The 117,204-nt window shown below is 42.4% G+C and overlaps 3 protein-coding genes across 6 annotated transcripts; 1 reads left to right on the top strand and 2 right to left on the bottom strand.

Moving 5' to 3' along the window:
- Positions 1-7,225: 7,225 nt before the first annotated feature.
- Positions 7,226-26,916, top strand: clcnk (chloride channel K). Its single transcript, XM_034086276.1, is given in 21 exon segments — positions 7,226-7,288; positions 7,382-7,573; positions 8,152-8,201; positions 8,204-8,285; positions 8,374-8,502; positions 10,902-11,041; positions 11,153-11,230; positions 11,940-12,015; positions 12,860-12,985; positions 14,542-14,626; positions 14,921-15,022; positions 15,763-15,847; positions 17,528-17,686; positions 19,866-19,935; positions 20,070-20,186; positions 21,430-21,646; positions 23,813-23,946; positions 24,364-24,434; positions 24,914-24,994; positions 25,884-25,970; positions 26,169-26,916. Coding segments are annotated over 21 exon segments (2,157 nt in total). The 5' UTR covers positions 7,226-7,251; the 3' UTR covers positions 26,208-26,916.
- A 1,089-nt stretch (positions 26,917-28,005) lies between these two features.
- fam131c (family with sequence similarity 131 member C) lies at positions 28,006-61,182 on the bottom strand. The gene is made up of 7 exons (XM_034087763.1): positions 61,043-61,182; positions 42,889-43,118; positions 40,219-40,283; positions 35,465-35,549; positions 30,392-30,610; positions 30,044-30,133; positions 28,006-28,619 (listed from the first exon to the last, which is right to left on the bottom strand). Exons 2-7 carry the CDS (start codon positions 42,917-42,919, stop codon positions 28,345-28,347), a joined length of 765 nt encoding a protein of 254 aa, XP_033943654.1. The 5' UTR covers positions 42,920-43,118; positions 61,043-61,182; the 3' UTR covers positions 28,006-28,344.
- A 1,794-nt stretch (positions 61,183-62,976) lies between these two features.
- Positions 62,977-86,207, bottom strand: epha2b (eph receptor A2 b). Of its 4 annotated transcripts, none has more exons than XM_034086958.2 (17): positions 85,998-86,207; positions 85,236-85,315; positions 83,037-83,685; positions 71,495-71,650; positions 70,953-71,312; positions 70,547-70,677; positions 70,250-70,421; positions 70,062-70,161; positions 69,335-69,390; positions 69,105-69,230; positions 68,194-68,400; positions 68,042-68,103; positions 67,706-67,915; positions 67,418-67,567; positions 67,090-67,283; positions 66,165-66,320; positions 62,977-64,773 (listed from the first exon to the last, which is right to left on the bottom strand). In XM_034086958.2, the coding sequence occupies exons 1-17, from the start codon at positions 86,080-86,082 to the stop codon at positions 64,665-64,667; spliced, it is 3,003 nt and encodes a 1,000-aa protein (XP_033942849.1). In that variant the 5' UTR covers positions 86,083-86,207; the 3' UTR covers positions 62,977-64,664. The 4 variants fall into 4 exon arrangements, with proteins under 4 accessions (XP_033942849.1, XP_033942852.1, XP_033942853.1 ...); XM_034086961.2 differs by having other exon boundaries at positions 68,203-68,400; positions 85,998-86,206; XM_034086962.2 differs by having other exon boundaries at positions 68,215-68,400; positions 85,998-86,206.
- Between the last annotated feature and the right edge of the window lie 30,997 nt (positions 86,208-117,204).

Raw genomic sequence — 117,204 nt, 5'->3', positions numbered from 1 at the left:
TTTTCTTTGCTGTAGTTGGTTATATGAGTTACAAAGGCTCCCAGAGATCCCTCCAGAGGGAGTTTCTCTCCCCGTCTGCAATTCCTACATTGGACTTTAATAACTTCAGTAACATGGTGACCTCCTTATTTAACACTAATGCTTCTATTGACTAGCACTCCAACACAATGTACGTGCTAAGGAGCGGGAAATCTTTAAGCGGTTGATCAATCACATCATATCTGGCCAGCTAACCAATCAGAGCAGACTGGGCTCTGGTTTCAGACAGAGGGTGAAAAGAGGTGCTGCAGCACAGGCAGTATGAGAAAAATAAAAAGCTTTTTGAACATTAAAGCATATAAATATGTCACAGTAGAGGCACACAATACAAATATGAACCTGAACATTTGCATAATATGTCTTATTATGTGGACATTTTGAGCACCAAGCCAAGTGCCATCCTGATCATTATATTGAAGAAAGAGCTGACATCCCTACAGCTGATATCCCCAACACTAAACAACTCACACCAAAGCAATCGATTGATAAACAGCACTACAGGTAAGAACAATCCGTATTTTTGACTTTGGGATGAACTGTCCCTTTAAAATTCAGTAAATGCAGTGCCATGCCTTTGTCCTGTAATGTAATCCTCAAATGGTTCTGCCAACAGATGACACCGTGTTCAATGTTTTCACAGCATTCAGTTTCATATTATTCAATAGATTATTGCCATCTGTTAATCTATTCAATCTCTCATAGCATGTTAAACAGCTAATGAGTCACCGGAAAAAGCAGTTTTCTCCCGTTGAGGGATTTGAAACAGGAAAAAGGGGCCTAGCCTCTTATCACAGATAATAAGTTAAGAGAAAAACAAAGATGGAAAGAATGTGCTTGGAAACAAAGCCGTCATCGGGTGCAGGGGACTTAGTAGTGACATTGCTTTGTGGCTATTAATATCTGCATGGAGAGCACAGGCCAGGATTAGAAAAACACTCACCACTTGTCTCTGTAGTCGGTTTTGCTGACAGCAAATCCATTTATGGGCTCATTGATATTAACGTATTTGACTTCTGCTTCGTCTTTGGATGCCTATAATTTACAGATGGCCTGATATTTCATTTAATTTCAAACCTTTATTTATCCAGGTGTATCCCATTGTGATAATTGATCTCTTTTTCAAGGGAGACCTGATATATGTCATTCAACACTCATTTACTGACTGGCAGCGCAAGCATAATGTCAAACATTAAATATCTGCCATCAGTCATGTTTAAATTGAAATTCTAGGCATTTCAAAGGTTGCCATCTTTTGTTTTGATGCCCTGTTTGAAAGGTTATGGCACCACAGAATGCTATGTGCCGCAGTCTTATCAGTGTAGAGCTCGGAGCCCCTGCTGAAGGTCTAAATCCAGCCCAGCAACTCACCATGTTCCTGCCAGGGAGCACACAGAGCCTCCTCCCCTCCATAGTAACAGCAGCGTTGATTTATACTGGCCTTTTATTCAAAAGTAGGTTACGTTTTGCTACTCTGTTACATCTCTCATTGAGACAATAGCTATAGTAGTCTTCAAAATGTGTTATGAAATGCCATTGATGTAATTCATTGATTATTCATTCATGTTCAAATATACATAAATACAGTGTGGTTGTGGATGATGAGCAGGTTGCTCTAGAGCTTTAGGGTCGTGGCAGAATATAAATGGCCATCTTTACATTTCAATATGATTGTTAGAATGTGAATAAGCTCTTGATGATAACATCTAAGATAAGTGTGTGTTGGAAAATGATCAGTGATATTCTAGAAATACCAAGAAAATGCCATTTACGCTTAAACAAAAATGCCCTCACACAGTCAAAAACAGACAACTAAAAAACACCCTGACAGAGCTTGATGCCGAAATGGGTTTATTTATGTGTCTTACATGACTGCAACTACAATGAAGGAATTTTAAATGGTAAAAAATATAGTGCCTTGACGATTTCTTGTTTTTAACCCCTTCTATATATCCTTATTCAAAGGTCACCTCAAACCAACTCGATTTTAGTCCAGGAAGTGCTCCTACCCTAATGATGTTATACAAATTGAGGCGATACACCTTAAGGCATTTTTAATATGTAACTCAATATGAAGATACACGTAAGGCAAGGTAAGGCAAGGCAAGGCAAGTTTATTTATATAGCACCTTTCAACACAAGGCAATTCAAAGTGCTTTACAAAAAACGAAAGACATTAAGAAAATGGCATTTAAATCAGTCATTAAAAAGAAAAGATAGAAGATGTAGAAACTAAGTGTTCTCTTGTTGTAATATAATCAAGATATATAACAATATTAATCCTGCAATTAGGTTTAGATGAAGTTGGAGATTATTTAAGAAGAAAAAGAGACTTACATTTAAACAAATAATACAAAAATATTGTAAATAAAAAAACTCCAGGGAGCTGGCAGGACCGATGAAAATGAGAAACAAAAATAACAACAGAGTGGGAGGAAGACATCTAAAGTGGATCTGATCTGGCTGTCAGTAATCCACCTCGTGTCCCCTTTGACATTGAGTCACCTCTGTATGTGTGCATTCCTGTCTGCCCATAAAGAACAACACACATTTCTGTGGTGTCTGCCTCAGCTGCTGTGTGTTACATAATGTTGCCGGCTCATGGACAAGCCCCCCACAGTGTCTGATCAAGAAGGTCCTCTCCCCGCCCCTAATTTATTTTCATAAGTAGATGGTCAGCTTTGTGGGTGCAGATATTCATGAATAACAATCTTCTAACACTGGGAGCTAACCGGCCTTCACATATTTGATCCTTTTTAAGAAGCTGCACTTCTCTTGACAATTCTATGTATTAGACTTGATATTAAATTAATACAGAGCTAAATCCCAGATCAAATGCACGCTAAAGGGTCTTACAGTATGAACGAGCTCGGCCTAACTGGAAAGAAGGCGCAGATTTGTTTACGAACCATGGGCCAAGAAAATGTCGTAAATAGCCATATTGTGTTTGGACTAGAAGTGGCTGGCTTAAAAAATGACAATTTCTTTGAACTGCCACAAAGCTACACCCAAGAGTGCATGCCTGCCAGCAGTGGGAACATTCCTAGACAAACTGACCTACAGAGATGGCCTCATCTGAAAAATGTTAATTTGCCTGAAATAATGCAGGGATTGGACTGTTGATAGGAACCAATGTTCCGAAGGCCTTGGAACCATTGGAAGTCATACGCAGTGTGGATGACGGACCCTATGCAAGCAGGACAATCCTGGGCTGGACAGTGAATGGACCACTAGAAGGAGTGAGTGGGAATGCAATGGACTTTGACAAACCAGAAGTATCTGTAAACAGAATCTCAGTTGTGAATTTGGATGGACCTTGGCAACAGCAGTTCAGCGCAGACTTCCCTGAATGCAGATTGGAGGAACAAGCTGGAATGTCAAGAGAGGGATCTCAAGTTAAGAAGTTTGCGAAGAGAGTGATTTTTCAGCAAGAGTCGAAGAAGAAGTGTAAAAGAAAGTTTTAAAGATGAGAAGAAGCCTCATCTCAAATCCCAACAAAAGCCCTCTCCTTCAACGGCTGCTCAGAAAGGCCCCCGCTGCAAACAAAGAAATGGATTACAGGATGAAGTGGACCAACGTGCTCGACAAGGCCGAAGGACTCAGAGTCAAAGACGACAAGGGCATGCTGCGCTCCTCGCTAAGGAAAGGAGTGGGGCGATCAAAGCGAGAATATCGTGGAGAAGAAGAGGCAGAAACGGCAGGAAGAGACGGAAGAACATCCAACATCAGTGGACATCTTTTCCACAGTATTGACTCTTTCGACTGACAGACTTAAAATACACTAAGGATTATCTTTGACTGAGCCTAGGTGGTGGTACCTTTTGGCCTAACTGACTTTGACTCGTACACAGAAAAGAAGAAGGAAAACTACAACGCTATGAACTGTAACTGTAATGGACTTGATTACAAAGCTATAATTGTCACATGTCTACCATTTGAATAATGTTAGTAATTATTATGTATACTAACCTAATACTTAGAGGCTGGTGTGTAGGAGCCATGAAACGTGTTTAGTAATCCGTTATGGTTTTATATAGATATTTGTTTGATCTCTATTGATTGGTTGGCCTTGGGTCACATGGATATGGGGCAGCACTCATTATAAGATCCTGTTCACCTGTGTGAGGTGTGTGTGGAAGAGAGGGTGACACAGGGCCGTTGTACTTTTTTGTTCGCCCCGCAAGTTGAAATGATTGCTTCGATTAATATAACGATGTACATGTCCAAGGAGTATAAGTTGATCATCCTCGTTTTCATTAAACTGACACATTATTTTGCAACAGAGTTTTGATTTCAGCAAGTACTTTTTGTAGCGTGTCACACAATATCAAACAGCCCGGCCTCAGCCTCTCAGCGACTTTGTTTGTTTCCTGCTGTCCGCTATAAGTATGTTTTTCTCTCTGTGATTGTGCTGTTATGTTTAAATGTTTGTTGTTTGTTTTTCATGTATTGTGTCTTGATATCGTCTATGCTGATGTTACACATGGAGCTGCTGTGATGCAAGTCACATTTCAGACATGATCTGACCATTAAAGTTTATCGTAATCGTAATTAAGTAGATTTTAATTTTCAAAAGCAACCAGTGAAGTTATTAACCAAGATGTGGGCAAAATAACCAAAATCACTTCAGTTTTTGGCCACATGGGGGCAGCGTTTCATATAATACTGCATATGTCATTTGACCCTAGTTACAATTCTGAAATACAATAAATTAAAGTATGGATAAGTGAGCTTAAAGACATGAATTAATGGGGCTTTGCAAATGTGTCCTGGTATAACTCTCTACTGAAATCAAACATAGAGAGAGAACTGTTCTACTTCTCTACTAATATAAGACTCTTTGTACAAATTGAGTACAGAACATACAAATCAGCATGACTCAACAGGTTGAGTTTTGTTGATGTACTTCCAAGTTTTTCTAAATGAAAAATCCACTTTATACAAGCACTAGTTACATTATATACATAAAGAAAATGCAGTTTTGTATTCATAGTTTTAATTTTTGTACTTAACTTGTGACATTTATATTCACTTAATATGTTCAGATGAAGTTTTGGGATTTGCAAACTGCATAGCATAATTGGTTTTGCCTCGTTCTATTTTTTTTATCTGGCAGATTTGTTGTCAGCGACGACTGTTTATGAGAGTTAAGTAAAGCTACCTCCTGTCTGGCTCTCTGTGCGCCTAGGTGTGCCGTTTCCCATGGAAACACGTTTTTTTAGTGAACAAAGCAGGCTGTATGTGTGTGCATTTCCTCTCTCCCTCTCTCTCTGTGTGTGGGTGTGTGTGTGTGTGTGTGTGTGTGTGGTGTGTGTGTGTGTGTGTGTGTGTGTGTGTGTGTGGTGTGTGGTGTGTGTGTGTGTGTGTGTGTGTGTGTGTGTAATGTGACTGAATGACGCATCCAGCATGACCACTTCAAGATCTCTATAATAACTCAGTGCTAATTCAAAGCCTAAGGGGAGGTGGGAACAGAGGGAAATACACATTAACTAGAACCTCATTTAAAGTGTTTGTGTGTGTTGTGTGGTGTGTGTTTGTGTGGGTGTGGGTGTGGTGGTGTGTGTGTGTGTGGTGTGTGTGTGTGTGTGTGTGTGTGTGTGTGTGTGTGTGTGTGTGGTGTGTGTGCGCGCGTGTTGGTGGTTTAAGGATCCCGAACAGAGATTACTTAAGCTTTGAGCAGTTGGCTCAGTTACTCGGGAAACGTTGATTATAATCCAAGTGTATTGTATTTTGCTTGTCCTTGGGGAATTTCAAATAAGTGTTTTGAAGCCAGTCACTGATTCAAGGAATGTCATAGCAATGACATTCGTTCCTATGAATCGGAGCTGTAAAATGATAATCACACTAAATGTTGCTGTCAAGGTAACAATGGAGGACAACAAATTTGACATTAATCGAATAATTCAGCACCTTTTATAGAAAAATGCAAATATATACTTTTTAATATGTTTTTTATGAGTGTCTTCTCAACGTATCATGCTATTCTACTGAAAGTAGTTGATACTAGTTGGTTGGTTCATTCAAAAAAAGGAAAACTCTCTAAATGCAACTTTAAATTAGGTGTGCTCAATATGTTATGCCTAATTCTTCAGCTCCCCTTGGCTTAAGGGAGATTCTATTATCTTTTCAGCTATCTATAACTATTCTGTTTTGGTTCACTAGCTGGTTAGTATAGTGGAGCATTTGGCAGCTGAAGAAAGTAATTGGTGTTTGTATATAGATGAAAAACAGAAGCTAAAAGATTATAGTGTTGGACTTACATTCAACACGTGATACAAAACAAGACTTAAATTCATCATAATGATGCTCGTTTAATGATGGATGTTAGCCATATCAACTCAACAGGTATGTTAGAGTCACATTTGATTTTGCTGCTCCCTAGTGGCCATGGACTTAATTATTGCAGGTTTAAGTTACCTACTGTATGATTATCTGGTTAGTACAGTGGTTTTTAAACCGTGGTCGGACCCCAGAGGAGGGTCTATGTTTACATGCTGGGGAAGCGAAAGAAACATGAAAAGTCACACGGTATTTTCTACAAAGACAAACAACCACACCAACCTTTAAAAAAACAAATAGCTTCTGAAAGGAGGTTATTAGTTTTATGTTATTTATGATATTTCAAATTTCTCTATTTCAAACTGAAATAAAAAGGCGGCTTGTTGGCCTTTCGAGGGGCATACGGTAAATATGGTAAATATATGATCTGTGTAGGAACTATAAATCATAATTTACCCTTTGCAGCTGAAGGGGGACATTGGGAAGCTGCCATTTGATGTTTTTCCCTTAATATATCCATATTTACTGTGTAATATCTACAAATAACTGGGTGTCTGTTATCAATTTGTTTCTGTCCTTTGGGTTACATCTGTCCACAAATATTTCTTACTGTAACAAAACAGATATAAGATCATTATAATCACCAGTAATTTAAAACCTGTTCTGGTGTCTCATGAGATAAATTGGAACAGCTTTTTTGAGATTAGTTTGTTTATTTTTCTGCAGTATGGTTGATAACATCACCGCAAATCCTAAGAAAACGCTGAGTAGCATGAAAATGTTTCTCAAAATGCTTTCCCACAACAAAGACAGATGAAGGGCACTTGTTCCTCCAAGAGTTAATGTTAGCTACCCTGTCAACCGTGACTGCTCCATCCCTTATATGCTAATATCTGAACAGAGGTCAGTGGAGGTACACCTATACTACGGGAACACATGCGGACAGAAAAAACACTTTCATTCCAAACAGAAGGTGAGTTTGCCTCTTTTCTATAAAAATACGTGTTAAGTAGTTATTTTTGCATTCATTTTTTTCCCTATTATCATTGAGTCATTGTTTGTTTAGCCCTTATTCTTCAAACAATTAGAACAACACTTCACAACAAAATGAAGAGCCTGGATGAAGCTCCTGGGAGTGAAATCATCGGAGAGAACAACAACAGGGAGCGAGAAAGTCAATCAGAAACATCCCATAATAAGAGTCCGCTCCTTGCTGATCCATGGAAACCATGCCGACGGTCCCGCGCTACTGTCAAAGGTCAGACCAAAGTGGAAAATCATTTAAACGGGATCAATGCTGATCCAATCAATGCACTATAGAGGAGCTTTTTCCATGTCATCTTCTTGTGATATTGTTTGACCTTAAATACACGATTCATACATTACTGCTGAGTTCAGGAACATAGCAATCAATGTGCTACAAGACTTTGAGGATATGGAAATGCTAATGAAATTAAGAGCTTAGGACAGACCGTGACCATTTTTTCTCAATACGTAGAGCCTTTTTCTTTCAAATTCAATACAAATGCATGACTACACATATGCTGTATTTCCATTTCATACGTGTTAAAACATTTTATTTTTGCAGATATTTTCAATTAGGGGCTGCTTGTTTATATTTCTATTTGCGTCCATATTGAAAATGGATATACATACATTCTTGAAGCCCCTTTTCACTAGATACAATTAACTTGGTACAATGCTCTTGCTTGGGTTTACAAAATCAAGTTCTACATAGAACACATCTCTCATAAATGGTTTTTCACTTAATTGTTATGTTTGTATGCCTCACAAATAAAACTTTAGGAAGACTAACCACTATGTGGGTGTGCTTAGAGTGGCTGTTGAAGCTGAGGTGTTGTCTGGGAGCAGTGTGTGGTGATAGATGTGGTATGGCTACGCTGCTCTAGGTGTTTCACTTGCCATCCTCAGCTTTCTGATGGACCTCAGCGTGACAAAACTGCTGACAGGTACACACACATGCACTCAATTACTGGGTATAATATAAATGAATGAGCAACACACTTTATAAATGTTTGTCTTTCACTCTATTTGTAGCTCACCGGGGGCTTTACATGAAGCTGGAGGGCAACAGTCTGCTGCAGTTCTTCTGCTGGACTCTTTACCCAGCATGCCTCTGTGCTGTCGCATCGTCGTTTTCCCACAACATCTGTCCCTTCTCCACAGGTCTGTAACAGCCAACAGTTATGAAGTTAGTGACAAGTTAGCATCTAAAGGGCAAGATATTTCCCTTGGTGGACACCAAAAACCGAACAAAAAGCAGATTGGTCTGGTGGACGCCAACACCATTTCAAATGAATTAAAGGGGCCCTATTATGCAGATTTTCAGGTTTCATAATTGTATTTTGTGTCTCTACTGTGAAATGTTTACATGCTTTAATGTTCAAAAAGCTCTTTGTTTTTCTCATACTGCCTGTGCTGCAGCACCTCTTTTCACCCACTGTCTGAAACCACAGTCCAGTCTGCTCTGATTGGTTAGCTTGACGGCTCTGTTGTGATTGGTCAACCGCTTAGAGATGTCCTTCCCTTCGCCTATCACGTAAAATGTGTTGGAGCACTAGCCAATAGAAGCACGTAGTGATGTCACTTTGTTACGGAAATAAACAAAGGACTACAATGGAGAGACTTGTGCCAAATCAACTTCAAAGGTAATACTTAGTGAGTATTTTGTACTCACTAATGGCGCATTTCCACTGCAGGGCCTCGCACGGCTTTAGTACGGTATAGTTAGGCCTTGGTAGGCCAGGCTCACTTTATGCTGCGTTTCTATTACAGTTTAGTAGCTGGGGTAGTAACTAAAGTAACGCAGTGTAGGCGGAGCCGTGACGTCATCTTCAATGCGAAACACAAAACCAACATCAGCCGTTAGCTGTTAGCCCTCAGAGCTCACAGCTCCTCATATCTGTTCAGAGACTAGACAAAAGTAAAACAAGTACAAACCACAGACTGTCTGTGTCATGGCGAATACAGTCGCTGGTATATTTATGTCTGTATAGGCCGTTGTTGTGAGTGTGTGGACAGTCGGAGCATATACAACGTTAGCTTAGCCGATCTCCATTCAGAAAACATGCAGACTTGTCAAAGCATTAATTCATGGTTTTTACTAACCGGTAACAGTATGTTACTTCAGCATCATTTTGAAACGTGTATTACAATTACATCACGGTAAAATATGTTCATTTTGTTGTAGTTGCCAGCGATTCTCTCACTAGTTTAGCATACTCAGCCCGGTTGTTGGCCCGGAAAGAACCTCGATTTTGGAGAGCCAGAAAACTGTGAAAAAGTACCCGCTAGCCGGAACTACGCCTAGTGGAAACGCAACCAAAAACGGGCCGGGCACGGCACGCTTAAACCGCGCTGTAGTGGAAATGCGCCATAAGTATTACCTTTGAATAGTAGTGGTTTCCACTACCCAAAAAACAGCTACACATTTATAGCAGCGTTAAATATTAGAATAAAGGACTTTACACACTGGTGAGTTTGATTTGATTCGATTTGTTTTCACATTTTGATGTTGTTTATTATATATGACTTCAGTGTGCAAATGCACTTTTGCTCCTAAATGGGGATTTTCCGTAACCTTTTTGATTCGAAACCATTCGAAACCAATTGTGATAAGAAAATATACAGGGAACTCTTTTGTGTCATGCATAGGGTAGATGCTGAACAAATAAAATAAGATATTATAATTAGTAATCTCACTTGACATTCTAAAGCTCAAAGAAGAAAGAGTTTCATGAAGTGGGTTTTCATCTTAAGTGCTGCACAAGGATACTTGAAAAAGACGAGATCAAGGACAGAAACGCACTGTAGCCTATATCTAGAATGTTCCTTTTAGAGACATCTTTCTTTTTCTATCGAAAGTAAATGGCACAGAGGAAAAGGGTTATATATCTTTGAGTGGTAAAAGGGGATGTATTAATAATATACTATTATATATATATATATGATATACTTTATCTTACTTTACCTTTATATACTATTCATATAATACATTGTATGAATAGTCAATATTCTCACAAACAACCATTAAAAACGATTATTTCCAGGACGCAGAGATCTCTATCCCTGGTGGTTTAAATGTTGTGTATCCTGTGTGTTGAAGGCAGTGCCAGAAAGGGCATGGTGCGATATGATGATAAATTATAAATTCAAATCGATCTACATTTAGGGGGCAATTAACCCTGCCTCAACGCTTTTGCCTCAAGCACCCCATTTTAAGACATTTACCTCGTTGGCTTCATGTTTATGGCCTCTTACCATTAAGTATTTGGACATGCAGACATTGCTCTATTATTGCAAAGGAGAAAAGCTGTCAGATGTATTGTTAAAGGGCAAATGTGCTTGATTTATGGGACTGAACTTCTAGAAAGTTTAGATTCTAGAAACTAAAAACATTGTGTAGTAGCTATGAAAACCTAACTTTACCAATAACAAATAGATTAAGCTTTATGTTCATCTTTTTGATGATTGTCCTTGCAACCCACTTACGGATTGCTTTAGTACCTCTTTTAACCAATAAAACTATTTTAAAAATATTGGCCTGTTACCTTATTTCCCCTCAGGATCGGGGATACCTGAGGTGAGGACCATGCTGGCTGGCTTCAAAATGCCTCACTACTTGTCTCTCACTAACATGTCTACCAAGTTCCTGGGCCTTATCTGCACACTGGCAGCCGGCAGCACTGTTTTCCTGGGCAAAGTGGTGAGAGACGAGACAGTGTACATGTTGGTCTTACAAAGCAAGCAACCAGTCTTTAAAATGGAATGAATTGTGATATAAACAAAGTTCTTAATATTTGCCTCTTAACATCAGGGTCCATTTGTGCATCTCTCCACTATAATTGGAGCCTACCTGAGCAACCTCTGCAATCTCATACAAGCCAATAACAAGGTAAAAGCAAAGTTATTCAAAAATGAAGCCTTTATCCACATATACTGTAGATATAGCTAGCAAAACATTTCTATAAACAATACTTAAAATGATATCTAAAGAGTTTTTAGTGTCTTTTAGCGCATTGTTTTTAGCATTCATAAACCCAGTTAATCCCACCTATTTCATTTTGTTATAATTACAATGTTTCTTCATGTTTGTACTTGCTGACCATTACAATAGTGATGATTTCAGGTTACCCCCAAGTGGCTAAAAGGAAAATGAATAGCTTTAAGAAGAAGCAAATATGTATGTATGTGTATGCATTTCTACTGAAAGAATAGCCTATATGAGTGAATGTGAAGTTAAATATTGTTTTACATCTTCATAAAAGAAATACATATATTTGCTAGAAATAGAAACTATAGAACCTGTCCTTTGAAAATCTGTGAAGTTAAAGGGACTTTGTTATGCAAATGTTCAGGTATCACATTTCTTTTTTGCGCTTCGACAGTGACTGATTAGTTAGCTGTTGTGATTGGTCATGGTTGCTTAGAGATGTCCCCACCCTTTGCATATCATGTATAATGTGTTGGAGTGCTGGCCAATAGAAGCATTACTTTTACATAGTGATGTCATTATGTCAATTGATGAATATCCTAAATGTTACTTTGTGTAGGATTCAAAAGGTCAGAATTCTTTTTTTTATTATACTACATTTCTCTTTTAGGAAAAAGCTGGTGGAGAAATGCTGGTTGTAGCTGCTGCAGTGGGTGTAGCCAGCTGCTTTGGAGCCCCCATTACCGGTGAAAGACAACAAGGATTTTTACCTGCTCAAGCTATATCTGTCTTGACACCTGGCTGATTTGTGCTATTCCACCTTTTATTTCGTTTTTGCTTCACATAATTGCCATGTTATTATGTTAATCATTTCCCCTCACTTCCTTCTCCTTTGATCCCCTAACATTTTAATAGTCACAATTCACCGTTTTATTTAGGTAAACCTTGTGGGGGGTACAACACCTCAGCTTCAAACTCAATTTGTACTCACACTGTAAGAAACATTCAAGTGCATCATAACCAAAGTAAAACATTGCATCATAACCAAAGTAAAACATTAGACTATGTATCAGTGGTGAAATGTAAAAGTGCATTTTCTCAAGTATTGTACTTTGAGGTACTTTACTTGAGTATTTTCTTTATATTACTTCAATAACACTTTTTATTTACTACGTTTATTTTACGCCAAATAAAGATAGGCTATTGCATAAAAATCACAGAAGTGAAATACTAATATATATATTGTGTTTTAAATTAAACAGCAAACAGTTTATAAAAGAACAGCTATTTTGTATAATTTTTTATTTAGATTTTTCTGTATTGGGTACATTTCATATTTTAACTACATTTGACTGAGTATACGATAAAGGTAATTTACTTATAACAATATTTGTCAGTTAGTTATTATATTAACTTCGGAATACTTCTTCCACCAGTGCTATCAATTAACACATTGAATATATATTAACACATTGAATATATTTATTTTTCCTTTTAACATATTTTTTGTTGCCACACATTCAGGCTAAATTATGATTTTCACTGTTATCTGAGAATACTTACTGTCCCCACGCTCCTCTGCTCCTGCAGGTGTGTTGTTCAGCGTGGAGGTGATGTGTTCTCACTTCGCCCTGAGGCATTACTACCCGTGTTTCTTCTCCGCCGCCTGTGGGGCGCTGACCTTCCGCCTATTCTCCATGTGGAGTGGAGATGAAGGTAATGGACTTATGGGGGCTGTGATCAGCACTCGCCCCCTCAGGGAGAAGCTTCACTGACGACTTGACCCGAGGAAAAGAAGCCACAATAACATAACATGACCTTGGGCCCGAAGGTCCCCGCCGACGGGGACCCTGATTTTTTTTATACACACTCACACAAATATTTTTAATATTTTTTTAAGAATCTTTTTTTTTATTTACATTTTTTTTTTATTTTTTTTTTTTTAATGGAATGAATACCTATAGTGATTATTCAATGTAATACAATGATTTTTATAGTCTGGTATCTGAAAAAGGTCAAATGGCACTGATGGGCCCAAATGGGCCCAAATGTGCCCAAAGCTTATTCCGCCTGGACTTTATTTTCATAAACCTCTCTAAAAAGGTCAAATGTCACTTGTTTTGCCTCAATCTTGATACAGGGTACTTATTATATGTTATAATTTGGATTCCTAAAGCTTTTAGGCTACTAACCCATCATTCAAGGTTGGTCTTCACTATAAGTAATGGGTTTTCTTTAGGCGGAGACAGGAATTTACATTGTTTTGCTATGTTCCATCTGAATTTACTCTGACACAGAAACATCTATATTGATTCTGACACTTCTACATCCAACTCACAGATGTAACCTTGCTTTGATAACAAAAATTATTCATATAAACCTTTTAGAAGTGAAGTTACAGTCATTTGTTCTGGGAATGTCATTTTCGAGACTGAAACCTGAAAAACAGGCTCGGGGTTTAACAGGTTAAACGTTTGTTATCAGCTGATACTCAATACCAAAACCCTGGATAAACTACAGTCTTGATACGTTATCTCAACATGAACTCAACATATTAGCACAGATAATTATTTAAAAAGCAACAAATGTAACTTACACAACATTGAGGATGTAGTCTGGACTGGTACCATGTACTAATAAACTGAGCTAGCTTACTGAGCTAACCAAGCTAATTTACCTCTACTAATTCACTGTGTGGCGCCTTACAATTACAGCTAGCTAATTAGCTACGGCTATATATTATGTTAATAACTAAGTATTGTATTACCATTGGAAGCTATGTTTATAGGTTTATAAATGGAACTTTAGGCAAACTACACGTTTTGTAAGTCTAATATTACATTACATTATGAAGGTGGTCACTGCACCGCAAGCGAAATTTCACTAAGCAGACTCTACCACTCAATCAAGCGACAATCCTAACAAAATAACTCTGGTTAATTTTGTATCTGTATACATATTTGCCAATAAGCATGGTTAAATTAAAAAGCAAAATGTCTTTCTCCCATTAGTCCCATTTGAGGGAAGCTAACACAATACTTTTTTTTCAGAGTTAATGTTGTGCTTTGGTAATGTTGTCTAGTCAGTGATGTTGTCAGTGATCTAATTAATTGTCATTATAATGAGTGGAAACATTAGCTTTGGCAAAATCAGCAAAACACTTAAGCTGACAGCCCATGAATTTCAATAAAAATCTCAATGCAATAAAGAGAGGGAAGATTACATTTGGAAGAGATTGGAGGGATGATTTCAATTTGTTTCTTTGTCCACAGAGAGTCCTCAGGCATTGTTTAAAACGAATTTCCCCGCTGCTGTTCCCTTCTACTCGCTGGAGATTCTACTATTTGCCTTTCTTGGGTGAGTTTACTTTCGAGAGCATCTCAATATTTAAACAAGTCCTATGTTTGTCTGTGTCTCACACATATAAATTGATATTTGGCATCCTTATTTACATCACACATCATCAAAATGATTTGACTGGTTCTGCTGTGTTTCTTCCGAGTCTAATCAGCATTAAGTACTTATTTTCTGTTACCAATCATTTCCGGGCTTCCCCCTCATCAAGTCCAAGTCTAATGACTTCCGATAGTGACTTGCTGCCTGGGTTACAATAAGCCTCTTGTGTCCCGCTGAGTCTGCTTTCTGTCCCAGGCTGCTGTGTGGAGCTGTGAGCTGCTGCTACCTCGCCTGCCATCGGTGGATGCTGCAATTCACTAAAACAAACCCAATGTTCAACAAGATGCTGACCACAGAGTAAGAGCTTTTTTATAGTAACTAGCTATTTAAGCAATTTGATTGGCCAGTGTCCCAGAAGCACAGTTTGTTTTGTAGCAAAAATCTGACTGCTTTACAACCCAAATCCATTCACCATCTGTTATGCAACTGTATAAACAACTTTATAAGGCTTGATGATAAATGACAGGGCCTTTCAAGCCACATTTAAAAGGTGTACCTAGTGATTTTATCCATACTATCTAAATAGTCTAAAACACTGAAACCTTTCAAAGCATAGATCTGAAGAAAAACAGAGCTGGTTAGCAATGTTGTTTTCTGCTGTCACCACACCGAGCAGTTTTCCAATCAAAACGTCTCGACTAAAATCCTCAACTCGTGACGAATTAACTTTGGAAGCGAGTAAGAATAAACATTGTGGTAGGCCAAGTATTTTCTGAATAGTTTCCCTCCCTGAAATACAATGTTTCGCAAGGTCGATCAGGTTCCTTATTTATTACATTTCTCATCTGTGAAAACGGGTTAGCAACCTGCTAAAAAGCAGTGCATTTCTGCCTCTTGTGGCCAAAATGAGTATTACAAAAACAAACAGGAAAAATGATCCTAACAACATGCACATTTTTTGTTTTTTGTTAACATGATTTATAAACAAATCAGACAGAGAATATGTATTATCACTTCCCCCTTATAGAGCTTCTATAATGACCTAAATGAATGCACCATTACAACAATAATCCCTGAATATGAACATCTCTCTGCAGGAAGGGTCTATACTCAGGCATGGTGGCTTTCCTCCTGGCATCTCTGACATTCCCCCACTCTGTTGGTCAATATATGGCTTCTAAGGTAGGAAACAACAACATTCATAAATGCTCAGTTCACCATTTGTGTACATGTACACACAAAATCAATGAATACTATGCTATAGGATGTGTGGTGTGTTTCTCCACTGATCATCATTAAACACATGACTAATAAACAGCATTTACAGGGAAAGTTAGCTGATAGCAGATAAGGCTGGAGTTATTGTAGTTTGTTCTTATTGATAACAAATCCCACAAAAGGACCAACACTTTATGCGCCTTAGAGGTCAATTGTTCAAAAACTGTGAAAACCCATCACAGAGCCACACTGTTGCACCAGGGGCCTATACTGCGAACCTGGTTCAACCTAACCTGGTATGTTTGAGTTAGCCGGTTGGCCTAATCCAAAACATACGCGCTCTCGCTAAACTGTCCTACGACGCGGGTTATCAAGTGGATCGCTCAAGCCAGCCGTGTCCTATCTAGTTAGGTGCGCGTTCACATGAAAGGGGTGGTATTTGGAGCATTCGACCAATCACAAACATGGAGAAGCGCACTGACAGCGCAGCGTCATACTTCCTGAATGAAAAGTGAACTTTAATACTAGTCAAAAATGAAGAAGTTAAACTTTAAACATCCATGACTTAAACACTTTATCCAGGATAAAAGCCACATAGCTGCACCTGCAAGGTGAACACAGCTGGAAAAAGAAAAAGTGTTTGAATGCGTACATTAACAGGTTTATGATATCACTGCCCCGTCTAAAACACGATCTGACTTCAATTACATTTGTCTCGAGTGTTTCGTCAACTTAATGTGTTGCTTAAAATAATACTTCTGCATACAGTATGTGACACTGTGAGTGTTGCACGGCCAGATACGGCTCAGCTGACTCAGATAAGGAGATATGTGATACATTATGAAGTGATATGCCGCGGACTGTACTTAATGTAGGCTACTCTGATCCGGTTACTTATGTTGTGGCCGATATTTAAGTAAGCTTTCTTAACGCTAATGTTATAATAGTCAGATTGCTCTGAAGATGGGAGGTGATATTCTATTAATGTTCACGTTCACACAGTCGGTGATTTTTGCCAGCCGTCTTTCCTGCGACGGCAGTTTTTCTGTATTTCCTTTCTCCTGTAATATGACTTGATCGCTTTAAACTCCGCACACTGAGCTCTGATTGGTCAGCAGGCGGTGTTTTCACTGAGTTGAGCTCTTAGCCTGCAACCTAACCTGGTCCCGACCAGGTTAGCTGCTTAGCATATATTACCATGGAGATCTAGCCTGCTAAAAAGAGAACCAGCTTCGGATGACCGGAAAGCCGGAGTTTTCCCTGAATTTAGCCGGCTAAGCGAAAATCCTGCTTCGCAGTATACCCCCAGGTGTCAAGTTTCTTCATTACAATGCAACACTTTATTTTGAGTCAACAGTTCAAACACTCTCCTGCTGCCGTAAATACGTACTAGAACAACAAATGCGTATTAATCCGCATCTGAAAATAGTTCACAACAAAGTGTGACATTTGCCCAAAACGAATTATAATCCAAATAAATTCCCATGAGCGAATGGGATAAGGGCCACAGATAGAAAGTGGCATTGAGAGATGGACAAATAAACAATATTGTCTTTTGAAAATGCGAGGTTAGTCCTTTAATGTTTCATTCGAGGGTGTTGTGCGTTCACACATTAATCTGAAGTGCAGTAATCTGTTTCCCAGCACACCATGAAGCAGCTCCTGACCTCCTTACTGGACAGCAGACAGTGGAGCTCTCAATCCCACAATGCATCTCTTCACCTGGGGCCTGAGGCTTTGTTGGAGTGGAGCTCGTCAGGGAGTCCTGTCTTCCTACCTCTGGCTGTCTTTCTGCTAATGAAGGTACTTACAATGGAAAAACCATTCAAGGTGTCTTTATCTCAGTCTACCCAGTCTACCATGTGCTGATCAACAGGAGTCGTGACGAGACACAGTGACCCCTAATTGACATACACTAATTGACATTTTCACAGTAGAGCGAGCTAAAGACCGTTTACCCTTTCAGGATGGAAATGCCTTCTGATATGATGTTCACTCATAGCAACACTGCAGGTGGCAGCTAGAAATCTCAGTAGCCGACCAAGTAATGGCCAAATCATCGGTATTGATCAAGAACCCAGACCAACCAAATGTCTATTTTTCTCAATTTGTGCTCAAAACTAGAAAATAAATGCCTTTCTTTTATTCTTATACCGTAGTTGGGTCCATTTACTATAACAACTAGACAAAGACACCCAATAGCATCAGGCTTTTGTCTTTACAAGGGTACAACTGGCATTCATTTCTCAGACGAATCACCGCACAGTAGTCACAGTTTATAAAAGCTCAAGCTTCATTCAGCAGTGACATGACACCAGGGTTGAGTTTCACATTGTTGCCCCTTATTCTGTGAAATGCTATGACACGCATTAAAGGCATATGTGTTAATAGATATTTTAAAAAATCGACAGGGATTAGGACAATTATCATAATGTATTAATTTACAAAGCATACAATTGACAAGCTCTCCACATAGCCAACAGACTCCATTGACAAAAACAATCATTTTACCTTGCTTGTAATCGAAAAAACACACAAATTAAAGCTAATTGAAACTGTCTTTGTTATTCTTTCAAGAATCACCAACTGTGGTTTGATAGTTTGATAGAGACTGAATAAGTATCAGATTTAAAAAGTGTATATTTTTTATGATACGGTTGCTTCCATGATAAGCAACTGTCTTACAGAGGTGGGAAGTAGTGGACTACACATACTTTGTAAATTGTTCTGGTATCAGTACTTTACTCCACTACTTATTTTTCTGACGAATTTTTACTTTTACTTATTACATTTTTAACACAAATACCTGTACTTTCTACTTCTTAGATTTTCAAAACAGGCTTGTTACTTTAGTTTTAATCTGCGTTTGGTGGTGTGATCATTATTATTTAGAGTCATTGCGTGCCTATTGATTTTAACACGATCCGTGTATCCATCATTTCCTGGTCTTCTCTAAACAAGTGGGACCAATGAGAATGGCGGACGTTAGGGAGGAAGCGTAAAACGGGTGATGAAGTTGGCGACAATACTGAGAGCAGCGGAGATATTAATCTCCCTCACCGATGACCATACAGTATATGAGGGTGATGTTCGAAATGAACGGCATCAAAAGCGATTCCTGGCGATGTGTGGTTCAGGAAACTATTGTTACGCTGATGTTTTCAGCTATAATGTTACTTCACAAACACAATTATAACTTACTTCACTTTTAAAGCATTACGGTAATAATTGTTCTGTTGTTTCCAAGGAAGAGGTAGAGTCACCCTAGAATCTACAATGTAGGCGTTTATTTCCCCACTTTGTTTTTCTTTGCTTGTGTTCTAAATGGTTGTTGTTCAGTGTTGAAACCATAGAGGTTGAAACATTCATTAGCTAACAATGACATAATTACAATTTGAAATAGAATATCTTCAATGTTTAATATAAAGTGAGGTCCAGTTACCAGTTGAAACAGCTGGTAGTTATGGGTCTTTTTTTACATTTCGAAGCCCATACTTTTTTACTTTTACTTGAGTAAAGAAGTTTAGTCAGTACTTCTACTTTTACCAGAATATTTTTAAACACGAGTATCTGTACTTCGACTTGAGTAAAGGATGTTTGTACTTTTGCCATCTCTGGCAACGGGAAAGAAGTCTACTGCCTGATTGCCTGATTTAGCGGGTAATCTTGTGTAACAAACTGCATTAACACCTTCATTTTGGTGGAAAAAGGGTATAAGTGGACATTCCTCTATTGAAAACAGTCCCTTATTTCTCATTGGGATCTATTTACTTACAATTTTACCCTGATTACCAGATGCAGATGTGACATTTAAATGGGAATGATTCAGTTTATTTGTGCGAGATTGATTTGAGAGCACTGAAAACATTTCCTTGCACACAGATTGAGAGTGGCAGTGACTCATCAGCTGTGCTAGTAGAGCTTGTGTGGCAGTGTGGCGAGGAGAGAGTTGACAGTGTGTGTCTCTGTTGTTGTTTCCGAGATGTGGATGTTGGTCCTTGCCTGCACCCTGCCTCTGCCAGCTGGATACTTTATGCCAGTGTTTGTCTACGGTGAGTGAAGGGAGGAGTTTATTTGAATATGTCTTGCTGAAGTCTCTCCCCAGAATTTGAAATCTCTGCAGTAAAATATGAAGATTGAGGAACTCTTCTTTTGTGTTTTTTATATTTACGTTTCTGTTCTCTAGGGGCGGCTTTGGGTCGTTTTCTTGGAGAAGGAGTAGCTTACATGTATGTGTCTTCCACTGGACTGACTTCAGGCCTGCAGTGGGCTTCTATAAATCCTGGCGGTTACGCACTTGCCGGTAAAAAAAAATCAATAGCTCTTTGTTGTTCATACAGTGATGACATGACCTATATATCAGCAGAGATGGGGTCGTTACTCAAAAAAAGTAATATATTACTTATTACTACGGTGGCCCTGAAGTGCAAGACACCACAGCATTTCAGAAAACACTACAGCATTTCACAAAACACTACAGCATTTCAGAAAGGGTATTCCGTGAACACCTGCTGTTGCCGCTCCGTCCACGCTCACAACAACGTCATACAGACATACATAAAGCAGCGACTGTATTCACCGTGACATAGGCAGTCTGTGGTTTGTACATGTTTAACTTTTGTCCAGTTTCTGAACAGATATGAAGAGCTGTGAGCTCTGAGTGTGTGCTAACACCTAACGGCTGATGTGTTGGGACATGTTGCGCTGTCGGGTGCTGACCAATCACGAAGCGTCATTTCTTAACTGGCAGCAAAAACAACCAATCACAGCAGTGCTTCTCTGGCTGGCTGTGTCCAATCACAAACAAGAAGTGTTCTCCCTAAAGGAATACCCTTTCCGTCCAATGTGAAATGCTGTGGTGTTTTCTGAAAGCTGTCGCGTTTTCTGAAATGCTGTGGTGTCTTGCACTTCAGGGCCCCCGTAGTATTCCTTTAAAAAAAAAAGAAGCAATATATTACTTTACTTTGTTACTACACTACATAAACACGTTACTTTACTCATTACTTTACTCGCAGGGCCACCCCTCCCTACAAGCAGATCACGCAGATTGCGGAGGGTGCATTACATTAATCCGTTACCGACAAAAGTAATATTATTACAGTAACGCGTTACACCCAACTCTGCATATCAGCACTGTGTATCTCCCTCTTTCATTCTACCCTGAACCTGGGTTACATTAGCATTTATAAGCCACGTCGTATTTCTACAACAAATATGCCAGAAGCTTTGAACTTGTTCCAATAATTTAACTATTTGTTCGTTTAGATGTTAACAGATTCCAGAAAGCAATCAGGGTTTCAAATGAGGATGTTAGAAATGGTGATCTGCCAAAATGTTGCATTAGATTTAAGTTACAAAAAGAGTCCCAAAACCAACTGTATTCTGTCCAATGATGTCTCGCTATGAAGTATTTGAATAATAAAGTGGCACAGATATAACAATTGTATGAAAGTGCAAGTTCAGTTCAAATACTTTTTTTTCTCATCCGTCTACAATAACGAGTATATCGCCTCAAGTAGTACCTTTAACCTGGTTTCTTCTTGTAGGTGCAGCAGCCTTCTCCGGGGCCGTGACACACACCCTGTCCCCAGCCCTCCTGGCTGTAGAGCTAACGGGACAGTTCAGCCATGCCGTCCCCGTCCTCATTGCCACTCTGCTGGCCAACGCCCTGGCCCGCTCGGGGCATCGGCCATCTTTCTATGATGCACTTTCCATCGGCAAGAGGCTCCCATACCTGCCCTCCCTGAAAAAGGCATGCCCCCGGTTAGTTAAAAAAACTAAACTTAGACTGGTTTAAGAAAAAAATTGTTTTGTATGACCATCAGATGGGAAAACTGTGCATCCAAGGCTGGCAGTTTGTTTTAAAATGCACAGATATTGTTTGTTTCCAAAGAATATGGAAAATTGTGAATAATGTCTTGGAAAACCTACATGATCAAATATATATACGTTCACGATATTTAGAAGCTTTCGGGATGAAAATGTTGGTTAAGACAAAATTATTTCAACAAAAGTTAGCTGGATGCCTCCTATTTAGCAAAGGAAGATAGCTGAAGATACTTTCTAAAGACTCTGATTATTCCCTGACTAGTAAGGGCCATCAATGCTAGGCAGTGTTTTAATATGCGCAAAACTAAAAACAACAACAACCATGAGTATACATGACTGGTGACTCCTAACTGCTCTTAAACAGCTGGTAGGGTCAGTGGTGATCATTAACTGGTCAGTGTTAGAAAACACATTTTCTGCTATCAGCTAGGCTAAAAACAACACTTGCCTGTTGTTTGCAGGCCGCATGTTGACCTTAGTTGTAACTCAAATACTGATATCATTGAACTATTCTGGTCTTTATTTCAAACAAAAGTATCTCAATATGACAACTGATGAAAAAATCCCCAGTTTTTCTTATCCACGCTGCCATCTTGAATGTAAGGGAGCCTGGAGGGACAATTGAGTCGACTCCTTCTTTGCTGTTGTCCAGGAGACTAGTGGAGATCTGGACTCTACTGAGGGTTCTTTTCTAGTTAGATTTCCTCTTTCTGCAATGATTAAATATTACTTTAAAGGTGACATGTCATGCTTTTCCGGTTATTACCCGTCCCCTTGTGTGTTATGAAGGTTTTTATGCATGTAAACGGTCTGCAGAGTCAAAACCCTCAAAGTACACCCTGTAGCGAGTAAAACTCTAACACAGAAAATACCTCCCCAAAACGCCTCGTTGGAGATACGTCACTGTCCATTTGATTCTTCCGGGGACATCATGATGTCATGTCTTCCCCGGAACGAAATGGACCAATCCGTGGAGCCGTTACGTTACGTCCGCGGAGCCGTTACGTTAAGCCCCCGCTGATTGGTCCAAATTGACCAATCCACGGACTTCCTCACACACTCAGTGCATGCAGCTCTGCTGATCTCTCCTCCCTGGCTGCAGGCTGATAACACAGTTGGGATCGTGCCGAAATCCTCTCTGCAGACCCATTCTCACAGCGTTTATCAACCTTTTTCTTACTCAATATCAAGCCACACTTATTGTTTTTACTTCGGCTGTGACTTTGTGTGTGCTCAGGGTGAGTTTGGCTGTGTTTGGCTGTGTATCGCTAAACAAGGAAATCACACCTCCACGGAGCTTAGCGCGATTCACAACGTCCCGACTGGTCCCGACCAATCAGAACACACTGGGCTCACAGGGAGGGGGGGGGGGGCAAGAGCTGCAATGAGCCGTTTAGTGGAGAGAGTGAATACACGTACTTTAAAGAGATGCTGTATGCGAAACCAATGTGAGTTTGGAAAATTGCACAGTATAAATATATTCTAGTAGACCTCAACAAAGGAATTATGATCAGTGGAAATGGCCATGACATGTGACCTTTAAAGCCCTAAATGAAAGTATAAATAAGGAGTCAACTCATTTCCATTGTGAAAGTTCGGTAGGCTACATGGCTTATGTTATGTGGGAAATGTATTCAAACTTAGAGATTCTTTTCAAACAGTAGTCGTCTGGGTGATGTCAAAAGAATGCAAATTAGTTCAACATGTGCTTTGAACATGATACATGTCAGCACACCGCAGCTTTAGCAATCAGCAGCCCCACTGACGCTTTTCCTTCTTCATCTGTCTCTCACGCAGATTGAGTTTCAGCCCCTAATAATATGCTTGGATATAAATCAAGTCGTCATCACCCACAGCTTTTTGTCGCCAGCATTCAGGCGGAGGCGGCAAACTAGACTCTCAGGCACAACTTAAATAATAAAAAAATAAATATGTTTTTCCAGAGTCTAAAGTTATAATTCTGAATGTGTTGACACGAGTGTCATAATAATTTGTACCTGGGCGCAAACTTGTCAGATGCTCTTTTGTCACCACCATCTTTACATTTAAACACAGCCGCTTTTTTTTATTCCAAGAGTGACATGATTATTTTTTATGCAGGCTTCCCTCCACACCAGTGGGACAGGTTTTAGGAGCGATATTAGTGAAGCTTCAGAAAGCTGCTGGGCCGGTGGAGGTCAAGCTGGCTGTCAACACCAGCACCGACTCACAAATCCCAGTGGTGGACTCACATGGTGAGCAGACAGAATTGTATAGTATTTTACCCCAATTTTCTTGCCAAGAAGTCATATTTTGTTTACATTTTCCAAGAAAGAGTATAACATATATTTGAGGGTGTGGGAAATTGGCACAAAGTCCTCAGGATCCTAAAGGAAACGTCAGGCATCTATGATACCGAATAGAGTTTTTGAGAGGATTGCTGAACAATTGTAAGCGTTTCAAAAGCTGTCGCAATTCAGCCGTGTGAAAGTGTTCAATAAGGAGCCGACAAGTGTGAAAAAGGTGTCAGTTGGCTAGCTGAGCCGCAATCACACGAACACATTTTCATGTTTGTAACAAAGGATTGGCAGCCTGCTAGAGAGCGGCACACATTTTAAACTGTAGCAGACTGTGGCAATTAAATTGATTCCCTCTCCTTTCTTCTGTTGAAGAGTCGCAGATTATTCTGGGATTTGTTCTTCGTGCAGAGCTGCTGATGTTCCTGCGTCACTGCGAGAGCGAGGTAAAAGGCTGCAAGGAGTCAGACAGGTGGCTGCAGGGTTCAGAACCAAGGCAGAGGAGTGAACTGTGTGATGCTGTTTAAAATGCAGGCCATGATTTCTACAATCCAGTTGGCATCGACTGAATGTCAAACAAGGATGAGAGCAGAATGTGCAGACAGGACTGCTGGCTGACGTAAAAGCTCATTTCATGAAAGTACATCCATTTTAGAGCATATCAGAGTGGTTTTAAAGCACATATTGGAGCAATGTCCAACAACAGAGAGAGTAATAAGGTTTTCAGCGACACAACTGTGACTCATCATTTCACAAACAGTAGTGAATGCTGCTGAATGACAAGCATGCATCTGACAGAAACAACACATTCTCACTCCCAACTCGTCACATATTGACCGATGGTCAATATGTGACCAGTTGGGAGTGAGAATGTGTTGACAGAAAATGCATACAAATGTGAAATTGTTTGTGTTGTTCTGTGCAGGCTCTGGAGAAACATCTGGATGAGGTCTGCTGCATACACCCGACCTCTGTTCTGTTATCACCTCACAACACTGTTCAAGAGGTAGGAATACTTTGAGGAATGTTATACAATTAAGGAAAAGTTCAGGACTTTGGAAAATAGTCTTATTTGCATTCTCACATTGACTGGACTACCGTGTAAGCCCTATGTTTGGCTACTTGTCCGTCACCATCTTGTTTTGTTTTTTTCGAACCCAAAGTGACCATAATATTTTGACCAGAGGGTGGAGTTGATGAAGAGCGAAAAGACAGCTAATTTACTAGATAACACTCACCCTACCTAGCTTGGCTAACAAGGTGCATCTGTGATTTACATTTGTACTGTGATATGAACTGCGTTGCTAATTTTGACATGCATAAAACAGGCTTGATACATAACTATTTCCCGAAAAAAATTATTAGAAGACTACTTAACGTATTTTAGTACCTTTTGCTGTAGAACTCTGCAGAAGCAACCTGTCAAAGAAAAGGTAGCCAACCCTAAATAATACCCTACGTTAACATCTATTTTGCTCTCAATGGAACCATTATTTACAAAACGAACTTAGTGCTGTATTGAAGAATACTCTAAACTAAATATTGAGAAGATAATATAATTAGGAAAGTGTTTACTGAGTTGATAAATTCAGTAGGAATTGTAGGATTTTCGCATAGACTTCTATACAATCAGACTTCTTCTTGCAAACAGAAGTGTCGCCACCTGCTGGCCATTAGAAGTAATGTTAAAAGTACTTCTGAATTGGATTTACTTTTTCAGACTCGCAGGTTGCTGCTTGGTCTCTTGTCATAAATTAGTTGAGCATAGTATGATTCCTTGCCATCAATCTTCTGATTAAACTCTCTGAAAGAAAGTAAATAGGCATATTTCACAAAACAATGACCACTTTTATGGAATCAGTTACTTTAAATAAATGTTCATTTGCATCCCACAGGCCCACAGTATCCTGAGTCTGGTTGGAGCTCAGACCTTGTTTGTCGCAGACAGGGGAAGGCTGCTCGGGCTGATCACCTGGCCAGAGGTAATGATGTAATGTGTGTATTCTGGCTCACAAATGTAAGTAATGACACAAACAGCTTGATTCTGTCACTAGTTGGGATGCAAATTGTAAACAAAACGGTGTCGCTGTATGCATTTGTTAACATTATAGGAGGCATAATGGCTACTTATGGATTCAAAGACTTATTTTCCCTATTTCTTTCTCTGTTTTCTGCTACAGATGAAGAGGATATTAGAAGACTTGGCCAAAGAAATCTAAGCATGAAACCATCTCAGTCTTGATCAGCTGCAATATAAACCTGGCTCTGGTTATGACATCAGTTCTTCAATATCCTAGATTACAAATATTTGCCGACAATCATTACTAAGGAGTAGGCTCAGAGAAAAAATGTTTATTACAGCTTTCTATCTGGCATTTTATTATATTGCAGGATCTCATGCAGGAGATAGCACAACCTGCACTGTGCGACACTGCAATATTAAAAGTGTGCCTAGCCAATTATAATAGTGCTTTTCACACTGTGTGTCACTCACACAATTTAGGCCCAGAAGCTAAGGTACCCAAACACAATTAACCCAGGTTAACCTAAACCCAGGGCTATACAATAAAGACTGCATTTTCCTGGGTTTAATGGCAGTTGTAACATGTGATCCTTTTTTAAATTGTAGAATTTTACGCCATGTAACCCTGCTGTTGTGCTATTAAGAGACTTTCCCCTCTTCCTTCAGCCCTTGGATTCAATTTATTTCAGTCATGGTTAAACCATACACTCCAGCGTGTGCACCATGCTCTGCATTGGCCAATCGGCTAGCTGCCCCCGCACTGCGAGTGGGACCCAGGAACCCCTGAACAAAAACATGCCTGTATGCTATCCTGGCTCCAAAATAGGAACAAATCTGTCTTCTGTACGTAACACTGTATGTTCAGCTATATGAAATATAATGACTTAATAAATCTTTTTGCAGACCTTAGAAACTTTCTTTGAAAAAAGTCAACACATACTGTATTGCCTGACAACGACAACATCATGTTGTGATGCAGGCAGTTCGTTGCACACTCCACCATAATACTTCACAATAAAATGTCTGAAAGGTTTTGAGTCCTAAGTTAAAATTGCCATGTGTTGAATCTTAAAATGCCTAGCGTTGGCACCCCCTAGTGGCAGCATCAGAAAGGTTCCCTGTGATATTGTATACATGAATACACCCCCCCACCCCCAACACATGTAAACTGAAATGTTCTATCAGAAGAAAATGAATTGCATTATTCTTTTCATAGTGGCTTTGAGGTAACGATATTAAGTGATTTCTCATATTCACATCATGAACAGGACAGTTGCCTTGGTAACAACGTTCCTGCTCAACTTAATCAAATCTTTGGTGCAGTTCAAGTTATTTCTAATTGCTTTTCTGGTGTGCTCATCAAAATCAAGGAAAAAATGTGAATACTCATTAACAAAAACATCTTGAGTGTATATTCTCTAAAGATAACACTTGTGGTGTCGACTAATGGCTAAAAACATCAAATAAGATGTGAAAGAGGAAATCAAGTATCCATAAGGTTTTCTTTAAATGATAATCTTTATGAGTTTTTCCAACGAGGAAAAATATCAGCCATTACATCATAATTTTTCCCAAGATAAACGTATTTTTTAATGACCGATCCAATGTTCTGATTAATGTCCCGGAAATTGTGTAAACCCATGCTAAAAGAAACACCTCCATTATCCCACCATCCCTCACTGTCAAATACTCAGTCAAGCTGCCTGATGTAAAGCTGAAAAACACACCAACCACACGCACTCTGATTCGGTTTCATCTCCCTTTGCGATTCTCTACACTAGTCTTTTCTCCACACCAATTCACCCGTCGCTCTCAGACAGAAACATATTTGTGATATCTAATCATAGGGGGTATGGTCCAAGATAATGGACTTTTCTCAAGATAAAAATGTTAAACCTGAAAGACGACACACTTTCACTTTCTTTCATATCTGCTTTAGTTTGGACTTGTGTTTGATTCTTCAATGGGAAGAAAAATAAGCACTGGACAGTTCGTATATTAAAATCGATGTTTATTAGCAAGATATTTAACACCAGTATCTTTTGACTCTTCACAGTTCAGTTCTACCTATAATATGAAAGGGTTTAATGTACACTGGATACAAAATTAAAATGGAACTATGTACATTCACAAAAGTATACAACTGGACAGGGGAGAAAATACAATCTGGGTTCTTTGTTTCTGAGGACCGGGCCCAGACAGGTCATTTGAGAAATAGCCTCTTGAGATGTCTCACAGATGTCTGTGTTTATCTTTCAAATCAGTCCCTGCTGGTGGACCAAATCCTCTCCGTAAGGCTCATTTGAGGGATTGGCATCAAGATTGCAGGCCTGCTAGTTATAGAAAACGTCATCCTCGGACAGTGAGCTGCTGTCCACGTGTCTGACGGCAGCCTCTGCAGTGACAGTGCCTCTGTCCACGTGCAGGGGGCGATCTCTGTCCTGGTGGCTGTTGGACGTCGAGGAAATGGGGTCCACCGCTGGGGGAAAGACGAGGTTGGCCCCCCTGTTGTCGCCATAAGTCTGGGCGTGGATGTGGTACAGGTGCTGAGGAACGCTGAGACTTCCACCGTCCAGCAGGAACTGTGACAGGAAGTGGCTGTGTGTTGCTGAGGAGGGAAAACAACAGTGTCAGTCGAATGGTTGCTTCGTGAAAAACAGTAGAAATCATTTTCCAAACAGCTGGGACCTTTTGTGTTGCAGAGGATTTAAAAGCTCTTCACTCTGATATATCATAGAAATAGCACTGATTCTCTCAGTGCTTGAATTGAATTTAAAAAAGTGACACTTACTCTGAAGCAGCTGCTGCATGTAGCTTTTATAAGTGTTTATCCCATGAGAAAGCTATTTCTGTATGACAAATCCTGTCAAATCACAAGAGGCATATGTGCAAGGACTACTTTTTGAGACATTGAAATACAGTGGATATTCTCCATTTAGTAACCTACAATAGATAATACATCATAAAATATCATTTTGTTAGTAGGTTTCAACAAAAGCTTTACAACGTGTTTTTAAATAAGAATTACAATCAGAAATATTTTTACTGATGGCAATACTGTCTGAGATTTATTTTGACATTTTCTACTACGATTTGGTAAAGAAATACTCAAAACAAAAATAAATACAAATGCATGTTACGATGCTAGCATTATCATACTTTTTTATAGTCCGTGTATTGTACATAGTGTAATGGTCTGCACACACCCAGTTTTGGAGAGACAACAGGATATCCATCATGTAAGCTAAGCAATGTACCACTGTTAAAGGGGGCAGCAGCCAAAATGCATGTATTCAAGCCACCTAAAAAAGGACTACCTTTAAATGTTAAGGTGTTTGCCATATTTAGATATAGATATTTACTAACCTTGCTGCCAGAAAGGCTACTGCCGCGTGAATTCACTACTTTGCTACCGTAGGAAATGGATGAGTATCTTTAACAACCCAACCGCAAACAACTCAAACTACCCCTTTAAGCTGTCCAGTGAGTAACGCTGGATGAAGAGTCATGGCTAACTCAACAAGGTCCCTCCTCTAAGGGACCTTGGATATTTGGGCACAATTTCCTGGCAGAACTTTAACTGTGGAGAAATGTCACTGCATTCAACAGTCTCGGAAAGTATGACAATACATCAGTGCTTAGTGTGGTAAAAACTGAAACAGCTGCACACATCCTGCTTATGATATTTCTACTCCTGTGGGTTAGTGCAAACCAGGTCTTTAAGAATATATATATACACCTTTCCTAAGACATGCTTTACAATTTATTGTCATGTCATATATTCCGTAGCATTCATAAAATCAATTATGATGTGCAGCAATTGATTCAGTCTTGCATTATTTGCCTCAAAACCCTATCCTTGCTGTTGAAGAAAGAAGATCCAATAAGGACTTTGATATTAAAGTCAATGTTTTAATCTTTTGCTTGATTTGTATTCAGAAACAATGGATCTGCAAAGTTAGCTGTTCCCTCCATGGAGGAAATTACAATGAAAAGAGAAAGACCAAAAGAAGCTCCTTTAACAGGACCAACCTTGCAAACTGGTGGAGGGCTGCTCTAAGCCGTCGGTCATCGACCACACATTCATGGCTGCCTCTGCCAGGGCGAACTGCTCCGCCACTCCTGTGAAGCAAACGCATTTAGTGCTCCTTTTCTCTGAAGTCGACCCCCAGTTGTTTTTGTCCTCCACAAACAAAGGGAAATCCAATAAGTGCACTCGATTCGAGTCACTGTCATGGCTCGTCTTAAGGACTATTGATTTGTGTAGATGCTCCCTCTATACAAGATAACCGAACAGAAACCACAACCCGAGGGATTTGAGCAACACTTCATCTCCAACATCTTATTTTTCTTCACTTTGATTCCCTCGTGTATTTTCACCTGCGGCGAAGCGAGCTTCCTTGATCTCGTCCGTCATTTGGGAGTAGAACTGTTCATCCTCCTGCAGCTCGGCACTCACCCCCCCGCAGGTCCATTTGCCCACGCCCCCCCCACCCTGGCCTCCTCCACCCCAACCCTTCCACTCAATCAGGTGGGCGACGCGCCCCTGGGCCATTGTCGTCGGCTTGGTGATGTGCTCCTTTATTGTGGCCACCACTCCTAAATGAGGGGAACAGATAGAAGGACACATGTTGATAAAGTGGATTAGGTGGACATACAGTAAGTGAGGTAGCAGAGGGAAGAAGGGGACAATCTGAGGGGAGGAGATAAAGTGATAGGCTACATGAAGGGGTGGACAGGAGAGGATGGAAGAGGGCAGAACATTGAAAAAAAAGCGATGGACGGGGAAATGGAAATGGAAAAAGAAGACGCATGGAGGAATAGAATGGTTTTATATGTAGAGTGTACTTAAGGGAGAATACTTCAGAAAATCTAATATCCAATACTGATATAGAAAGAAGAGAATGGAGCATTTTGATCCTGTTGAAGTGTTGATCTGGTAAATATAGGGGCTAACTCTAATATTTTAAATATTTCAGTGGGTTTTATTGACCATCTTATATTATGCATTCTTTGTATCATATTTTTTCTTTTATCTTAGTGGTATTTAGTTTCCATTTATTATGGCATTCTATCCCTGTTTTAATGTTAATTCTCTGTCTGCCTTCCCTCAGTGTAAAGCACTTTGTGCTGCATTTCTTGTATGAAAGATGGGATACAAATAACGTTTGTTTTGTAATACTTGAATAGAAATTCTACACTTTCGGCATAATAAACACTTTTCTTTCTGCTTGTGCATTCCAATATGGAGCGCCATAAAAACTGTAATTGGAGAAGATTGGAACTGACGGCACCCGAGGTGATTTTGGAGAGGATTGTAAATGTAATTGTTCATAACTGGCTGCACTTCAGCAGCGCTGCATGAAGGTCATTTAATAGAAGACAAAAAATATTATAGAACTTGATGTGAAAGAAATCATAGTGTATTTCAATTTCCACAAATTTAAATGTAATAACGGCAGAACACATTTTTTTATTTTGTAATTCATTTCCAGCTCTAGTTGGTTAAACTAGACCTGAGTAAACTTGTTGAATGCCAGAGCTGTTTTAAAAGCTTTGTGGGAAAGTGATGTCTTTAAAAAGTCCATCAGCTCTCTGAATACTGAATTTAAAAATGGCAGTGTTAACTGTAGCGTAACATAAACAAACAAATAAAAAAAGTAACAGTGCATAAACTGTGGTTTTAAAAAGGGGCCCTATTATGCAGATGTTCAGGTTCAAATGTGTATGTTGTGCTCTGTGACATGTTTCTATGCTTTAATGTTCAAAAAGCTCTTTTTCTCATACTGCCAGTGCTGAAGCACCTCTTTTCACCCTCTGTCTGAAAACAAGGCCCAGTCTGCTCTGATTGGTTAGCTGGCCGGCTCTGTTGTGATTGGCTTAGAGATGTCCCGCCCCTTAGCCTATCACCTCGAGGCGTGAAGATGGACGGTGTGGCGCAGTGTGCTGTGCAGTGATCATCAGATCAAGGGGTGAAACCCGCCGCTGCTGCGTCTGTAAAGCCGGTGTGTCCTTGGGCAAGACACTTCACCTGAACTTGCTCCTGTGGGTATTGTCCACAGTACATGACCATTGCATGTACCATGTATGATGTATGTGTAATGTGTGTATATGTAAAGCGCTTTGAGTCATTGAAAAAGCGCTATAATAAATGTAAGGTATTATTATTACCTACAATGTGTTGGAGCACTAGCCAACATACGCGCGAGTGTTACCTATAGATGTCATTATGTTACGGAAGTAAACAAAGTGTCCAATCGAGGCGTTTCAGGCAGGGGGGGTGGAGAGAAACCCCCTCTTAGCCTTTGCATTCTATTTACATGCATACAAAACAATATAACATACTAAATGAAAAGGATTGCCCCAAAAAGCACAACAGTGTCTCTTTAAGGTGGGTCCGACAGACCACTGGCACCAATCTGCATCTTTTCATTGACTTTGTCTGCAGTCGTACTGCTTCTTACATGACTTTAGTTGTCTAGAACATAATTAAACATAAACAACTCAAGCAAAGTGACGTTTCAAGGCCTGTCTGTCACTTTCTATAAGGCTCAAAATATATTTTCTGTATGTGCTTGGTGCCGACTGTGAACATTAAATCTAATCAGAACCGCATCCATTTAGAAATAGATAAGGGCCTTTTTTCAGTAAGAAAAGTCCAAGTGAAATCTCAGGCCCTAATTATTGTGACTGACTCAAATTCGCAGCCCTGTTGCTTTAAATAAATGAACTCTTGTCGAGCAGTATCTAATCTCTGCAGTAATATGTACAAAGGAGCTCTTTTAATCACAGGAGACAAGGTCAGGAAGGTCTCGGGAAATGAAGAGGCGAAGCCAAAAGGAAAGGTTGAAAGGCAAAATGGAAAAAGAGAAAGAGGAGGAAAAGTTTAAGTAAGTAAAGTAAGCAGAACAAGGAGGAGGTTATAAGGGTGGCGGGGAAGTAATAGAGCCTTGGCTAATTGAAAGAGAAAATAAACCCCTACATGGTATTTCTGTTTAAGTCCAACACCCAGAGGATGTGCTGTCTCACTCTGCGTTCACTGTAATGAGGCTCTGTTCTGGCTCAATGGTGAGAAAGCTATGTTTGCATCTATTCAAGTCGTGTGCACACTGAAACAAAATCCTATTTGTTGTATGAATTGGATATTTTGGCATTACTGTCTGCACTTCAGTGTTAAAAATGAGCAAATCATACTTGGCAAATGTCGCAGGCCACAGAATAATCACGTGTCCGAATTCAGAGGGAAGCAGCATGATAGCCAATTCCTCTGCTGATTAGTAGCTATAGTACAGCCAATATAGTATTGAAAACTGAAACGGCATGTCCCTACAGTATATTGGCCTGATAGGGTTGTATTGCAGTGGATTATACATTCCAACTATGAATGAAGGTTATATGAATTCCATTCTACTGTTCGTATACAAGAAGAAATATAGAAACATGTCTAATTGCCAGTGTGAAGAAAATGAAAAAGATTGCATTATATTAGGTGTGTTAGCATGAAACTGCATTAACTGATTTCTTTGGGCCACTTAGGGGCAGCATATACACATAACCTGTATATATAATAAAGGGTATTGAGTGTAGCTTCTAGCCACCTGTCAAATGTAAGTATTCACAAGCTCTGTTATGGATCTATTCAAACTGCTGAGGCCTATATCCGACGCAAAAGTTAGCTGCTAAATCTGCACTATGCACGTCACCAACATTTGTGTCATATAAAATGTAACCAATCAAAAATGTTTTAACAGTGACCAGCTGTAATGTCCCAGCTATAGTCAGTCTTTAGAGGAATGGGCAGGATTGCCTGGATCTTAATGAAGGGTATCACCAATAATGTTGTGTTTTTCCCCAAACAGCCTCCTTTGGGGTTGCCGAAAATAAAAATAATTATTGGTAAAACAAAACAATGTGTGTCATAGCCATGCAGGAATGTTATTTCCATCCATGTGTACTTGCTTAACATTGTTCTAATTTATTAACGAGGTCTAATTGTAGGAGAACCCGGTGAGTAAGGAAACCAGTTAATGATTGTATGCTGTAAGCAACGATTGGATGTTTCCGTCTTGTGTACTGTTTTGCTACAGTATACATGGCTACACGGTTGAATGAAGACACCAGAGTCAGTCAGGAATAAGTCCCTTTACAAAAATAGACGGAATGCATTATTGCATTATGTGAGGCGTGACTCCCTGCTGTATGTTGTGCGGAAACAGAGCGGATGAACACACACAGACAGATGGACAAACATGAAGTGAGAGGAAAGATGTAGGTGCTGCATTCAGAGCTTTGTTGTTTACCAGCCAATATGGGAAGAATTCGAGAAAAATCTGATTTAATCACATCCTAAAAGGGTAAAATGGGCAAGTGCTGTAAAATGCTGTTAGCAAGAAAAGAGTGTTAGTTTCAAGCTCCGGTGGGCTGAAACAATGAACTAAAATAGTCAAAGCTGCAGCCGTGACAGTGGTACAAACAAAAACATGACATTTGGCAAACACTATTATGGCGCATTTCCACTGCAGGCCTCGCTCGGTTTGGTTAGGCCTTATTAGGCCCGGCTCACTTTAATGCTGCGCTCCCATTACAGTTTAGGAACTGGGTTAGTTACTATAGTAACGCAGTGTAGGCGGAGCCGTGACGTCATCTTCAATGAGAGCCCCAAAAAACAACACAGCCAGCCGTTAGCTCTTAGCACTCAGAGCTCACAGCTCCTCATATCTGTTCAGAAACTAGACACAAGTTAAACAAGTACAAACCACAGACTGCCTGTGTCATGGCGAATACAGTCGCTGCTTTATTTATGTCTGTATAGGCCGTTGTTGTGAGTGTGGACGGTCGGAGCATATATAACGTTAGCTTAGCCAAGCTCCATTCAGAAAACATGCATTTTAAAAGGGTTTTTCGCCTGCCGTCTGTCTGCAGACTTGTCAAAGCATTATATATTGGATTCATAATGAAACACAACATGAACTAGAAATGAATCTTAGCGCAAGTTCAAGAAGAAAGACCATACCCCTGGTGTGACACGTCACTGCAAGCTCTTCTCCCATTAAGTAATCAGGGGCGGTACTCCCCAGCTGGTCAATCATCGCACCTGCTAACCCTTTAAATCTGCTCTTCCCTCTCTGTCAGGTGTCAACGCACAACCCGCCTCCACCCCTTCGCCTCCTGTCTCCTAATTCAGGGCCAAGCTAATCCTTCTTCCTCCAGACCAGACCGAACCATTATCACCACCACCAGTGTCTAGACCCCGGGGGGTTCTTCAGAGCAGTTTTCCCCTCCTGAATGATATCCCACCAACCGGGGCCTAATCTCCAAACATCAGTTGATTCATTGTTGTAATCTCATATGTCAATCATAATGTTCTATACCACGTGTCCGGTAATAAACATGTATTTCATACATCACGTCTCTCATGATTGAACTGGTATTGTACGTGCGTGTGTGTCTCACCCATCAAAGAGGAGGTAGCCAGCTGGCCGATATCATAGCCGCTGGTTTTATCGGCCACACTGCCGTTAGACGGATTCTGGCCATCCTGCATCATACAAGGCACAAGAAAAGCGAGAAAATCACATGTTTGTAATTGATGCAAGGTGAACAACTTAGATAATAGCTTATTTTAGCTTGTGGCCTCTGTATTTCTGACATGGGTCTTTGATAGAGGGATTTTTCATCTCACAGTAAAGCAGTTTTTGATGATGTTTCAAACCATACAATCATAGAATTGTGAGCCTCCTATAGAGAGGAAAACAGCACAAACACCCATATTGGATCCTGAGTCCTGGATCCTCTATCCTGAGTTCTGGATTTGAGTCCTGGATTTGAGTCCTGGACTTCGAGTCGTGGCTGAACCTATCACTGTGGTCCTAACGGGCTCTCACCATACTACTTCCCTGATGGCTCCCACAGGATAGTTGACATTCTCGTGGATTCATCTTCCTATTATACACACATGCATCTCCAAACATTTGGACTACCTATGTTGCAAATGTATTATCTTTTCAATTTACACACGGCATCTATTGCACGTCTGTCCGTCCTGGGAGAGGGATCCCTCCTCTGTTGCTCTCCCTGAGGTTTCTCCCATTTTTCCCTTTAAACTGGGTTTTCTCTGGAAGTTTTTCCTTGTACTATGTGAGGGTCTAAGGACAGAGGGTGTCGTATTGTCATACTGATATTCTGTACACACTGTGAAGACCACTGAGACAAATGTAACATTTGTGATATTGGGCTATATAAATAAACATTGATTGATGTCCTATACAAAAACAGGCACAGTTACACACACCCTCCTTTGTTTATGACATTCTACATGTGATGACTCAACTAGTCACACACACAAACTAGTGAGAATGACAATTAAAACCTAGCTTTCGAGGAATTCCTGCATTCACACTCAAGTGGAAGAATGTATTTTTTAACTCAAAACATTATTTAAATGGTATTCACTGCGAAGTAGCGGCAATCAGTTTGGAAAGAGAAACATAATTTAAAATACATTTCTCTCAGTTTATGGTGAGAGTATTCTGTTAAAACAGTATACTGAGAGAAAAACTTTATATTTTTTTCAAAGATGTTGCAAGCAAAAACACATTATAAATATTAAGTTTGCACATTAGTGCGAAGTTCCACTTCAAACTGTTTGAAATCAGTAAAGATAAAAGTCACTTGAATTTGAAATGAATAAAGTGAAGGAAAAAAAAGAATTGTTTCTCTTCGGACAAATTAAGGCTGTTTTTGTTTTTCTAATTTTCTAATCAGCTGCATCATTGCCAGATGTGTGGTCACTGCAAACCCGTTTATACAACTGCTATTGTTCTCAAACACAATTAAACATTATTTAATGACTGTTTTACAATTCTTGTTCAAACACCATTACATTTGGTGAACCACATTTAACAATTATTGTAAGACATGGTTTGGTAGGTTAAATCTTATTTTAACTTATGTTCTAAGCTAAGGTTGAGCTAAGTAGCTTGTAGAGGCAAAGAAAGGTTTTAAAAAGGCTGGAAATTAACACATTGAATTCTGAAAATGTTTGTAATCTAGATAAAACACATGCTACTTTAGTAAATATCAGTAATAACGCCAATCTCAAAAGTCTCATTTTTTCCTGTGGCAGTAAAACCTTTAAAGGTGACATGTCATGCTTTTCCGGTTATTACCCATCCCCTTGTGTGTTATGAAGGTTTTTATGCATGTAAACGGTCTGTAGAGTCAAAACCCTCAAAGTACACCCTGTAGCGAGTAAAACTCTAACACAGAGAAGAACTCCCCAAAACGCCTCGTTGGTGAAACGTCATCATCCATTTGATTCTTCCGGGTACATCAGGACGTCATGTTGTAACCGGAACGAAATGGACCAATCCGTGGAGCCGTTACGTTAAGTCCGCGGAGCCGTTACGTGAAGCCCCCGCTGATTGGTTCAAATTGACCAATCCACGGACTTCCTCACACACACGCAGCTCAGCTGATGTCTCCTCCGGGCTGCTGCTGATAACAGACAGTTGGGATCGCGGCGAAATTCTCTCAGCGGACCCATTCTCACAGCGTTTATCAACCTTTTTCTTCTCAATATCAAGCCACACTTATTGTTTTTACTTCGGCTGTGACTTTGTGTGTGCTCAGGGTGAGTTTAGCTGTGTTTCGCTGTGTATCGCTAAACAAGGAAATCACACCTCCACGGAGCTCAGCGTGATTCACAACGTGAAACAATCGGACGTTGTGAATCACCCCGAGCACACACAAAGTCACAGCCGAAGTAAAAACAATAAGTGTGGCTTGATATTGAGAAGAAAAAGGTTGATAAACGCTGTGAGAATGGGTCTGCAGAGAGAATTTCGCCGCGATCGCAACTGTCTGTTATCAGCAGCAGCCCGGAGGGGACATCAGCTGAGCTGCGTGTGTGTGTGAGGAAGTCCGTGGATTGGTCACTCGGAGCACACTGGGCTCACAGGGAGGGGGGCAAGAGCTCCAACGAGCCGTTTAGTGGAGAGAGTGAATACACGTAGTTTACAGAGATGCTGTATGCGAAACAATGTGAGTTTGGAAAATTGCACAGTATTTTTCTATTGTAATATCCCTCAACAATGGTATTATGATCAGTAGAAAGGACCATGACATGTGACCTTTAAGTTTCTTTTGCTAGTAGCTTCCCAGCTAGCTAGCAATATGTGCTACAGGTAGATTGACATCAAACTTGTAAATTCAAACAATTACTGTTTTGTTAGTTCTTATTTACTTACAATAAATCATTTTATACAAGAACTATATACATCTGACCAGGGGCTAAAAATCAGCCCGGGACTCTCGACCGGCCCACTTCGTTACCGCTAGTAAATTGTCAACGGGGGGGCGGGGCGGGTGGATGCTAGTGACTTATCAGACTGGCCCACCTCGGTACCGCAAGTAAATACCACTAGTAAATTGTCAACGGGGGGGGGGTTCTAGTGACTTATCCGACCGGCCCACATCGTCCGACCGACCCACAGTACCGGCCCATCGGGATTCGTCCCGATGGCAAGTCCGCCACTGCATATGACCAGTATCTGATTCAATACTTATGGAGACACTAGAATTGTGAAGGATTTGGGCCTACATAAACTACATGACATTAGCTAACATGTAGTACAAATTATGGTAAATGTTAGTAAACTGTAAAGAAAAATACAAATGTACCCTAAAGTAACAAGGATAAAAAGTTCAATATTAAACATTTTGTAGAATTCTAGTGATGTTACTATTGTGAATAGACAAGTATAGAGAAAAAGCATAATCTTGCTAATTTCACTCCAGAAACAAGCATGGGGATTGTGCTGGTGCCGGGATGAGGAATAGACTCAACATGTTGTTTGTTAAAAAGATATACACCGTAAAATAGAGCCAAACAGCTGCATTCATCTCACTGTACAGTAAACATGTTCATTAATAAGCAGATAATCATCTAAATAGCAAGTTAATCTGAGCCATGCTGTTTGTGTTAAAATAATTTCATATCCTTTATGCAGGCCCATAATGTGATCATTCTGATAATTTCACTTTCACTCGATCAGTAGAACTGTGCAGGCAAACACTGAAAGGGTTAGTTCATCCTTATCACAGAGAAACTAATCTCTAATGGAATTGGTAATTTAGTTTTATTTTCCCAGATTTGAGATATTGTTTGTGCAAGTTTCTTCCTCTACCCCAACACCATTTAAATGAATGGAGTTTATATAATAGTGTACTGTCGTCAAGGATTATTGGAGAGAAAAACAAGTTATTTCAGTTCTCTACATAAAATGTTCCCAGAAACCACTAATAGCTTTACATGACCAAAATATGACTATGTTTTATGATCTGCTCACCACATTCTCTTCAACATCTGGAAATTTGATTTAATCTAGAACTATAATCTTTACATGTATTCTTTTTGAGTTAGTTATTTCATATATGTTTATGCACATTTGTTCCCAATCAGCTGTGGATATAATGCATCAATATTGGTTTTGCAATAATTTTTACATGATAAGTTGATCTGAGATAGCTTGTATTATTTGAACCAACTAACATTTTGTTTCGACCCGACCACAGCCATCCAAAGCACACACATTACCTTTAATAGATGTCTTTTTAAAAAACATTAAAGCGTTTGTATTTTTTTTTAAATTGCCAACCCATTACTCTGCATAGTTCACAGAACTCAGCTTCAGAGTTTTTTAGGGACTATATTTTTTCGCGAAAATAGCTATTCTAAGAGGCCCTACTATGCTTTGTGTGTTAGATAGATTTTTGTCCAAAGGCTAAAATCTCAAAGTTCACGATAAAGGGAGTTTCTCTCCCACGGTCTCCCCCCTACCTTAAACATTGCGATAGGACTCCTTTGTTTACTTCCATGACTCTTAAACACATCGTAAGTGATGGGCTAAGGGACGGGACATCTTTACACGGTTAACCAATCAGAGCAGACTGGGCTCTGGTTTCAGACAGAGGGTGAAAAGAAGTGCTGCAGCACAGGCAGTATGAGAAAAATAAAGAGCTTTTCAAACATTAAAGCATGTAAACATGTCACAGTAGAGACACAAAATAAGAAATTAACCTGAAAATGTGCATCATAGGGCCCCTTTAAAACTGTTATGACTCTGGGGCTTGGAGAATGTAAAAGCCAAAATGTGTAGCTTTCTGTTTAAATCTGCAAAAATCTATCTACAGTAAATGTGACTCACCTCGACAGATGATGGCTGACCCTCCACAGTCTGATCCTGCCGAACCGTCATGGGATAGTGGAGCTCTGCAAACACACACACACACACGCTTGTGTTAGATCCGTGTTCTAACTGTGTTAGTGTCTCAGAGTCTTTAAAGTCAAACACAGTTGTCTCTAATGGCCAGGGGTCAAGCGAGGCTCATATCTAATGGATGAGAGACAAATAGACACCTGAAGCCTCTCCGTTTATTTGATTTTTAATTGATGGTGATGAGGTCCAAATTAATGACAAGAGGAAATGAAGCGTAGGCTCAGAGGGAAGAAGAGTTAACATCATTAGACAGGTCAGTTGACACACACACACACACACACACACACACACACACACACACACACACACACACACACACACACACACACACACACACACACACACACACACACACACACACACACACACACACACACACACACACACACACACACACACACACACACACACACACACACACACACACACACACACACACACACACACACACACACACACACACACACACACACACACACACGTCTGGGGTTTCCCCTGGGATGTGTCGTCAAGACAATTGGCTGTCACTATGGAAACGCGACAGCAACAGATGGCGACTGATAGCCCTCCATTTACTTAAAGGTCCCATGTCATGCTTTTCTGGTTATTACCCGTCCCCTTGTGTGTTATGTAGCTTTTTCTGCATGTGAACGGTCTGTCACAAACCCTCAAAGTACACCCTGTAGCGAGTACAACTCTAACACAGAAAATACCTGTCTATGCTGCCCCAGAACGCCTCGTTGGAGATCTTTCTTTTTCCTGAGTATGGTGACGTAACCATGCCCAGGTCCAAATGGACCAATCAGTGGAGCTCCTCACACACACACTCACTCAGCCTTATCTTTTCTCAGGCTGTGAGTGTGTGGCGAACTGTGTGGCGAACAGTCTGGCTGTAAGTGTATGTGTGTGCACAGTAGAGATGGGCGAGTCATGATTCATCCGGATCATTAACCCGGATCCTAGTAATGAGCCGGTCGTGACGAGTCTCCCTCTCGATTAACCCGAGTCCTTTGAGTCCTACACCTGATGTGACGTAACAATTAAAACTATAAATTGCGTCACTCTTTACTCTCTTTATAACGTGTACAATCACATTACAACGTTGTTGTATCCAGAGATCCAGCAGACTCGTCGCCATGCACGAATCAACAGCAAATTCAGCCCCTCCTCCGGCTCCCGCGAGAGTCCCGTGAGCCGTGAGTCGTTGGACTCGCGGGAGCCGTGAGTGAGCCGTGAGCCGTGAGTGAGCCGTGAGTCCGCAAATCTCTGAGTCTGCTGCGACTCGTCGAGGGAGCCGTGGGACTCGCGGGAGCCGTGCGAGCCGGAGGAGGGGCTGAGTCTGCTGTAGATTCGTGCATGGGGAGCGACCCGCCAACATGGCACCCAGACCCCACGCAGCATTCTCATCCGTTTGTCATTACTGGTGTCATTTCCTGGTTGCTAACTAACGCCATTGTAACACATAATCCCTGATGTTCCGCTGTAACGGTGGTGGACCAATCAGAACACAGTGGGCTCACAGGGAGGGGGGGCAGGAGCTCCAACAAGCCGTTTAGGACAGAGAGTGAATACACATACTATACAGAGATGCTGTATGAGAAACCAATGTGAGTTTGGAACATTGCACAATGTAAATCGATTCTAGTAGAACTCAACAATGGAATTATGATCAGTAGAAATGGCCATGTCACGATCTGGTCTCTGACCTCATCGAATGATATTAGCAGGTCAAGAAAACCATCATGATTCCTGAACCATGAACACACTCACACACACTCCTGCTGTTCTCTTAGCTGTATGTCTGACAGCTGCTTTCCCTCTGTCCTCCCAGCTTGAAAGCATTGCTCTCATCACCCTCTAAATGGTTTGAATCAGAACCTTTCCTGAACAAAAGCAGACAAAATAAGGTGAGAAAAACATCACAGGCTAAGCTAAATGTATGAGAATGTGACATGAATGTTAAACACCCACACAATAAGGTATATCAGACAGCTGGTACACTTAAAACTATGTTTTTTGTTTTATTAGATCCTTTGAGGGCACAAATACATGTTAGTGTTATTCCTGAGAGGCACCCTGCTGTTGTTTTATCCGGAAAACAAGCACTAATATATTTCCACCTTGAGCAAGGACAAATAAGAGCCAGGTTGCATTTTCAAGTCATGACAAGTTGGAGATGAGCCTCGGATGGAGCCATCACATCCTAAAGCTACTGTTGTCTTCCGCTGATCCCCACAATCCCTATTATCAACCTCTCCCCCCCCCTCCTTCCTCAAGTCTAATTCCTAAAGCAATCTCTGCACTTTGATCAAAAACAGCTGCACAAATAAAAACTGATGAAAACAAGCTTTTTGGCTGAATTCTTCAATGTATGGTTAAATGTTTCATCCTGCAGACACTTGCATTTAAAAATAAATGGTGGTTGTTGACACCTCAGGGTTCTTGTTACTTTAATTATTCAGATTTTCAGAGCTACCCCTTGAAAGCATAATGTAACTTCTCCTCAAATGTGTTCAGAATGCTATCAACACTTCCTGCAGGATGATCAGAACAGACAGACACACAGACTTGGGACACACATACAACAGGTGGACTGACCTTTGTGACCTTTGCAGAGGCAGGCACCCATGGTGTCAGGGCGGCTGGGAGATTATCCGTTCACCATGGTGGCTTGAGGATGAGGAGGTGAGAGGGAGGAATAAAGGGGAGGAAGGAAGGGAAGAGAGAGAGAGGTATCGGCAGTGTCAGTCAGCGGAGGAGCAGAGAGGATCTGAGGCTGGGGGGAGTGAGAGCAGATGAGCGGCAGGCTGATGCATTGGCTGACTTTTCTGTATAGGAGGAGAGAGGGACAAAGTGTGGGGAGGGGAGAGAAAGAGAGAGAGAGAAATAGGGGAGAATACATGAATGCATGTTTGCTGACGACTTTGAATCTCCTCCCATCTATTTGTTTGATATTCTCCTCCCTCTCTATTCCCTCTACTATATATAGGAAAATCTCACTGTGGATAGAGGGCTTGATGGTGAAGCTACATGTTTAATATTCAAATTCAATTGTAGGCACCATGCTATACAACAATGTTAACTTGCTGCTACTAATGCACAGAGTACTACTTGGCAGTGTTATATTAAAGTTAAAATTGTTGCATCTATCTATCAACTGTTTCTATCAATCAAATGTATATTTCTACTGAATCTATCTACTTACTTATCTGTCTATCTATCTGTCTAACTATCTATACACGTGGTTAAAAAAATGGAATCCTGGCATTTCATGGCTACTTAAGAAGTGATAGACTTAGATGCTCTCCTCAAAGAAACACAAACATTTGTTTTGTGACATATGTTACTTACGGTGATGGATAAACTCAAAGATTACTTACTATTGATGTCAAAAGTGAAGATTTCAGTGTGTACAAAATACATTGTTCCAGCTTTTCCACTGTCAAAGTACAGGTTTCCACATGTGAAAAGTGAGTTTTAATTTATAGCGATTAGTTGTTTCAGTTTTGACAGATTTCGTCAAATCTGTTTGAAATGAGGAAATGTAGCCTACTCGATAAAGCAGAACACATGGATGGTGCGTCTTTGAAGAAGCCTGGCTGACATTCTGCATTCACAAAAACACATATTTGCATAAGATAGGTGAGCAAGGACAACAGTGACTTCAGGCAAAATCTCATTCAACAAAGTGCACATCCAGTTCTTCCAGATGTTCAGGTGTCTTTGAGGGATCGGAAATGCTGTGAACTTATCACCCTCCACGCAACTAAACAAGGTTGAGTGGACACCTTCTTATGTTAAGGTTAAAGGTCGGATCTGGACAGAGATACGGGAGGGAAAACAGAGTCAAGGCTCTGCACTGTGTTGACTCTACTCATTAAAACTGTCCACTCCAGCTGCTGCTCATATGAACCCAACCCTGGAACAAAAACGCAGACTCCCTGCCTAGTCGGCACTCCTACTCTTTACTTTATTTACTCTCTTTACTTTGTGCATTATATTTTGTTTCTTTCTCAGACCCGCATGCAGACTTCTGAAACTGTATCGCCCAGATTAGATGACATCTAATTTCACACGTCCAACTCTAAAGAGAGAAATCCAGGTAGAGAATCTAGCTGTGCGTAGCGGTGGTGAAATATGAACTTAATACGGTGTGACATTTTTTCGAGAGAGCGCGCCATGAAGGAGAGTGAATATTAGACGCCCCTACTTTAAACTCTGCAAGAGCATTCCAAAGGCTGCTGCTCATGTCCTCGCACCATCACACATTGATACAGACGCAGCCACACACATTCATGTATGCACTGCACACACACCCACATGTATGCACTAAATACACATACATGTATGCAAAGCACACCCGAGGACACATGGGTACATCTGAGATCAGAAGAGGGATTATGTCCAATGTCTGTCACCTGTTCATGTCCCTCTGCCACACACACACACACACACACACACACACACACACACACACACACACACACACACACACACACACACACACACACACACACACACACACACACACACACACACACACACACACACACACACACACACACACACACACACACACACACACACACACACACACACACACACACACACACACACACACACACACACACACACACACTTTGTTCCCGTCTGTCTCAGGTTCATCGCGCTGTGATTTCAGGGCTTAGCTGACATCACCCACGGCAACAGTGCCATTGCCTCCATCCAGGGGAAAATCCTGTTGCCATGGCAGCCAAGACACCTCATGTTTGAGGAGCCTTTTTCTGATCCTACCAATTTGCCAGATAAAGGAGGCACAGAAACATCTTTTGATGGCCAGGGGAGGACAGTGCTGATAAAGTTAGCAAAAACACCGGGCGCTGACATCAGCATTTAAAGAAATCTAAGCTTAATTAGGAAGAGCTGTGTGACATGTTGAACAAAGCTTATTTTCACAACAGTAAAAAACAGTTTTCATTTTATTTTCCCTTGGCAGAGAAAAGTATACTCTTGCCCTAATGCCTGTACTTCTTCCATGTTCAGAAAAGGTAGCGCTTAGGGGCCTTACAGTAAGTTACTTTGCAACCATTACCCAACTAAGAAACAGAAGAACAACATTACAGACCATTCATAGTTCCATTACATTTTATTATCATGGTACCTCATCAAGGACCCTTTACAAATCCTTTCCAGGGGGTATTAACTGTTGCAGGCTGCTTTTAGTGGTCCATGTGTTTCTGAAAGTGGTTGCTGAAGTTTCGTTTTCAGGAGACCCTTGACAGGGCACTAATAACATTTTGAAGTGTTCAAGATCTCCTTTAAAAAAGGTCTCAATGAACCCCTAAAACACCATCAGAAAATGTGGTCTGCCCCAAGACACCCATGAACCCCCGGTCATGTTCATCAGGACTACTGGAGCTCTTGAAAACCTAAAACATCCTCAGGAACCCTAAAACACAATAAAGAAACCATAGAACCTTGGAAAAAAAGTTTTTAAAAAAACAGTTGAACCTTTGGTTAAGGTTTCCTATTTCTAGCTTATTTATTTTATTGGTTAACTGATTATTAGATTTTGTACTATACCTTTGGGTACAAATAAAGCAACCTGAACCTGACATCCTTGGGACCTAAAAAGGGACTACTGGAAAAGTGACACCTAACAAAACATTTTGGCCCCTGAAAACCCTCAAGTAACTTATGCAAAGACAGAGGAGGGAGCTGGTTAGAGCAGTCTGACCTCTTGTGGTGAAAAAGAGAAAGTGCAGCAGTTCTTTTTTTCTATCACATATCTTTTGTATCTTTTGTATCAATGCCACGACTATTCAAGTGTTTTGGTTGATGCCTTATACATGTATTGTCGTAGCAAAAGTGTCCTATCAATAATTCAGTCCAGAAAGAGAAAGTCTTTCCTCCTTGCAGAAACCGGTTGTTGTGCAAACCTGATTTGTGCAGTTCTTAATATGAACTATCCAAAAAAACCATCTTTCTTATGTTCCTTATGTGTGCCTGAATATCTAGTTTGCTTAGATCTCCCATCACATGTAATGAATCTTGAATTTCATCAGATGAGAATGTGGGTGTTTGGCCCAGTAGTTGCGATGCTCCTCACCGTGAAGCCACAGACATTCAGCAGTAGTCATCTCTGCGGTCCCTTGAGGCAAAGAGGGAGTTGGATGCCTTTCAATACTGGATGATTCTCAAGCAGTGGCATTTATGCACATCACACATGAAACATTGCTCAGTTTAACCTGTCAAGTTATGATGAAATGTTACGTGTGATTACTTTGATTCTCTAATGGCAAATAATCCCGTTTCTGGGGAACTTTCACTTCTATTTGTTGCAGTCTGTGTCAAAATGTGGGAATTCCCCACTGATGTGATTTAAAAATGATGGGGAAATCATGGAGGTATATTTTAAACCTCGCACAAGGTCAAGCAGACAGACCACCCTGCTTTTAATAGAGCCACCCTGCTTCACATTCACACAGCTCTGCATTTCGCACATAGAGCTTCCCATTAAGCTCCTCCAAAGGTCGGCCTCAAGAACAACCAAATGCTATCTGAAAACTTAACATGGTTTGGCTTCAGTGGCTCTCCTTGAGGTTGTACCACATGCAACAACACAATCAGTCCTGATGAGGCTCTGATGAAGACTTGTTTGGCAGCCTCAGACATAAAATGGGAAGCGAAGATCAGAGGGTTTGAACTTTTGGACTGCTGCTGTTATGCAATATGGCCCCATTAGTATGAAAGTAAATAAGATCAAAATACAGTTTTTATACTGCATTATGAACTGTAACATGTGGTTAAAGTTGACTGTAATAATGTTTCTACTGTATTCAAGTTTCTCAAATTAAAATTGTCCCATTCTGATAAAAATTCAAGTTGCTTATATTTGAGGCTTGCTCTAAGATATGTTACACAATCAAATGGCAGAAAACAGGCTCTTGGGCACATTTTTCTATAACTATCGGTTAAGTGCACCATTTCTAAATAACGAAAGCTCAACATTGATCCTTGTTCAGAGAATCTGAGGCTTCGGGCAGGATTAAGAGCAATGGACTGATGATAAATGGACGTAACCAAAGCTATTTTGGAATGATACAAATATATATATCCTTTCTTTAAAAAGCATCCTTATGTGACCTGTTGAGATCTGGTATTTAACCACATACTGTTTAAAGACAGTATTTCAGTTTGGAAGAAAATATGCTATGTGCTGTTGGACTGACAAGTTTCATTTGGTTTTCCATTGCACAAAGACATTGATCCTACGCTGTCATTGGAGGCAGTCACCATTTTTACAGGCTCGCACTACCTGTTAGCATCTGGCATCTGTTAGCATTTAGCTCTCCTGCTTACAAACTTTTAGCCATCCCTGCTTATACAAGTAGTAGTTTTAGTTGTCTGCGATCTGCCGAGGCCTACTCCCACCTGTCGAGTACGGCTGTACTGAGGTGTTTTTCCTCCGGAGACGTCGCAAAGAGACGGAGCGGCTCCACCTGTTGCTGCATGCGATCTGCGATTTACGGAGGCCTGCTCGTCGCGAAGAGACGGAGCGGCTCCACCTGTTGCTGCCTGCGATCTGCGATCTACGGAGGCCTGCTCCCACCTGTAGAATACGGCTGTACTGGAGAGGTTTTTACCCCGGAGTCGTCGCGGAGAGACGGAGTGGATCCACGCTTCGGGCTTGGCCTGCTTCCACCGGGCGTGTGCTGCTGTACGGAGGAGGATTTTTACCACCGCTGGGGCCTGCTTTCCAGCTGTCCTAGTTCTGCTGTTGCAGAGGCCTGCTTTCACCCCGGGGATACCACGGAGGGACCGGAGCGCTTCCACGCTGCTGTTTCGCCTGTCCTTTGCTGCTGTGCTGATTTTGCTCCAGGAACATCGCGGATACTGTGTGCTGGTCTGGGAAAATTGCCCATATCGGGATTCTGCTGTGCCTGTTAACTGTTTTGGACTATGAGAAGATCTCTAGTCATTCTGAGAAGACTACTGGATTCAGGTCTGTTCTGCCACCTGCAGTGGGCATCCCCTGCAAAGGTTCGGATGTGTTGCTCAAACAATTACTGGTTGCCTTGTCACAGTCAATCTGCTCGACAAAATATGTTTGTCTTTTTTGTTTTCCTGCATTGATGGTTCTTCAGGACTGCTTCTTAAGCTCTAATCACACTCTCGCAGACTTTTCCGGTGTTTCTAAATTAGATGACAATGTATGTGTGTCGTTTAAGAGGAAAAGATGCCTGGTTTTGTTGTTGTTATTACTGTCAGGAAATGTACAACCTAACCCTGGTCCGCCCAGTAGTAGTAGTCAGATCGCTACTCCTGCTGATTTTAAAGCTAGGTCTGGGTTGGGTTTCATCCACTTGAATGTGCGCAGTCTGTTAGGTAAACTAGATTTTGTCCGTATCTGGGCGAGCTCAACTGACGCTGACGTCATTGTTTTATCAGAAACATGGCTAAATAAATCTATTTTGGCCTCTGACATTGCCTTAAATGGTTTTAATGTGTATCGTACCGACCGGCCTAATAAAGGTGGTGGCGTTGCCATTTATGTTAAGAATAAGTTCAGTGTAACCACATTAGTTTCCCAATCTATCAGTAAGCAATTCGAATTTTTAGCCTTAAATATAGAAGTGGCAAAGGGTCAACAGGTCATGGTGGCGGGCTGTTACAGACCCCCCTCAGCTGGCAAGGACTCCTTGTCTTCGCTAGCAAATCTTTTATCGCAGCTAGACTACAAGGAAATAGTGCTACTTGGAGATTTTAACTGGGACTGGTTAACTGCAGTGTCAGAGGATTTTAAAAACCTTTGTATCTCTTTAAATGTTACTCAGATTGTGGACAGTCCTACTCGCCCTAACATTAAGTCCCATAATAAATCCTCCCTAATTGATCTCATTAATGTTCCCCATAAATATTCATCTGTGGGAGTTTTTGCAAATTATCTGAGTGATCACTGTGTTGTAGCCACAATTAGGGACACTAAGGTCCAAAAGCTTAAACCTCGCATTATCATTAAGAGAGACAAAAAACATTTTGTGGAGCAGGGTTTTGTTCATGATCTGTTTGAATTTGATTCGGGTAAAATCGATCTGTGTGCTGATGTAGAAACCGCATGGTCTCATTTTTATCTCATTGATAGACATGCACCCCTGCGTAAATTTAGAGTAAAGGGACGAGACAATCCTTGGTTCTCTGCTGAGCTGTCCAGTCTCCTTCATGAGAGAAACAAGGCCTGGGCAAAGGCTAGGAAATCAGGCTCAGAGGTAGAATGGCTGCGTTTTAGGCAGCTAAGGAATAGCTTCACATCGCAAATCAAAAGTGCTAAATCAAAGTACTATCTGTCAGTAACCACAAAGAATCTAAATAATCCTGGAAAATTTTGGAAAGCCATTAAATCGTTATCCACCGGCGATATCCGTAATGAGCTACCTCCGTGCATTACCACAGCATCTGGCTCTATATCGGACAGGGCTACTATGCTAAATTGCTTTAATGAGCATTTTGTGTCCTGTGGTTCTCTATTTGATTCTGTCACTAACTCTGCTTCTGTGAACACTACAGTATGTGACTCTGAAAAACGTGTGTTGGAAAACCCTTTTAGTTTTACCCCTTTTACTGTTGATGTTGTTTGTGAAGCTTTAACCAAGCTAGATCCTAAGAAACCGGCTGGCCCGGACAACGTAGAACCCTTCTTTTTAAAGATAGCTGCAGATTGTATTGCTCCACCTCTCACTACTCTTTTTAACCTCTCCCTCAGCACTAACACAATTCCAAAATTGTGGAAGTCAGCGTATGTCCTGCCTTTGCTAAAAGGAGGGGTGGCCACCTTATTAAATAACTATAGGCCAATCTCTAAGTTGTGAGTTCTGGCTAAGGTTCTTGAACGCTTAGTGAGTGAACAGGTAAAGGTGTTTTTATGTACAAATGACATCCTGTCTAAACATCAGTCAGGCTTCAGAAAGCAACATAGCACCATCACTGCCACAATGAAAGTGGTGAATGATGTGGCGAGTATTTTAGATAATAAGCAGAGTTGTGCAGCTCTATTTATTGACCTTTCAAAAGCGTTTGACACCGTCGATCATCACATTTTAAAGCAGAGGCTAGCCAGTATAGGCATGTCCAGCCATGCAGTAGGGTGGTTTGTAAACTACCTCTCTGAAAGGTCCCAATGTGTTCATTTTGATGGGCTGTCTTCTGAGTGGTTAAACATTGCTAATGGTGTTCCTCAAGGTTCTGTTTTAGGTCCACTTTTATTCTCCATCCACATCAACAGTTTAGGCGAAAATATGGATGAAGCTACTTTACATTTTTATGCGGACGATACCGTTATGTACTGTGCAGGTCCCTCCATTAAGGAGGCTGGTGTTAAATTACAGGCTATTTTTAACATTATTCAGACTCAGCTCTCTGAACTAAGGCTTCTTTTAAATGTTGAGAAAACCAAGGTAATGCTCTTTTCTAAAGCTAAAAAGACACCAGAGCCTGTTTTAGATATTGTAACTACGCAAGGAATAAAACTTGAAGTGGTTACCTGTTACAAATACCTTGGTATCTGGCTTGATGATTGTCTCTCTTTTAAACTTCATGTCAATAACCTGCTTAAAAAGCTCAGGGTTAGGCTAGGGTTCTTCTACAGGAACAAGTCCTGTTTCTCGCTTGAGGCCAGGAAAAGGCTCTGTGACCTTTGACCTGTGCTGGACTATGGGGATCTGGTCTATATGAATGCACCTGCCAATTGCCTGGTCAAGTTAGATGCTGCGTATCACAGTGCACTAAGATTTGTGACAAACTGTAAAGCATTAACCCATCACTGTACCCTGTATGCAAGGGCTGGTTTGCTTTCACTAACTGCACGGAGGCTCAGTCACTGGTACATTTTTATATACAAAGCCATGTTAGGGAAACTTCCATCTTATATCTGCTCCCTGATCTCACGGAGAATTGTAAGTGGCTACTGCCTGAGATCGAATGCTGTGGTTTTATTAAATGTGCCAACTGCTAGGACTGTCTTAGGGAAGACAGCTTTTAGATGCGCAGCTCCTCTGTCTTGGAATAGTCTGCAAATTAAATGGAAACTGAACAATCTGGTGCCACTAAATGTTTTTAAAGCTCGGTTGGATGCTACTCAATCGGAAGCTATTGGTACCTGTTTATGTGGATAATTATGTAAATGATGCTGTATGATGTCCTTTTGTTGTTCTGTTTATGTTTTTATGTTTCATGTGGAACTACTTGAGCAGGTCTCCCTTGAAAAAGAGATCAATGATCTCAATGGGATTTATCTGTATAAATAAAGGTTTGAAATTAAATTAAATTGCCCGTCTTACTCTGGAATTCAAAATACTTTGTTAACATTTTTGATTTTGAAATATATTATGCATGGTGCAGAATGATTAAGTTTGGCTGTTTACATTAAAACATTTAGATTAGAAAGTTACTTTGAGAAAGCCTTGGATGAGAAAAACAATGTCTTTATCAGGAGAACCTGGAGCAGTTATTTTTAGAGTGGTATATAGAGCGGAATCTTCTAATCCAAAGTGGCGGGAGCCAGAGGGTTGTCAACTTGTCACAGATATACAATTAAATAATTAATAATAAATAATTAATTAATAATTAAAGGCATCAAAATTCAATATGACTTTAAATTTGTTTGAAATTTAACAACTTAAATATGGTGTTGTTCAAGTTTCAGGATGTTGTCCCGTCACCTTATAAAGGTTAGATGAGACAGTTTGGCAATGACAAAGAAGAATCAGGTTTATACAACTGGAACGTACCATCTGTCCAGGTGGGTGTAGGGCGAGATAAATCAAGCTAGATTTCCAATTCCAGAGAATAATGAACATACCACTAATACATAATCTAAAAGTTCCTGCGTTAAATTCAATCTATTGGTCCCTACCCATAACCATTCATATTATAGAATGTAATTAACTGCAGTAATACCTTACCTATCTTTCTACATCCTATCAGTGCCCAGCTCCTCCCTGCCAACAGGACTTCATGAGGCACACCTGATGCACTTCACTTGATTGAGCCTCTGATGTACCCCAGGAGCAACATTCACCTTTAAACAAACTGATAGGCTTGTGTCATTTATGCACCTTAATTGATCATTTAGGAAATTAAATGAAATACTGTCCTGATCAATGTATTAATAAAGCAGACAGGAAAACACGTAAACGTTGGCAGTCTTATTGAAAAGGGAGAGAAAAAACCTTTCCCATGGCCAATTGGATCTGAATTGGCAAACTATAAAAGATAAATCGTAGAAAGTTTTTTATAAATTGCACCACTCACCACTGAAAATGAGCTGCACTTCAAAAACCACATCCAATCAGATAAGTGCTTTCAAAGCAAATTAGATATTGAGTTGACGGTAAGATTTCAAAAATGAGGGAAATTAATTCCTTTTTTACATCAGGTTCCAACACATGCAACTTTTTAAAAGAAAAATGTATTTAATAGTAGGGCTTAGCTGCATTATGCCTGGCTTATCCATAAAACAGATGCATGGGCAACAAGTGTATGTATAACAAAGTGACCTTAAAGGAGTACAAAAAGTCATCTTGATATGTTTTAGGGAAAACAAATGTTGCCTAAGAAAAAAGCACAAAAGCTTCTTCACAGTACCTTGTTTTAAGACAATGTTCAAACGTTTTGAGAAATGCGCTTATTTGCTTTCTTTGCCAGTTAGACAAGAAGGTCAATATAACTATGTCTCTGAAGCAGGCACATTTGTCTCACTTAGGAAGGGCAGCCAATTGATAACAGAAAACATCTTATCCACTTGCCATGTTCCTCTGTGCAGCGGCTGCGGCTACAGTGGCTAAAACCACAAATTCAAGTCTTTCAAATTCAAGTTCCTACATAAGTTCTTCAATTCCTCATGTTTCGTTTCTCGTTTACCGTCTTCCATCTACATTTCCTAACTTCTGAGGCTTAAGGGCCTGTGAATGAATAAAGCTCACATCATTGACATATGGTTCAAAGTGATAGATGGAGCCCTAATGTACAAGACGTGATCTTATCCTGAAACTGAAGAATTTTGTATGTTTTCCTTTTATTCCAGAGTCATAACAAGATATACATGTTACTATTACATGTCATTCACGAGTAAGTGGAGAACATCTTTGTGGAGCTGCTTGTTCTTTGCTGGCTTTTACTTTTGCTTTTCTTTCAGAGAAACACATGCCAAGCGCAATACTAACATTTCTGGGAAACACCTCGCCGAAACAGCGGATGACAGTGAGTTGTCCCACATGACTAACCGTGTGATACCTTCTGAGGAAGTGTGCAGGAATTTCTGCGGCTTGCCTGCACATGTGCACGCTAACTGGAAGTCTCAGTTCCATTTGTCTCAATAACTAAGTAATCGCATGTGTGTGTTGTGTGTTGGGGCCAGATCTCCCTCTGTGTCGGGCACAATGAAACCATAATATTAGCTCTAGAATCCCATGATAAACGGAGCATGTTGAAAACCACTGTCTGCAGATTGACCACTCTTCCCTCTCATTCCTGCCACTTCTGATCTCTTATTCTTATTTTCGCTGAGTGCCGCCACAGAAGCGCCAACATAGCACTTTCAGCTTTGAGGAAAACATATTTTGATGACACCAACCTAAATTGCTGCTTTGTTGATGTGAAAATGGTGAGGCCTTTTGCTGGCTAATGGCTTTGGTTATTTCTGGCTGGCAGCAAACTTGGCAAAGTCTCTCAAGGCTACACCAACAGGAAATTGCATTTACCCAGAGGAACTGGGCTGAAGTAATTCACTCCTTTTTTTTTATTCAAGGTTTCACCTGGGTTTCAGCAGACCACCTCGGCCGTCCTGGTAGAGAAGCAGAGGAGTGGGAGGCCCTGGGGCCGACAGAAACCTCCTCTCCATGTGCTCCCTAATTGGTTTAATTACCATAATTATCTGCTGGGGTGCATGTTGTGCAGAGGACGATTAATGGCCTCCAAAACACATGCAGACAGGCGGAAATTAAGAGAGGGGGGCGCTGAGACAAAGAGTAGCTTTGCGGAAAAAAAAGAGAAGCCATAAAGTTGCAGAAAGAGACGCATCATGCTGGGTAAGAGAAACAGAATAATGAGACAGCGTTTTTTCTCTCTTCTTTATGGGAAATCTGTTGCTTTTAAAATGTCACATTAACTTCCAAAGCTTGGTTCTTCTTTTGCTCGAGAAAAAAAGTATATTTAATCCGATGTAATCTGAGGCACATATGTGGACTGATGCAGGAAATACCACCCATGCAGTTACAAGGTTAAAGTGAACGCTCCAGAACACATCCTATACAGGAACCACCACAGTAATTGAAAGCTTATTGGCTTAAGTAGAAGTACCAATGATGTACTCTACACACTGTCTCCAAAAGCTCTATTCATTCTCATTAAAATAAACTTTAGCTGAGTTGAAATACACTCTTGGTTTTCCCCCACAAAGGATGTTCATGTTCGAGAATTTTACCCTTGGGCTGAACCTAATTCTATAGAGTGTTTTGACATTATCAAAATCATAATTCAGTCCAAAAGATATTCAATTCCTAAACCCCGGGGGATTAACTATTACTATCACATAAAACAGCAAAAGAGAAACTGGAACACCTTTACTTTTATTAATTCATCATGACTATGAATTATTTTTGTTCAAATGAATATGCCATATCTGTATGAGTTTATATAGCCATGTTATTTTATTTGTACTTTAGTCTTGTTTTTTAATCTTGTTTTATAATTATTTATCACTCAATCACTTCTTCCTTTGTTTTGTTATCTTCTGAGCTGCTGTAAAAAGTACATTTCCCCCGATGTGGTATCACTCAAGTTCTTATCTTATCTTATTTCAACATTCTTCGCCCGGCGATACTCTACTCTGTACAACACCAGGCCACAATCCTGTTTATACAGTATGCAGTTTAATCTGACCTGTATATATATATAAATACTGTACATGCTAGAAACTCTACGTGTGTTATTGTTAAAGCTTATTTCTGTACCAACATACATGAACATAATAGCCATATGTTTATGTTTGTTTATCTTCATTTAGCCGTGTGTCTATTTCTGTGTCTTCCTACATTTATTTTCTGTGTACGCATATTAACAGCTACTGACAATTCCTCGTATGTGTGCACATGTTTGACCAGTATTTGACTCTGGTGTTTAGGGTATATGTTTTTCTAAATGACGGATGTCTCAGCCAATCAGAGCACTAGCCACTCAACCTACTCCACTCAGTGCTTCCTCTCCTTCCCTCAAAATGTAGATTTTCTGGCTTGCATAGACCACATAGTGAACTTATAATTTATGGTACTTTTTTTGGTATTGTTTTTTTTAACCTCCGGCTAATTTTGTACAAAATTCTGGTTTTAATTCTGTCAAATTCGTTTTTTAGCTCTTATTAGCCTATAATGTCAAACAATTTTATCTTCATTTCTAGTCTTTTATAACGTCATCCTAGACGATAAATTATGCTTGGAATGTTATTCTTATTTTATTAAAAAACAACAAATACAATAAGAAAAAATCTAATCCCTAAGAAAAAGTGAAACAAAAAAAATATATAATCAAGAAAGTTGTTGCTGAAGACTGGCTTGTACAGAACTTAATACAACTTTATCGGCTAAAATGCCACAATGTGACCTTTTTAATGACTAATTAGCACTGTCAACCCAGCTACCATAGAGATTTTAGAAAAATAGTTTTAGGGTTATTTTAGGCTGATATTGGTGTGGTACGTTAACACTCAGCTTGGGATGTTTTGTCTCTAAAGAGTAAAACTGAATTTAGCTGATGCAGAATGATTATTTTGATTTCTCGACATTAACTCGAACGGCAGCACCAAAGAGATGATAGGCCCTTGTAAAGACGGACCTGTGAGAATCCTAATGTGTTGAGTGACATCAGCTGTGCCTTTTGCCAGAATATGGAGTGAATTAGGCCGGCGTTTCAAAATATACAAAGAGTCTGCAGAAAGACAAGGCTTATGTCAACAGCGGCTTGTGTTTCTGCTCTGCTCTCCCCCGCATGTCGCCTGCTGCTAACATCAAACAGATCTCAGCAGCACGGTTTGGGAAAATGCTAGATGCTGGTAATAATTATCTGCTCCTCACCATGTAATTAAATAAGTTTATTAAAGCACTTAGTTCCAGCAGCTCGGTTTATTTTTACCTGAAGAGAAGCTTTGGCATTATTCAAGGTGTAATATTGGATCAGGACGTATACAATCTTTTAGTTGAGCAGTGAAAGCAGCACAATTGAGGGAGCATGGAGGAGAATAATCTGCACAACCCTGGAGTGCTGGGGAGAGAAGGAGCAACGGAAAGACGCAGGAAGACCAATATAGACAGAAATTGGAGGATGTGTTTTCTGGTCAGGAACCCATTGCTAAAATTAGCGAGGATGTAAATTCCTCAGCGAAGCCGGTTTTTGAATATGCGCATGACACTGAGAGGAGCTGCCATGAGAACATAAAACAACACAAAAATAAAAGTGGAAAGGCGGCGGTATAGGGAGAGGTCATACATGAACCCAAATGTTTTCCTTCTTCCTTATTCCTTTTTAAATTGACCTTCGCCCTGAGAACAAAGACATCTAACACGCCACAAGGAGGAGAAAAAAGCTCTGAAAAGCAAAAGCCGCCACACACAACAGTCGACGGGGGGAGGCTTGGGCTGTGGACGCCAAGCCTTCAACACAATCACCACACATACTATTGTGGCCTGCAGTAAAGCCCTGGTATGGCTCAAATCTCCAGCTAACCCCCTCCACCCCATACCCTCATCACCAGGCCTCACCCCCCTCCTTCAGTCCACACTTTCTCTGTCTCTCCATGCGTCCCTGTCATTTACAGTCCTAATGACAAGACGCAAACATCCACACATTCAACCCCCACCGAGCGAGGATAATCACGTTACAGCCGACGACAGGGACATAAACCAAACCCCTCCTGCAGTAACTTTGGATGCACTCAGACGTGGATTTGCATAAATCCAAACAGCACAGTCGGCAGGCCAACTGTGTGGCTCTGTACCTCTTTTTCCATCGTGGATGGAAGAGAGACAAAAAAAATCCACCACGCTGCGAAACACTGAGGGAATGGATGGATGGAGATGGAAAATAGGGGAAGACTTTCTCAGTTTACAGTCGCCACACAAAGCCAGGACTATTTCTAGGCGTCCTATTGGTTTAACAGAGGCAAGAATACACCGCCGGGCTGCAAGTCAAGGACAAAGACTCATAGGGACTGAGTGTCAGATTCAAGTTCTCATGCCCCGGCTGCGTTGCCCTGCTCCTTGCTACTTCTCTGTTGACCCACAGACTTATTCAATACCTAAATATTGACATTGCTCTTTCTTGTGTGTGCCTGTTATCTTAGGAATGCATTTACGGCTTTGTCGCTTGCATCAATCAACTAAAGCTGATAATTTTCTAAATGTGAGGCGCCAGGGACTTCCCTGCCATCGCAGGGTCAGAGTAAGTGAGATAAGGAAAAGCGGATCCTTCAAGGTGAAGCACAACATTTGCCTGCAGGCATGTTAGGACTTGAATTCTCTGGATTAAACATTTACATTACATGGAATGGTAGAATGTAACTTATTACATTTAGCTAAATGTAATGTTAGTATGTGTACATCATTCCAGTTTATAGCCTACTATATATTTTGCCTCAACTACATTTTAACCATTAAAGAGGGTTTCATCCATCCGATTCTATTCTAAGAGGATTCTTTTTGTTATATTTACATCAGTACATTTTTCTTAAGTTAAAGTTACTTTTCGAAGATATAGATTATTAACACAACATTCAATCAACTAATAGGCTAATAGATGATGATGTTTAGGTTGAAGATTACACTACTGAGCAGTATTAAATTAGCTCCACCTTTATAAATGGCAAAAATTAAATTATTTTAATTTGTAAAAATTGATATAGGCATATTTATAGTTATCTGCCAAACTTTTACTTTCGGAATAAGAAAAGTTAAATGCCAGTATTTCTTCACTTTTACTTAAAGGTCCGATGTCATGGCCATTTCCACTGATCATAATTCCATTGTTGAGGTCTACTAGAATAGATTTATACTGTGCAATTTTCCAAACTCACATTGGTTTCGCATACAGCATCTCTGTAAAGTGTATTCAGCAGTATTCACTCTCTCCACTAAACGGCTCGTTGCAGCTCTTGCCCCCCCTCCCTGTGAGCCCAGTGTGCTCCGATTGGTCGGGACCAGTTGGGACGTTGTGAATCGCGCTGAGCTCCGTGGAGGTGTGATTTCCTTGTTTAGCGATACACAGCGTGTCATAGTATTGTTAACTGACTACAAGGGGAGTTGTCATATACGTTACGGCATGTTTACGACAGTTACAGTAAGAGGGGGTGGCGAGAGAACCACCGGAGGCAGCAATAAAGGGTCCTGTTAAATAACCAACTGTTCCGTTGTCTGTTAATATCCAAGATATTACACAGCGAAACACAGCCAAACTCATCCTGAGCACACACAAAGTCACAGCCGAAGTAAAAACAATAAGTGTGGCTTGATATTGAGTAAGAAAAAGGTTGATAAACGCTGTGAGAATGGGTCTGCAGAGTGAATTTCGCCGCGATCCCAACTGTCTGTTATCAGCCTGCAGCCAGGGAGGAGTAATCAGCAGAGCTGCCTGCACTGAGTGTGTGAGGAAGTCCGTGGATTGGTCAATTTGGACCAATCAGCGGGGGCTTAATGTAACGGCTCCGCAGACGTAACATAACGGCTCCACAGATTGGTCCATTTCGTTCCGGGTACGGATGACATCATGACAATGACATATCTCCAACTAGGCGTTTTGGGGAGGTATTTTCTGTGTTAGAGTTTTACTCGCTACAGGGTGTACTTTGAGGGTTTTGACTCTGCACACCGTTTACATGCATAAAAACCTTCATAACACACAAGGGGACGGGTAATAACCGGAAAAGCATGACATGGGACCTTTAAATACTGTAACAATTTCAAAGCAGGACTTTCAAGTGATTTTTAACAGTATTTACACAATATGGTAACCTTACTTTTAATCCCCTCTACTGAAAAACATATTTGTATGTTAATGCTCTTTCATAAAATCTGAAAATATAAACGCACATTTAGATTAGGTAGGCTACGTCACAAATTCGAAACAGCCAAGGCAAATGCCCACACATTACCACAGGTAAATAGGCCCACCGGAAAAGAAGGAGTTAGCATTTGCATCATAGATATATATATAAACACTAGATGACTCACCCGCGCTGCTGGCCAATGGAGACCGACGTTGCCACTTGGCCGCCATCTTGCTACAGGGAGTTCTCTCATTCATAACATTATGGTTTACTATTTAAATAACCATAGCTTGCTCAATTTTCAACCAATTTTCAAATGGTTTGGTTTTTTATAAACATCAAAGATGTAGTTATGATACTGCATACTTATAATCATGGACTTTCATATGAAAATAACATTAATCAGATAAAGCAATAGCTATACACACACACACACACACACACACACACACACACACACACACACACACACACACACACACACACACACACACACACACACACACACACACACACACACACACACACACACACACACACACACACACACACACACACACACACTGTATTTATATTAAATATTTGCCGGTGTATATATTTCCATTTATTTTATTATATTGTTAATATTTAAAATAAATTATAAAATTAAAATACATTTATATTTTATATATAAAAATCGGTCTCATGTTACCACTCTGTAAGCCAAGAGTTGTTAATTTAGCAATGCCTTAGCTTTAAGAACAGGCCAGGGACACAACTAATGACAATAGCATATGTTGGTATATTATTTAGATATTCACACCTTTATCAGAAGAACCAAACAAACATAAAATGTGCTCACAGACAGGCCAGTTCTGTCTAATTTATCACAATTATTTTTGACATGAGATCTTCATATAGACTGCAGACAGACAGACTGCGGTGATTAGAGCATCCGTAGGCTGCACAAAAGTCCGGCATAGTCAGGTACTTCTGTAAACACAAAACCAGCAAATTCCTGTATCATAATGCAAGATGTTTTTAACAAGCCAAACCACTTGGAAGAAATCATGTGTAACTTAAGTTGTGTTGAAAAGAAAGAGCAGTTCTGCCTCTCCCACTGGTGTAAAGTTGCTGGGTCAACTTTGTAATACTAGGTCTCACTGACAGCCTCTTGTTATTAGCCAGCTAATAAATACAACCACATACACAAAGAAAAGCTGCAATTTCAACATGTCCAAGCATCCTGTATCATAGCCATGCTAATCATGTTTATAATAAACCAAACCGTTTGTAAATCAGTCAAGATTTCAGTGAGTTAAGAGTATTTGTGTGCAGATCACTCACCTTACAACAGCTACCATAACGCGAATCAGAGTAACTGTTAACTGTAGCAAGATGGCGGCCGGTCAGCTACGCTGGAAAATCTCCCATGAGCCATCTAGTGTTTATATATATATCTATGATTTGCATAGTCGCCGTTTTTTGACAGCTAACATGTTAGAGTGTAGAGTGTGTGCATGTTAACAAGACCCTGCGCTTCCTCCACTAATCTACCAAAAGCTCTTTCCAGAAATGTTTGCATATTTGACAACCACTAATGCTCTGTCAGCCATTGCCAGTTAGGCTACATGTTAACAAGCTAACCAACAACATAAAAAAATGTAAGATGCTAACAACACTTACCTTTCTGATACGTCTGCTAGTCGCCGATTTTGGTGCCCAAAAATGTATGAGTCAAACATGTTTGGGTGAATATTTCCGTTCTTTCCTCTAAACATGAAAATAGGCCAGGCTCCGAAAATACCACGAAGGACCCCCGCGCGGCGTGGCCTGGCGGGGCGTGGCCTGGCGCGTGAGCTGGGCTAGTTCGGATCCATAATTTTGATAACAAAAGCATCGATTTTTCAGATATTGTTTGTTTGTTACTTTGTAAGTGGGAAACTTATGTTTAAAATATATCGATAAGAACAGATATCTTACATTCTTCAAACAATTTCCGGGAGGCTTAAAATAAGAGACCTGAGTAGGCTACTTTTTCCACCTATTGCTATTTCATTACATTTTATTAGCATTTTTGTCCTCGACAGGTGTGAGTCTTGGAATCTGATGCGACATGCCAGTGATGTCACTGAAGCAATATTTGACGCTGACATTAACAAGCTCTCCTGCTCGCCGATGCTATGCTGCATTCCTTTCAAGGTCAGTCATTGGAAGTTCCCAAATGAAATGTCTGACCTCCGACCCTTCTGGTTAAGTGCTGGGAGAAAAATAACTAAATGTAGGTAATAAGAGAAGTGGGCGTTACACCAAGTTTATTTACGGGTTCTTTGTGGTTAAGTTTAAAAATCTTGGTCAGACTAAATGCTGACACATGCGAGACTCCAGGAAATAGTTTATACCATTTGGGTCTTATTTGTATAAATTTGACTAACAAGTTTCAACTATAAAGTTTGTAAGAATACAAAAATATATATTATTGTGTAATGCTCCTCATGCAACAACATTATTTGGTAATCCATTGCAAATATTTTCTACCATGAAATAATTCTGCAAGAACCCCGATGTACAGTAAACGGACCTTGAAATGTACATTTATGAAGGCTACATTTATTTTGTAACAGAAGAGTTAATGGGAGAAGAAATAGTATTGTCAGGCAGCGGGTCATTTCCTAAGACAGCCTGCAGACTCTGTTTAATTAATACAAACATCAGATTTTAAAAGTTTATTTTAAGCTTATGCTTTAATATCTGGTTGATTTGATTACATAATATTAATGTAAAAAAGAAACTATCATGACACTGGGAAACAAGTGTCAAGTATTATGAAAAAGATTTACCTAAAGTATGGAAAGTAAAGATACTCATTCTTCAGAAAGATGTTGCCTTTCAGTGTTTCACGATTACTGCTGCACAAAGTGTCTTTGATTTCATTGTCTTATAAGATAAAGATTTTGCACAGTTTAGCTCCTTTATGCATTGTTTAATCTACAGCCATGCATGATATTCTATAAAAATCCTCATGTTAGCAGGGTTGCTGTCCTGTGAGAACCATGATTCTCTAAAGATTTATCTTCTCAGTATAACCCAACATAAACGGCCCTGTTTTCAGCGTGTGACGATGCATTTTCCAGCTAGCCAATTCATTTTTAAATAGTTTATTTAGCTGACAAAGTAAGACAAACTCATAAACACATCATCTTTCAGTTCATCTCAACAGTTTACTGTGCAAATGTAAAAATAATTTATAAAAATCCTTCCTGAGATGAGTTAGATTAGAAGCATTATGCACTACTACAATACATTTGTACTTGAAGTACATTACTTGAATACATGTATTTTGGTTACATTCCACCACTGTTAGACCTCTGTTTCCCCTGCAGAATGAAGCACTCACATGTTTATTACAGGTTCCAGATCTGGAATTAAACCATCGAGCAGCATTATGAGGATATCCAGGAGGAAGTATAAACATCCTGGCACCATTTAAAACAAATAAAGCATACCTCTGCTCTGCTTTGCGTCAATCATACAGCAGGCTTAGCCAAATCCATACTTTATTGCTCCTAAAATGCAATGAAGAAAATCTCTGGCAAAGATAAATAAGGAATAGAAAAATGGAACATTAGAGCTTTTTTATTATTATTATCAAGAATGAGAGCACAACCTTCAATTATAATCCCAGCTCAGTGTTTATCAGCAAAAATAAATACAAGTAAAAAATAAATAGGCTATTAAATACAGTATAAAACAACAGGCAAAAAAAGGAAGGAATTTGATGAAGGAACTCTCAAAATGTTAGGAGACTTTGGAAAGTGAAAAATAATCAGTTTGGGTATATGGTAAAAAGTAAAATCATACAAAATGTAATTGCAACCAGTAAACCAGACATTAAAAAAAACAAGAAAAAAATCCCTTTTCCAAAGATGGGTCTATCAGCTACAATTGAATCATGGATACATTTGAAAACACAGTAAAAATTCAAGTAAAGGAAGGTGTACATCAGTCACACAATGATTTGCAGTCATCAATTAAGAGCACTATGGAAACCGTCCACTATACACTGAGAGAGTCGCCTCATTCAAAGGTGACGGAAGCAAACTCCCACTAATGTTACAAAAACAGGCACTTCAAAAATGTCTTTGAATGTCTAGAGCGAGCTTGGCACTTAATTGTCAAAAGCATATAGTTTCATCCCATCAACATGCACACGGAAATATAATTGGATATTTTTATAGTTTCCACAAATTAATATGAGACGTTGAAATTGCAAACCATTCTGTTATTAAGTATGAAATCATCTCAAACACAACTCCTAATTACATTTTTTCCAGTGGCATTGCATTTTCTTTTTGCAAACTTTACCCTCTACCTCTTCATAACCGGCACCCTACAAACAGATGGATTGCTATTTTCATGGTTTTATACCATTTTATTTATTTTTTTCGGGATTTTATGTTTGTATTCGCCCTTTAAACTCTAACTAAGAAGAACCAAGACAGTGAGATTTCTGATCCAAGTGCTACATAAAATATTATAATCCCAATGTTTGGTAATCTGTACACAACGAGTACCTCAAATATACCTTCTTCTTTTCACAACACATTACTGTACATATATGTTTATAGCTTAATATCAACACAAATCCAGCAGAAGGCCAGTAACAACAGCAAGTCCATCTGTGTTTATAAACCTAAGCAGCACCGTCTCTTTAACTTGGCCAGCTCAAGCCCATTTCAGCCCTCCCGACGCTCCGTCCTCATTGGTCTTACAGGAAATGGACCAAAGTGCCAATTAAAGGGGAGACGCCATGACATCAGCACCAACCGCAACCTGAGCATGGGCTGGGCTGGGCTCCACTGCTCACACACCATCACACTTACTGTGCTTCCCTTGTTTGTTTCAAGCTGAACACAACAAGCTCAGGGTGCAATTTTATCCGTTCCCAGAACTCGCTTAATTGTTGATCTTTATGAAGCAGGAATGCGAAAATGAAGGGGGGAAAATAAATGTATGAGCAATGAATTGTGACTGTACAGAAGATGTGTATAGTAAAAATAGATATCTAAATATACAGAGTCTACGTGATACATCTATTGTTGTATATTTGCTTCATTCCCGCGTGGATAAGATGAGGAAATAAAAAATGTACAGTAAGTCAGTCTGATTTAGTTGGCCTCATTGGATGGCAAAGTTCTCTTGGTCCTGCTGATCCGAGGCCGCGCCTGCAGAGTCGCTCCAGCTCAGCTTAGAGTTCAAAAGGCTGCCGGCTTCAGTGCCCGAGTTTATTCCCTTTATGTTGTCAGGATCACACTGCAAAGACGCTCAGGGTGCTGGTCTGGTCCTTTAAACCCAAGATGCTGTAGGCGATTCTTTTCAAATGGCCAGGCAGCCGCACCCCCATGTTCTTGATATCCCTGTAAAAAAAAGAGACGTGACAGGATATAAGAAGAGCTGCACATGGATTTACACCTTGGACTCGTTCCAACACATTTCAAGCACATCCTTCCTGCCTATCAGGTCTTAGCAATCATCCAATATGCTGAAATACAAGCCTCGAGCTCCACGGCTGAACCAGCACAGCAAGGTGGGGGTGAGCTTCAAGTCTGCAGAGGTTACGATTTATCTTCGACATTAAAGGATAAGAACTGGGGGGTTGCGCCCTTCACGAGGCCCATGATGCAAACCTGCAAAAGCTCTGAAACTCAGCAGCAGCAAAGTCAACGCCTTAATTACAGCCTTAATTACTTAACAAGGATTCTCCCTGTTGACCATGATCACTCGTCTGGCAAGCAGAGGGTGGCTCGTAAATGACTGCTGGTTTTACCAAGAGTGCTACCAGATGCCCTGAGATGGAAACATGGGGCCATGAGATCACACCATTCTGTATGACAAATACTTCAAAGGGGTTTGTCGTCTGCTTTACAGTCGGCCCCATCTTCCCAAATGACGCCCAAGACCGACTGAGATACGTATACCATGGCAGAAGAGGGGGGTCATGCAGTTAGGAAAACCTCTGGCCTTCATTATTGCCCCAAAACAACCGTATACTATGTGCCTCACTAAGCTCTTTTTTTCAAAAAGGTTGAGCCCAATTTATTAAATTGCCGCCTTAGCGCTCTTGCACATCTGAGAAGATCCAATTGCCTTAAAGAAGCCTGGGATAAGTTCACGGGGTACACTCTGAGCACACCTCTTCAATCTTAGAAGTGCAGATGTTCCGGCTAAGGGGCTTCAAATCTCATCCATCTATTTCAGTTTCTTAATCCCACCTAGCTGCCCCTGCTCCACAGGCTATCATCTCCTCTTCCTCCCCTCCTTCAATGAAGAAGAAACCACGAAAAGGCCTTTGCTCTAACTGGTGTTTTTTTGTGAGCTTAAGCAAAAGTGCTGCACAGGGTAGCTAGTGTGTGTGTGGGGGTGAAGGGAGGGATGGGAGGAAAGAAGAATAAGGACTGCAGCGACCACAGGCAACCACCACCGGCTTACCACAAATGAGCCCACTCCTTCTCCTTCCTTCCATTACTTTTTCCATGCAAACATTTCTCAATTTGTAACTGAGGTTTGACATTATATTGCGCGCAAACTATTCTGTTGGCTGTTAAAGTGCAGAGAATTGTAAGAAAACAAATACATAAACTTCTAGAAGTCCATAACAGACTTTGTGGTGTTGGAAATCATTCATGTCATAATTTGACAACAAAATATTGCTCTTCCCTGCCAAAAACATACTTAACAAGTATATCAAATAAATACATCAGAATGTATTATGAGATGTGACCCAAATCTTAAATCATGCCACACTTACTCGTTCTTCATCTGCAGGACCTGGTCCATGGTGACGACCCCAGCGCAGCCAAAGTTCTCGCTGTACTGACTCATCTTGATAGACTCCAGCCACTCAGACACCGACCTGAAGGGGGAACCGTCCGAGCCGCTGGTGCTAGGCAGGCGAATGGATATGCTGCAAGCCGAGAAAAGTAGATCCAAATGATGTTAATCAACAGGCTTACCCACAACAAAGGCGGCTGACTGAGAACTGCAATTGCAGATTAAGGTATGAGCACGACAGCCTTTTGTACTTTCTCACCGTTTCTTGCTCTAATGCGCCAGCATAAAAGGGAAACTATGCATTCATGCAGACAATTACATTACAGCGCTGCAGTAATTCCCTGCCCGGAGTGTACACATTTCTTTCATTAGCCTGGCAGGCAAGGTGTCAGTTTGTCCTTTATGAGGTTTAAGTAGAACATCTTAAAGCTATTCCCTTTCTTCCCCAAACTACCCATAAATACCACCAGAAGTAAATGGGAAGCTGCTGTTTTGAAGCAGATCCAAGTCTCAAGACTGTCGAGTCGACAATCAAGTCAATGAGACAAGACAGGAGTGTGGAAGACATGAGATCAGATTACAATATCCCTAATGCTGTGTCCTTTTAATCCCACAGAGCTCTTTTTAAAGCTGAGTTTTGCTTGTTAAAAGGAGACTACAGGACCATTGGTGCTTATTTTCAAAGTTGTACGCCACATAATGATAGATAGCAGTACCAACCTGAAGGAAAACTGAAATACAGGTGGAGCAAGCAGGATTAAGACTATACATGTTTTATATTTAAAGTATTGCAAAAGTTTGGTTCACGGGGTTGTTTTAATTATCTAAGGGCTGATAGTGTTGGTTACTGATGGCTGAACTTGCATTTGAAGCCCTTCGTCTGGAATGTAAATAAATCTTACCGTGGGTCAAAGTCTGCAATGGTCTTCAGCGAGTCTGGGCTCCGCAGCAGCTTGTCCAAAAGGTTGACGATGTCTCCAAAGCGCGGCCTCTTGGAGCGATCCTGGAGCCAGCACTGCAGCATCAGCTGGTAAACAGCGGAGGGGCAGTCCATGGGCGCAGGCAGCCTAAAAGCCTCGTTGATAGCCTTCATCACCTGCAACAAATGTTCAAGTGATAATTTAGATATCCTCTCACCGGTAGATTTCTTCAAATCAAAACATCTTTTGACATAAAAATGTGGCTCTCACAGCAACAAACCTCAGAGAAAAATGTGATTTGTAAACTTACCTCATGGTTACTCATATCCCAGTAAGGCCTCTCGCCAAAGGCCATGACCTCCCACATGACGATGCCAAAACTCCACACATCGCTAGCTGAGGTGAACTTCCTGTATGCTATTGCCTCTGGAGCCGTCCAGCGGATAGGGATCTTACCTCCCTGTACAGGTAAAAAGGCTTCAAGTTAGAGACTTGAGGAAGGAAAAAAAAGTCCTTAATCTAATCCGGATCTGTCTCAATCTATTTTAAAGCTAATCTATTTAGCTTCAAGCTAACAGGAAGTCATACATCTACTTACACTTGTAGTGTACGTGCCCTCAGGATCGTCCTCCAGCACCCTGGACAGTCCAAAGTCTGACACTTTACACTCCAGTTCATTGTTGACGAGGATGTTGCGGGCAGCTAGGTCTCGGTGCACATAGCTCATGTCAGAGAGGTACTTCATGCCGGCAGCGATGCCGCGTAGCATGCCCACCAGCTGGAAGGAGGGAAACTCGCCATCATGGTCCTAATGGGAGAAAAGGAGCAAATATGAAATTAAGTTTTGTGATCAAAACAAAGAGAAACAGATATGATGGTACAGTAAAGGAAAAATGTGATGCTATGTCACTGGTATTGTATGTGGTTGACTTACCTTGAGGTACCTGTCCAGTGCTCCATTCTCCATGTACTCGGTCACAATCATGGCATGTTTGACTGCACACACACACAAAAAGCAACAAATCATGTCCCCAAACTGGCCCAAAATCAGGTGAGAATACTGTAAGAGAAGAAAAAAAACCTTACAGAACTCACAGAAATCCTTACATTTGGTGACCACCCCCTCCAACCGAATGATGTTCTGGTGGGAGAATTGGCCCATGATGGAGGCCTCGCTTAGGAAGTCCTGCCTCTGCTTCTCCGTGTAACCCGGCTTCAGTGTCTTGATCGCCACTGCAACTTCTTTCCTCCCCGGAGGCTTCAGGATGCCGCGATACACCTCACCAAACTCCCCTGAAGGACAACAACAACAATGGGACAATTGAATAAGAAAAGTAAATATCAGTGGAATGAGTGTGTTTGATACATCTTCTCGGGTTACTAGCTGCAGGGGTGTGCTGTGCAACAGAGGGAACACGAGGAAGTCTCTGCGGCTGTTTTGCCTGAGGCTGTCTCAAAGAGGTGTGCTCTGGCTGGGTGTTGAAAGATGGGCTATGTTGTGTAATTGGTGGATGGCCTGTGGTGTGGAGGCATGGGAATCAGCTGTCACATGAGGAGAAAAGGAGGGGGGGGCATGGTCGTGGGAACTGGGGAGGGGGGTGTATATTGAAAGAAGGACTGTTGGTCGAAAGGGTAAAGGTGGTCGCACTTGAATAAACGTATCACGAATAGATCTGGGCAGGGATCCAGGAAGGTGCTACTGCTCTGATGTCCTTCCAGAACACTGTCTCTGCAACACTTTCTTTGTGTAATTGTTCTTGTCACCTTGAGCCAAAAGCACACAGCTAAGACTTGCCTGACAACAAATTGTCTCAACTTGTTGTGTGAGAACTCAGCCAGATAGATGTTAATCTCGCAAACGTAACCAATGGCAGTCAGCCTCATAAAGCCTCGGAAAACGCACAATATAAACAGCCAATTCGGAGGATTGGATAAATCTTTCAACATCTTTGAGTTAAGCCTAACAGAAAGACTGTCTTGGCAGGGTTGTCACTCACCGGCTCCAATGACTTTCTGTTTGCTTATGTGGCTGGGGTGGATTTCTGTGGCAAACTTCAGGACGGCTATGTTGGGGTCCTCATATGTATGTGGATCCACATAGGTCTTCAGGGGCTTCAATTGCTCTGTGAAGGGAAACAAATAAATTGTTAATTAACTATTAAACAAAAGATTAATATGTTTTTAATTAAATTAGATAAAGAGATTACGGAAAGATTATTTTGCCTACCTGAGCTTGAGAAATATGTGTCCTCTGGTCCTTGCCTGGAGTGAGAATTTCTTTTCCTGCATAAAAAGATAAAACCCATTTGCAAATTAATATCCCACTTTCATAGAACACATTATCATTTATGTTGGGTCTGTGCAAGCTTTAATATCAATAGCACCTAGCAAACTTTGTTAATTTGTTCAAGACTTTCTAAGGCTTTCAAAAGGATCCGACACTGGTGGTGCAACGCTTCCATTCAAACAAAGGCGGCACTTTGATAAAGGCTGGCGAGAGACTGTTTGCCAGGCCGATTTAAAGACTGAAAGACAGACAAGCAGGCGGGGGGAGGTCGCCAGACAGGCTACAGTCTACTCCAGTACAGGCCTAGGTCACCTTTACAAAGTGCATGTAGTCTGGTACAGAAAGAACCAAGCGTCTCTTATCACCAACAATTTACCACCCTGGACCAATTTTCTTTCAAAGGGCCCAACACTCACTAGAACATAACCATTGAGCAGTGACAAAGCACATTCAATGGAAATTCTTCCCCAGTGAGTGCTGCGACACAGATCCAGATAAAGAGAAAGAGAAAGTTGGCTAAAGGAAGAGAGAAAGAGTGAGGTGAGGAAAGTGTGAATGCAAAGGCCATTTTGAGGCCCCACAAAGGAAGGGCAGAAGAATGAGAGAGAAAGCAAGTGTAGGAGGGACAGAAAGACAGAGAGGACAGCAGAGGGGGGCGAGGACTGACCGTCTGCGCAGGAACAGGACCACGAACACAATGAACAACATGGCCGCTCCTCCAACCGCTGCGCCAAGGATGCCTGCCGTGTTGGTCTGAGTTAGGCGTCCTGGAGAAAGGCAAGTAAAGGAAATGTAAGCGATCCCATTCTTGAACAAACTTATAACACTTCTTCCCATGTTGGTTCTCCTACATACCTTCAGGAGAGGTCTCAAACTGTTCCTCCATGCTGGAGCCTCCAGGGCTGCCATCACTGCTGAGGACCTGCACCCTGAACAGGTAGGCTGTGCCTGGGGCCAGATCCATGATCTGCACAGAATTCTTCTCCAGGAGGAGCACGATGTAGGTAGTAACATCCAGGTTATCATCCTGAAAAAGGGAAATTGGGGAGATATAGCCAACAAAGATGGTTTATGTTGAAGATACAGATTAATTACTCCTGTCTATGTGTATTTCAGTGGTAAAACTCTACCATAGCAACAAGAGGAACTCACCTTCTTGCGGTAGGTCAGTTCATAGCGGATGGGAGGGGGTTGGGCCCGAGGCCGGGGTGTAACATCCCAGGAAAGGGACAAGCTGGTAGAAGTCTTCTCCACCAGTCGCATGGTGGTAATCTTTGGCGGGTCTGAAGACAGAAGGTAGAGAATACTTGAGTATCTCTGTGATGTAAAAACCTTAAAACATATAGCTTCACTCTCTACTTATAATCGGAGAGCTCACAAGCTTTAATCGGTCAGTTTGATCTGCAATCCATGGTGACTTGAAGTTAAGTTAAATTAATTTAATCTCCCTCCTGCAGCACACATTTACATGCAGAGCTGTCACTGCCTCAGAGATAGCATCTGCCACTACTACAGCACAGATAGCATCACTCCACTGCCTCATATCAGCAGCACTCACCTGTGTAGTGCAGGGATGTAGTCAGAGCGCTGGTAGATGGCGGTCTAAAAGCCCGCGGAGATGCCTGACTCGCGAACAGCGACACACCGCTATGTGCCTCCACAGTAAACGTGTAATTGAGGTGTGCGTCCAACTCGCTCACGGATACTTTGGTTTGGGTCAGGCCGGTGCTGGCCGGCTCGTAGCGGATTTTCTCTCCACAGGCCTGGCACACAATGCCCTCGCAGCGCTGGCATTCAACGCTGTAGGTGATGTCGGTTCGACCGCCGGTGTCTTCAGGCGGGCTCCATGAGAGGAGGAGTTTTCCAGCCGAGAGCTGGGTGGTGGTGGATATGAGGTCTTGTGGTGCGGAGGGGAGGCCTGATGAACAAAGATTGGAAAAACAGATGAGATGTTTAATAGAAGCAGGGAAGACGAAAAACAGGGAAGTGTGGGGGATTACTTTTGACATGACAGTTACATTATTTAGTCTCAAAATGGAAGCGAATATTCCTAAAAGTACTTATTTCAAAGTTCTCATTCGAGATCAAGGGGCTTGTTACCTGAGCAGGGTCCAGTAGGGGGGTCACTGGGAGCACGGTAGAAGCCATCCATGCAGGGACAAAACAAAGCCCCAGGGTCCAGCCTCTGGGTGTTGGCAGGACACTGCTCACACTTGTCACTGGATGGTGCGTCTTTGAAGAAGCCTGGCTGACATTCTGCATTCACAAAAACACATATTTGCATAAGATAGGTGAGCAAGGACAACAGTGACTTCAGGCAAAATCTCATTCAACAAAGTGCACATCCAGTTCTTCCAGATGTTCAGGTGTCTTTGAGGGATCGGAAATGCTGTGAACTTATCACCCTCCACGCAACTAAACAAGGTTGAGTGGACACCTTCTTATGTTAAGGTTAAAGGTCGGATCTGGACAGAGATACGGGAGGGAAAACAGAGTCAAGGCTCTGCACTGTGTTGACTCTACTCATTAAAACTGTCCACTCCAGCTGCTGCTCATATGAACCCAACCCTGGAACAAAAACGCAGACTCCCTGCCTAGTCGGCACTCCTACTCTTTACTGTTAAAACCACCAACCACCTCCGGATGCTGCTTTCTTAGCATCTCTCACACAACAAACACAACCCGTCTTCCCACATTCCATGACAGCAAGTCAGTCTTCGATGCTTTAAAAGAAAGGCAATGAACATCAGGAAAGAGCAAAGAAAAAATAGTGACTATGTCCAAAGCAGACTTTTGGTTTGCACCTAATTGTGCATTATATCTTTTTTTCTTTCTCAGACCCGCATGCAGACTTCTGAAACTGTATCGCCCAGATTAGATGACATCTAAGTTCACACGTCCAACTCTAAAGAGAGAAATCCAGGTAGAGAATCTAGCTGTGCGTAGCGGTGGTGAAATATGAACTTAATACGGTGTGACATTTTTTCGAGAGAGCGCGCCATGAAGGAGAGTGAATATTAGACGCCCCTACTTTAAACTCTGCAAGAGCATTCCAAAGGCTGCTGCTCATGTCCTCGCACCATCACACATTGATACAGACGCAGCCACACACATTCATGTATGCACTGCACACACACCCACATGTATGCACTAAATACACATACATGTATGCAAAGCACACCCGAGGACACATGGGTACATCTGAGATCAGAAGAGGGATTATGTCCAATGCCTGTCACCTGTTCATGTCCCGCGGCCACACACACACACACACACACACACATCACACACACACACACAACACACACACACACACACACACACACACACACACACACACACACACACACACACACACACACACACACACACACACACACACACACACACACACACACACACACACACACACACACACACACACACACAACACACACACACACACACACACACACACACACACCACACACACAACACACACACACACACACACACACACACACACACACACACACACACACACACACACACACACACACACACACACACACACACACACACACGCGCACACACGCACACGCTCACACACTCACACACACACGCTCACACACACACACACACAGGCTCACACACACACACCAATTTGCCTAGAGCATTTAAATAGCTCATGACAGATGTCATGAGATGTTGACAATGCAAATGAGGGCCAAGCTGTAGGCCAAAGGACAACAGGATAAGACAAACCCGAGAGAGAAAAGAAAGAGAGAAAGTTACTAGAGAGAGAGAAGGTATAAAGAGGAGAAATAAAGGATCTGTGAGAGATTGAACTTCATGCCAGTGACCAAGGCGAAGGTTCAATGTCGGATTCTATTATGGTGCGTTTCCACTGCAGCGGGTAGCTCGCTTTCAGCGTGCCAAGCCGTGCGGGGCCCGTTTTTGGTTGCGTTTCCACTTGGCCTAGTACCGGCTAGCGGGTCCTAATTCACAGTTTTTCTGGCCCCATAAAATCGTGGTTCTTGGGCCAGGAACAACCAGGCTGAGTCGGGCTGAGTATGCTAAACTAGAGAGAGAATCGCTGGCAAGGAGGCTACAACTACAACAAGATGAACATATTTGACCGTGATTTAATTGTAATACACGTTTGAAAATGATGCCGAAGTAACAACATACTGATACCGCTTAGTAAAAACCATGAATTAACGCTTTGACAAGTCTGCAGACAGACGGCAGGCGAAGAACCCTTTTAAAATGCGTGTTTTCTAAATGGAGCTTGGCTAAGCTAACGTTGTATATGCTCCGACCGTCCACACTCACAACAACGGCCTATACAGACATAAATAAACCAGCGACTGTATTCGCCATGACACAGGCAGTCTGTGGTTTGTACTTGTTTAACTTGTGTCTAGTTTCTGAACAGATATGAAGAGCTGTGAGCTCTGAGTGCTAAGAGCTAACGGCTGTGTTGTTTTTCTGGGGCTCTCATTGAAGATGACGTCACGGCTCCGCCTACACTGCGTTACTATAGTAACTACCCCAGTTCCTAAACTGTAATGGAAGCGCAGCATTAATGTGAGCCGGGCCTAATAAGGCCTAACCAAACCGAGCGAGGCCTGCAGTGGAAACGCGCCATTAGAGGCAAATTGAGAAGCAAAACCAAGGACAAAGACAATATCAGATTCACTCAGAGATACTGTCTTGGTCCATCTCTGACGCTCACTGCGGTTAACTTGAATGAAGTTCATATGGAAGCCACAAGTGACCACAGAGAAGACGAATAGTACACGGCTCCCACTCCATTTAAGACATATCAAAAGGATTTACTCTATTGACCACGAGTGTCTCTTCCACTCCGTTCAGCTTTATCTATCGTTGTGGTTGTGGCCGAGCTGCTAAGGAGGTATGCTTTAACTGACGAGTGCAACAACAATGGTGAAATGAAACACTCGGCATGAGAAGAATCCAAAGTGTCCAAATAGGCTCGCATGTTACTTAATCCTCCCCTCAAGACAGCATCTCTCTGTGTCGGCCAGCTGTTTCACTAACAGCCACTGCTACTCATTAACTCCACAAGGCAGAGGTTGGGGCGAGGCAGCAGAGAGGTGCTATGAAGGAACAGAAGGTTCCAGAATGAAAGAGAGGAATACTGTATCCTGCTGAGGACTGAAGAAAAGAGGGTAGAAAGAAAAAGGGACAGGCCAGGGCAACTCTTCCATTGAGGCGGGGGAACAGCTGCTGCCCCGAACCCGATTCATACCCCTACCTCTCCTCCTCGTAATCCCCAAATTCCTTTCTCTCCTCCCAGTCCTCACTAAAAAGACTCCCAGCTAACCCATTAACATTGCTATTCACCACTGACCAGCAGGCAAGGAGAATGCCATGCCATTCAAGTGCTGAAAGAAAAAAAACACACACAAGCATTGCAGATGGGAATAGCCGAAATGCCACATGGCAACTGAAGAGAGGAGGACTAGCCTCTTTTTGGCGCTACAGTTCAGGCTGCAATGCATCGTGGTCAGGTCTGCGGAGATGATGGCCTTACACTGTAATCCGCCTCTATAATCAAGACGCATTCCAGTGCAAACCACCCATCAGGAGGCGTGCGGCAAAGCAGCTACACTGCAGATTCATTATCAGCCTATTGCTCCATTATGAAGGTGAATGAGTTTGTGTCCCTTGATTAGGTGAGTCACACTGACAGAAAAGGAAACTAAATGACTCGCTGCTGAGGCATGTAATGAGAGGATTCCTCGACAAAAGAGCAAAGTCCAGTGAGAGGAAACTTCTTGGTTCAACGGAGAAGGTGGAGGGGGTCGCTTTGAATTGTTGCTGGACACAACAGGAAGCAGGAAGTGTGAGGCTGATGCAGCCTTCCTTCCTAGAGCAGCCAATCAAAGCATGGAAACACAGGGAAGCGTGACCACATGAAGAACCAGCACAGAGACGACCAGAGTCCTGAGACAGAATAATAACCGAAAAGGAAGCCAAAATGTGTCGACCCGACATGAACGCGGGCACTAAACTCTCCCTGGATGAACACTTTTCCTCTCATAAACAAAAGTCTCTCAGCCTCATCTGACTTGAAACATCTGACAAACTTAGCCTGGCCATGTATCCCCATCTCTATTGCTACAGAGTAAGGAACTGTTTGTCATTTGAGAGGCCCCATGCGCCTTGAGTGGCTCTGTGTTTGTTTATTGAGAGTGAGTGCAGGGGCCTGTTACATTCTGGGAGCCCCGAGTGGCTCTGGAGTGGGAGCCCCCCCAAGAGCCCACCTCCCGACAGAAGTTAAGATGGATGAGATGGCGACAGTGATGAATGCATGATCGGATAGATGGAAGAATGGGTAACATGGTGGCTTGACAACAGAATCGCCCTTAGGACTGGAGGAGTAAGTGGTCGGGGGGCCCCCGGATCGAGTCCGGCGCTGGGCTTTTTAAAAGGCAGAAAGGTCATGTCTGCCTCAGGGTAAATGTGAGTTAAACTGCGCATGGCTTACAGGGAGTCAGTGGCCAAGTAAAACAAACACATGTTCGCAGTGAGGAGGAGGAGGAGTTGCAGCAGCACCCGGGGGCTTGCCCTGTGTGGAGGGAGGTTAAATCCAGAAGTACTACAATATGGAAAAATAAATCTATAAGAAATAAATATAATTTTGGAATTTTTATTAGGGCAGCTTCCCAAATATATCTGGAAGCAAATGAGCAATTGCTTTGTCTGGTTCCTTGTACTTTACTTCTCCTCCCCTGCCCCCCCTTTTCCATTCCTGAGTAGGTCCGACCCGTAATTGCAATATGTCATGTCATTTTGTTTGTATGTGGGGTGACAACATGTCATTAGCATGTTGGGGGAGTAGGGTTGTGGTAGAACAATGGGGGTCTCTGATGGGGGAGGTGAGCCGGTAACGTGAGCCAGGGGTCATCGAGGTAGAGTAAGGGAGGGGGGAGAGGGGGGTAGTAAAGGTGTAGAGGCTGATGGAAGTGTGTGTGTGTAGGAGGGGAGGGAGACATTAGTCAAAAGGATTAGCTGACCAATGGAGCAGCTGTAAGGGCATTACATCTGTTTTACAATTGCTCTCAGGCTTTCATCTAGGGGTTGTTAACAAACACAATAAATTCCCTGATCCCCTTCTCCTCTCACTCCCTCTGTCCACTAAGGCTCTCAAAAAAGAAGGAGAATTCAGGGAGTGAAAAGAGTCAAGAAGGCACAAACCATACTCAACATGTTCTAAAGTAAAGTAGATACTTAAAAAAAAAAAACAGTCCTGGCTGACGTTAAAGTCTGTCTGTAACTTAAATGTCAGGCAGGATTGGTAAGGCCGCAGTCATGCAGTCAATTTCCATGTGTCTCCATGTGGCTGGTCAAATCCAGACAGCCAGGTGGCAAACGTGACACTATTTAACTGCAGCACGGCGAGCCAACAGGTCACACACTGCATGCCGACAGCCGTCTGCTTCCTGGTTAAAGGGAAGGGGCAAATGGGACCAAATGCACCAATAAACAAAATGACTTATCAGGCAGGACAACAAAATGGAAAGTGGCTGAGCTAGGCCGCTCAGTGTGGAGCGACAATGGAAAGCCCTGAGCCAACGGGTCGGGGAGTCACCGAGGGATTAGGTGACCTCCGGTTTCCGCTGCAAGCTCGTCCTGTTAGCAGTGAAGGGTGGGTGGGTGGTGTTTGGGGCTGGGGGGGACAGACTGACTGACACGGGGGAAGGAAAGTGCTGACCTCACACACTGGCAGTACAATACAATGTGCTTCACATTGCTCTGGAGTCCCCCATCACAACACACACATAAACACACACACAGCCCCCAGGCTCAGGAATGTCACCAGGAGGAAATATGTCCCAACTTCCCCACTGCGACCAACACACACAATAAAAAGCCAACGATTTGCCGAGGCTCAGTTATTAGGCTATTGGCATATATTCACACTGAATGGGAGACTTTACTGAACACATATTAGTTGGTAGTTGTATTAATGAAACAAATTCCTTGAGTCAGTTAACTTTTTATTACCTTTTCAATCATATTTGTGGCGTCCCAGTGTTCAAAGCTCATTCTGTTGAACACTGTTGGAGGCCAGTTTACCACATTTCAGCATCTAGCAAGCTCTAGCCCCAGAGGAGGCCAACCAGAGCTGAAATAACATAGGACTTCATCAGATGACAACTAACCAAACTCTAAATGAATGCATATGTTGCCTTGTGCTTGCTGAATGTGCAGATTTAACAAAGTTACTGTAAGCTAACAAGTTAGCCAGCCATACCAACCTACATATTGATAATATCTGAGATGTGGGGTTGTCAAGAAGCCAAAAGAGATAAATAAAGCTTAAAGCTAATGTTGTGCCAAGTTGAAAATTATCTCCCATGCTATGTTTATTTAACATTCTTGCTTTATTCTAGTTTGAAAACCTATTGTTCGAATTAACATGTCAACCTTCCCTATAAACAATGCAGGCACTGCTTGGCGAGTCTAAATGTTATATATCTGATGGAATGGTTCATACTGAGCGTGTTCTACAGAGTCTGACACCTCACAGGCTCAACCACAACAGTACAATTTGCTCTAATCCACAATAAAGTGTCGCAGAGGCCAGCAGATCTCCTCTTTGCTACATTTCCTGCCATCTTGTTCACAATAATTGCCAGTATTCTGTTCACTCCAAACGTGGCCCAACAAGACGGTGCATGACACCACTTGAAAGTGCCTTTAGAGTCCCCCCCCATTATCTAACCAACTCCCATAATTCAGCCCGCTAGGCAGACGTTACCTTGGCACGAGATCTGAGGAATGCACACACTTAAATTAATCACGGTGGCTTTCCAGAGCAGAGGAAGAAAAAGAGAGTTTATATCCAGCCCGTGCATCTAAATAAGCAGCGTTGTCCGATTAGATTTACAACTTTCTTTATTTTAATGTATAAAGGGATAAAGAACTAAGAGAATTCGGTAGAGCAGACAATGTCAATGTGGGCACTATCCTTCAGCATGAGATCATTTCATTGTGTGAAATCTACATTGAGCCAGATACATCAAATCCCTGAGTCCCTGAGATGTGGCGCTGTGTTTACGTCCCTTTGTACACTTTCCATCAGATAAACTGAACTTGCACAAGACGACTTTGCTCTTAAAAGGCTTGGGGTGATTAAGATGAACCGTTGGCTCCAGGTACCAGCAGATTCAAAGACTTGATCTTTAGCTTTCTTAGGATGTACTTCCAAGTGAACAATCAGCGTTCCAAAGCCGAAACTCAATCATAAAGTTCACCAACCTAAACAAAAGCTGTCAGCTGAAGTTTACATTTCACCTCAACTAAATGTTTATGCCTTAACCACTATGTGAACAGGGCCAGTAGTTTTTTTTCTTTTCATCCTTCTGCACTAAAAACTCTCAGATTGGCAGCATTGTTCCAATGTAGCCTCTATTTATCTTTACGAGTCAGCGGAAGAGAAATGTATTTACCAGTGAGAACTGTATGCAGTCTAAATAGTCCCATCAGGGCCATGTGAAACGGGATGTTTAAACTCTATTGGTGTCATATTCATGACCCGCACACGAGCCAACAGCAACAGTCTCTCTGTGATTTCACGGACAACAAGAACACAACACACGAAGAACAAGTATTTGTCAGTTTGTTGTACTTGTACAGTTTGTTGTACTTGGGGCAGACTGCGCGACAGTGTATGTCTGCATTAATAACTGGGAATTGTGACGGGGATCATGTGTTGAGATAAGAAACTATCAAATAAATACAAGATGAGAAGCGGAAAATTAGGGCTTGAATAAAAAAGGCTCTTCAGGGACAGGCAGGATGTGGGGAGGGAGGTAGAGGATGGCAAAGAGATGGCACAAAGGCAAAAAGCATGCAAAACCAGTAGTTACTTAAAAAGCACAAACACACCCAAGTCAATTACTACCGATACAAATGGCTCACCGCAGCGCGCAGGCACACAACTACAACTTAGTCACCAACTGTTTGTTACGTCAGCTAAGGATGGAGACAGGGACGGAGACCAAAGGAGGGGGGGGGAGAGAAAATGGTTTACTGGAACCTCTTTGGCGAGAGGAATAAATACTTTACTGGAATTCAGTGGACAGTTGTTCCACTGAGACGCGCCATGTTTCACCAAGACACCAAAAGTGCACTCGGCATTCCAAATATATCACAATGCGTCTCCTTTTTCTATCCGGCCTTGTGGAAACCGTGATGCAGGATTAAGCCTTATTTGTTGAGGCTTTAGAGCGGCTGATGAGGCCGTTTTAAAAACACAATCCCGAGGACCAGCCAGGGCAGCCCATGCTCCTTTGTAGAGGTGACACACGGTATGCAGCTCTATTGTGCCAGGGAGGATTATGGGTAAGGAAACGGGTGATAGGCAAAGGAGGAAAACTGTGCCAGTGTCAACAGTGAGTCACAAGTGGAAACCCGCAGCGCTGCTGTTGATTTTAATTAAAAAAATAATGTTTTTTCCTCGCTTAGTTGATTAAACGCACGCCATCCTGATCTAAAGCAGGTGGAGAATTAATTCAATTATCCACACACTGAGGGCTACTGCTACTATGTTATTTGTTTGTTATTTACTGAATGTATATTTTTGGGTAATTTACTTATTATTTATTCAACAACTTTTATAAAAGTTGAACTTTCTTGTGCTATACTTCTGTTGTATAATGCCTTGTGCTCCTACTGTAGCACATTTAAGTACATTTTGTGCAAAAGTAGTTAATATTCAGCTGTTTTCATGCTAAATACATTCATTTATAAATATGATGAATTGGTTTGGATTAAATTACTAGTATGAACCTACAACAAAAATGCTGCATATATATTATTCATTAATAAATCCAGTAACCTACAAAATTATAATGCATAGTACTTTTGGTATTTGTATAATTATTGATAAAACTTCTGAGCTATCATTCAAGCTTCACTGATCATTGCTTTTTTCTTTTTTTTCTTACTTAAATGTTTTGAATACTTCTTTCAGCATAGAAAGATCGTTTTTGAATTCATAAGAATGTAAAATAAAGAGGTTATTAAGTTGTATTACTGTGCCAGTGTGCCCCATCACTCGGAGTAAGAGCGGATGGGGAAAAGGAAAGCAAATACACACAAAAAAGAGTTTCAGAGTAATTAATTTGAGAGAACACAAAAGCCTTGTGGCAATAGTCAGAAATCTTGTGAGCAGCTTTCACTTTTCCATTTCTGATTTGTTTAGAAATTGAAGCTTGTGTATTTTTAGAGCCAAAATAAATAAATCTCCTTTATAGAAGTCAGTAATGTTTTCATGAAATGCAAAAGACTACTGCTGACTGATTAACAACCAGTTAAGCTCTGAACACTGTGGTAAGTTTGACAGGAAATGATGGGTTTTTCTTTGTTTGTCCCAAAGACGGACTCTAGTTACAACATGAGCAATGACGGCCACCGAGAGCAGAAACCTCAATTGGACTTAAAAGGGAAAAAAAGATCATGAAAATGCAATTTGATGGATGAGTGATCCCCCAGCGGAAAGCGCCACAGCGCTGATGAGGAGACCGAGACAAAAACCAGATAAAGTCACAGATTGCTACTTTAACAGGTCCCGGGGGCCCGAGGAGCAATAAAACTGAGTGAACACATCACCGAACATGGAAACTTTCAACCTAAGTAAGAAAAACCACCACAATTGGAGTTTTGTGGTTTGTCCCTGGACAGCGACCCAATACAGGAAAGAAGTCGGGAGAATGATTAACTGCGTGTCTATATGAGATTCCACTTTAAGCCTTTGGAACCATTCATCTTGGCCCCGCACCACAGCCCTGCGATTCATTTCCACCTTCATCTGCAACTACCCTCATGCGTCTCGGACCTCTCATTTGACTTCATCTTGGTCGTTTTTGGGGGGTTTTTCTTTGTTTAGAAATTTTTATGTGAGGCCTTGACCCGGAGCTGCTCTTCCCCCCTTGGGAATTCCACAGGTCTGGTGTAATGCTGGGAGGCTCCTCCTCAGCAAACTAACCAGGAATGTACCAACCAAGAGGGAGAGGAGGTGGAGGTGGAGATGGAGGTTGGCTCCTCCGGCCTCACGGGGGAAACACAGCGCTTCATTGTTCTCCTACCTTTGCATTCCATTCCTCACCTCTCTCTGTTTTAAAATCACACCCCTCCGCTAAACTCAACCTCTGTGTCACTTTTGTATGACTTTTCATTCACTCCTTCCCGTCTCTCCTCCTCTGCCTCCTCCCTGATCATCTTACCTGGCACTTTCCCGCAGCTAAAACAGTGCCCTGACAGAAAACTTCATCACTTTTATCGGTCTGTTGCTATTGGGTGGGGAAATAAGTGGGACAGTGAATCTATTATAAACACGCTGCATGGGGATTTACAATTCTAGTCTGAGGTGTGTGTTCTACATTGGGATTAAGGTGTGTGTTTCAAGGCATGTGTGTGCGTGTAAACAAGAGCTCCAGAAAAAAAGAGGAGGATAGGAGTCTTTAGGTGTTCTGTCATGGAGCAGATCTCAACAGGCCCTTGCATGCCAGCCTGTGTTGTATGTGCACTGCCCCGCTAGAGTCACACAATACACCCCCAAAGCTGAGGCTCAGTAAACTCATGAAAACAGAGGTGGGAAGAGGATGGATGCGCACTTAGAGGGCCTCTCCGTTTTCTGTGATGCTTGAGATGAACAAAGTCAGTGAGGCTCAGCAGCTTCATCCTTCCTCCGCCTTAACCCCCCCAACCCCATCCCACTTACCCGACCAGCCTTGAAGATGCTAATCCATCACAGTACAGTAGCCTTCCGGTGTCTTTGATCACTTTCTGTCACCCTGACAGCCCTTCCCACAACAATAAAAGCCTTCTTAGCAGGACCTTTAAACACAACACAGCCAAAGCTACAAAGTCAAAGGGTTGAGTTATGGTTGGCCTACGTATCACACCCATATCAAGATAAGAAAACCCATGATAATGAGAGATCCGGAAATAACCTGACGCAATCAGCTGTAAAGTGTGTACCAGAAGGAGTGTTTCAGCATGACTTCAACATTCTTTAAACGTGTGGTAACAAAGACTAAAATAAAAGCCTTTCCATATAATTTGTACATAATTTTTTGTGCTAGAAAATAAGAAATATCTTTCACAACCGAATACTTAATTGGGCTATTAAAACCTTTAGGTGTTACCCAGATTGAAAGCTTTTCTCATTGCCCAATCAATTTTAACCTTGATTACACAAGTGGTTTATCATTTAAAAGCAGAAGCACAATATCTTGTGTGTACAAACATTTCCACAAATATACAAATCCTATAGAATCATAGCTGAAACTCAAAAGCACATGCTAATTTTATTGGCATCGGTTCAAGGTCAGGGATGATACCGAGACATGTACCAGTAGGTCTTAGCATTCCTTCCATTGCTGAGAAGCTGTGTTAGCCAAGGGGAGAATTCCTCTGAACAATGATAATAACACCTATGATAAATTCTGCATTCTGGCATTCAGCCGTGTTTTACAACCAGTAGCAATTAAAGCAAAAAAAGGTATGGTGTGTATTGCGGAATGGCCGCTATAGAATCACACTTAAACAACTAAACCTGCTGAACTGCCTGGGGGTAGGAAGACCAAATGCAAATGCAAACGATTCGACTGCAAGCACTTACCCTGACACGCATCTTTGACTTCTTCGTAGCCTGGTTTGCACTGGCACTGTCCGACTGGTACCACCCACTCCCCATCCACAGTGCAGTAGATACGAGGCAAATCCTCGCTGATGGCGTTATCCACGCACACGCCGCTCACTTCCCTCAGCGCCTGGTTCTCCCCTCCGGCCACGGTTTCCGGGAAAGACGCGAGGCTCTTCACTGTGGCCGGGCAAATTTTGTAGTACACCCTGGTTGAGAGAAGGGCCACGCAGGCGCCAATGTCTTGAAAAGCCAAGTAGAAGCCTTTTCTCGACAGGTTCTCCACTATTCGCGTCTCAGTGTTGATGCGCAGGTCATTTTTTCTGGTGATCTCATCAGGCGCTATGGTGGCAACTTTCTTAAACTGGCCCTTGCGGAAGGTGGTCCCCACGTCCGCGTCCGACTCGGATGTGAAGAGGTTGAAGGTTTCCTTGCAGGTCAGTGAGGTGTCATCGAAAGAGTTGCAGTCGCGTACGATGAATTGAAGTTCAACGAAAACCCGCGAAGCCGATGGACGCCTCTGGATGAAGGTGGTGCGCAGCCAGTTGTCCTGCTCACGTTCCGCAACATTGCAGACGGAGTAGGTGTAGAACTGAGAGCCGTTCAGGGTCCTCTGGGTGACCTCCCACTGAAACAAAACCACACGAACCAACAGGGTTAGAGTTACGAACCCAGACCCCTGGGAGCTCCTAAGTATACCGGGCAGAACCAAGGCTATAAGGGAAGCAAAAATAAAACAGCACCATGGCACTGTAATCTAATCTAATCCTGGGAACAAAAACAGACCATGTGTAGGGGAACCCGTGGCTATACATGTTGCTAATTACTCCCCCTGAATATTTCAGCTATCCTTCACAGCCAAAACACATTTTGTCAACATGATAACTCGACTTTATGGGCTTTTACAGCAAAACAATACAGAAAACCTCAAGGGCATAATGTGAGAAAGCATTTCTGGCATTGCAAAGATACCAAATTATTTCCAATTCAGAGCTTCAGATGCCTTACCCTAACCCTTACTAAATAGTGTTGCAGCTCACATACAAGATGCTGCCACAAATATTTAAAATAAAAAGTGACGGCATGTTTTAACATAACCTTGGCTCTTGAGGAACAACTGGCCCCCACAGGGGCAGAACCTGTGGTTTGCTCTCTGCATGTAGCCATCAGGCTATTAATTAAAGGAATGTGCTTTGTTGGCCGAGTGTGTGGCTTTGTGTAAAACGTGATGTTCAACAGCAGAGCCACCACCTCTATTAAACAGCTGGTGAACTCCTTTTTTACAAGGGCTCTTAAAAACTTGAAATAATTATGATAAGTGAAGTTACATGAGAATACTCTGCACAACCCAAACATTTTTCCAACGAGAGAATACAACACCTGATGTCTATTAGCGCAAACAGTGAAACTAAAATGTCAAAGTGATTATTTAAAGAAATGAAACCCTTTTTAGAAGTTGGGTGAGCCACTGTGAGCAGCACGTCCGCACATGCCTTTGAGTCATCAGCACTTTAAATGAGGCTATTTACAGTGAATTTGCATGAGCCTGACTGGTCAATTACTTTGAAACCGCAATATGGAAGAAGGCACACAAGCCTCCTGTATTCTGGCAGGGAGATAACCACAGAATTTGGGTGCAATAATGTAGCCATTATCCAGACGCATCTCTAAACGTAGACATTATAGCCTGATGGTTTGAGGAAAAGGTAGCTCTGACTGATGGCTCCAGCTACCCTCCCCCTCCAAAAAGAGGTACCACATGCTGCAAACTTTAAAAGTTAATTGCCCTCTAACATACAATTCTGGAGCTGAAGCCTTGAAACCGCAAGAAGCCACAAGTATTCCCAATTCAGAGCTAGCAGCTATTCTGTCTGCCTGAGCTCTGGTGTAGCCCAGACATGCAGCGCTCAGCAGCAGCTCCTCATGTAGGATCCTACAATACGTCTCATATCCATACTCCAGCAACCATTAGGCTCTAACTGCCAGAGTGTATAGCAACCTGACATGTACACACATGAGGCTAACCACACAAGTAAAACGGTCAAAAAAAGAATAATTTCACCGAAGGCTCTCAGTGCAGCCGGGGCCCTTCCTGTACATTTTCTCCCATGCATATATCCTAAGGCAAATTCTAAGTGGGAACGTGGGAGCTGGAGGAAAAGACGGAGCGGTACTCACCCCGGGCTTGTCTCCCTGATCTAAGGGCCATGTCAACCAGCCCAGTTCACCTCCTGTTGCCCTCATATCCAGAAGCACCTCTGTGGAGATATAAGAACACTGTCAATTCATGGGAATACACGTTTAAACTCAACAGAAAATACTCATTTTGACTCTGCTGATAAGAATCATCTGCTTTTCTTTAAAAGAAAAACATTACAAATGACAGTTGTTTTAAAACTCTGCACTATAACCCCAACATGATTGAAATATATCTAATTTAACAAAGCTAACTTTAAAAAAAAAAGATTTTATTAAAGTTTGTGCAAAACTGAGGCATTTTCAAGAACTAGAATCAACTTTCATTTATTTGACTTTCTGAATGTCCAAATAAAAGATATACAATTAACATAAATACACTTTTTGAAAATGTAATGCAAAAAAAAAAGATAAAAATATGGTTTACAGTTTTTAAGAATGTATTGCAGTTTCTTTCCGGAATTCACCTGCTTGTGTTACAAAGTTTAGAGCAGCGCACATGCAGTAGGCTATACATTTAACCGGATTAGTGATTAAATATGAAAATTCAACAGGAAACATTGTTCTATTATTATAAGGTGTTTAAAAAATACTACTTAGAGAGACTACACGACTGTCACAAGATTAAGAAATTGTGTTTCCTGGTTTTAAAGTCCCTTTAAGGAGGTTCCCCGCATGGCACGCGTTGCTCCCTTCAATTTAACTTAATCAACTTTTGGCAAACAATTTAAAGAAGAAACTCACCTTCTTTAGTCTGAAGAGTGATAAGTATGCCATTAATGAGTACATATGAAAATAACAAAGGTCTTAATCCGGCAGAGAAATCCATTTGGCAAACTTTTCCTTCCTCTCTGCTCGTGGGCTTGGCTGGGACTCAGAGAGGTGCGCGAGCGCTCCTCTCTGCAGCTCATTCACAAACGGGCCAGCAACACGTCACAGACTCCGCCCCCCGCTGGAATGTATTTGTGTGTGTGCGTGTGTGCGTGTGTGTGTGTGTTGAGGGGCGGGGGTGGAGGTGGAGGAGGAGATAGCTGCGCATGAGAAACTTTTGCAGCTTTCAGGGACCGTCGGAAATGTTGTTATTTTACATTGGGAACGCGAAAATGGGAGATGTGTAAATTGGAATTCCAGGTACAGCGATGATCAACTATATAACAGGCCAATATGTCTTTTGTCGATTTTAATTCATTTGAATTTTCCCACTGTGGAACAAAGGATTTCTGATTCACTAATTCAAATGGAACTGGATAGCACTGTGTCAAAGCTCATGTCTCTTTCCAGAAATCATGACCCAGTTCCTAAGATTTGTCTCAGGCCTTATTGTGGGAACGAATTAGCTATAAATATAAAGTTTATTGAATATTACTGGATTCGGCAACAACAAATCTGTGAATGTATTATGCACAACAAATGTTAAAAACCCCAAGAGAACTTACAGATCAATCGAAAGATCACCTATCATTGTTCTAATTGTTTGAGTAATTCATAAAGCAAGCAATTACACCTGAACTGTTGAAACAACATCCATAATATTCATCTGGCTGCTACTTAGAAATTATTTATCTATTTATATATCATATTCCAATAACTTGCATATAGACTCTTATTGCACTATTTCACTTTTTTACTATTTTTATTTCTGTATTTACTATTTAATTGCACTATATGTTTCTGTTTATCTGTTTTATTGTGTTGCACTGTTGGAGGAGCCTGTGACCTAAGATTGTCATCGTCATAACTACACTGTAGCTATGTCGTATGACAAATAAAAAACCTTGGAACCTTGTCTTTTAATAGTTCAATTTTCTCAAATGTGAGGAGTTATTTTGATATCATATAGTTACTGACCAGAAGCTATTTGAAGATGCTTTGGAAAGCGGTGGTGTGATTAATCTTTCATCAACTTTTTACATTTTATAGAATACACTTTTTATTGTTTAGTCCAAATAAGTATAGTACTGATTAATTGATAATAAATTAAATATTGTAATGCATACTAAATCTGCACAATGTACTTTCTATGTAACTTTCCAGTACCACTCTAAAGTGGGAAAAGTGGGAAAAGTACTGCGGTGTGAACGCGGCTGAATCCAATAGAAATAGAGTTTACAGGGGGCATTTGAAGGCACCTCTGGTTACAGTTTAGCCTACCTGGCTGTAAAGCAGCCTGCAGGGCAAGAGGGCAACACAATAATTTGCATGGAGATATTGATTTAGAATTGTTTGCCACATTGAATAGGGGAGAGAAGGAGCGGGAGCCGCTTTACTTGACGACCCTTTGTTGTGAGCATCCCCACACACAGAGGTAGAGTCATTGTGACAGGCGGAGAGAGATGTATTCATATACACATAATAGCAACTCTGAATACCAGAATTCAAGAGTACAGCTGGCCTACTGATAGGCTGTCATCATTTATGGGAAATATCCCAAAAATGTTGCACCCCGCAAACCCTGCAGATAGACAGTGGTGAATGTATTAACAAAACAAAGTTTAATTTGGTTTTTCATTCCAAGGAGGGTGTGTGGGAGTGGGAGTGGGGGAGTCTAGTATGAATATGAGGAATTAAGAAAAGTCCATCACCTAGCAACTGGTGCAGAGAGGAATTTACTGTCAGGCTTTATCTGAATATACTTTCAGTGTTTGTTGCCCGATGTTACTATGGCAAAATGTTGAGCAACGGCTATGGAAACGATAAGTAGATGCTGTGCTTTATATCCCCCCCCCCCCTTCTCATGCTGTATATATCAGGGAGCCAGAGGGTTGTACCTGAAGAGTTTTATTCCCAGCAGTGTTTACCTTTGAGCACCAGCCCTGTCCCCACAATAGATCATTACAATACAGTGTGTCATTGATTGGACACAGGTCTGTCTCTCAAACACACACACACACAGTGTCGTTCACACACCTGTGATGCTGACACTGCGGGAAAGGAGGTGCTGGCCAGGGCTGTGTCCCAGACCCCTGTGACCTCCCCTTCACCCCCCCCCCAATGCCTTCTGGGACTCCAGTTACACAAAAGCCACAGAAGAACGCCATGCACAGCTTTCTGTGAGCTTTTGAATCCCTAAAACCCACTCACCCACTCATTCACCCGCCCACTGTCGCCTCTGCAGCCGGCGTCCTCACATTCCCTTCATCCTCTCACATCTCATCCTCAGTTATTGGGAAGGGGGATGTCTGCTACTCTGTTATTGTCTCAGGTAATGATGGGAGGAGTCGGGCAGAGCAGTGGAACGAAGAAACCTTTGAAATCGTCCCCTTTTTCCGTTTTGATATGAAACCATAAGACGTGCCTGAGGGGTGCATTATCCCTGCTTGTAAGCCTGTTGAATATGCATTGTTCTTTGTAGTGCAGCACTAAAAGCTACTGCAGGATGTAAACTGAGAACTAAAGTGGATTGGGTTGTGTGGTTGAGCGGGTGGTGGTGGTGGTGAGGCTGGGGTTATGTGTGTGTTAGGGAAAGGGAGGGGGGGGTGGTGGGAGGCCTTCCAAGCACAGGTGTAAGACATACAGCAGCAGTGGTGGGTCGGCCAACAGCAGGGCCATTGTCCCCCTCAACACAGACACACAACCTAACACACTGCAATTGTTGCCCCAGCATATGTGAGAACAGGATATTGGCTCATCTGTTAGTCTGATTAGCTATTTTGCCTGACGCTCCCATCTCCTGCAAATAACCCTCCCCCCCCCTCCTCCTCCTCCTCCTCCTCCTCCTCCTCCTCCTCCTCCTCCTCCTCCTCCTCCTAACCAAGAAAACAACACCTGATCCTGTTGATCCAGCTCTGTTCAAGATCTGCATGAGAAAGTAGTTCCATGTGCCTTGTCAGATTCACTGCTACCTGATAAGGGCGATGGTGTTGGTGGGGGGGTGGGGGATTAAGAGGCAGGTTCATGGTTGTGCGCATGAATTGCAAATTACCTGTGGCAGCCACGTTAAGCATGAACTCTTAGCAGAAAAGATAAAGATCACTGCAAATGTTAATTTACCCTGATCCCTAACAGCCTGAAACCACACATTGCTAATACTTTTACATCAATCACATGGCAGCTGGATTTCCCCCGAATCAACATACAAGGGAGACGTTTATAAATTGTATATATATTATGCATACAAATTTATGTGGTAACGAGCGAATGTTGGTGGTATTGTGGCCCCGGTTTGTTGGGGTGGGAGGGTGGGAAGCTGGAGGGCATGTGTGACCTACGTGTTGAGTTGTAATGTAAACCAACCATGTGTGGCTGCAGTGTGGTCATTTGTATTTCAAACAGCTAAAGAGGCCGTTGTTGAAGGGAAACATTCAGTGACAGCTGATACAGAGATTAATCTCCCGTAAACTTCCGAAGTTGAGCCTGTCGTGCCTTTCATGGTTTTTTTTGTTTGGTTAATCTCAGAGCTGTATATGATTTGTCCAAACATTTTTATCATGATTGCTGTTAAACCACCAACTCACCAAAGAGAAATTAAATTGCTACTCCAGTGACCTAGTATTTCCATAAATCGGTAGACTGGCGCTTTTCCAATGCAGGACCTAGCACTGCTTAGTACGGTATAGTTAGGCCTTGGTAGGCCAGGCTCACTTTAAGCTGCGTTTCCATTACAGTTTAGTACCTGGGATAGTAACTATAGTAACGCAGTGTAGGAGGGCGATGGGCTGTTTGGCGGGCGGAGCGACGCTGAGTAAAACTGCCGTGACGTCATCTTCAATGCGAACCACAAAACCAAAACATCAGCCGTTAGCTGTTAGCACTCACAACTCCTCATATCTGTTCAGAAACTAGACAAAAGTTAAACAAGTACAAACCACAGACTGTCTGTGTCATGGCGAATACAGTCGCTGGTTTATTTATGTCTGTAGGCCGTTGTTGTGAGTGTGGACGGAGCAGCTACAACGTTAGCTTAGCCTGATCGATCCGATCTCCATTCAGAAAACAAGCAGTTTAAAGTCTGCAGACTTGTCAAAGCATTAATTCATGGTTTTTACTAACCGGTATCAGTATGTTGTTACTTCGGCATCATTTTGAAACGTGTAGTACAATTAAATCACGGTCAAATATGTTCATTCTGTTGTAGTTCTCTCTGACCATGCAGCAGTCGAGAGTGTTTACGTCACAAGTTTAGCATATTCAGCCCGGTTGTTGGCCCGGTAAGAACCTCGATTTTGGAGGGTCAGAAAAAAGGTGAAAAAGTAGCCCTGAGCCGGAACTACCCCTAGTGGAAAAGCAAAAAAAAAAGCGGGCCTGATTTAAAACGTGCTACATGCTGCAGTGGAAATGCGCCATTGAGATCTGCTTAAACACATCAAAGCAGAACATGCAGCAATTTCCCTACTTAAAGTCTTAGTAGTATAGAGCGAGTTCCAAAAAAGATAGGTCCCACTTTCCCATAATAAATCAATAGCATTTTCTTGTTATTCCGAGTTCATTTCGAATTATGCAGATGAAAATAACCTATAAATAAACTTCCTGTTACATATCTATTGTTGGTGAAAAGAACTAGAATATGTGAACAATCTAGGCAAATGTATGTTTCAATGATTGATGTTGTTGAGTCATATTGACTAAGCAACTCTACTTTTACCCTGAAGAGTTTTAAAGTATAAGAGTAGAAAATGTGTAAGCAAAATATGAATGAAATGCTGACATGTCACCAGTTTGAATCTTAAGGCGTATGCTACTAAGAATGAAATCAAAGATTTTGAACCTAAATAGACTGTAAAAAGTGTTTTTGTTTCAATGAAATATCACTAACTTGAAAGGAGTGGAATAGGATTTCGTTTTCTTGTAGTTCAGCTTCAGAAGCACACTTGAAAGCGACATACTTATTGAATGTAATGATTAATAGTTTATCTGACAGCAGGAAACATAAAACTGTCTGAAGCATATCTAAACCAGAGTCATTATCTAAGGCATTTTTATAACATCCCTATTCAAGTACCGTTAACCATAAAATCTTAATTCTCTTATTTTCTGTGCTGTATGACTTGAGACTGTTGGCTGTTCGACCTCAAAGCTATACTGATCTATTTAAGAGATTGTTAATAGACTTTGTCCAACCAAAATGTTTTGTTCTTGGTTACTGGCAGATATTTATTTGAGATCAGACTGACATGTCTCAGATTGATCTCTGTAACTAACAGCTTCATCAGTGCATCTCTATATAATTATAAATCCCACGGGATGTCTATATTCATTTCATATTAGTCCTCCTTATCTTCCTTCCCTCTCTTCCCAGTAAACAGACAGCTAGTTGTCCTTGGAGAGTTGGGAACTACCCTGCAGGGGAAAAGGCAGAAAAAGATGCACCGTACCATTGATACAACTCCGTATCACACCATTATCTCAGCATTCCTATGCCCTGAGCTGGAACGTGCTCATACTCTCAGACGACGCCTCCAATGTTTTTTTATTGGAGATCAGGGTCACACTGAAGTGGCAGATGTTCCCATTTGCTCACCCAAGTAGAATGACCAGCTCATTCAGGCGCCTCCTTCCTCTCCTCCTTCCTCTCCTCCTTCCTCTCCTCCTTCCATATCGAGTGACATCCAGCCTGAAGGCTATTGTAGACGTTTAAGGAAGCACGGAGCAGAGAGCAAAGGGAGACAGGGCATAATAATAAAGTTGAGGTGGATTCCTGAAGGGCCGAAGAGAGCCTCCATTGAAAGCCACCTGTTGATTCAGTTCCAGATGACCCTACTGGGTTCGCTGGTATCAGATGGGATGGAAGGAGGGAGGAAATGGACAAGGAGTGTGTGAATATGAGCTTTTACATGCAGGGGTTTATCAGTGCACGCCTTCATGCCTTTCAGGTCAAAACTAGAGGCCAAAATTAGCATCCCGGTCTCTTTCCCACTCCCCCAGTCTGTCTGACTTCAGGCTTTCTTACAATGCAAACCCGATCCATAGCACTCTTAGACGTGCATTAGAAAATTACACCAAGGGGTCCTGACCAAGCAGCCGCGTATAACTACTTGGTAATGAGATTGGTTGAAATTAGAAAAAAATAAACATCAACATTTTGCACCCTGCTTTTTAAAATCATATTTTAGCATTTGATCCAAAAGATCAGAAAGTGAATTCATGTTATATGACTATTGTTTTCCCGTCTTCATCTTTTGAGGCGTTCCACAGGGTTCTATTTTAGACCTGTTTTAATTTCCCTCAAACATGCTTTCCTTGGCCAGCCGTCCATCTGTTTTCTCTGCTGCATATTTGTCTTGGAGACTCGAGCTCCTCCTTAAGGAATCTCAAGGTGTTTCTTGATCAGATGGATAAAATATGTTCTAGTTCTAGTCTCCATCTACGTTGATGTGTCTGGATGAGCAATGCCAGAGGGAGATATCTAGGAAGGCACACTGATAAATGCCCAAACCACTTCAAATGGTTTCTATTGACAGGAAAGTGTTCTAGTTCAAAGCCAGCCTCAGATCTCAGGTTCTAATTTTGTACGCTTGTAACCCCGATGCCATTCTTTCGGTAATTAACCAAAGCTCATTATAATGAGGGAGGGTTGGATTGTAAATCAAATGGAAATTTGAGAGATGTCAACCTTCCTCTTCCTCTCACCCTTCCTTGGTCACATTGTCTACAAATTAACACAACATATAGTTAAGAAATTCCTCGAATGATTGATCTGCAGAGGGAGTTTCATGTTACAGCAATAACAAAGTAAAGATAAATAAATAACTAAGATAAGAGTTGATCCCACACAGTTAATTTTACACTTCCAATTAAACCCCAGCAAATCGTTATGTTTTGACAGTCTGTGTGAGCCCATTTTCAACTGCAGGGTGCACATCAGAGACTGACAGCTCAATTACTAAATCTAAAATTGCTTCTCCCAGTCCAGCTGACTAAGTATAATCTGCAGTTGACTTGCCTTAAATGGTGCCTCAGATGTTGAATCTGTGGTAGGTCATTTTAAAGATCAACAGTAAAATAAACACTTGTCGTTTCCGTTACCCTCCTCCCTCCACACTCTCTGCCAGTATCAATTAGCAACAGGTTGATTGACAACCTAGAACAGAGTGTTCATGCTTCACTTGGTCCTTCTTGGTCAGATGCCCAAAACGTACTTTGTAGGCAAACATACGACTCTGCCAAGATTCTGACATATTCAACTACTTATTTATGGTCACCAAATATGGGAATTACGTCTGCTAAGCTTAGACAAAATATAAACTTGTAAAAACTGCCTGCTAGAACTCTTTAGCTATAACGCTCAGGCTATATGTCAAGGATGATTCATGCATTTTCATGCATCGTTTCCTTTCCTTCTGATCAAGTCTTGCCTGATTTACACATCTCTGTCATGGCTGCAGTTAATCTCTACTACTGTTAAGACTCTCTTTATTATTATATCCCCATTATCTCACAGTTGTAGCTGTCATCAGTGCTTTGTCCTGGTTATGTGAGAGCAGCACCCACCCACAGTAGGCCGTGATGTCATATGAGCAGCACCTGTCCCGGTGGTAGGAGCCCACCGCCCCACGGTGGTGTGTGGGCTGCTGAGGTAGGCATGTGTGGCATGTCTAGCTCTGGCTCCAAGGAACGAAGGCCTGTTATGCCAATGAAAGTGTTGGGACAGCTGTGTGTGTGTGTGTGTGTGTGTGTGTGTGTGTGTGTGTGTGTGTGTGTGTGTGTGTGTGTGTGTGTGTGTGTGTGTGTGCGTGTGTGTGTGTGTGTGTGTGTGTGTGTGTGTGTGTGTGTGTGTGTGTGTGTGTGTGTGTGTGTGTGTGTGTCTGTGTGTGTGTCCTTACATGCTGATATTGAAGTTGGCTTCATGTGTAGTAGAGGGGCTTAATCTACTTCATGTCTATGGGATTATTTTAAGATAATTGTTTAGACATAATTGTTAATGGAACTGAAGGGCGGGGGGGGGGGGGGGGTTATAGTGAATGGGAGATACAATATCAGAAATGGACACCAGCTTTGAACACATTTCAGCCCATTATATGGCCGTTATCAGTGGTTATCAGCCTCATAGATATGGGTTAGAAGGGGCCTAGTCAATCTACTTGTAAATGCAGATTATCATCTACTCATATAGTTGTTTTGGCACCTAAACATAACAGAATGTGATAGCTAACTAAACTGCAAACTTTTCATAATGTTGGATAAGCACTCTTTTCACTTACTGAAGCTCATTCATGGCCCTGATAATGTTGCAAAGGGTGCATCTGATCAAAATACGGAGTTACGAATACACACCTAGCATAAATGATACATTTCGAAAATGTCTCCAATACTCTCTTACTAAAGCTAGAGCTAAAATCAGCGGAATTGTAAAGCAAGCCCGAAGGCACAATACTAAACCAAACAGAAGCTGCCTTATTTGATGACTTATAGCCAGCAGCAATCACATTTGAGTTGCAGAACTAGCTGTAGAAATAGTAGCAGTAGTAGAAGTAGAATGAGTAGTAGTTGTTGTACTTTCTTTCAGTGAAGAGTACTTTTGTCCCATTGTGTAGATAATGTTTTAGTCCTACTTTGCATCTAGCAACATTTATAAATGTATCCTTTGGTAATGCAAAGTAGTCCTTTCCTTTTGTTTTCTTAAGAAATGTAATACGTGTTATATAATTAAGTTTTAATTTAGTCCGAAAAAGTACATGACATTACATTTCACTTGTTAGATGCTTTTACACAAAGCGACTTACATGCACTCAATAGTTTGGGCAATCCCCACAGTGTCTTGCCCAGGGACATGCTGACTGCAGTGGGGATTGAACCAGTGCTCCCCTAATCCGAAGATCAGCGCACAGCCTCCTCCAAAAAGTAGTTAACTAGTACCCACACCTGGGCGTGTCAATGAGAATGCCAAAGTAGTCAAAAATAAAACAAGTTGCGGTTGCAAATCAGATGATATTGCAAGACGAGGCATGTCTGTGTGTGGGCAGATGTCAAATGCCAGCACAAGAGATGATATCACTTTACTTCCTTGTTTACAGAGAAACTATGGTGGTGCCATGCAACTGCTATCTGCCAAAAAGCTGTAAAACTTCCAGTCTTTTAACCTTTGCCACCATAAACACACCTAAAATGACCTTCCAGATGGCAAATTACTATGAACAGTACACACATGTTCACTTTCACTTGCAGCGCTGTCAAAAGAGGTTTTTGACATTGCAGTGTTTAGACAGCCTTCCAGCAGCTGTTACATCCATAGATTCAAGTGTGGGAATGCAGGGTGTGTGTGCATGCTTGCATGTTTGTGCACGTACAGTGCAGGCGTGGGCATTCATGTACCTGCTTGCATTTTTGCCATTTAAGAGTCACACTGGACACAGGCACAGAGGTAGCTTCTAGTCCTGGTGCTGTGGTGAAGGTGGTCCATTTTATGGCGCTTTTCCATTGCAGCACGTAGCACGTTTTTTTTTTGCTTTTCCACTAGGGGTAGTTCCGGCTCAGGGCTACTTTTTCACCTTTTTTCTGGCCCTCCAAAATCGAGGTTCTTACCGGGCCAACAACCGGGCTGAATATGCAAAACTAGTGACGTAAACACTCTCGACTGCTAAATGGTCAGAGAGAATCGCTGGCAAGGGGGCTACAACTACAACAAAATGAACATATTTGACTGTGATTTAATTGTAATACACGTCTCAAAATGATGCCGAAGTAACAACATACTGATACCGGTCTGCAGACAGACGGCAGGCGAAAAACCTTTTAAAATGTTTGTTTTCTGAATGGAGATCGGATCGATCAGGCTAAGCTAACGTTGTAGCTGCTCCGACCGTCCACACTCACAACAACAGCCTACAGACATAAATAAACCAGCGACTGTTAGACAAACAAATTAGAAGGAAACAAATATGACAACAAATACAGATTTCAGTATTCTGAGGCTCTGAGACCCATTTCTTTTCCTCGCGGATGGCAAAAAAACTCAGACATTATGCAATTTAAAATAAAAGGGATAGGGTTAGGCTTAGGGTAAGATATTGAGTGAGAAAATGTTTTTATGAACCACACAGCTTCTGGTATTCCAAGACCCGACCGGACAAAAAGACGTGGTGCAGGCACGAAACATACTACCAATAGAAATACATTGCTTTTAAAATCGTACACGAAAAAAGCCTGTTCTTGCTTGTTGTTTCTCTTTCAACAAACACCAAATACCACAACTCAAGTTTGTTTTTGCACCTGTGAGGCGGTTGAATTTTACCTGCTAGCACATGGGCGTAAAACGGGATTAATAGAGAAAATAAGTTTAGCAATGACTATGAATTTGAGGTGCATATTTTTGTTTCTGTACCTCTCGCCCACACATGTTCAAAGGGGATTGTACCAATTGTGTTATTACCAACACAGTCTCCAATACCTCATTCACACCAACGGTGTTTCAGGGCCGGTTCGGAGCTGGAGCTTGAAAAGCACTGGGTTTTCCTGTTCACACCGCAGCGGAGCAGCCTATAGCTTCATTTCGAGCACCAAAAAATTGTCCGGCAAGAGCAAAAGCACCACATACGTCAGTCACGCTTACGTCGAGGCGGGGGCAGGGGCGGGATCAACTCCTGAACAACAACAAAAAGCCAGCGTTTTATCCAGTTTGTACACAACGATGGAGAAACGTAACAAGCAGCAGTGGTCCACTGAAGAGACCAGCTATCTACTGGGAATCTGGTCTTCCGAAGAGGTACAGAGGAAGCTGGAGCACAATCGGCCATTGTTGTTGTTGTCGGTGTCAGCTGTGAGGGGTTTGGCTTTATGAAGCAGGCACGCAAACGGTTACGTCATGACGCAAACGATGACGCAATGACGCAGCACCAGTCAGACTCTGGGCAGTGTGAAAAGAGCCGGAGCTAAACCGAAAAACCGGTTCTATCTAAAAACCTAATCTAAAAAACTAAATGTTTGTTCTATTTTGTGGCATATATTTGACAAAAAATCTTAGGGATTATTACTTTTAGTCTTACTCCATGTGAAAAACGTTTTCTTACATCGTATTCCTGGGAATAGGTTTCAATAGTGAGAGATGTTCTGGAGGCAGCATCTGCTAACCATTAGTGGGCCATTACTGCACCTTAAGGCAGCTCTGACTTCAGCTTTTGGCTCCGGAGGAGGCTGCTTGATTTGCCCAGATGTAATTCTGGTATCAGGTACGATCTTCCATTAGATCCTTTACCTCTCACAAAACGAAAGCCCACCTAAAAAAAACAATATAAGTGTATGTGTCCGCTATAGAATCATTTCACTGATTTACATTAGTAAAGCTTTTTACCACATTTTCTTTACCATAGAACTTCAGTATTCCTATGTATAAGCACAACTGTAATAAGTTGCAGATTCGAGTTGGAAGTGGTTTTTTTGGGATCAGCCTGAATTAAATATACCGTTGTAGTGCCGTGAAAAGAGAGTCGGAGGTGGTGTATTAAGAATGGAGTTCCAATCTTTATTATCTATTAATATCAGAGAGGCTAACACATGAACTGCTCTGCCTGATGAGCTAGCAGGAATAGCAGCTAAAGCTACAGGTGTTCCCCACTAAAGGGTCCGTGTGGCAACACAATAAACAAGGTGAATTATGGTCCCACATGGTGTCACCACACAAGCCCCCCCAGAATTCACACATAAACAAAATCAGCATGGCGGGGAGGAACGACACGCCGACCCCCACGACTCCTGAGCACGGGAGTCGGAAAAGTGACTTCCGCCTGCCTGTGCGGCCCCCGGAAGGGGAGGGACCGGAACAACAGGTCTTAAATCCGTGACAGGGGTCGAGGCCGGGGGCGGCCCCGTCGCGGAGGTCGAGCCAGCACCACCGGCTGGTCCAAGTCCAGGTGAGTAGCCTTCACCCGGTCCACCGAGACGTGCTCGGCCTTGCCACCCAGGTCGACCACCAGGTGCTTGTCCCCGTGCTCCAAGACACGGAAAGGCCTATCGTAAGGGGGCTGCAGGGGGCCTCTGTGCGCATTGTGCCGGATGAACACGTGCACCGCCGAGCGGAGCTCTGCGGGAACCTGGAACAACTGAGTACCGTGCTGAGTAGTAGGGATCGGAGCAAAGGCCTCAGCGGCGTCCTGCAGGAAAGCCCGCTGGCCCGACGCCGACCAGGGAGCCGATGCGATAGGGAGGAAATCCCCTGGAACTCTCAACGGCTGCCCGTAGACCATCTCAGCCGTAGAGCACTGCAGGTCTTCTTTAGGCGCAGTCCTCAGGCCCAGCATCACCCAGGGCAGCTTGTCGACCCAATTCCCATCCGTAAGGCCGGCTTTGAGGGCCGCCTTCATGGAGCGATGGAAGCGCTCGCAGAGGCCGTTAGCCTGAGGGTGGTAAGCGGTAGTCCTGTGCAGCTTAACCCCCAAACCGCCTGCCACGGCGTTCCAGAGTTCGGACGTAAACTGAGAGCCCCTGTCTGAGGAAATGTCCGACGGGGTGCCAAAACGACACACCCACGTTGCAATGAAGGCCCGGGCAACGTCCGCGGCCGACGTCGAAACGAGCGGGACTGCCTCCGGTGAGGAGGTAGGAAAAACCCTGAGAGGAGGGCAATGGACCAACCAGGTCGATGTTGACGTGGTCAAACCTCCTCTCAGGCACCAGGAAACGCTCCAAAGGGGCCTTCGTGTGGCGGTGCGCCTTCGTGTGGCGGTGCGCCTTCGTGTGGCGGTGCGCCTTAATGCCTTCAGAGCCTGGACGCCGGGGTCTGTGACCTGGTCCGCTGCCATGCGAGTATAGTCCAGTCCCAACTGGACGGCTCCGATGACGACTCTGGAGAGGCAATCTGAAACCAGGTTCGACTTGCCAGCCACGTGCTTAATGTCTGTGGTGAACTCAGAGATGTAGGAAAGCTGCCGCTGCTGACGTGCCGACCAAGGCTCCGCCACTGTAGACATGGCGAAAGTGAGTGGCTTGTGGTCGAAAAACGCCGTAAACTCCCGGCCTTCCAGCATGAAACGGAAGTGCCGCACGTCCAAATAAAGACCCAGGAGCTCACGGTCAAAAGCGCTGTACCTCCGTTCTCTGTGCGTCAGCTGGCGGCTGAAAAAGGCGAGCGGCTGCCAAGCGCTCTCAACCCACTGCTCGTGCACCGCGCCGACCGCGTAGTCCGACGCGTCCATGGTGATGGAGATGGGAGCCGTAGATGATGGGTGTGCCAGCAAAGCCGCCTGAGCCAACGCGGTCTTGACCTCAGCAAAAGCGAAGTCCGCCTCTGCGGCCCGGGCGATGAAACGGTGAAGGTCACCATCCCCAGAAACTCACGGAGCGACTGGGCTGTGAGCGGGCGAGGAAAAGCCGCAACAGCCTCCACCTTCGCCCGCAGAGGTGCCGCACCGCCCTTGGTGACGTGGTGCCCCAGGAAATCAATGTCAGACACCCCGAACTGGCACTTTGCAGGATTGATGATTAATCCGTGTTCGTTGAGCCGCGTGAAAAGGGCTCGGAGGAGGGACAGGTGCTCCTGCACTGAAGCGCTGGCGACGAGTATGTCGTCGAGGTAGACAAACACAAACGGCAGGTCCCGCAGCACCGAATCCATCAGGCGCTGGAACGTCTGAGCGGCATTCTTGAGTCCAAAAGGCATCCGCAGGAACTCAAAAAGTCCAAAAGGCGTTATCACTGCTGTCTTGGGAATGTTCAATGTGGTGGTATCCACGCACCTTGGAAAACACCCCCGTACCGGCCAGATGCGCCGAAAAGTCCTGAATATGCGGCACCGGATAGCGGTCAGGCGTAGTGGCGTCGTTGAGTCGGCGGTAATCCCCGCACAGGCGGAACCCGCCATTCGGTTTGGGGACGACGTGTAGTGGGGAAGCCCAAGGACTGTCGGAGCGGCGGACAATGCCCAGGCGCTCCATGGTTCCGAACTCCGCCCTCGCTACAGCCAGCTTAGAAGGGTTCAACCGCCGGGCCCTGGCGTAGACAGCAGGCCCCTCGGTAGTGACGTGGTGCTCCACGCCATGCTTAGTGGTAAGCGCAGAGAAGGTGGGCAGCGACAGGTCTGGAAACTCGGCCAACAGTCTGAGAAACGTGTCTGCCCCCGACAGCTTGCCCGACAGCCCGTCATACGCTGCGCTGCCAAGTGTGCACACGAGGGAAGAAAACGTTAAGGCATCAACCAAATGCCTATTCTTAACGTCCACTAAGAGTCCATGAGCACACAAAAAATCCGCTCCGAGGAGGGGAAAAGAAATGTCCGCTGTCACAAAATCCCAGCTGAAACGCTGTCCTCCGATGCACAAACACATAGGCCTTACGCCGTACGTGCGAATTGGACCGCTGTTAGCCGTCGTCAATCACGGTCCGTGTCCACACCGGGTAACATCTTCACTCGACGCTGGAACTACGCTCCGTTGAGCGCCTGTGTCATAGAGAAACAGGCTCCCCGAAACGCTGTCGCTGACGAAGAGGAGCCTGCACGTGCCGCCGACGCTCAGGGCCACTACCGAGCGCCGGCCCCTCCGTTTCCCGGGGTTTGTGGCTGCACGGAGCGATACATTTCTTCGCCATTGTCCCGAAACGTGCGTGGTAAAAGCACTCTCCGCTCGATACAGCCGTGTCCTGCCTCCGCCACGCTTTCTTGACTGCAGATGGGCCACTGAGCGTCGCGGCTAACGTCTCTGCACCGGGCTGTTGTGTAGCCAGGAAAAAACGATCCGCTTCCTCAGCCAAGGCACGGGGCTCCGTGACAGGCGTGTTGGCCAGCGCCGTCTGGACCCGGGGAGGCAAGTGATGCAGGAAAATCTCCGTGAATAAAATCCGGGGATCTGCCCCCCCTAGCAGATTTAGCATTTTCTCCATTAGCTGGGATGCTGTCTCCTAGGCCTTGAATGTCAAGTATCTGGCGGGCCCTCTCCTTAGCAGATAAGCTAAATGTCTTAAGGAGAAGGGCCTTAATCGCCTCATATTTGCCATGGTGTGGGGGGGCTGCGATAAATCCCACCAACCTAGACGACGTGGAGCTCCCCAGCGCTGCTACCACATGGTAGTATTTCAGGTCCCCGTCACGGACCTGTCGGCAGGCGAAGTGTGCCTCCATGTGTGCGAACCATGCCTCCGCGGCGTGCTCCCAGAATTCCGGCAGCTTTATGAAAACATCGCGCTCAGCCATGTTCGTTAATTTTCCGGAAACTTTCTCGGAAAAGTCAGGGTCACCAGTGTAGCGCCAGGAAAAGAGAGTCGGAGGCGGTGTATTAAGAATGGAGTTCCAATCTTTATTATCCATTAATATCAGAGAGGTTAACACATGAACTGCTCTGCCTGATGAGCTAGCAGGAAAATCAGCTAAAGCTACAGGTGTTCCCCACTAAAGGGTCCGTGTGGCAACACAATAAGCAAGGTGAATTATGGTCACACATGGTGTCACCACACCGTACACTTAAGCTTATATTGTTATTTTAGGTGGCCATTTGTTTTAGGTGTCCCTACTCCTGCCTGTTTCTCCACTTGGGATGTGCTGACTACCATCTACTGTAAATAATATATAGTATATATAGTTAGTATATATACTGACTATGGACAAGGTCCTCATGCAACCCCACTTCATACTATCTGAACTATCCCTTTAAAGGTAGATATTTAACATTAATTTGGAAATGGATTAAATCTTGGAAATAAGAACATATTTCTCTAAGAATGCAAAATAGCTGACTAATATATTCTGGTGAGACCAGGTTGGACTAATAATATTGTCACAGTGTTCCAGTTGAAACTTGAAAAGGCCCAGAGTCTCTCACCACCACATAAATCTATGAGAAACTTGACTTTGGTTACTGCTCTAATCTCTGGTGAGACCACATCTTTTTCATAAATCAAAACTTGGTTGCGGTTTGAGGGCAGCAGTGATATTATTGTAAAAAGCTTATAGTTTGTTAGTGCTCTGGATGCTTAACAGAGGAGAAACTGAAAAAAAACCTGCAAAGCAAGAACAGCTGTCCAACAAACACAAACAAAGTTGCGAAGGAAAAGGACACTGCGGAGGAATCCAAGCTGTCCTTGTTTTAATGCCTTCCTTTGTGTTTTATCTCTTCCTTAAATTCTACTTTCGTATTTTCCAGTCTTAAAAAATTCCAACCGCATCATTTTCTCTGAGCGCTGTGCAGGCGGAGCATGCTGAACAATCAACACATCCTGACTGGCATAATGGCTCTTTGTGCTCCCCCACCCCGCCCCTGGAAACCTATTCCAGAGTGAGTCAGGCACATGCAAACTATTTTCTAACCTACACCCGCCTCAATTGACCTGTGTCTAGTTTTTCCAGCCGAGAACCCAGAAGTAAAATCTCAAGTCTCTCACAGTCATTCACACTGGCTGACAGATTGGGTTATGGAGGCGGAGGGTGGTTAGACTCCAGAATAGATGGAGGGTGAAAAAATGGAGGACTACACACAAGCCTGTCTTTTATTATCCTTGAAAAGTGAAAGAACCACAAATCAACTTCACATCTCCCTGGAGCCAGATCACGACCCAAACCCTGTTGCTCGGAAAAGAAGACATGCAACAAGAAACGGACAAAGTCCCACTGTTATATATCAACCAGAGCGATCTAAAGAAGCCATGCTCATACAAAAAAAGGCTTATTTAACATGACTACTGTGCATGTGTGTACATACTGTAGGAGGTAATGTATTTGGTTTGGTTTTTGTGTTCGATTGTCATTTTGTCAGCAGGATTACAGAAAAAATATGGTCCTAATTTTCATGGTCAAGAAAGACTTTCTTAACGGATCAGAATCAATGGGCGAATATATGCATTTTTTTCACTTAAAGGAAAGGTCCTTTCAGTTTTAAAATGCATTTGCGTGGCATCATGGACATACAAAATAAATTCTGTACTGGGTAAAAATCCTGTTTTTCATGCAACTCCTCTGATTAGTCTAGTTGCGTGTGCATAGAGTCCTATTGTCCTATGATGAGTACACCAAAGTTTTATGTTAGAAATGTATAGTAGGGGTCAATTTCCACAATTAGCATAAGTTGCGTAATTTGCATGAATTACCATTATAGCCTATGAAGATGGCTTGGCCGATTTGGACCATTTTGGAGTGATCTTGGGGGTTATTGAGTGAATTTACGATCAAAAATGGCAAAAAAATGAAAATACCAAGTTATCTTTTAACTATTGTTAGGCTATAATGCCATTCTTTTTAATTAACACAAGGTACGCATCCAGCAGTTGCCATGTGCTGCGGACCACTACTATACATTTTTAACATAAAACGTTGGTGTACTCAACATTTCCGGGTTCACTCAGCTGGCAACTAGATGGCTAGTTGGTGGCAATGCGCAAAAACAACAAATATGAATGTATCCACTATTATTTTAAAACCATCTTTGGCATTGCATACTTCAAAAAAGTCAACACAGAAATTCTGCTCCCATTCCATTCCTGTATTACAGCCACAACATCTTTTACCAAGGCTCTAAAGAATCTACGAGAGAGCAAACCAAGCTAATTAGCATGTTAGCACACTTGATTGACTTAATTTGTTTGCAACTGAACACTAACAAACTCCATCATAGTTAGTTTAGACTATCTGGTTGAATAAGTTAAATAAACTGTTCAAAACTACTAAAAAGAAATCAGAATAAAAAATAAACCAGTCATCATTTTATTTCATATTTCACTTGAACTTTCTAACACAACTGGGCTTAGTTTACCGTGTTACTGGTTAAAGGTTTGGCTGTAAGAAATGATTAAAAGTATAATGTATTACGTTTGCTAACGTGCTAATAGCTTGACTGCATCTTGTAGACTGGTATATTATAGTCTGTGGCTGAACTAAAGCATCCCCAAAGGACTTGAATTTCAAGGTGCTTCAACATTTGGCTCCTATTTACATGAATGTAAACAAAGTGATAAGAAAAACTCATATTAAATTAGTTCTGTCTAACAGAAATGCAGATGTTTTATGAAACGAAAAGAACCAATGGAGACAGAATATGAAAGCTCACACATAACATTATCAGATGCTGCTAAGAAACTAATCTATGCTATCAGAGGAAGGTTTTGTTTTTATTATGTTTGAGTCACCATGGTGAGGCCATATCGCTGCACTATAACCCGTCCACACCTTACTTGTACCGTGACCCCATCAGTCACTTGATCTTTTTTTAATGCTTGTCTTTTGTAAAGTGGAGTGATTATATCATTGCGTTTCATTCAATGTTGTTTACCTGACGCTAACCTTTCATATTGAGCCTGGAGAAGGGTATTATAAGTCAGCTTGTGTTGTATTGTTTGAATGACAACTTCTTTACAGGGTTACAAAATGTATTGAAAGGTAAATAGCATTAAATAGCATTAATCCGTGGGAAGTGCCTAATAAAAAAATGCTATGTTTGATAGAGACAGTGTGTATTTACCTACATGAACGTTGTATGTTCTCCCTGTCAGCAATGCCCTGATCCAACAGTAAAACATACAGTATCTTATCCGACTCATTCCACACTTTCTTTACAGTTTATGTTCATATTAAAGCATTCATAGCCAGGCTCCTGGCAATGTTTATCTCTCAAATATACTCTGATAACTTATTTTACCGTTATCAAACAGCCATGTTAGCACAATCAACATTAGCGCTAATGCTGTCTTTGGGACTGCTGAGGCCAGTGGAAAAAAAATTATCTCACAAATGCCTTTGTTTAGGGAGAGGACACTTTAGGAGTTTGGTCTGTTAAGATTTAGATACATACATATTTAGGTTTTGGAGTGATCATGGCAAGCATAAAGCATGACAATGAACAGGCAGTATATTAAGGACATTTCAGCTTAGTTGTAAAGGGGAGATCAGGTACAAAACTGGGAGATCAGGCAAAAGAAGTCTAAGAAGTCCAAACAGGGGAAGGCAGAATAATCAGACATCAAAAGAGGCAGATCAGATAGACTCACGATACGTCCACACAGCAGCTTTAGACGAATCTTCCACCGCTTCTCTGCCCATTGACTTTGAATGGGGATGACGTCACTTTGCCTCGCTTTTCGCCGAACTGCATTGTGGGGGAGCGAAGCGAAGATTTCCAGGATTTCCAGGATTCAAAAGTTGAGCAATGTTCAACTTTTGAAGCTGAGCTGGAAGCGTCAGCCAATCAAATCACGTTTATGCAAATCTGACAGTAGAAGCGCTAGCCAATCAAACCGCGTGTAAGCAGGGAGAACCAGACCGCAGTTCATTTCCTCATATTCCAAACGAGAAATTACGGTAGCAAATCACCCGGTTCTTTACGACCAGAACTATTAACGGGATACAAACCGGAGGAACCAGGCATGGAGGGAGGTGGCAGAGACAGTGAGTGAAACTGGTAGGTTTTCGCCTGTTTGGGGAGATTATATATATATTGCTCGCATAAAATCCCCGGGTTTTTTTGCTTTTTATGTCGGGGGCGGGAGATTCATGTGATTGGTTGTTGGTCGCGTTGCTCGCAAAAAATCCCCAAGCTTTCAGACACGCCCAGCTCCAAGATTTTCAAGATTTTTGAAAAGCTGCTGTGTGGACGTACCGTTAGAGACTGACTTTGTAAAAGTAAAGAGGCACACACAAGGTGGGGAAATGGGCTGTGGAAACCAGGTGAGGGGAATGAGTTGGTTGCAAGGAGTTTGAATGAGGCAGGAACTGAAATGACAGGAGAATTTATTATTAAGGCAGGAGTTTGTTTCAAGATTTAACATTTAGACTTATCATTTAGATTTAAAATTGGCATTTAGATACAATTTTACATTTAGATTAAATATTTAGATTTACCATTTTGATTAAATATTTGATTTAGATTTTAATATTTAAATTAGAGCCGGGACTCGATTAAAAAAAGTAATCTAATTAATTAGAGGCTTTGTAATTAATTAATCAAAATTAATCGCATTTTTAATCAAATATACATATTTGACCTGAGAACAGTGAGAAGAAATTTTCCCATGGATTTGACTCCAAGTGGTCTACAGTCGAGTGCAATCCAGTGAGCCAGGGAGTTGGTTATTTTCTCAGACGTGGACTTACTTATCCTGGCCCTGAAACCAGTCATCTGGTTGAGTGTGGGTTGGGTCAGGGTGTGGTTCCTTGCACTCGGAGTCGGGCTAACGTCCACGCTAGCTGCTACATGCTTTGCATTTAGGTGATGCTTTAGGCTTGATGTGCTGCGGTGATATGCAAATTACTTTTTTGCATAATTTGCACACAACCGTGCTCTTATCGACGCTTCCATCCGTCCTTTTTTTAAAACAAAATGTCCCATCCACGGGGCCGACCAAAGCGGTCTCATCAGCTTGTTCGTTCATGTTTGACTATTGTTCACCGTGGTTTGTTGTTGTTTGTCCCATGCTGAAGTCATGAACGTTAGTTGGTGCTCCAGTATAATCGGTACGCCTGAAACTCATCCAGTGAGAAACGTTCCGCTGTGCAAAAATAAGTGCGATTAAAATGCGTTAATTTTTTTAACGCGTTAATTTTTTGTAATTAATTATTCTTAATTAACGCGTTAAAGTCCCGGCCCTAATTTAAATGTATTTTACATATAAACCATACATACATAGGATGCGGCAGTTTAGCTGAATGGGATGAAAGTGAGAAAGCATTTCAGCTAATATATTTATTTTAATTTTTCTAATTTGACCCTCTCACTTCCCAGGCGAGGGCGGCGACGAGCTGAGGAGTCAAAAGGATGGTGTCCGAGCCTCTGGGAATGTTCCCTCCCTCCCCGAACTGACGAGACAGAGCGTCAGCCTTAATGTTCCGAGAACCAGGGCGGTAGGAGAGGGAGAAATTGAACCGAGTGAAAAAGGAATTCAGTCTGCGGGCCGACCGGATGTATTCCAAATTCTTGTGGTCGGTCCACACCAGGAAAGGTTGACTGGTCCCCTCGAGCCAGTGACGCCACTCCTCCAGGCCAACTTCACTGCTAGCAGCTCCCGGTTTCCTACATCATAGTTTCTTTCCGCTGGTGTCAAACGCCGAAAAGAAAGCACAGGGATGGAGTTTCTGGCTGTTGGTTGCTCGCTGAGACAGGATGGCCCCCACCCCCAGATCAGAAGCATCCACCTCCAAAACAAATTGTCTTTCAGGATCGGGTATTCGGAGGATGGGGGCGGAGGTGAACCTGGCCTTAAGGTTCTGGAACGCCTCCTCAGCCGAGGAGGACCACTGGAACATAACCTTAGAGGAGGTCAGGGCTGTGAGTGGAAAGGCCAAGGTGCTGTATCCACGAATGAACCTCCGGTAGAAGTTGGCGAACCCGAGGAACTGTTGTAGCCGCTTCCGGGAATCTGGAACCGGCCAGGAAGTGACTGCATCAACCTTGGACGGGTCTATCTCAATGCTCCCCTGTCCCACGATGTATCCCAGAAAAGAGACAGAGGAGGTGTGAAACTCACACTTCTCAGTTTAAACAAACAGCGAGTTCTCCAGCAATCTCTGGAGAACCGCCTGGACGTGGTGCACGTGTTCTTTCAGAGTCTTGGAAGAGATCAGGATGTCATCCAAGTAAATACGTGCCGGTCCAACATGTCACAGAGCACGTCATTTACCAACATCTGGAATACTGCAGGGGCGTTGGTAAGCCCAAAATGCATCACCAGATACTCGTAGTGCCCCGAGGCGGTGTTGAAGGCGGTCTTCCACTCATCCCCCTCGCAAATACGTACCAAGTGGTACGCATTACGCAAGTCCAGCTTGGTGAATATGGTTGCTCCCTGCAGCAACTCGAATGCAGAGGAGATTAGAGGCAGTGGGTATCGATTCTTTATAGTAGAATATAGGCCCCGAAAGTCGATACAGGGCCTTAGGGTCTTGTCTTTCTTCTCCACAAAGAAGAACCCCGCTCCAGCGGGTGATGAGGAAGGGCGAATAATCCCATCTGCCTGAGAGTTATTGATATAAATCTCCATGGAAACTCTTTCCGGAGCAGACAGGGAGTACAATCGAACCCTGGGAGGGCTGGTGCCGGGATGCAGGTCGATGGCACAGTCGTAAGGCCGGTGTGGTGGTAGGGAAGTAGCCCTCGTCTTGCTGAATACTTCCTTGAAGTCCAGATATTCCGGTGGAACCCCTGTAACATCCGGAACTCGTCTGGGGTTCACTGAACGCTGAAGCGCGGCAGCCTGTTTCAGACAGATCTGATGACAAGAGGGGCTCCACCCAGTGTTTCCGCCAGACCAGGGCTGAGAGGGCTTCCACCCCGAGAGGGGGAGGGGGGGGTGTTTTGAATTTTGACTTGAGCCTTATAGACACTGTCTTTTTACGTTAGTGAGCCGGATCATTTGGCTCGGCTTTCTTAAAGCGCCGGCTGTTTCGGCTCCCAAACGGCTCCCAAACGGCTCCCAAACGGCTCCCAAGCGGCTCTTCATGTTACCACAGTTTACCACGGAGCCTCAGTTTCGCCGCTGCGAGGCTCTGGTGCTCGCAGCTCACGCGCATGCTCCACTAAAACCCCCCCGCTCCACTAAAACCCCCCCGCTCATCGCGTCCAAATCGTGCACGTTCCGTGTTGTCCTGTAGCAGGCACCTTCGATGTCGGGGAAACGATCTTCAAAAAAATACTCTGAAAACAATCCCACCAGACTCCTTTGCCCCTCCAACAGAGGGATGTCCTTGTCCTTTTTCCTTTTCGTCATTTCAAGCGATAAAAACTCTCGATCTTCTCTGGAATTATTAATATTTTTGGACGCCCTCGGCTCTCGTTCAGGGCGTGCCAAGCTGAATAAGGGCGTCAAATGACGGCAAGACGCCCCCCTGGCAGAAACGCTGGCTCCACCCCAAAATGGCTCCCGTCTCCCAGTCAATGTTAGGGTTGTGGCGGCGGAGCCATGGATAACCCAGGATAAGCGGGATATGTGAACGGGTACTGTTAGGATTATGTTTTAAACAGGACCCAGGTGCAGGCAATGACTGAAGATGTTTAAATGGTTTATTGTTTCGGAGACTCAGGCAGGTTTGGTGATTATGGAGGTCCGGAGTGGAGGTAGGCAGGCAGGCAGGCAAGGCAGGCAGGTATGATGCAGGAAGAAGCAGGTAGGTTGGCTGGAAGCTCTGGTGGATGATGGCCGAGGGATTGCACTGGAAACACAAGAGAAACTAGTTACAAAAGTACGGAATTACACGCAGACAGGATAACTGAATGGGCAGCCAGGAGGATGTAATACCACTGGTGTAGAAAACAATCTGATGAGTTGCTGGGAGACTGGAGTATATAAGCTGTCCTGATTAGATGATGAGGGACAGCTGAGTCGGACGGCCAGGTGAGAGCAATCAGGCTGCTGCCTGCAAGGGAAACCACACCCTCTCCACACACACAGGGGAACAAACAGGGACACAGTTTGGACCGTGACAGGTACAGTCTGATGAGTCACTGTCCCCAGCAGGTGACCATCTAAGGCGCTGACTGGAACTGGGTGAGATAAGGGAACCCGGTCTATTCCCAACGTCAGCATAAGCTCTTTGTCCATAATACTCGCGTCCGATCAAGAGTCAATAAAGACTGCAAGGGCCTGAAAGCTATCCGGTAATAGCAACCTGGCGTGGCTCAATGGTTTCTGAGCGGGAACAGATCCAGGGGTTTGGCTCACCAGTATGTTCCCCATTACTGCTGAGCCTTGCCTTTTACCAGGCAGCGAGAAACAAAATGACCGGCCCAGCCGCAGTAGAGACATAGGTTACCTCGTCTGCGATCTTCACGTTCCTCCAAGGTGAGGCTGGTGCGATCCACCTGCATGGGCTCATCACCCCCTGGTTGCGACTCTGGAGTGAGGGGAGGAGTCCCAGTTGAACCCGGATGTCGGGGCGCCCAGCCATGTTGAACTCCCTCCGACCGTTGCTCCCGTCTCCGTGTCTGGATGCACCGATCCATGCGGGAAGTCAGCTCAATCAGCCCGTCCAGTGAGTTGGGCAGATCAAAAGACACCAGCTCGTCTTTAATGTAAGCCGCCAAGCCACGCAGATAGGCGTCACACTGGGCTGCAAAATTCCAGTTGCTGAGGTGGCCCCTGGTGCGAAACCCAATAGCATAATCCACCACAGATCCATTACCCTGGCTCAGGCTCAGTAGTCCTCCTGCAGCGTCTGGACCCACAGACACGGGTCCAAACACCTTGCACAGGATAGAACAGTTAGTAAGAAACGGGCTGCAGCCCTCCGGATCCCCGACGTAGCGCTCCAGAGTTCCCACCCGAGGCTCTGGGGTAAATCCGATCAGAGAGGATGCAGAAGCAGGTGCCGGGAAGAGGCGCTGGAGCAGCCACTACTGCCGCTAGCTGCTGCACAGTAGCCGTTAGCTGCTGTAGCTGCGCAGCTAAATAGGTTAGCGTCTGGTCGTGTGTAGAGTTAGCACGATGAGCCTCGGTGGCCAGGGAGGCTATCGAGGCTTACTGCCTCAGGAGAGCGTCCTCAATTCTCTCTAAACGGTCTCTAGATGAAGAGGAGTGCGCTGGGTCCATGTTCTGGCCAGATCGTTCTGTCACAATCTGATGAAGGACCCAAATGCAGCACTCGAGAAACCAAGGAGTATTGGTAATGTACTTTATTGGTAATAATACCAGAGCAGAGGGATACCAGCAGAACAGTAACAGCCTCCCAATATTATTATTATTATTATTATTATTATTATTATTATTATTATTATTATTATGTGCAGGCAAACAAACCAGAGGACAGCAGGCAGAAGGTGAGTCAGGGCCGGGCAGAGGGTCAGACAGCAGGCAAGGCAGGATAGTCCAAGGTCAGGCAGGATCAGGGAACAGGCAGAGCAGGCAGGTCAGGGACAGGCAGGGTCGGAACCGGGTAGGCAATCTGGTAACAAATGCGTGAAAGACTAGCATGAAGGCAAAGTACGATCTGGCAACGGGTGTGTCTGGTGAGAGTTTAAATACTGGCAGTATGACTAATGGGTGAAGTAGAGAAAGAGAGTGAGCAAAAACGTGTGTGTGGTTAACAGGTGAGAAAGGTGAATGGAAAACTACTGGTGAATGATGGAGCAGACTGTGACAATTTCAATGATTTGTACGGCAAAGTAAGGTCTGGAAACAACATAACGGCATAACACCGGAGCCCTGCTGCGGGGAAACGTTGGCGCTATTCTAAGTTTGTTCTAATCCGTCAAAATGACGGACTTCTTTCAGATTTTTCCGTCATTGTTAAAAAAAATACGTCATAGACGGAATATATTCGGTTAATGCAACCTCTGCCCTGGAAACCATCTGCGCCGCGGCGTCTTCTGGCACATTCTCCAGGTTTTATCGGGTTAATGTCGCCACTCCCCATTCTTTGGACATGGTCCTTTTGCCGAGCTCCGCTGCTTCCAGTAGTGAGCAAGGGCTTGGATTCTTCATGAAATTGTTGGTATAAATCATCCAGTGCTTAAAGCACCGCCTCTGGTGGTCAGTAGGGACGAAATAGAACGATGGTTACGTCTGTAACTACGGCTAACTGGCTAATTTCTCTAACAAGAACCTTGTGACATTCATAGTTCTCCTTTTTGTTGAACGGTGTTCATTTTATACCAAACTCTCTTAACAAGCCTTAACAAGTTTAAAATGTCCCTAAATGTTGTTCTTTTAGGATAAGGCTTAGCACCAACAGTTAGCATAACATTATGCTAACCTTTTGGACAGCAGAAGATGCAGATACATTTGGTGTTACTCGTTAAGTCTAAAAGTACTAAAACAAGTTATTTTGTTTTGTTATTATGCTGTATAATATAGATAAATATATTTTAGTTTTTGTTGACGTGTTGATGAGTTCTCATCATATACAAATTAGGCATTTGTCCCAGCTCTGAGTCAGCTTTCTCCACTAGGAACATTATTAAAACCAAGTAGCCTACTGTTCCAGCCTCACCCAACGAGCAGCCACACATGTACTTACTCAATTTTAGACAGGACATAAACTTCTGCCAGTCACAGTCACATTTCTCTTGCTAGGAAACTTATTTTTAAATATGAAAAGCTCACAGCTCTGTTTCTACTTTTTCGAAATAATTGTTTTTTTATTCAGAGAGTTCTGACTTGTTTTCTTTATTTGAAATGTATGGCTTCATTGTGCTTGAACCAATTGTTTTTATTGTATTGTATAAGTTTGAAGTGCCATATAAATGTCATGTGTTTGTATCCTTGAACACTATTATACATATTGTTGACATTATTTGGAAATGAACCTTGAGTGTAGACATTATGAGCTGCAGACTTGCACTTTTAGTATCGTAACATGTTTTTAATTGTAATTGACCACCCCACTTTGACCTTAAACAAAACGCTAAACTGCTGTATGAAAGTTCCCCCACGCAGCTCTAAGCGGAGATCAGCCAAATGATTTGAAGTTGTCAGCTACAACCACGTATCAGGCTTCAGGCTTAAAGCTCTGCAGAAAGAAAAGGCTAGTGGAGCACCTCAGGACTTTTCACAAGGTGGTGCCTCTGGTTATGAAGGTTAAGGCCTTCGTGGGTTTCTGGCAAGAAAGGCAGCCTGGCAACCATCTGTTGAGGAGAAGTTCTGTAAATGTTCTTATTGCTGTATTTCTTGAAATATTGGCTAAACAAAAGTTTGCAAATGTGTGTGGTGGTTTACAAAACTTTTCCCAAAGTCATAGCTTGTTGTCAACCTCATGGGTATCCACTCAAACACTTCGAAATATGCAGTAAAGTAATTAAAGTAAGTCTTTTTTAAATCAAATGTTCCCCTTGACTTAATTTAGTCTGCACTCTTATGCAAGTGTCCAAACACCAGCATGGAGTGCAGGGAGCTCAAAGCACTTAACCAACCTCTGAATTTGCAACATTCTTAAAATGTTGGAGCTAAAACTGGGATTTCTAAATGTCATCTTGCGGCAAGGAATTCAAGTGGAAAACAGCTCAGAAATATGAATGAGATCTACTTTAAGAACTACGGCACACGACTCCTTTTTGTCTTTGCTTCATCGCTCAGGGCCTGTTATTTCAGAAGAGCTGCAAATCTGTAACGGAGCGTCCACACTACAGCTTCAAAAAAAGCTTGGAGCTGGGCGTGTCTGGAGCTTGGGGATTTTATTCAAGCAACACGACCAACAACCAATCACATGAATCTCCCGCCCCCGACATACAAAGCAAAAAACCCCGGGGATTTTATGGGAGCAATATATATATAAACTCCCCAAACAGGCGAAAACCTACCAGTTTCACCCACTGTCTCTGCCACCTCCCTCCATGCCTGGTTCCTCCGGTTTGTATCCCGGTAGGTGAAGAGGGTCTGGTCATACAAAACCGGGTGATTCGCTACGGCGATAGTTAGTTTCTCCTCCAACTTATTTTTGAAATATAGAAATGAACAGCGGGATATCTCTCCCAGCTTTGATTGGCTACGGCTTGAGCTGTCAGATTTTCAGAAACTGGATTTGATTGGCTGGCGCCAGGGGCGGACTGGCCATCGGGAATACCGGGAGTTTCCCCGGTGGGCCAGTGCTGTGTGTGGTCCGGAGGGCCAACAAAAAAAAAAAAGTTTCTAAATAAAAAAGAAAATTATATATTTTTTTTTTGCCTAAATCCTACCGGCCCACATTTGTAAGTGTTCCGGCCCAGCCCAGCCCAGTGGGGTGTGGCCAGGGTTGGGTTGTAACGGAATACATGTAACGGCGTTATGTAATCAGAATACAAAAATCAAGTAACTGTATTCAGCTCGCGTTACATTTGAAAAACGAGTAATCTGATTACAGTTACTTTCGTAAACCTGAAGTGAATACATTTTGGATTACTTATTGGAATTATTGGTGGAAAGATTTCCTCACAACATGTAATATTCATTACTAAAGGTACAGCCTTGTCTGGTTTCTTGCTCAAGGGCACCACGGCAGGGCAGGAGGTGAACTGGGACCTCTCCAAGTAGAAGTCCACACTCCAAATAGGTCTGGTCGGGGACTTGAACCGGCGACCCTACGGCTCACAGTCCAAGCCCCTACTGACTGCCATAGATTCAGTCCCTAATTTTGCTCTCAAAATGGACCAGATTGATGCATTTAACTTCGACATTTAAAAAAAAATCTTCCCGGGGGAGCTTGCCCCCGGACCCCCCTAGAGGAGGTGAGGTCCATCACCTGCCCACACCCCCTGTTAAATTGTCTCGCCCACATTGAGGATGCTTCGTACGTCGCCCATGTTTTATTCCATGTGTCAAGTCAGGCAAATTGGGTCAAAATGTTATTGCATCAATGATCTGTTAACATTAAAATCACTAAATATATGCCGTAACTATTTTTGCTCTAGGCAACTCAAGGGCTCAGGTAATGTGATTACTATATGAATAATTGTCCAGAATAACATAAAATGCATATGGTTTTTTGTTAAGTAACATACTTTCGTCGCCGGCCGGCCGATACATGCCGCGCATTAAGTGGGCCTGTCTGTCAATCAATCCCCGGGCCACTTTTTCCCCCCAGTCCGCCCCTGGCTGGCGCTGGCTACTCCGGAGACGGCGGAGACGGACCGCTCTGCTACCCACAATTCAGTTCGGCGAAAAAGCGAGGCAACGTGACGTCACCCCATTCAAAGTGAATGGGCAGATTGGAGTTGTCGATGCTTCCAACGGCACGTCCACACTACAGCGTCAAGTTGCCTCGCTTTTTCGCCGAACTGAATTGTGGGTAGCAGAGCGGTCCGTCTCCGCCGTCAGAAGTTGAACGTTCAACTTCTCACGCCGGAGACGCCGGAGTAGCCAGCGCCAGCCAATCCTATCCCGTTTCGGAAAATCTGACAGCTCAAGCCGTAGCCAATCAAACCGTGTCTAAACTGGGAGAGATATCCCGCCGTTCATTTCTATATTTCAAAAAAAGTTGGAGGAGAAACTAATTATCGCTGTAGCAAATCACCCGGTTTTGTATGACCAGACCCTCTTCACCTACCGGGATACAAACCGGAGGAACCAGGCATGGAGGGAGGTAGCAGAGACAGTGGGTGAAACTGGTAGGTTTTCGCCTGTTTGGGGAGTTTATATATATATTGCTCCCATAAAATCCCCTGGGGTTTTTGCTTTATATGTCGGGGGCGGGAGATTCATGATTGGTTGTTGGTCGCATTGCTTGAATACAATCCCCAAGCTCCAGACACGCCCAGCTCCAAGCTTTTTTTGAAGCTGTAGTGTGGACGCTCCGTAACAGGAAAATGGAACAACGTGCAGGAAAGTATGCCAGATTTCTTCCTATAAAGTCTTGCCTTCTCACTGTCCCAATATGATCTGCTTCTTCACGCTGCGTACAGGGCGTCAATTAACATTCCAGGTCTTGGCCTGTCGGGGAACTATAAATCATTTGTGCCTCACCTCTTCTCCGCGGTCACACTCCTTTATTTCTACTGTAGGCATAATGACAGGAGAGGGAAAATGAGCTCAGCACGAGTTTAGGCCTCTTTACCCTTCTTTGGTTGCTCAATCCCCGACATACGCTGCTGCAGCTGGTCTTGCGCATGTCATCCTTGATCTACTGCATCAGTCTTGTGGGATGAAAATGTACAATAAGTCCATAATGCATTGCAAGCAGGTTTTTTTTGTTACATAAATATATATTTGCTGACTAATCAGAATTTAGTAACCATAAACTGTAAGTTGGTATCTTTTCCCAGGCTGCCTGGATTTGATTGTAACTAATTGCACTTCAAATGTACACGTTGGAAAGCATCCAAAAATAATGAGAGATCCTGACCACTGAATGTTCCCGAACAGAATTCCAATCACCGCTAAATCTGTAGGCTATAGTGTACTTTTAAATGTGACGGGTACAGCCGGAAATGTTCAAGCCACGGTCTTAAAATTCCCGAGACCATGGAGCTGTTTGCCTCAGGGATGGATCTATAACTGCAGCTATCGACAGACATGGCACTCATTTGTCAAGCTCCATAGCCATGTGAATACCACTCTGAAAGTGAGACACAAAAACATTCTTTGAATTTGTTAGTGACACTCATGATGTGTCATTACATTACAATAAATCTGGCAGTGCTTGCACATGTAGCTAATCCTGGATGCTGTTAATAATGATTTTATCTGCACTGTTTTTACTTTGATATGTAGATATTTATTTTTATCATCTTGACTTGAAATGTGCATCATAATACTTAGAGTAGAATCTTTCCTGACAAACACAGGCATGTTTAGGCATACAAGACCCACAATTCCCTCTGTGGCAGACCATAATCAAACCTAGGTCTTGCTGGCTGCAAACAAAAAATAATTCAATATCCATAAAAGACATATTTTGAAATTGTTTAGCGTTAGAAATAATTGTGTTAAGGTCTGAGTAAAGGTTATCTGCTTCCAGTGCACTTTCCCTTTGACACAATCAAATATAAAGATAACTAACTATGCCCCTAGGAATTAGTAGTTGCAACAGGAATAAGGCAAGGCCCATGTTCCAAAGAACAAAATCATTTTCATAGTGTATTGAAATGACAATTGACTTTTAAGCCTGAATTAGCTTCACAAAGCTGTCACAGCTTGGACCTCCAGCATGCAGTTAAGGGAGATACTGCCATCTTCTGACGGCAGGACGGACTGCAGCACTGATTCTGAGGAGCATTCATATATAATATGAATTATTTTCACTATAGCAACATGTTGCAGAGGCATGAGACTTCTAGAAAGTGATCAGGTTAGCTAGCTTGATTTTATATTTCTGAAATAACAAAAATCTTCTAATTTGCCCATAGTTAAGGGACTAATATGCAGTTTGAGGTTCTCCCTTTCCTGAAGTGTGCTATATTATAATTGTTGTGTGCATGTAATTGCTCTGCAAAGGCTAAAATCCCAAAGTTACCTCCAGAGGGAGTATCTCTTCCACAAACTGCCGCCCTGCCTGAAATGCCTCCATTTAACTCCCATATAATGACATCACAATGTTATACTTGCGCTTCTACTGGCTAGCGCTCCAAAATATTGTATGTGATAGGCTAAGGGGCGGGACTTCTTTATGCGGTTGACCACATCACATCAGAGCCGGTCAGCTAACCAATCAGATCAGACTGGGCTCTAGTTTCAGTCAGAGGGTGAAAAAAGGTAGCCTACTGCAGCACAG

Source organism: Pseudochaenichthys georgianus, chromosome 7, assembly GCF_902827115.2.
Source record: "Pseudochaenichthys georgianus chromosome 7, fPseGeo1.2, whole genome shotgun sequence".
NCBI classification, from domain to species: domain Eukaryota; kingdom Metazoa; phylum Chordata; class Actinopteri; order Perciformes; family Channichthyidae; genus Pseudochaenichthys; species Pseudochaenichthys georgianus.
This window is presented reverse-complemented; position numbering and strand designations above follow the sequence as displayed.

Excerpts from the sequence above, each read along its gene's own strand:
- epha2b (XM_034086957.2), bottom strand. The coding sequence starts at position 86,082 with ATGGATTTCTCTGCCGGATTAAGACCTTTGTTATTTTCATATGTACTC. Across the intron at positions 71,651-83,036 it reads AGTCAAAGATGCGTGTCAGG|AATGTCAGCCAGGCTTCTTC; the intron begins GTAAGTGCTTGC and ends TTGTGAATGCAG. Across the intron at positions 67,916-68,041 it reads CACTGGACAGGTACCTCAAG|GACCATGATGGCGAGTTTCC; the intron begins GTAAGTCAACCA and ends TTCTCCCATTAG.
- fam131c (XM_034087763.1), bottom strand. The coding sequence starts at position 42,919 with ATGGGTGCCTGCCTCTGCAAAGGTCACAAAG. Across the intron at positions 35,550-40,218 it reads GTCAGCCATCATCTGTCGAG|GATGGCCAGAATCCGTCTAA; the intron begins GTGAGTCACATT and ends TGTATGATGCAG. Across the intron at positions 30,134-30,391 it reads GGAAGCTCGCTTCGCCGCAG|GAGTGGCGGAGCAGTTCGCC; the intron begins GTGAAAATACAC and ends TTTGCTTCACAG.